General features: G+C 40.3%; 4 protein-coding genes across 15 annotated transcripts; 3 read left to right on the plus strand and 1 right to left on the minus strand.

Moving 5' to 3' along the window:
* Window positions 1–3,692: 3,692 nt before the first annotated feature.
* On the minus strand, window positions 3,693–15,820 carry SETD4 (SET domain containing 4). Of its 3 annotated transcripts, XM_065862429.2 has the most exons (11): window positions 15,602–15,820; window positions 14,681–14,783; window positions 14,171–14,266; window positions 13,251–13,288; window positions 11,632–11,720; window positions 10,403–10,832; window positions 9,475–9,649; window positions 8,701–8,782; window positions 8,244–8,324; window positions 7,126–7,249; window positions 3,693–6,249 (listed from the first exon to the last, which is right to left on the minus strand). In XM_065862429.2, exons 2-11 carry the CDS (start codon window positions 14,748–14,750, stop codon window positions 6,115–6,117), a joined length of 1,320 nt encoding a protein of 439 aa, XP_065718501.1. In that variant the 5' UTR covers window positions 14,751–14,783; window positions 15,602–15,820; the 3' UTR covers window positions 3,693–6,114. The 3 variants fall into 3 exon arrangements, 2 of the variants coding, with proteins under 2 accessions (XP_065718501.1, XP_071667011.1); XM_071810910.1 differs by lacking the exon at window positions 14,171–14,266; XR_010653391.2 differs by lacking the exons at window positions 3,693–6,249; window positions 7,126–7,249 and having other exon boundaries at window positions 8,307–8,324; window positions 9,411–9,649.
* LOC136116239 (carbonyl reductase [NADPH] 1-like) lies at window positions 15,678–25,303 on the plus strand. 4 transcript variants are annotated; one of them, XM_065862439.2, is made up of 4 exons: window positions 15,678–15,805; window positions 17,229–17,548; window positions 22,272–22,379; window positions 24,163–25,303. In XM_065862439.2, exons 2-4 carry the CDS (start codon window positions 17,263–17,265, stop codon window positions 24,597–24,599), a joined length of 831 nt encoding a protein of 276 aa, XP_065718511.1. In that variant the 5' UTR covers window positions 15,678–15,805; window positions 17,229–17,262; the 3' UTR covers window positions 24,600–25,303. The 4 variants fall into 4 exon arrangements, with proteins under 4 accessions (XP_065718511.1, XP_071667023.1, XP_071667018.1 ...); XM_071810922.1 differs by having other exon boundaries at window positions 15,688–15,708; XM_071810917.1 differs by lacking the exon at window positions 15,678–15,805 and adding an exon at window positions 15,856–15,978.
* A 7,520-nt stretch (window positions 25,304–32,823) lies between these two features.
* DOP1B (DOP1 leucine zipper like protein B) lies at window positions 32,824–84,125 on the plus strand. 6 transcript variants are annotated; one of them, XM_065862383.2, is made up of 37 exons: window positions 32,824–32,956; window positions 35,760–35,934; window positions 45,496–45,677; window positions 45,755–45,925; window positions 48,409–48,598; window positions 49,781–49,879; window positions 50,622–50,745; window positions 51,468–51,568; window positions 52,019–52,133; window positions 53,728–53,848; window positions 55,248–55,367; window positions 55,963–56,068; window positions 56,543–56,734; window positions 57,585–58,278; window positions 59,331–59,599; window positions 60,399–60,551; window positions 61,558–61,658; window positions 62,343–62,533; window positions 64,276–65,890; window positions 66,523–66,634; window positions 67,093–67,281; window positions 67,936–68,061; window positions 68,659–68,793; window positions 69,515–69,570; window positions 70,617–70,721; window positions 70,805–70,871; window positions 72,235–72,376; window positions 72,776–72,858; window positions 73,080–73,189; window positions 75,827–75,973; window positions 76,402–76,463; window positions 77,763–77,891; window positions 78,377–78,513; window positions 78,857–78,912; window positions 79,394–79,543; window positions 80,027–80,156; window positions 80,814–84,125. In XM_065862383.2, the coding sequence occupies exons 2-37, from the start codon at window positions 35,797–35,799 to the stop codon at window positions 81,069–81,071; spliced, it is 6,876 nt and encodes a 2,291-aa protein (XP_065718455.1). In that variant the 5' UTR covers window positions 32,824–32,956; window positions 35,760–35,796; the 3' UTR covers window positions 81,072–84,125. The 6 variants fall into 6 exon arrangements, with proteins under 6 accessions (XP_065718455.1, XP_065718469.1, XP_065718462.1 ...); XM_065862397.2 differs by having other exon boundaries at window positions 80,027–80,144; XM_065862390.2 differs by having other exon boundaries at window positions 64,279–65,890.
* Window positions 84,126–87,733: 3,608 nt separating this feature from the next.
* MORC3 (MORC family CW-type zinc finger 3) lies at window positions 87,734–118,295 on the plus strand. 2 transcript variants are annotated; one of them, XM_065862374.2, is made up of 17 exons: window positions 87,734–87,906; window positions 93,157–93,229; window positions 96,065–96,197; window positions 97,947–98,161; window positions 98,435–98,582; window positions 100,620–100,767; window positions 102,000–102,131; window positions 102,408–102,527; window positions 102,939–103,036; window positions 107,301–107,405; window positions 107,513–107,635; window positions 107,753–107,827; window positions 108,669–108,711; window positions 109,976–110,163; window positions 110,749–111,577; window positions 112,014–112,177; window positions 115,325–118,295. In XM_065862374.2, the coding sequence occupies exons 1-17, from the start codon at window positions 87,868–87,870 to the stop codon at window positions 115,476–115,478; spliced, it is 2,787 nt and encodes a 928-aa protein (XP_065718446.1). In that variant the 5' UTR covers window positions 87,734–87,867; the 3' UTR covers window positions 115,479–118,295. The 2 variants fall into 2 exon arrangements, with proteins under 2 accessions (XP_065718446.1, XP_071666969.1); XM_071810868.1 differs by lacking the exon at window positions 87,734–87,906 and adding an exon at window positions 95,170–95,292 and having other exon boundaries at window positions 93,171–93,229.
* The last annotated feature ends 617 nt before the right edge of the window (window positions 118,296–118,912 follow it).

Here is a 118,912-nt window from a genome sequence, read left to right on the forward strand (position 1 = left end):
CATCAACTTAGAGGCAGAGAAAAGCCAAAGAGAAGGGTGTGCTCTTCATTAGTGTACAGAACATCCCCTCTCCAGCGGGACCACTCTGACCCTCCTGTCCAAGCCCACCCTTCGCCTTCCACCTCCAAAGCCCAGCCCAGCCCACGCTGCTCTCCTAGGAGGCCTTTAGGAGTCTCCCATGACCTAGGCAGTATTTTCCCACTCCTGAGCCAGGGACTGGCTAGCCCAGAATCTAAGTACTCATCAGAAACAGTTTGAAGCAGTATGAATCATCTCAGGATGGCATGGTCCCTTCTGATCTCCCGCCAACATCCTTTGCAGGCCGGCCCACCCACACCAAAGTATCTCTGTCAATGCGAAGTTCATCTCATGGGAAGGATACACAGATTCTCTGGCACTTTCTTGCTGCAAAGGGGGCTGGTTCCTTATGGATAGAAATACAGGCTCTGGATGTTGGCCCAGGCAGGGTGGTACAGACAGCATGGCACCAGCCTCATGCTGAGAATGTCCCTCTGTCCTCCCCATAGCCATCATTGACTGCCAAGGGTCAAAAGTGCCAAAGTGCCACTGCCAGCTCCTTCCAGAGCAGCCCCAGCAGGAAGGAACTACTAAAATAGCACATCCCATGCCTGTTGGATGTATCTGAAAGGGATAGAGTGCTCATCGAACAATTTCTCCAGGCCAACTCTGGCATTCTAGTGGAGAGGTAAAGCACTGGACACAGCTGGCCCTGTCAGACCTAGAACAATCACAGCTGTATGTAAAGAGGAAAACCATTCTTACAATAAATGTACACTGCAAATACCTCCCTCCTGCCATGCACAGGGTGGTACTAAAGCCCAGTCCACTTCAGTGCTCTCGAGATCAGCATGTCACAGTGTGGTCCAGCACTGGAGGCAGCAGAAAAGATTTAAGGAACAGGAGGGAGGACTTTGGGAGAAAACAGCAGCTTTGCAAGCAGCAGATCCCTCCAGTCTCCCTCTTTCTAGCTATAGGGCAAGTGGGACAATATGAAGCGGTTCTAAGGACATGCAATGTAGACACATGCTGGCTGTTTTGGAAGCCCCTGGAAAAGCGAGCAAAACAATAAGCACATATCAAAAGTAACCAGCAGACAAAAGTAATGAAAATAGGCAGTAAAGAAATCCCTAGTCAAGGAAAGGGTCAAACATCAGCTTATTACTATTAGACACTGGACAACCAAAACAACAGAGAGTCCACAAAATCGCCCTACACAGGGTAAATGTTTTAACTGGAGTTCACTCAGCCACATCAAAGGACATTATTCAAAGAGATTTGTGCAAAAGATGAATCTGGCCCCTAATCTCTGAAGAAAAAATATGTGAGCAGACAGTTCTCCATTGCATGGGGCTAAGTTAGTGTAACAAAGATTATTTGAACCATTAGTTATGTCTTGGGTGATAATTCCAGGGAAGAACGACATGATTCAACTTGAGAGAGGAGCAACTCCAACAAAGTTAAAACACAATAAACTGGGAGAAGATAAAAGATTACAAAGCTTCAAATTTCACCTGAAATCAGCAGAGAGAAAACCATTTTTTCAACTCTTTATCTGATACCAACCACGGTATATCATTGAAGACAAGACCTTTTAGTTTTAAAAATATCATAAAGTAAAAAGGATTACAATTGCATGTGGCTATACTGTAATTTCTTATTTCTCTGTAGTACAGTTGCATCACCTAGTGGGCAACACAGAGATTGCATTAGTTTTACACTAGTTTGTAAAAGAAAAAAAAAGTTTCATTTAGGGTTCATTGAGTATCTTCACTTTTCCACTGAACATAGCTCATTGCAGTGCTTTCAAAAACTTAATTCTGGAATTATAGATATCCAATAAAATATTCAGCAGAATGAACTGGAAATGTATTTTTTCTTTTCAGGCCAACATGCAACAGGTTGATGCCATCTAAGGAATAAAATCAAGTTCTAGTTGAATTCACTCACTGAGCTGTGATTTTCCTGATTTTGTGCTGAAATGATAAAAATAATGAATTTCACATGGTTCAAAACCTACTGCTAGTCCAACCTGAGGGAAAATTTGTAAATCTTGTAACAACTTTAGTTCATATTTATTGTGCAAAGAAACCCATAGATTTATTTTGGGGCAATTTCCCTCTGTCCTAGAGTTATTTATCTTCATCTCTGTAGTCACAGATGTGCTGAGTGCAAACAAACACTGCAAATTACACCAAAGTGTGCAATTTTTAAAGAGGTATTCTTTACCTTCCACACAGGGAGGGGCTATATACCTTGAGAGACATCATTTTTAAAAGCTCTTTCTTTGGGAATGTCATCTTTGAAATGTTTTCATAGGGTACCTAAAAGCTTTAATTATCAGGATATGAGAGTTGATACTCCCTTATCTTGTCCTGAAATGCAGGTCTAAAGGCACTTAGCAATGATGGATGATCTCCGCACATTACAGCTGAAGAAAACTGTAAACTAGAAGCCACTCTCTGTAGATCAAAGAAAATCCCTGCCGTATTTACATAAATTGACACAGGAAAGATACTGTCATGAAGTTTCATGTTTATCATTTTTCAGTGACTTCAGAATACACTAAATCACCCCCCTGCCTCCACCGCCCGCCCCCCCCCCCCAAAACAAAAAAGCTGTGCTATTTTTGTCTCACACTCTTATGACAAGAAATAGAGCTTCTCTCAGTATACCAACCCAAACCAGTGTCTTCATTGCAGTTGCAGAATGCATTCCCACTTTACATGTCTTTGAGTAATACTGCACAAACTGGAAGATAATCTCTTACTGCCATGGCCTATACAAGATTTGTACTGCTAATGGCAAAAAGCTGGGGTTTATCCCTACTATTGCTGAAAGGAAATGCAGTCTTTCCACACTTAGGCCACAGCTAAATCCCTTCTTAGACTAACAGAGAGACAGAGCCAAATGTTAACAGCATGTCACTAAAGCTGAGTGATTAAGACGTTTGCAGCCCAATGGTTAAAGTAGAGGCTGAACATAAGCACCCTCACTCTCTGAAAACTTGATTCAGTGTTCTGTAAGACAGCTGGAGAGCACTCCCAGTGCAGTTACTTCCTCAGGCACCCTAGCTCTTTGCCCAGCTTAGGATGCCCTGCTTTGCACATAGTTTAGAATTCAAGCTTTTGCTGACTAAGCATATATATACGTAAATATTGAATCACAACCTATGTTATGCTGGTTTATTCCAGTTAAAAATACATTGCCACAGATGTGTGGTACAAAAGCACTAGTTCAAATTTCATAGTTTATTCAGGCAGGATTTTGACATCAAACACACATGATTCTGTTCAGAGCACTTGCTGCAGTGCTTAAGGTAAAGCCGGGGGCTTATTGCTGTGCTTACAGGCAAGAGACAGACAAGCAATTCAGAAATTCAGACTGTCTACTCTCCTGTGCTGTCAGATCCCTTTCCCACACTCCCTCCAGGGAGTATACGAGTTACAGAAGGGGAGCCCATATTCAAACCACTTGGTATAAATATGCAGTCTATAGTGCAGTATTGAAGCAAATAAACTTCCATCAAACTAGTATTCATTTTGCAAGACACATCATACAAAAGTTGTTCTGAAAATAACCATCACTAGAAAAAAAATTTTAAAAGGACAAGAAAAAACATCTTAGCTTCCATATACCAGCTCATTATAAAATTTTAAAATAGGAAACACCTATGTTTTTCGATAATTAAAAAGGTTTTATTAAAAGCAAGTAGGAGGTCAAACAGTTCAGCTCTAATAATTAAAACTGCAGGACATATTCAAAATAAGCTTTCCTCTAGCCCACTACCCTCTTTCCCACAGTGTCCACCAACATCTTAACACAGCAAGCACAGGTCAAGCATATACAATACTTATCATCAATACCCTCCCAGACTTCAAGTATTTTGTGATCAAGAGACTATGTGAGACCAGATTTGTTTGTCTGCCTGGTAACTGCCAACAGCTCTGTCTTCCATGTAGATGTGCTCTGTACGCATGTGGACTTTTGTATCCATACTCCTTAGTAAGAGCCATGGATTTGTTACCACATTCTGTTAGTTTTGAACCTGACTTCTTCAAGCTTCCTTTGAAAGCCTTTACTTCTTGCACTGTGAATGCTTAGTCACCATCCACCTTTTTCATGTCATTCATGATTTCTGCAGACCTTTTTGCAGACCTAAACACAATGAATGGGCAGCAGTCACAGGGTCAGGGTCTCAGCCCTATGATCTCCGCGTTAGCCAGCTTCAGTGGTACAGAAAGATCCTTAAACAAGAGAACTGCCCTCGGTGAGATTAGTATAGGTTGCATTCCCAAATCCAGACAGTCATCTCATCTCAGGAGGTTCTTCAGAATGGGACTGATCAGAATATAAAATATGGTGCCAAGTGACTTGCAGGGCTTAAAACGAGGTTAGGCAAATCCGAAATTAAGTTGGCCCAAAGGATGTAATTAATGTGCTCCAGAAAGCAGTTTGGTTCCTCTCCTAATTTATTCACCCAGCCCTCTGCTCTGAAATGTAACCACACACTGTCAATCTCTCCATATGAACAATACAGAAAGCCTGAGAGTATAAAAGAGTCTCAGTGCATTAGGGTAAACAACATAGAAAATAGCTTAGTTTCAGGATTTCCTAATCCTAGGGAAAGATTATGAAGATGGCATCTCAAAACCAAGAACTTTGGTTTTGGGAAACTGAGTAACAGTGTACAGTTACTCTTTTCAGTTCCTCCAGTCTTTTGAATCAAAACCAACGTATCCTTCTAGAAGTAAAGGCCCTTCTCCAGATACTAAGACCTTTCCTGTTCCAAACAGACCAATGAAGAAAAAAAAAAACAAACAAAACTAACACACAAAACCCCCAACAACAACAAATAACAAACAAAACAAAACAAACAAAAAAACCCACACAAAACCTGGAATCCTAGAATCCAAGCAAGTTTACACAATAACATTCTTGTTTACAAGGTATCAAAGAAAGTCTGAAAGAGCATTTGAGCTTGAATACTTCACAGTTTTCACTTGTTGCATTTTTCCCTTTGAATTACATCATTAGGTAGAATGCCTCTTACTGCTGGATACAATTTAATTTATTTCAAAAATAGAGAAGTCTTGTAGAAAAGGAACCAATATATTTATCTAAAAAAAACACTCTTTAAAAATACAGTTATTAAAAATGCTACAAATAGCAATGAAAAAAATCTATGCAATGTGATTACTCACAAAATGGAAAACAATCACAACACAACCACAATTATAAATTAAGTTTATACAGCATAAATAAGAGTCCTGCCCTGAAAGATCCTTTGAAGAAGCCTCTCTTTTCTCTAAATGACATAAGGAGCTAAAGCTCTCCACTTAAGTAGAACTAATACTGAAAGGCAGCTCATGAGACTATCCCCTTGCAGACAGGACACGAAGATTTCTCAACATAATCACCAGAACTTGAATGGAAACAATGAATTGCCTGGGTGGTCTTCCAAACTAGAAACAGGAGCTCAGTGATACATTCTTTCAGTTCTCATTCCCAGCAGGAGGAGTCAGAGCACAAACTAGAGAGTCTGAAGAGAGCAAAGAAGGGAAATTGACGCTTCCCTAAGTTCCAGAAATACCTGGGCTGAAACTGCAAAGGGAATTATTTGGAGTTGGTCACAACTGGACTGATTTGTGCTCTAGGAATGAATAGGCACTACATGAACTGCAAGTCTTGGGGACATGTACAGATCTCAGGGAAAAAGGATGAGTATAGGGCAAATATAAGCTGCTCTGTCCTCTTCCTCTCTGTCAAGCGCCAAAGCTCAAATACATGCTGAGAAGTATCTGCTCGACCCTATGATCCACACTTTAGCCACATGGGCAGCTGTAAAGTCTCAGACTGCTGGAGCCCACAATCCTAGGGCTGCTCAAATCACCCCAGAAGCTGTTTTGCTCACAGCTAAAGAAGTTCAGCAAATAACAAAATAAGACTTTGTGTCCTCTGTGACCCTGTAAACAAAACTAGGCATATTCTGCTGACTTTTTACATTATTCTTTGCTGCTCAGGCCCCTTAAAACAGTTGAGCAAGGGACACCCATGGTAAATGATCTCCAATCAGCCACAGCTGTCACAGGTGAATCAAGTTGTTGCCATATTCAAGTTGCAAAGAATCTCAGCTGATTTTTCCAATATCTTCAGATCTTCCAAGCGTAGTGCTTCTACCAAAGCCAGGTGTTTTTTGAGGTTCTCATTGTTCCTTTTCAACTGGGAAATCTGAAGTTTATATAAATGGGATGAAATTACTAAAAAATTAGATTATTTAATATAGGACATGAATATAAAATTTGCAGAAAGCTTATTTGTGGTAGGGATTCCATTAACTATGTCAAAATAGTATTTTTTTTTTTTATTTTACACATGAGAAACAAACTAAAAGGGAAAACAATCATCACATGGATAGGAAGCAGATCAAAAACAAAGACAGGAAGGGAAGGGAAATATTTACCTGATATCAGGCTCCTAAGTCCATACTATCCTCAAGCTATTGCTCAATGCCATATTCTTCTCATACTCTGTGCATATATGTGTTTCCTTTGCAAAAGTGTGGTTTTAATAGCCCTTTTCCATTATAGCTATCCAACTCGACACTAAGCACATATTCCTTTGCCCAAATTCAAAAAGGAAGGAGAGATTGTTTTCCTAAGACCACAGACCTCCCTCACAGGAGACTGGTTGACATGGGTAGTTCATTTGGCTTGACTGGCATTAATAAACACAGCCTTCATTTTCTGCAACAAGGCACTCGTGGCAGGTCTGCAAGATCTCATGTGCCCACTTCACGCAAGCCTGCATTTTCTTTTAAGAGGTAACCTCAATAAACACATTGATATTGTAGGGAAAGAAAGGTTAAATACTTTTCACATGTTTACAGGGTTTCATACAAGCTTTGTAACATGGTTCCTTTATTTGCTCCAGCCACAAATTCTGCTGAGCAATTCAGTGCTGTCAGTCACTCTGGAAACAAATCCTACATCACCCCAATGCAGTCATTTTCCTCTGTCACTCTTCTCACCCCAGAAAATTACACTGCTGTACATTTATGCTAGAAGAGAAAGGAATCTGTGCTATCTTGTTCTTCAGTCAAATTACCTGGAGAAGGACATGCTGCGTCTCCTCTATTAAAAAATGGCATATTTTTGCTGTCATATTCAAAGCCTGCTGTTCATTTCTGGCTGAAATTACATCACCAAGTAGCGTTCTCCTCCAGCAAGTACTAGAACCAAAATGTTTGAACAACACACAATCATTTGTTGTATTCCCCAGCTGAATGATAAACATAAGGTTACGCTAAGAATAACATCGCTGGCACAAGGCAAGTAAGGTTAACATACATGAAGATGGCACACAGCATTCAGATATGAGACTGAGAAGGCAAGCAAAAAGAAAGAGAGATGTAACGGTCTGCAGTAGTGGTCCCAGTCCTCTGCCCCTACCCTTTGAGCCAAAACCACAGTCTGCACTTAGACTAGCTTCTGGTCTTTACTGCTCTGTCATGCTGCCACCAACTTCAGCAGCACCAGTGAGGATTAAAAGCTGTTCACTCAGAACTTATTAGCATGGCTTCTGCTAAACCTCACATCACCTGTGCTTTAAACCAGTATCATGAGGATTTATTTTCAGTTCTTATAAATAAACTCATGCCACTCAGCAATGAATCTTCAAAGCGTAAGCAGCTTTGAACATGAGAGAACTTCTTTTTTAATTTATTATTTCAAGCAAAGCCCAGGTAACCATTTTCTATTAATACTGCTTGAGGTAGATTTGCCATTTGGAACAAACGATCAAACCTGCACTGCCAGTCACTGGAAATGAATTTCAGCGACTAACTTGGCCCTGGAATTTCAGAAGCAGCCTGTGGAACACATGTGTCAAAGAAAGCAAGCAAGGTCAATAGCACTTAAAATCCTACCATACCAACAGGAAAAGGTCTGGACTCTGAACCTTTAAGTAGTATCTGATTCTCAAAACAGAAAGGGACAACAATGGGGTCTTGTATTTAATACAAGAAAACAAAAGACCAAAACAGCACACAATGACTTTACGTTATATGGTGATCTCTGTTCTTTTCATTTCTCACCTGAAGTCAATGAGATAGACACAGGAGATGCAAAACAATTATCCCAGTATCTCACATACAGTCAGCAAAGAGCAAATAAAGGAAAATGGCACATGCACATTGTCTAAATGTTCAGAATACTGAAACTTACAATTCATCTGCTCCAAGACTTAACACCTTGAGGGCTGTGAGGAGTCTCCATGATGGTCCATCCCATCCAAAGGTCAGATTTCTAAAAAGTCAGAAGTGATGAGATGCAGAAAGTACAGGTGATTTTTACAACCTGATCGCTTTCTTCCTGACAAGTGTCAACAAGGGAAGATCTGCTCTTCAGAATTAGAGGACTCCTTGACTCCCCTTACTCTGCTGTTATTCACAAACAGGTTTCAAGGTACAGCCTGTCACCTATCTCAAGCTTTGATATTGGTGTTTACCTCTTCTATTTTCTCTCACAAAAAGCAAGGAGAACAGTTTGTTTTGTTTTGGCTTGCCTTTTTTTTTTTTTTTTTTTAAAAAGTATGCTGGATTTTGATACCAGAAGCAAAATTTGACTCTCAGAAAAATGGAAAAGAAAGCCCACACAGAAAGAAAAAACTCCTGATACCTACTCTAACAGATCATGATCCTTTAGAATGGAAACTTTTGCATTTCTCTGCTTGTCCAGTGGTGGAAAATATTTGAGGAGAGTAGCTGCATTAAAAAGAAAAAAAAAATAATCACAGATATTTAAATAAATGCTATGTAGAAAAAAAACAGAGTCTTCAATTCTGAAATGACATTTCAACTGTATTTTTCAAGTAGCTACAGGACAAAGATCATAACCTGTTACATCTTGGTGAACTTTAACATAATCAAATATGTATCTACTTCTCAAAAGCTAACAGCAATCTCCAGGATTGTATTCTTATAATGGAAATCCTGGATCAAACTGAAGTTACGAGCCACTCTCAGCAGCTTCAGTTTGTGGGGATTAGGACTTCAATCCTGAAGTCAATGGAACGATCTAAGACATCCAGTTGCAATCTCTACATATAAGCTGCTAAGAATCGCAATTTTACAAGTGGAAAAGTTACCAAAGAACACTAGCAATTTTAAAACCCCAGTCCTCAAATTCTATGCAGTTCAAAGTGGTATCAAACCCTATTCCACTTCTTGAAAATAAAAAGAAATATTTTGATGGTACTAAAAAAAATCATAATGCCTTAATATGCATTGTACATGTTGTACATATATGTATACGCGTGTGCATGAACTTCTTCACTATCTTTTAGTTATCCCCTTTTACCGACATCTCCTGTTGAATACAAACAGTACTAACATGCTCAGATGCTCTGTTCTCCACTATTGTGCTTTTCAATTTCAAGATAATCCATAAATCCAACCTGATGAGACATAAACACTGCTGTGAGGGTTATCCATGGCAACAAATCCATATTCTAGTAGCAGTCGCTGATTATCATGAGGCCCATAGCAGATAAATACTTCTTCATATTTTCTGCACAATGAATTTGTCTGAATTTCATAACTTCTTGTCTGGTCATTAAATGCAGCCTTTATCTTCAAGAAGTTAAGGAAAAAGGTTTTACTCTCGGCAGGAAGACACAATGAAAAAACAATCAGAATGTTAAAATCCAATGGTACTGAACACTTCTCTAGTACTGGAAGAGAACCGATAGTGTAACAGATGCCTGAAACAGCAACCCATTAGCATGAAGAAACAAACATATATCAAAATCTTAGTCCACAGGATGTGCCACCCACTGCTTAGACTTATTACAGAGGCCCCAAATCTGCAAATAGCAATGGCTTCATACAGAGCTGGCCACTTCTGTGCTATCTTTTGGCACATAGTCCCTGATATAAGGTGGAACTGCTCTATACACTTTCCTGAGGCTGCTCAGAAGCTTCAGCCAGAGGTGAAGTAACACAGGGACCATGTAGCTTGTGACTCAGGGGCTGAGCCTTACGGAAGAGAGGAGTAGGGTTATATTTACAAGTGGCTCTTCCCAATAGCTACTCCAGATGCAAACCTCACCCAGGTATTGTGGGCTCTCCCTGTAGCTTTGCTTTGCTACAGAAACTGAAACATCTCATTCACCTTTATTCAACTGCCTTGGGCTGAATAACAAGCTCCAAGGTATCTATGAACCATGAGTACTCAGCCTGCACATGTCCTCAATAGGTATTTTTCCCACTATAAGGTGTCTCACTGACCTCCAAGCACTCTTAATCTATCATATGAATGCATATTGTATGGAGATAGTACATTTACAAATAAAGAAATTAAGTGATCTATTTTTAGTTTCTTACCTGAACATTTGGACTGTGGTTTAGCAAATCTAAATACGGTGCCAATGCATAAACATCTGGCTCAAGAGAAAAACATTTCCTCTGTGAATGTTTCATGTATATTGTCCTGGTATTAATAGTGCACCAGGCCCACTCCAGAGCACTGTAGTTAAAAATAGTTTCTGTGTTCTCAGCAAACAAAGGTTGCAGGGAAGAGAAAAAAGCCTTGGAAGACATGTACAATTCATGGACCATCGTTCTCTGATCCTGAGCCTTCTTTCGTAAAGGTTCAGGAAGAAGGCTTACTACATCGTGCTCCAAACAAACAGGGCAAGAGTATGTCTTGGGTAAAACATCAAGATATGGCTTCCACACAGATTTCTCACCAGCATGCTTCTCTGCTATTAAAAATGTGCACAGTGCTGTCAAAGGAGATACAGGAGGCTTCCATCTATTAGAAAATAAAAATACCAACACAGCAGATACACAGAGGTGAGATGGGAAATGGATGCAGCACTATTTTATCTCTTCTAGTTCTTTCAAATGTTATAAATAGCTTCTATTTTAAACTTCTTTGTAGTTCATCTCCAAATTCTTTTGATGATTCCAAAAGGGCTATAAAAACCGGTTTGAAGTAAGAGTTTCAGGCCCACCTCTTGTTTTTGTTTTGTTGGGCTTTTTGGAGTTTTTTTGTGTTGTGAGTTTTTGGGGGTCTTGGGGGTTTTTTTTGGTTGGTGTTTGTTTTTGGTTTTTATTGGTTTTTTTTTGTTGTTTTTGCTGTTGCTGTTGTTGTTGAGGGTTTGGTTTTTTTTTGGGGGGGGGAAGGTGTGGTGCAGGGTTTAGGACACATAACAAGTACTCAACATCCAGCATACGTCTTTGGTCTGAATTTTCTGAAAGGTCATTTTTCATGTGACTTATTTGCAACTCTATTTTATCCTTCTCCTCCTACTGAAGCATATTCACAAATTCCCAAGAACCCATTCATAACTGGCATTTAGGTCAAAGCTGACTCTAGAAGCAGGTCAAGTTCAAGTATGTACCATCCCTCCAATACTGCCTACCAAAAAGGGTATGCTCTGTGTTCAAAACTTATCTGAGCATTTCACATGCATGAAAGTCCACAAGAAATACTCACACAAGTTCAGATATGCAGTTTAAGGCCCTACTACCATTTAAGATGATTAATCTACTAATGAGCAACACACAGTAAAGGCCAGCTTGCCCATGAAGTGTCACTTTTCACTTACTTCATAATGTACTCTCCCAAGCAGCTACTAAGGACAGTGCCTGTGGTGAGTAAGCATTTCTCAGGCAAAGAAATAATCAGATCCCCTGCCTTTGAGGGAAGAAAAAAAAAACACATCAGACACAAAGGATAGTAAAGGTCAAGTGTAAATGACTCATCTACTATGTGATTTCTGAACAGGGAGACATCCCCCAGAGAACAGAAATGTCAGAAAGCAAACAGATGTGATGTTGAACTTGACAGAAACTGGCATGGTTTTAAGACAGTCACAGTCCAGGAAAGGATGTTTGCAGTCAGTAGCAACTGCCATCTGGAGAAAGTTAGCTTTTCATAGAAAGTTCAGTGCCTGACTACTCACTTTCTTTGGACTGAAATATATTTTAGATTAAATTCCACAAATAGCTCAATTTCTATCAACATAGTAGTATGGGGTAGGGATATTTTGGGTCGTGTCTATCCTGACTTTGCCAAGTTATTGAATGCGTAAATTAGCTTTCATGCCTGGCTTGAGCCAGATGTGTCCACACCTGTAGGGAGATGGTACAAATCAAGTCAATACTATCCCCTTCCCATTCCTCTCCTGTGTTCCCTATCTTGCCCAAGCCCACTTGATTCCAGCTCTCATTTCACTTAATGCAGACTCCCAGCACTGTGGACAACCTGGGCCTCTGGCTTCAACTGCTGGCTCTAACCCTGAGCCAGCATGAGAACATACACTGACTGTTCTCTACTCCTGACTTCCACGCTGCATCTCCTTCCTACCTCTTGCTGTACTCTCCATTTTGCAAAAGGTTCTGGGTCTGATTCCCCATTATTTGATATATTACTCTCGTATCAGCTAGGAAACTTCTCCAACAAGCCTATTTTCTGAGACACTTTTCAGTCAGAGTTCAGTCTTTCTGCGCCACTATCTGAAGGGCACGGTATTTTTTCTATCATTCCCCTTTTCCGCCAGGAACGTCTGAGAAATTATGTTTCCCTGAGCTGGCCTACCAACAAAGAAGAGGGCTATCAAAGTGAGGTTAAAGCTGTGATTTCACATTACGGCTAAGATAATCTAAAGCCTAACGCTGCTTAAAGCCCCATCACTTTCCCTCACTCCCCTGCCCGATACACCATTCCTCCCTTTGTACCAGCACTGGTCTGACCAAGGTGGGAGATTTCAAGGAACAAAGCTATCAAGGCTAATAGTTTTTTTGAAGAGAGCATTTTCTGTTGGTTTAGCTTCCTGATGCAACTTACCACACAAGCGGGGAAAACTGTTACAGTCAGTGCAAAGGAACCTGTGGGAGCCTGTGGCTGAGGGAGAAGGCATACAAGAGGGAAGGGGCCTGCTCCTTCTGGTTTCAGCCACTGTCTGCCTTAAACTGAAACATGCGACAACATACTAAGTCTCTGTAAATGAGCACAGGAATGTCTTCATCCAACAAGCCCTCAGGGTACACAGGACATCATCCTACACATATGCCAACACTGCAAATTCTGGTATTGGCACAGAAACTACATTCACAAGAGGGACTGTGAAAACCTTGTCTGGAATTTTAAGCTTTGCTGGTTGCAAAAGTCATTACATCTCAAAAGAACCTGAGGAGCTCTCCCATTAGAATCCACATTACTAACCTGCAGAGCTTTTGTTGTCATCAGTCCTCTTCCTGTATCTGAAGCAGGAACAAAGAAGATGCTTAAATACGTGTATATATGTAAAATACAGGAGACAATAAGCTGCAATAACTTAAGAGACCAGCAAGAAAAAGCTCTAAAAAACATATATTATCTCTTACAATTCATGAAAGCCAATTATGGATTGTTCCAGATATATACCTCTTTTCTTTGGTCTCTAATTCTCTTTTTATTTCTCAGGACACTGTGAAAGCCCTTTCCCTGCATCCCTGCAACACTTGCTGTCCAGTTCTAGCAATTATTCAACTTCTTTTTCACAATTTTTTCTTTAAAAAAATCATTCATCACTGGCTGCTGTTCTTGATTTCAGAGTTTTAACTAAACTTTAGAATGTCTATACACAGTATTTTTCTCTGATTCGTCCTATCCTCTCTACTCTCTCTTTAATATTGCAAAAGTTTTGAAATATAATCTACTTAAAGAGAAAAAATTCACTAGATCTGCTGAACTTGCATGGGAAAGAAAAGATGAAGAAATAATAACAAGTTTAGGTTCCACTACTGGAAACACTTCAAAAGATACTACTTTCTTGTTTAAAATTGCGCTACTAACATTTAAAATCTCAGTTTCTACAAGGAATTCAGCATAGGTGTGCATGTTTTGCAGTATACCAGAGTATTCTCATACAAAAGCTTTACAGGAGATCATCTTTGTATAAGAAACAGTTTACACCACTTCAAACCTCCACGTCTACTTCCTTGTTAAATGACATTTACCTGCATTTGCCACAAGTCCTTACAAGACTAACAGTAACTGGCTTTTTTCCCTGATGCCAGTGAGGTGTGTGATTTTAAAGCAGGAATCTAACATTCTTAGAAGAATCAGAAATTTGTACCACTGATCAATAATTAAAACATTACCCCAGAACTTGGCTGGCCTTAAATGATTGTCTTCAAATCCTCTGTCTTTTAGCCACTTCCTAAGTTTAATGTATTCCAGCTTGTGACTGCAGTTGACTAAAAATAAAAAGGAAGAGATTAATGCTATAAAATAGCACTCTGTTGGAAACTAAAGGAAATTGAAAAATTTTACTATATAGTCAGAAAAACTGTATTTTGGACATCTTAGTATAGCTTAATGGAATAGCAAGAAAGGCTCCCCTCAAACTAGCTTACTAATTTCTGTGCCTCTGGGTGCCGGGAGCTCTCAGAACTCTAAGAGTTATTCAGCATATTTAGCTAGAAAACAGAGCTCACAATATTCACCACACTCTACTTAGGATTGTAAACTAATGCTAGAATATTTGCGTAGGAAAAGCTAACATTTATGAATGCTGTTTGAAAAGGTGTTAGTCAAATATACACCATAGAATGACACCTTGGCAAGCAATTGGCTATTTTATTATTTATCAGTACTTTCAGGGGTAGTACCTCCATCCATAAAACTCTGCAAGTGTTTTCTTCTTCTCTTCCGACTTGTCCGACCCCTGCTTTTCTTCATGTTAAATAACAGATTTTGCCTTATTTAGACAACCTAAATAAGAATTAAAAAAAAAAAAAAAAAACAACTTCAAAATGTTTTATCATTGAATGTCCTGAGTTGGAAGGGACCCACAAGGATCCTCAAGTCCAACTCCTGTCCCTGCACAGGACAACCCCACAGTTCACACCGTGTGTCTGAGGGCTTGTCCAGTCTCTTCTTGAACACTGTCAGGCTTGGGGCCGTGACACCTCCCTGGGGAGCCTGTTCCAGTGCTCCACCTCCCTCTGGGGGAAGAACCTTTTCCTCATGTCCAACCTGAACCTCCCCTGGCACATCTTCCTGACATTCCCTCGGGTTCTGTCACTGGTCCCTTTCAAATACTGCATGTTTCTTTCACCTCAGTAAGAGAAACCAGAATACTACTTGCTTAACAAGCTGCCTCTTTAAAGTTTAGAAAATGTCCTATAAGCCAGCCCCTAAATGAGGGCGGGTGAGGGCAAAGGGGAGAGGGCAGATGTGAAGCTTTTACCTTCAAACACCACCTTGGCCACGGCCACGACCCCACAAAGCTCTGGCGCTTCCCCGCCACATGGTCGGGCCGCTCCCCTCCCCCCGCTTCCTGATCTGGCAGGCAAAACCCCGAGTCGCCCGAGAGAAACGAGCGTTGCTTGCGGACCCTCCATGCCCCTCGCGTGTGAGTGAGGGGGAGAGTCGAGCGTGTGGCGAGAAACTCCAACCCACCGCCCAGGTCCCCCCACAGCAACTCCGGCTCCCGATACCCTCCCGGGCTAGAATCGCGACGGAGGAAAGGGCAAAAGTGGACACAGGGCCCGACGCCCATCACAGCCCCCCACCCGCTTCTGGCCCACCTGCCGGAGAGAACACAGAGACCGCCAGCCCCTCATCGCCGTTTGCCCCAGCCCGCCCGCCCCGCCCCTCCGGCCGCGGGAGGCGGGTCCTTCCGGCGCCATCTTAGGTGCGTTCGGCTGTGCCGTTCGGTGGGTGGCTGTCTCGTTCTTTCTTCATCACCGCGCAGCCCTGAGGGGCCAGGGGAAAAGCACGCAGTGCTGGAGGTGGGTGAGGGAGCTCTGGCCGCTCCTCCGGGCTGCCCATGTCCCGCAGCTCTTCGCTGCGTTCAGCCGGCCGGGATCGTCCCGCCGGGAGTTACCCGAGCGTCGGGGTCCGTCGTGGCCCGCGGGCTTGCTTTGCGTTCTCGCTAGGAAGGAAAAGCTGCCCCGAGGAGGTGGTAAGGGGTAAAATGTGGCCGTTCGCAGCGAGGTGGGATTTCGATGGTGAAGCGGGAGGGCGGCGCCTGGTCTCGGGGCTGTCTGTCAGTAGCTGGGCAGGCTCTTAGGAGCCGGTTTTCATCCTTGCTAGATATCTGCTCGTGGTTAATTGCAAGCTAATTTAGAAGAGAAATAGCAATTAAATCGAAAGTGAACAAAACCGGCGTTTAAAAGTCGCTTTTACGGGGGAAATACAGCTTCTTTATACCTGCTGTGTCTGATGAAAACAGCGAGCAGACTTTGTGGCTACAGCTGTTAAACTGAAGAAGCATTGTCTGTAGTTGATCTGTGGCCCGCTGTGTCTCTCTGAAAACGCTAGAATTGGTTCTGCGCGGCACTTAAAGATCAAGCCACTCCTCCCCCTTTTTTGAGCCCGGGTTTGTCGGCTTTGAGTGCATCAGTGCCTGAACTGCCCCAGCTGAACATCCTCAAAAGAAGCAAGCGGTGTTCCTGTGAGGTGTGTGTGCAGAAGAACTCATTCCCATCCAAAGTTAACTTAGTACTGAAGATTAGTTTTGTTGGTGTGTTTTTCACAGAATCACTGAGGTTGGGCTTTTTTCAAAGCATTAACACCAAACGTGTATTTCTTTGCTAATGTTACCAAAACAGTAACCAAGAAAACTCTTCAAAGGTAGTGACAGTTTACAGAGCCAGCATTGGTTTATTGCAGCGCTGGGGATTTTTTTCTCTTAATATGCACATCAAGGATCAGAAGCACACTTGTTATATATACTACAACAATGAATATTCTTTCAGTTTCTGAGAAGTACATTATACTCGTGCAATTTCTGAGAGGTGGCTAATGCACTCAACTCCCTCCCCCACAGAGTGAATCTTGCCATCGAACTCTGTTAAGTCGCACTTTTCTTTAAGTGATCTAAACATTGCTGTGCAACAAGCAGAACCCTAAATTACTCATTGGTGACAGAGGTCCCATCTATCTCCAAGAAGTCTAAGGTATATATTAATCTATTATAGTAGCACACAAGATGTATGGTACTGATATTGAGAAGCTCAGAGCTGCTTTAACAAGATTATTCAAGCCTTAGGTATCATTAAGCTACTTTAGTAAATTAAGGTTAGTATGCACTCTAGTGTAGTTCAAAGTGGAATTCTGAATAGGACTTCAAAGAAAAAAACACTTTAATCCATTTTCAGTTAGATGTCTTTGTCCATCCAAGTGTGAAATTTTCTTCTTTGCCATTTGCAGTTGCTGTCACTTTGGCATACATTGAGAGAGGACGATGTCCAACACACCAGTGGCTGTGGTGACTGGGTCTAACAAAGGGATCGGATTTGCAATTGTGCGGGCTCTATGCAAGCAGTTCCCTGGGGACGTGTACGTGACAGCTCGAGACACTGGCCGTGGCCAGGAAGCAGTGGCAAAACTCCAGGAGGAGGGGCTGCGTGCTCTCTTCCATCAGCTGGATATTGATGATCTGCAGAGCATTAGAGCTCTCCGCGACTTCCTCAAGGAGAAATATGGAGGACTGAATGTGCTGGTTAACAACGCAGGGATTGCTTTCAAAGGTAGGGATCAGAATGTCTGGGATAGTCATATGTGCCACAAAACTATGTGGGAAAGGATAGTAGCTTCTTATACAGGACTTGTGTCTCAATGGCATGCTACTTCTTTGGCTGGGTGTCAAGGTTTGATTGCAGGGTGACAATAAACCGTGGCAGATGCTTTGTTAACCCCCTCTCCCCTGAGTCCCCCTTTAGCCCCCCCCTCCCCTCTAAGTACAGCCAATTTGAAAGCAAAGAAGGACAGAGAGAAAGAGTTGGAAAAAAAATAAAAATGTTTTACTAATGCTACTAATAAAATAGAGAAAATAATACGAAATATACAAAAACAATCTTGAAAGTCCCAGCAAAGATCAGCACTGTTCCAGCAGCAGCAGAGCCTGCACTCAAAAGTCCTGGACTGGACTCTGCAGCAAACGGGAACTGGATTCAGTCTGTCACTGGGCCTCAGTTTGCAGGGATGACTCACAAGGTTCTCCCCAGATGCCAGCCATAGTCAAAGAAGAGGAAAAAGGGACAAGATCCTCATGATCTCCCATTTTATATGAAATATCATGTGAAAGGGATAGGAATACTTAGTTGGTCAGTTTTAGTCACCTGTTCAGTTCGCCCCTCTCAAGGGAAGTGCATCTTTATCAGCAACCTTGCATTCCATTGCTATGTCTACCAAAACACTTATCTAACTTCAGAAAAGTGCAGTTGCTAAAAAGACTTTAGCTGAAAGGAAAATTCACTGAAAGAGAAACTTGTTTTTAACAAAACCAGGACACTGGGAAAGCTGCCTGCCTTCCTCAGCATGGCGAGAGGGCAATGTGAAATGGCTCTTCCTCTAGCATCTGTTGAGCTGTGTGTGTAAAGATGTTTTCCTGGAGTATTGTATTTTCGTCATATACAGAACAAGGAAGTACTTTAGGCAAACAGTGCATGTGAGCAGAGTTGGGTTTATTGCTTCAGTGCCTGTGAGTTTTACCAGGCCCATGGGAGCCAGTAATCTGTGTGAATATTAGCTATGCTCCTAGTTCACGTAAATCTTTCTGTGCTGAGCAAGAATTTAACCCTTTCTTCCTCTAGTGTCCCAGGAGGGCAGGGGAAGCAAGGAACACAACAGTTGTAAGGTAGAAAAATGTGTTCTTTGTGCAGGTGTTCATAAAAACAGGTTGAATCATATTAGCTCCAGAGATAGCAAATCACAGGCTTGAATGTACTACTAGTTGATTACCCTGCCAGTACAAACTTGTTCTTTCCACACTTTCTGGAATTTTTAAGCTCTTTACCTGGTCTCCAGTTAGGACATGTTGCTGTTCAAGCACAGTGCTGTGCTGAGTCATCTGCTCACAACATGAGTTAAGAAGGCCTGTCTAGACAGGATGGGTTAAACCTCACCTGCTGCTGAAGTTGGAGCTTCCCACAAAGTGAGAGCACAGCAATGATGTTCTGAAGTCCAGTCACTGTACATTTTGTATGGTACCTTGCAGGAAGATTGCTTGTTTTTAGGAGCAGTCAACATGGCTTCACAAAGGGGAAGTTGTGCTTGACCAAACTCATAGCCTTTTATGAGGACATAACCAGATGGATAAATGGTGGCAAAGCAGTGCATGTGGTCTGTCTTGACTTGAGTAAAGCATTTGACACAGTCTCCCACAGCATCCTCACTGCTAAACTGAGGAAGTGTGGACAGGATGATCAGGTAGTGAGGCGGACTGTGAACTGGCTGAAGGAAAGAAGCCAGAGAGTTGCGGTCAGTGGGGCAGAGCCTAGTTGGTGGCCTGTATCTAGTGGAGTGCCTCAAAGTCGATACCGCAACCAGTAGTATTCAATGTATTCATCAATGACTTGGATGAGGGACTGAGTGCACTGTCAGAAAGTTTGCGGCTGACATGAAGCTGGGAGGAGTGGCTGACACGCCAGAAGGCTGTGCTGCCATCCAGCGAGGCCTGGACAGGCTGGAGAGTTGGACAGGGAAAAATTTAATGCAATATAACAAGGGCAAGCGTAGAGTCTTGCATCTGGGCAGGAACAACCCCAGGTTCCAGTATAAGTTGGGGAATGACCTGCTGGAGAACAGTGTAGGGGAAAGGGACCTGGGGGTCCTGGTGGACAGCAGGATGACCATGAGCCAGCACTGTGCCCTTGTGGCCAGGAAGGCCAATGGCATCCTGGGGTGTATTAGAAGGGATGTGGTTAGTAGGTCAAGATAGGTTCTCCTCCCCTTCTACTCTGCCCTGGTGAGACCATATCTGAAATATTGTGTCCAGTTCTGGGCCCCTCAGTTCAAGAAGGACAGGGAACTGCTGGAGAGAGTCCAGCGCAGAGCCATGAGGATGATTAAGGGAGTGGAGCATCTCCCATGTGAGGAAAGACTGAGCAAGCTGGGTCTCTTTAGTCTGGAGGAGACTGAGGGGTGACCTTATTAATGTTTATAAATATGTAAAGGGTGAGTGTCACGAGGATGGAGCCAGGCTTTTCTCAGTGACAACCAATGATAGGACAAGGGGCAATGGGTACAAACTGAAACACAGGAGATTCCACTTAAATATGAGAAGAAACTTCTCAGTGAGGGTGACAGAACATTGGAACAGGCTGCCCAGGGGAGTTGTGGAGTCTCCTTGTCTGGAGGCATTCAAAACCTGCCTGGATACCTTCCTGTGTAACCTTATTTAGGTATTCCTGCTCTGGTAGGGGGTTTAGACTAGGTGATCTTTCGAGGTCCCTTCCAATCCCTAACGTTCTGTGATTCTGTGAAGATCAGCTTAATAGGCGGCAATGTCATAGAGGAGCCAGTTGTAACTGTAGTTGAGTAAGTATTTAGCACAGAGGCTAGAGGGTTTAATACCTGTGTAAGAACTTACTGTGATGCTTACCTCCTATTTTTCTTTAATTCTTGCTTCTGAGATTGATGTTTTAACCCAAGGTTTGTTCTTACCTTGCCAGGTTTCTGGTAGCATCACAAAATTTATGTTTTCTTTTCTTTGTTGTAGTATTGTTTGTTATTGTTGTCTGTCAATGGTTAGATTTACCATGAAATTTAATTTATTGTTCAGTTTTTGTGCTGCACTACAGATAGTCCAGCAACATCCTTAGTCCAGCAAAAACTGTTCATGTATGAAGTGACAATATGCCCATGCATTGCCTTCTGGATGAGTTTCTGTCAAAACAGTGGTTCTAGTAATGCTTGTTGAATCAAGGGAGTGTGTATCTGTCAGATGTTACAGGTAACATATCTTGTTAGCCAAATGGGTGGGTTTAGGAGTATAGCAAAGCTTTGCCGTTGCAAGGTGGGTATTGAAGCAGAGGTTCAGAGTTGTGTAGGTTTTTAGTTTCTTCTCCTGCTGTTATAACTCATGCAATAAAAAGGTCATGATCTGGTTTTGTGTCTTGGATTTAAATGCAGGTGATGTGCAAAACTTGATCCCATTAGTGCCCATTGCTTGAGAGTATATACAAATCAGTCATTATAGCTGTGTTTTGAAATAAAAATACAACTATATTAAATACGAAGTGACCTGTTAATGCTTCTTTCTTGAGTTTACATAGATCTGGGCTATGGAGACAAGTGAAGACCTGCCTAATCTCTGTAGGTGGCCTTCATCACTTCAGAGATGGAGCTTGCAGCAAAAGAGGAGAAATGTTACTTGAACTCTTACTTCCCCCTCAACGTGGAGGACACTTAGCATATGGCTCACTGCTGAGCCAAATTTTCAGGTGATGGCACATCCTACCCCACTTTTGGTGGTGGCAAGCCGTCAATTCTGTCTGATGAAATCATACCTATATGGTGCAGTTCCATGGTCTGCTTATGCTTACCTAAGTCAGCTCCCTTTCCTAGCTGCTAATTCCCACTCTTGTGCTAGCAATGATGTCAGTTCAGGGGATGATTTATGACACAAGTATTTATCAGTGTTGGGGTTTTCTGTTTGTTTGTTCGTTTGTTTTCAGACTGTACCACATCTTACCCCTGCATTCCTTATAAAAGCTTTTACAATGTTGGTTGCAATTTGCACTGCTCTGACTTCAAGTTCCAGCTAAGAACCCAAGACAAGACCACATAAGAGTCAGGACATAGAAGGGGCTGTCTGCCATGTTCTTGGGTGTTAATACCGTGGTGGTAGTCTTAACTTTCGCACCTTCAGGGGCAGCATCCTAGATTCGTGATCTTACCCTCTGATTTCCCGTCTGCCCCCTCCTTGGTATGTCAGGATGATGGCGAAGTGCTGTGCTATGCATTTGAAAGGAGAGGGTACCTCAAAGTTTAATTGCATGTGGTAGTGGCAGCCCACACTCTGAGCACCAGGTGTAAATACAGACAGGTCAGTGGGTGGGCTGGGCAGCACACCATATGAGAGCAGTCTGTCCTTGTTTCTTCCATATAAAAGGCAGAAAGAAAAATGACCTGTGGGTGGGCAAATGACTCTGCAGGGTGATACAACTGACTCTCTGGGGAAAAACTAAAACCTTTAGCTAAGAAGAGGTAAAAACATAATTACCTCATTATTAATATAATGTTGCAGAGCTGGGTCTTTTCATGCATAAGAAAGTGAAAGTGATGTTGCTTTTTTTTCCTTATGTATTTTAATTGATCATATGCTCATTTCCTAACTATTAAAAAAAAGGGGGTGGATTAGGATAAACTTGGGTTTTGCTAGCTTGCTAACTTCCTTTCAAACCATAATAATATTCTGATTTTTTTTTTTTCCTCACCTCCCACCTCACTACCACATCTTATGAAAAGTTAAAGACACAACTCCGTTTGCAGTCCAAGCAGAGGTTACCCTGAAGACAAACTTTTTTGGAACCAGGAATGTTTGCAATGAATTGTTGCCTCTTGTGAAGCCTTATGGTAAGTATAACATAAAAAGTAGAGAAATAATTTTGTATGAATTTGGCTTCTTATTAAACGGGAAAATCATTTCCTGTCTCAGAAGCACGCTGCCCCATAGCGAGAGTGTACCTTGCTGTACTGTAGAGAACAGCTGTTTTTTCTTGACCTACAGAACATCTCTGCCATGTATATTTAAATCTACTTTCAAGCCTGTTGCATTCTTCTGTTATGGACTGAAGTGGAATTCTCATGGTGCCCTCAAGAAAACATGAAGAACCTACCTGTGTTCTAGTCATGATATCTGCATATGTAAATTGTTATTGTTTCAGAAAGGACCTTTTGATGATACAATTATTATAAGAAAGTACCTAGAAACAGTTTTTCAACTGAGTTTGATGTGACATGCCTGTTCTTGCTACTGCTGAAGAAGGCTTCTCAATAGGTTGTTGATCTGTCTCTGTCTAGATCACAGCCTTTGCTGTATTTGCAATATCTAGTGATGTGGTTATAAATGGTGCTTGAAGATGTACATTCAGTTACTGTGATTTGGTGATGTTAGGAGGAACTGGAAGAAAACGCTTTACCAAAAATTATGAATAGGATGGGCCGGGGTCAAAGAAGATAGATGTGTCAATAATAAAGAGGTGTTAGCAACGTGCAAGTAGTCTGTACTCATTGGATGACTATCCTGCACAGAATGCTCCTGTTCTGGAAACCTGAAGCACTGAAAGTGCCCTGGAATGCTACTGGCATACCACAGATTATTTGGAAGGAGTGTATTTTGATCCAATACCCACACCAAATCTAAGGGTAGGGTTTCTTTATATATACAAGTCTTTTCAAGACTCGTGATCACTAAAGGTTTTAATGAAAATCTGGAGAAGTTCTTGCTGCCATAAATGAAATTTAGTTTATATTAACATTTAAATATATCTAGGTTTTTAAGAGAAAAGGAGTAGATAAGAGAGAAGTTGGGGAGGAAGGAAAGGACAGAGTAAATGAATTTTGGAGGCCAACAGTGGGCAGAGAATAAACAGTGCTGAAATTGAAGTTTAGTTGTCTTGTGCTGAGGCTGAATGACAAATGTGTGGCTAAAGTTTTTAACACAAAGGATTAATTTCTGTGGCTTTTAAGATGTAAATCCTCACATTTATTCCCTAGTTTGTTGCCTGGATGGCTGTGATCTAGCAAGAAAGAGGGAAACACTGTAACATGATTTTGGGGAGGAGGAGTGAATTACTGACTCAGCTCTCTCATTCCTCTGTACTGAAGTGCTGGGAGAAAATAGCTTACTGCAGTTTTGCATCCTGGAATTGTCTTCAGGTATTCTGTAAAGAAGCTGATGATCTCAGCACATTAATAACTAGATTGCTTGTCTTGAATTCAGTGATATTCTGGCTTTTGAGGTGCACTCTTACAGCACTTTACTTGAGCTGTTGCAGAACTGAGAATGTTTTCCACCAAACTTTGAGAGTAAAGTCTGGCTTCCGTTACTGAGAAAACCACTTACTACTATGAATATGCCTACAGATTGTAACAGGCCATTTCCTGAAAGTATACGTGAAGTTTGATAGAGAGCTTTTGCAGGTTCACACCTTAAATTACTCTCTGTAATTGAATTCCCTAGAAACACTTGACATTGAGTTAACTGTGATATTGCAGAAGCTCTGCAAAATAGCCTACACAAGATATTTTACAGGTGTTTACCTAAGTAGTGTATACATAACAATAGAGCAAGCGCACTTCAGTGTCTGGACTTTAGTGTGTGTAAAAGTAATCGGTCTTTCTTCTTTTTTAACAGGTAGAGTGGTGAATGTCTCTAGTTTGGTGATTAACTCAGCTCTGAAAGGCTGCAGCCAAGAACTACAGCAAAAGTTTCACAGTGACACAATCACTGAGGATGAGTTAGTGAAACTCATGACCAAATTTGTGGAAGACACCAAGAAAAATGTGCATGAGAAAGAGGGTTGGCCAAATACTGCCTATGGGGTATCCAAAATTGGCGTCACAGTCTTGTCCAAGATTCAGGCCCGGATGCTAAATGAAAAAAGAAAAGGTGACCACATCCTTCTTAATTCCTGCTGTCCTGGATGGGTGAGAACAGACATGGCAGGTCTTGACGCCCCTAAATCACCAGATGAAGGGGCTGAGACCCCAGTTTATTTGGCCCTTTTACCTTCTGATGCTGATGGTCCTCATGGCCAGCATCTTAGTGACAAAACTGTTCAAACTTGGTGAGCTTATGTATGTGGGCCCATGCAAGTGGTAATATGACTGTGGATTATCCTGTGCCCTGGCAGGGGACATTTACTCATAGCAGTCTCATCCAGTCCACAGCAGCAGGGTCCTTAATTATTAAAAAGAGGGTTACAGTTATGGTACTCCTGGGATTAGGTCTACAGAAGGGTACGCTTCCCAACACTGTCCGGTGGCCTGCTCACAGCATTAACTGGGTACCCTGAAATCTGATTATGGATGTTCCAGCCCAGATGATACAGCTCATTTGGTGTTGCCCTAATGTGGGGGGGGTCTGACCTTGTTTAACCTGAATTTACTCTTAATTAAATCATTGCCAGGCCTTTTCCCACTCCTCCAAGACAGATCTCTAACATGGAGGTGGGATGAGGAAACAGATGCCTTATGCTTTCTCAACGCAATAGATTTATTTCTAGGGACCCCTCATCAGTACAAAATGGAATTAATTAAAAATAGCAGTGACATACTATTAAAATAAAAAGTTAATCAGTTGGCTTAATTCATATGTATGTCAATAAATGATTACTTATTAATCTGTATTCATGCAAGTGGCTTACTCTGGTACTGAAAATTTGTAATGTTTGAAAATACACTTTCATTTTCTGTAGCTAAATTTGTAGCTGGAATGTATGGTGTTTGGACAATATAAAGATAAAATAAACTACAGAATTGATATTGTTCCTCAGGACTTCCAGTTCATGTGTTGCATACACAGAAGTTTCCGTATTAAAAACATGGATTAAAGTGTTTTCCATGTAGTAGAGAAAAACTCAAGATGTTAAAATAGTATTGCAAATAGGACTGAAGTAGATAATTATCATGGTAAACCAAAACAAGTCATCCAAGCAAAACCACAAGTAGAGGAAGCAATGACAGAAGAGCACCAAACTTGTTTTCCCACTTTAAATGCTGGTTACTACATTTCAAATGCTTAATCTTGAAAGGTGGCTGGAGCACTTTCAAGCTGTCAAGATGAGACTATGTGGCAGCAAAGGCAGCCTGGGAGTAGGGCAGAGTACCTGGGATTTCCCCGAACTGTGGGCTCGGGCAGGAGTGAGGTGGGGCTTGGTCAGCCGCAGGGTATAACCCTGCAGATCTTTCTCCACTCTGTCCTGCCAGCCAGCACAAAAGCCATGGTGGTGGCTTGAGGGCCCTGCCCCATTTTTCCCACGGGGAGGCTGCTCTCCTCTTTCTCTTGCTGTGAGAAGCTGAAGGAGCTGGAAACAATTGCCTGTAAACCTGTCATTTGTAGTGACAAATCAGTAATGGGCATGTTAATTCTTAATCGGGAGTGAACAAGACAATGCCAAAGTGGCTTAGCCGACTGGGTTTTACATTGGCTCCCGCTGGTACAGTCTGTGTTCAGAGGAGCCTTGGATCAAAAGACATTTGATATAAACAATATGTGTGGTTTTAGTAGTCACTTATCAGCACAGAACAAAGGTGTGATTATTAGTTAGTTTTTTAAGGATACAGTAGCTATTGTTTTTATGAAGATCGAACTATTGCCAAATAGTCATGCCCCAGAGCTTGTTAAAGAGAAAGATGAGTGCTGCCCCAAAAGTTCTCATGGTAATCTATACTCAATGAAGGAAAAAAAAAATCTCTGAGATCTTTAGTTTAACGGCGACAGATTAGTTACAAAGTGCCTGTGTAAAGTTTTTTATACACTTTATGTACTATCTGCAGACTGCCTGCAGTATGTAAGCTCCAAAAGCCATCCAGTTGATGTAGTAATTTGACAATCATTCTGATGTGCAACAGAAAGAACCATGGTTTGTACATGCTCTTATAGTTGTGTTAATAGCATCTCAGCAAAATAAAACATGACAGTTCTGATTTGGTAGTTTGTGCACAACTTTAACAGACGTAGTTCAGCAGTAGAGAATCATAACTTGTTCTTTATACTTGACATGCTGCTTGAGTCATTAACTTTCAGAAGTTGCATGCCCTTCTGTTTGGCACATACAAACTTTCCAAACAAATCTTGACCCAGCTTTCGTATGGTTTGTGCAAAGACCAGGCTGTAAGAGTCCTAGGTACCCTTACCATATCTGGATAGTATTTGTTAAATACAAATTAGTTTCTAACTATCTCTTCTAGTCTATAAAGATCCTTCTTAAGTCTAACTCAGATCTGTTTTATTGCCTTTTTTTTTTTCCATTCAGGCCAAATAAATTATAAGTTTGAAAGTTTCACAAAAGATGTACTTCAAATTCTTATATCAAGCCCTTTCACAGTGCTTGGTCTTTGCTAAACCTACACCTTGTTTCAGCATAAGCAAGCAAAGTGGAAGATGATGGGTAAGTGTTCATCTTCAGAAATGTCATTTCTCATGCTGAAATTTATTATAATACAGACAGTTTCCTCTGATATGAACAGAGGACAGATCTTTCCACAACCTTTGCAGCTGTGGTGCCATACTCAAGGAAAGAGAATCAGCTGTGTCAATGTAACCTCAGCTGCAGGAGGTAGAAACAAGAGGCAGAAAATGCTGGCTGTTCACAGGACCAGTCAGAGTCAGGAAGGAGCTTATGCAGGAGAAGGACATTCCCCCGTGACAGTGGCAGCAGGATTGTGTCCTGGGAGCAGCGCTGGGACTGTGCTGGGCAGCCAGCCAGGGGAGGGCTGTTTGCTGAGAGCAGAATGAGAGGACAGGCTGTACAGTGTGTGTAGCGAGCTGGACCTTTGGGTAAAGCTTGCATTGTTCAACAATTTTTTTTTTTTTTTTTAAGCTGCCTCCCTGCTTCTCCCCCATATCCCTTGTGCCTGAAGTGTTTTGTTTCATTCAAATTCTGGCATGTTTCCTGAGTAGTTATTATTTAAAGTTTAAGGGTTAGGAATGGGATTTAATAATAATGGTCTGTTCTACTGTATAAAACTTTTACGTGTGATTTACTGGTTTTCTTTTTACATTATGTCAGTAACATTTTTAATACGGAATCTATTAGCCAGAAAAAATGTCTGGCAATGCAGTAGCTGTGGTGACATGGGACAATGAAGGAATTGGACTCACAATTGTGAGACCTCAGCGGAGGCAGTTTCTTGGGGATGCCGTAGGTTGTGCAGGACACAGGCAGGCAGCAGCGGTGAGACTTTGGGAGGGGAGACTGATCCTACTGCCAGATCAGCTGGATATAAAAAGTGTGGATGGTCTCTGGGGGACTTTCTGAAGGAGAGGCTACAAACAGCCCAGTGTGCTAGTTAACAATGCAGCCATCATTTTCAAAGACTGTAGTAGGCTGGCTGTTTGGCAGAGCTTTGCTTCGGAAAGCCAGTGATCTACAAGCATGGGGGCAATCAGTAAAGAGACAGGTCTGCTTTAAACCCTGTTGAATCTCAAGGGGATCACAGTCAGGTAATTTATATCTGAATCCCCTGCAATGCTGGTAACTACAAGCATGGGCCAGACTTTCGTATCCATTATGATCCCAATGCAGTGTAGTACAGTGCATTTGGTTTTCAAAACTGCACTGTAGATGTGCCTAGGGAGTTTGAGGTCAGTTTACCTGAAAAGACGAAGAGACTGTATCTAGCTTAACATGTTGTTTCCTTAAATTTTCCATTTAAGTGTTTTCCTCTATAAATTATAAAGGTCACAAGAACTCTTGAGAATTCATTATGTCCATACTCCTATAGTAGTATAATACAACATGTAGTCAGTGCCCTGACTTTGCATACTGTGGAGTTCCTCTCAGCCTAAAAATGTGTCAAGAAAATTTAAATTATATATGCTGCCCAGTATGACTTAAATCACTTAGATGGAGAATATAATTCAAACTCCAGTCTCATGTTCGTATAGGGATGTTTTTAGCTTTTTAATGTCAAATAGTGAAAAAAGAGAAGGAATAATAATGCCATTTTACAATGGAAATTCATCAGTTTTCACTTTTGTTCTGCAAAGACTTCACTTTGGAGCTGACAAGAAAGGAAAGTGTCAACTGGACGAAGTTCTGATCTTGGAGAACAGTTTTCATCGTCTATAGATCGCTTGAGCAGGTTAGCTATTTATAGCACTTACATCTGAATTAACAATACCCAACTTCACATTTCCCAGTTTGGATTGTTGTTTTGTCTTTGGATCTAGAGTTGTGGTTGCTCAGCACTCTTAAAATCCTACCCTTACTCTCTTCAGGTACATACTTGCATACTCACACACCCTGATGTGATGGACATTGTTTGTTTTGTTCAACTGGAGTTATGCACTATTTGGAGGACAAATTGCACTAGCGGCTCCAGTGGTATTATATTTGTGAATGTATTGTTTTAGACTCTGCTAGGGAGATAAAATACTGAAAGCAAGCAACTTCTTAAACTTCCTTCAGTAAATAATAGAAATGTCATATAGCTTCATGGTAGAAATTTCATATTTTAAATTGTGAGGGATATTTCTGAAAAAAAAAATAAATCTGAGAAGTGATATATATGTCTGGAGTAGACTTTTCCAGTACAAAACAAACAGATTTATGACAATGTCATGTGGAAGTTAAAGTGAACATTCATTAGATTGAAATACGGCCTGGGTGTCTGCAGGAGTGATTACATCAGTAAATCTATTATTTGATCCCACCCCAAGGGCCAGGATTTAGCATGGGCAGTGCTGCCATGGTGCATATAACAAACTGATTTATAGCCTTTCCTGAAAAGAAGCCTTGAATAGTTAGTGTGATAGGCATGCTTTGAATTAGCATAACCTCTGATACAGAAAAAAGCATTCAGAGTTATTTTTCAAATTATTTACCAACCAGCAGAGCTGAGGAAGTGGATTGGTCTGGAGGTTGTTTAGTTTTTGTGGATGTTCTGAGCAAAGCTTCCCAGCAGGCTGAGCACTTCCGTGGCTTCTCCATCAGGAGATGCCATGGTGCCTGCTGGCAGCTGACCTAACACAGCGGGAGGCCAGGAGAATCTCTCCCCTCCACCTGGCTGCCTGGTTCTTCGAAGTTCTAGAAGACCTCTGTCTTGTGGTAGAAATAGCAAATAGGTTCAAAAGTTAGGTGGAAATCAGAATGAAATTAATATAGTTAGGCACCCATATAAAACTGGTGCAAAGAACAAAAATTCGCAGAAAAAAAACTTCTAAAGAGATAGCAAACTCTCAGAAATCAATTTTAAATATTTTAAGTAACATGCTATATTTTAGGACATAAATATCCTGGTGTCCCATCCCACCAGGTGAGATCAGGTATGAGTTAACTCAGGGTACTCTGCGTGGTAGCACAAAGTGGCGACAGATGATCACTTGAGAGGTCCAATTCAATCATGAATTTACTAAAAGCACTCAGTGGAACTACCACTTACAGGGATTAGTCACTTGGCAAAAGTCTGTAAATATGTCATAAAACTTAGCAATACTTCAACAACAAAACCCGACTAAAAACAGTGGCTCGGCTACGGTTGTTGGTTATAACATTTAACAAGACTTCAGCAGCAGAACTTACAATTACTTTTACATATTTTTTTCCATATTACTTTTATATGTTCAGGATGAAGAGAAAGAGAAGAAAAATTAGGTAGATATGTTAGACTAAGATATCAGAAAGAGGGTAAGATATCGCTGCTCCACAGGTTGATTGGTCCCGTGACATCCTCTGGAGGGAGTGTACACAATGAAGACTTTGGTCACGCTGCACAGCGCACACGCCACCTCCTCATGTCATGAGATCGTTTTATAACCCAGCTCATTTACACGCGAGGTAGGAGAGGGCGGTTCATCTCCTCCCTCTGCTCACTCTTCACGCTAGTTAAGAAGACTTTTCTGGCAATGGATCTGCGATTATAAAACTAGGGGAAAGTTCACAGTACTGACCAGAAGTGGGTTGTTTTGTCCATCAGGGGTAGCTGTTGGTTCATGATTTCTTCTTGCAATTGGTCGTCAGCCAGGTGGTTCATCTCTGATCATCCCAATCAGACCAGGAGGCTTTGACAGCGACACTGTTAATTGTCTCTATCTCAAAAATTTATGCTTTGTTTCACAGGACCTTGGGAAAGAAAAGACAAGGCATCTGCCTCCACAGCCACCTATCTTTTCTGCCCAAAGTAGCAAAAACCAGATGTTTAAGGCATAATATAGCCTTTTGTTTTGCTAAGTATGCGAGGAGCACTTCAATGTTGTAACATCTGTGTTATGAATGTATCAAAAATGCAAGTTCTTTATTCAGTTGAGCACGTATTCAGAAGCACTGACCTTCATATCCAAGAACTAAGCTGCACTACCTTTGAAAGTTACAATAATCTAAAGTTTTGAAATCGAAACTTAAATTGATGGCATTGCAGTTTGGAAAGATAAGCCGTGTTGATTCCCATGGTACTGAATATATCTACTGCCATGTATACCTAATGAAAAATGTTATATTCAAATTATCAAGTCAGGTTACTTTATTAAGAGAGAGACCCATCTGAATTCAGAACTTGATTGCTTGTATCCTATAATATGACCCCATTTACTTTTGAATTATGACAGATCTGCAATAAAGCTGTAAATCACTGCCAAACATTTTAATATTTTGTCACACCCATTCCCCACATGTTACACATTTCTCTGAGGTTACCTGGCCTTTCAGATGTCTACGCTGACCTCAGTCGGCGCTGACTTTCCAAAGGGATGGAATGTTCAGGAGCTGCGCGGGCTATATGAAAGCTTGTGAACAGCTGCTCAGGTTTTATAGTGAGGTAACACATGCTGAAGCTGTGCCAGTGGTGCTTTTTGGTACCTGGTCCTGCTTTTGGAGATGTACACAGTTGGGGAGTGAAAACACTCATGGAAGCCTTCCTGCCTTCTCATCTTGCTTCCATTCTTCCAGCATGAGCATAAAGCAGTCTCATTAGCTGCCAGTAACCGTAGCTTTTATTTGCTAGAAGAAAAACATTCCAAATTGTCTAAATGAAATCTAGCTAGAAAGAGGAAAAGCGGGTCATGTCAGGAAAATGGAAGAGTGTATTAACATAAAACTTACTGGAGATCATTGCTGAAACAGTATCCATCATAATTTTAAAAGCCACTGTTTCTACTCTCTCATCTTGAAAATAACTGAGCAGGTGGGTTTTCCTTGACTTTTTCAGCTACTTTGAACTACCAGGATTATGCTCTATTTGCATGTAAAAAACCAAACCAAACCAAATCAAACCAAACCAAAACCTGAGGTTAATTACTTTCCACTGGTATTTTTCTAGTTTTTTCCTTTCCTTTCCTTTCCTTTCCTTTCCTTTCCTTTCCTTTCCTTTCCTTTCCTTTCCTTTCCTTTCCTTTCCTTTCCTTTCCTTTCCTTTCCTTTCCTTTCCTTTCCTTTCCTTTCCTTTCCTTTCCTTTCCTTTCCTTTCTTCTCTTTTTTCTTTTTTCATTTCTTTTAGTTTCTTTTCGTTTCTTTCTTTTTTTTTTTTTTTAATTTTTCTGTGAGAGTACTAAAAATCTAGCACGTCAACTTTCTTTCAAGCCTTTTATAAAGAACAGAGGACTTCTTATGTTGGACTTGAGTCTTTTATAAATGTGACACTTCAGCCTCCGTGAAAGCCGAGTCTCCGAAATTTGTAAAAAGTGTTCCATGCCTACAACCAGATGGAACAGAAGCAAAACTCTTAAACCTGCCTTCACTGTCGTCAGTGTAACGGAGGCGACGAAACTTTCTTCGTTCAGGGACGCGCACACCCGCGGCCGGCGGTGCGACGCCGCAGCGTCGGAGGTGGACACGCCAGATTGCGACTCCGCGCAGCCACGCCTTGTTTCCAGATCAGCCAAGTCTGATGCACGAAGCAAAAGGAGCGGCCCGGGCCGCCGTCTCGACGCTTCCTCCGCAGCCCCGTGGCCGGGCGGGTCCCCGATGGGTCGCCAGCGGGTCCCCAGCGGGGAGCGTCCCCGGGGCTCCGTGGTGCCGCCGGCGGTGAGCGCGGGGCCGTGTGGCCCGGTGCCGCCAGGGGGCGCTCGGCACCAGGGCCGGACGGCCGGGGTGTACCATTTCCCCACGGGGGCTCGCTGATGACCTGCTCCGGGCAGTAGCGCTCACTGACACCCGCAGTCTTCCTTCAGAGCTTGTCAGCGGGGAAAGACAAGAGCGGTCGCCACTGGGCGGGGACAACCGGAGCCCTCCTGCACCGGTCTACGGGCTTCCCCCTCCCCGCGCTGTATCCAGTGGTATCGCCCCAGCTGCCGACTGCGGCGCGGCCCTTGCGGAGTGGGGGTGGTTGTGGGTTGTTTTTTTATGGTGGGTTGTTTTTTTTTTTTTCCTTCTCTCTCCTGTTGCCATAGCGACCGCGGGGAGCCGCCCCCCCGTCCCGCGCTGGGCTGGGACACGTCGCTGCCGCCACTGCCGCCGCCGGCCCGGGAGGTCTGCGGCGGCCCTTCCCAGGTACGGGGGTGGCGGGGAGCGGAGCGCCGTCGCGCCCGGGCTCGGCGGGCGGGCCTGTGCTTGGGGTTGGGCGGGCGGGAAACGCGCGGGCATCTGAGGGTGACCCGCCGGGGGCGGCCAGGCGGCGGGGGCCGGTGGTGGCCCGGCCGAGGGGGCAGCGCCGCTCGCCGCCGGCAGGGGAGCCCGCTCTGTCATCGCCGCTGCCGCAGCCGGCACGGCCTCGGCGGTGCCCGCCTGGCAGGTGAGGCTGAAGGGAAGCTGCGGCGGAGCCTCGCCTCTCCGCGGTCGGGGGTGTCCTGAGGAGTCCCCGGCCCGTTCCAGCAGGGCGGGCCCTGAAAGGGGCCCCGATCCGCCGCGGCCAGCCCTGCCGGGGGGCAGCGTCCCCCTCGGGGGCCTCCCCAGCCGCAGCCGGGCTCTGGAGCCACCAGCAGCCGACGGCGGGCAGCGGTGGGCGGGGGGGTTGCCCGCAGAGGCCCCGCGGCGCCGGGGAGGCAGCGTCTCTTCCCTTGGGGTCAGCGGCAAAGCGCCCGCCTCGTTAATCTCTCGTAAGACAATGCTGAGAGTTGATGAGTAGCTATGAACGTCTCCATTGACTAAGGAAGTTTGTGACCTGGGATTTGGAAGATGCACCTGAAGGTCACCGGCAAGTGGTTTTTGGTTTGGTTTGGTTTTTGTTTAGTTGGTTCGTGGGGGTTTTGTTGGGGCTTTTGCTTGCTTGTTTGTTTGTTTAATCTTCCTGCCTTTGTATACAAGCACAAATATGATCTACTGACCATGTTTCGATTATTGATTTTTTTCAAACCTTACTGACAACGTAGGTACATGAACATCAATACGCACAAAATCATTAAGTCCGTCACTGCTTTTCTGTGTGGGAATACACTATTCACCTGTCTTTTCACAGCAAAGTCCAAATAATGTGTCTTAAGAACTGGATAAGACATTTTTCCCCCCAATTGAAGTTTTTGGTTCTTTCTTGAATAGTACATTCTATTTTACCCTCAGAACTTAATTAGATTTTACTTAAATATACCAGGTTTTAGTACTATGAGAATACTTTAAGACATAATTTTTACAGAATGTTTAGAAGATCTTCAAGTGCTGTTGGTGTTTTGATTGATTACTGTTCTCTAAGTGGATTCATGCGGGCATATTGCCTTTACAAATGAAGAAATTTGATCTATTCTGTCAGCAAAACGGCTGCCCATTTCTAAATGATCCAGACAAATCTCTTATTTATGAAAGTGGCAGCACTCTTGACTTGGCAGAGTATGAATACAATCCAGTAGTCCAATGATTAAAGTACTTAAGTGAGATGAGGGAAAAATTCTTGCCCTGCATGTTTTGGGGCAGTGTCTGTATCAGATTACTCGTAAATTTTGCTGACACTATATTACAAGTTTGCCGCTTCATTAGGTTTTACGGAAGGGTTGGCATTTTTTTTAAATCCATGTTGGAGCAAGGATAGCTGTATCCCAGATTACTGTTATACCCTGCCGTGAGAAACACTGCATACATCCTGATGAAAACAGAAAATTAAACCCTTACTGTAGCAAAACAACCAAAACCAGCCAACCAAACATGGCTCTGATGATATTGTGTTAGAATACTTTTTTTACATAGAGGTCGGTCTAGGTTGAATGACGTAGAGAATAACCTAATCTTCCTGTCAATGAGACCAAAAGTGGCTTAAACCTGCCTTTAAAATCCCTTTTCTTATGTGGGTGCATCCGGCATTTTTCTGAGAGTTTACTACCAAAATCTTGATGCAATTATTGTTGTTCATTGAAGATAATGAATGATACACCTTGTTCCCTTGATTTTAAGTGCTGTGAGAGATGAGATACTTTGAAAGGATATAGAAGACTACTTGGATTTTTTTTTTGTGTATAAACAGTAGGAAAATAAAAGCAGGTCTCTTTCAGAAACATTACAAAGTGTTTTGTTATAGTACTGAGTTTTCTTTTCCATATATATTTATATATCACAGATTTACCTAAACCTGGCATTCCTAAACATAAGCATCTCTCTAGAAGAATATTTTTATATTAGCTAACAGAACTAGTGTTGTAGGTGGCATAGGAGTGAAGGTATGATTTTTGAGTACATAAAATCCAGCCACACCTGTTTCCTGTTGTTCTAAAACAGATGTGTTCTGCTTTTTAAATCTAAGTGTGTTGCAGAATACGAGAAAATCAGGTCTGAATACCTTATTTTTCCTCCATAAAAATATATGGATACTTTTTGGTGAAGTATAAGAAGATTTGAATGCATGCCCTGACACTTTGGCACAGCACCTTAGTCATGTACTTCAGCATCTGCTGCTGACCAGGATTCCTTCTGCCGTGGGCTGAGAGGCCCTTTAGTGGGATTCCTCTTGAAAGTTGAATTTTGATATGAAATGTTTCACATTCCATGGCTACAGGTAACTTTTCAAAACACTGCAGAGATGATAAGTTATAAAAACTGTTTACTTCTCCCTAACTCCTTGTCAGCACTTTGAGTGTTTATAATGAGACTTTATATTCCTTTCCTTTGTTATTGTGTGGGAGAGCCACGTGCATGCAAGGAAAAAACATGTTTCATAAATAGGAAAATTTGACTACAAAATTTCTAAAACAGACAGTGGGAAGTTGGAGTCATGCTGGTTACATTATTTTTAACTTTGTTTTGAAACTTGATCAGATGACTTGTTTATTGTGATCTGTCTGTGCTTCTACATGTTTATTGTGGCCTTACAGTCCTTTATATTTGCCAGAACTTAAATGTAGGTTATCTTTTTGTAACTGTGTGTGTGTTTTAGTTTACCAGGAAATTGTACCTTGCTATGAGAACGAAAGATGGATCCAGAAGAGCAAGAGTTACTTGGTGATTACAGATACAGAAATTATTCTTCAGCAATTGAGAAAGCTTTGAGAAACTTTGAATCATCAAGTGAATGGGCGGATCTTATATCTTCCCTTGGCAAACTCAATAAGGTATAATGTCGTAGGAATAATTTTTCATTTGCTTATTATCTTTGTATTATTACTAACTTTTTTTGTAACTTGTGGTATTTAACACAATTGAAAATTCAATTAGGAAAAATATTAGTTCATCAAGGAGGCGTAATGGAAGCAGGTAACTCAGTATCTTTTATAAAAGTGTGACAAATCCTGGTAAAAACAACAGAGGCTTCCTTAAAATGCTATTTGTTTCCTTTTTTCTGCTAAGCTAATTTTGGTGTTGCATTGAAGAAACCTTCAGGATGCTGGTTACTCACTCTAGAACAGCTAATAAAGTTTTTATGTAGAACAGGAGGTCACAAGTTTTAGTATATACTCCAGGTCAAAATTTGTATTTAAAGATCACATTCACTTGATCATATCCGTCCCTTCTATTTGGCGAAATAATTGATTTGCTGCTGATGGTGTCTTTTGTATGACCATGGAAAATATGGTTGAGTATTGGAAGAAAGATAAAGACTTTTCCAGGAAAACACCTAGGAAATGTGTGATCTCCTCCTGCTCAAGAAACGAAGTGTACATAGTTTGTCTCCCACTTAGTCTCCTTTGAAATAAAACCCTTCCTCAGTGTACGCGGGGCAAGAGTAGTTGCAGTCATTAAGGAAACAGGGGTGGGAGGAGGCAACGTCTGCAGAATGTATAAGGAAACATCTGTTGTTACCCGATAGATGCCTCATGTGCTTTTGCTGTTGTTGCTAAGCCTTAATTCTACAGAGGTGTCAAAGGGCAGGAGGATCCCTAGAATGACAGAATATCACGAGTTGGAAGGGACCCATAAGGATTGCGGAGTCTAACTCCCTGCTCCTTGCAGGACTACCTAAAACTAAACCATATGACTAAGAGCATCATCCAGACACTCCTTGAACTGTGACAGGCTTGGTGCTGTGACCACTTCCCTGGGGAACCTGTTCCAGTAACCAACTGCTCTCTCAGTGAAGAACCTTTTCCTAATGTCCAATTTTACTTCTCCTGATGCAGCTTCATTCCGTTTCCTCATGTCCTGTCTCTGGTCACCAAAGAAAAGATCAGCAACCCCCTCTCTGCTTCGTCTGTTGAGGAGTTGTAGACTGCAGAGAGGTCACCCCTCAGCTTTCTCCAAGCTGAACAAACCAAGTGACCTCAGCTACTCCTCCTAAGTCTTGCCCTCGAGACCTTTCACCATGTTGGTCACCCTCCCCTGGACACACTAATAGTTTGATGTCCTTCTTACACTGGGGTACTCAAAACTGCACACAGTGCTTGAGGTGGGGCCACATCAATATGTTGCAGAGTGGGACAATCACCACCCTTGACTAGTACTATCAGCTCTGTGTGTGATACACCTCAGGACACACTCGGCCCTTTTGGCTGCCAGGATATGTTGTTGACTCATGTTCAACTTGCCATCAACCCAAACCCTCAGATTGCTTTTTGTGGGGCTGCTGCCCAGCCTCTTGTCCTCCAATTTATATGTATAACCAGGATTACCCTGTCCCAGGTGGAGAATCTGGTACTTTCATGCACTTGGTGATTGCACAGCTCTCTAGTCTATTCAGATCTCTCTATAAGGCCTTTCTAGCCTTGAGGGGGTCCACAGTTCCTTTTAGTTCAGTATTGTCAGCAAACTTAACGTATGTTTGATTCCTTGGTCCGGATCATTTATAAAAATATTAAAGAGCACTGGCCCTAAAATTGAGCCCTGTGGAACCCTACTGATGACTGGCTGCCAACCTGATGTAGCCCTTTGAACCCAATCTGTCAACCAGTTGCTCATCCAACATATTATGGACTTGTCTGCTGGTGTTCTGGACAGTTTATCCAAAAGGACACTGTGAGAGACAGTATCAAAAGCTTTGCTAAAGTCCAAAAAACCACATATACTGGCTTCCCTTGATCAACAGGAGGGGTGACCTTGTCATAAAAGAAAATTAAGTTGGTTACACAGGACTTTCCCTTCATGAGCCGCTGCTATCTATGACCCATGACTGTGTTGTCTCTCAAGTGTTTTTCAATAACTCTCAGAATAACCTCCATAATATTACCAGGTGCTGAAATGTGACTCACAGGCCTGTAATTACCAGGTCTTCCTTCTTACCCTTCTTGAACATTGGGACATGTGCCAAATTGAGGTTTTTTAATGGTAGGCATGTTCTTTCTCTTCTGAGAAGCTGGATATTGCCCTGGCAGGAGAAGTTACACATTTCTGCCTTCACAGTTTCATCCTGATTGCTGTTGAGTCAATAAAGTTAGAGGCCTTCAGCATGAAGGAAACTTTTTGTCAAAAGACAAAATAAATAATTAGGGTGCGAGATTTCTTAACCATGGCAAGATGTAGACTTTGATCTTTTGTCTTGACCTAGATGAATACACTGAACTGATTAATACCTATCTGAAACTCTGATTCAGGTACAGAATTGCCACAATATGTAGCAGCATGGTACAAACGAAGCAAAAAAGCTTTTAGCTGTTACATCAGTCCATCTGCTGCGGTATTACATGGGCTTAATTGTTTTAGGAGCTTAAGAACTAGTAGAGCAAATCATCCCATGTTCATCTGCCTCTGTCTGTTATGTGAAAATAAGGATGATGTGTCAGGGGAGTCTGGCACCAAAAGGAAGATTGTGAAATAAGATGTCAATAGCTATTGTCTTAACTCTTATGATTACTTGGTCTCTTACATCCTAAAACATAAATATTGTTGTTGAGTTCTGTTAGTGTTGGGGATGGGAGGAGGTGTTTCTAACATAAGAGCCTAATTTCTTCTACAGTCAGTTCTGAGGGTGAATGAATGAGCAGGGAGAGAATGGGTAGGAGGGAGAAGATCAACAATATCTCAGTGATAAAAATGTTTTTAAACTGCACATGGTTATGTTCAGGAATCTGTGTGTCAGTAACTGGTGTGCAGTGATGCCTATTATAAAGAAAATGTGGAAATGCTGAGAAAGGGAGAGGCAAAAGAGAATGAGTAAGTCAAGGGGTTTCGAAAGTACAGCTCTGCTACTTCTTCTGTTACTACTTACCTACCACTGAGAGTGGTTTTCCACAATTTCTCTTGTGCTTCCGTGGTTCTAACTGATGTTTCACAGTGACTTGTAGAACCAGGGAAGCAAGGGAGAAACCAGTTGACTTTAATCTGAATGGTCAGCCAGACAGGTCAGTTTGTAGATCTGGAATGATCGTTTTTTGTAATTTAGTGGAAATGAGGCTTATCTAACTTCAGATGACCTCGGTGTAGACAGTTTCACGTTGAATCACTTTTAGGCAAAGAGAGGAATAAGGGGTTTTATTTGTTCTTGTTGTGACTCATCTCTTGCTATTTAAAGTAGGTCAGATGAACGCTGTCCTAAAATTGCGTGTGCTCCTCACTGGTTTTGTAGGGAGCCTGAGGTGAGTTACTGCAGTTTTGACTGTGTTTTTTAGCTGACCTAGGCTTCCAAGGTTAGGTAAGATGAATCTCCCCTGCAGTGTTCTGAACAGAACTGCAGGTAGGAAGTGTGAGCATGAGTGAAGGATGGAGAGAAACTATGTTTTCCAGAAAAAGCTAGGATTTGCTAATTTATGCTACACCCCAAGTTTGTAAGGGAAAGATTTTGGGGGTTTTAATTTACATAGTGTGGATGTTATGCATCATCACGGTGAAGGAGAAACAGTGGAAAGTAATGTTTGTAAAAATGTATAGGGAATATGCATGGACAGATGCAAACAGGTGGATTAAACAGGCAGTAAATTTGGATGTTAATTTTTTAAAGAGGAGCTTCAGCTTTGCCTTGAAATTCATTCATATTCCAGTTTTAAATATCTTTCTGCTCTTTGCTTCTCTTCAAGCTTTAGTTACTATAAGCTGGTTATCTAGCTGCCGCCAAGTCTGCACCATCCTTCAAGAAATAGGATTATTATCTTCTCAGTACTGTTCTTGGATACAGCTTTGAACCATGTTTTTGTTGTTTTTGCAAATCTGCGTATGTTCACTGTTTGGAAAGCACTGTTTTGTGACTAAGGTTTTCAGATGTTTGGTACAGATTGCTCCATCCAGAATACAGTAATCCCTTTCAATTGTCTTTGTGCTAAAATGAGACTGTGCTATTGCTGATTTTGCCAGCTTATTCCAGTGTTTTAAAAGGATACAACTCTGCAAAATCACTCTAATACTTTGATATAAAAAAATGCCAGGGGGAGGGGTGTTGTCTTTTTAAACCTAGAAACAGGTGGTGGTTCAGCATTATGTGGGCTTGTCAGTGAAACAGGTGCATTTAACATCATCATCATATCCAAAATGCTTGCCACTGTCTATTCAGAGTGCAAACAGATATGTATATTACATAAAATATATATAAAAGTATTCTCATAGGGGGAACTTCAAGTATCTAAAAGGCTAAAAATATTAAGTTAGGACAATCCAAGTGCATAGTTTGCATTAGGGTTTTTGATTCAGATTATAGGCATATCTTTTCTATAAATTTTAAGTCTGGATGCAGGTAAACAGTAGATGAGTGACACAATTTGCAAAATTAAGAACAGAGCAGTAGTAAATATTGGATTCCACGGCCTGCCTTTGTAAGGAAACTATGAAAGGAGGTTTTAAAAAAAGGTCTGTGAAATATAGTGATTCACAGAAGAGCACAAAATTTCACTGGGTTTTTGACAAGTGAATATTTAAACTCCTCTGTTTGTTAATTTAATCCGTATATATTAAAAAAACAACAACAAAAACCCAAACAAAAAAAAACCAGCCAGCTTACCAAAAAAAACCCCAACCTGCATCTGTTTGACAAGAATAACAGACAGGATTTTGCCATTTTTATTGGCAGAAATACCTCCATCAACAATTTTTCAGCAGTATTTGGATATCGGTGTGGAACTTACACAAAAGCTTCACTAGTGACTGTTGCCACTGGGCCTGACTGGCAGGCCAGTGTCCCTTCTCTGAGCAACATTTTCATTTATAGTTATTGTTCACCATGAAAACAGAACATTATAATCTTAGAAATATCAGTCGTTCTAGAGGGATTTATTTTATGCTTACAGCATGGTTGACTTGCTCGGTAATGATAGCAATGTTTGCTCTAAAAGAGCACTTTCAAACTGCTTTTTGTCCCTGGACATAGCATGAGTGTGTAAATGCATAGATTAAAAGTTCTTACAATCCTAATTTTTAGTCTTTAGTCTGCAATTTCAAAGTATTTTTTTTTAATTTGACTTTCAATAGAAAATAAGTATGTTACTTTTTGTTTCTAAAGGCTTTTCTTGCTTCAAAAACTTGAAGGGGAATATGATCTTAACCAAAGACTTGATCAACTTGGAACGGGAGGGGACAGAGCATAGAAATCATTGCAGCTGCACAACTATTGTTCGTGCCAGTAGTAACACTTCATGTTACAGTATGTCTGTTCTTGAGGGGAGAAAAGAGAAGAATTATTCTGAAATGCGTATTTAATGAGCAGAGCCTTTAATTACACCAGCTGTTTCCTCTGAGAACTCTGACTGCCACAGCTTTATAACAACTGTTCGGCAAATGACAAACACAAGCACCACTTGCCTTCTGTTGAAGGCAAACCTTATGGCTTTGAGAAGAAGGGAAGCTTTGCCTCCCAATTGCTTTATGGAACTTCACCACACCCGATGCACAAACGCAATATGCAGAACTAGGGATATTTTATACATTTTTTTCTCCCCCCCGCCCTTTTTTAATATAACTCCAGCTCCTAGTTCACAGTTTACTCACAACCATCTTTCACCTTTATGCTGCTATTTTTATGGAAGCTGGAGCTCTGTTCAGAATTTTTTTACTTCCTTGGAAAATGAATCAGTGGAAAATGGAATCATAGGCTCTCCTTCTGCCCCTCTCCTCCCAGCCACTGTGGTCTAAAACAAGCATTAGGGCATCTCCTAGTTGAAGATAAGATTATAAATTGATGTACCTGCTGCTTTTTTTCTGGAATTCTACTTATGTAAATAAAAATACTTCCTTTATTTGCTTGTTTTTTTCATATCTAGGCAAACTGATCCAGCTAATCTCTACTGTTGCTATAAAGCAGTACAAAATGACTTAAACCAACAACTGTGGAAATGTGAATATTCCTCTGTGTATGTGTGTCTGTGTTTGTTTTGTTTTAAGGCACATGTATACACTGCTGCAAAGAACAGATACTTTTCTCTTTCTACCCTTTATAGCCCACATTCAAAGAAACTCTGAGCATGCTTATGCATTAGAAAATGTTTAGTATGTATAAGATATTATCTAGTTGGTCATAAGGAAAAATAACCTGTAAATAGAAAGTCGAAAACTGGATGTGCGCATGAACACCAGTCATTACTTTGCATGTCTCGTTTTTTCCTGACTTACTGATTAAAGTCTGAGGTCTAAAGGTGCTGGTAGGTTGAATACTTCTTGGTTTTCTGGGATTGTTGATTTCCCGCTGATCTGTGAAAACCAAACCCCGGGATGATACATTAAGCATGGAGAGCTTGCTGGCAGTTTGGGCCTTTCAAGCCAACCCTTACTAGCAGTTCCAGTGACATTTAACACTTCTGCCACTGTAACTGCTCATGTGGAAAGCAGTTGAAGACAAAGAGAGAAAATATATCATGAATGGGCTTCCACCCATACATAAAAAAAAGATGGTTAAATTAAGCTCACAGGAATCAAAAGAATGGGTGAATAGTAGATGTTGAAGCCTGTGAGCAGAGTTGTCCATCTGCAGTTGTTAGTATTGGATTCCGAATGTGGAAGCAATGGTTTATGATGGGATCTTCATCGGCATGCAGTGGCAATGATACCAGCCTTCCTACCACAACATTTAACTAACTGTAGGAGCTGAACCTATAATAGCATTTCAGCAGTCCCAGATCTCACAGACAACTGATTCTTTTTTTCAGATGTAGCTCAGGATATTTCAAAATCAAGCTTCTTAGCTTTGCCCGTTGGATCACAGGAACTAATTACCATTTAGAAATATGTATATTATCATGTCACTTATTTCAATGAACAGTTTTAGCTCCGTCTGCTAATTAATATCTTTCAACCCTTTTAAAATTATTTGAGCCCTGCAATTCTGGGGAAGCTGTTAAAAATCTGAACCTTTCAGCAAAGTATTAGCAGTAAGAGCAGCAAGCCCACCTTTCTGCTGGAGTGACTCTTGGTGCAACCACTGTCTTTGATATATTGCAGTGTGGTTTAAAATCCCTTGCATCTGCTGGAAGATCAGGGACAACTGTTAGCCAGGAGCACCCACTCTTGATGAGAGTTGTAGTTGGTGTCCTACTGTGTATTCCTTCACCCAAGTCAGGGGAAAAAAAAAGAGAAGAAAAAAAAAAGGTACTTTTGAGAAGGGAGTTTCATCTCAGAATCATTCTGATGTGATGGGCAGAAACTCTCCACAGCTCATGTATGAGGATCATAGCAAATGTCTTCAAATCTTGCTTCCTGTATGGGGATGTCTTCTGATTCTTTAGGTGAAGAAGTATAGTTGGAACATGCACATGAGCATAGTCTTGTTCTAAATTAGTCTCATCTGCTGGAATTTGGACATAGGAAGGTTTCAGGATTACCCATGAGAAATACTTAACACCGAGTTATCCCTAAATATCCACTATTCAACTCCTAATATACCTGGAACATTTTTTCTTCTTCTGACTAAATGTTTTCATGTTTGGGGAAGAGGAGAGTCCTTATTTGCTGGTGGGAATTTACTTCACATCCTTAGGAAATGAAATAAGCCAAACAAGACTTTTTAATGAGATGATATTATTTCTGTAATAGGTCAGAATCTCTGTGTAATAAACAGTGAATATTTTCATTTTCTACCTAGCTGTTATTTAAAATTTAACTAATAGAATATTAAGATGGTATTTGTTTAATCTTGAGAGGAAAAATATTTACTATTGGCATAGTTTTTTCAGTTGCTTTCTTATATATATACAGAGGGTGTGGGCAAATACATACCAACCAATATAAACAAAATGTTTCAAAGTCCTGCTTTCAAGCAGTCTGCAAAGTTGTTACAAGCATTAAGGATTTCAATCTTTAATATTGAAAGAATATTACTCATTTAATACATGAGTAAATCTCTGAAATATAAAAATATAAAAATATTTAAAAGATAACTCCGCAAGTATAACCTGGTTTAGTTTCATATGTGAAATATTGCTGTATTCTTGGATTCTAGTTTTTAATACCTACTAAAATGCAGATCTCATGCTCATAGTGGGGTAGGGAAGAAAGGAAATTATTTGGCTCTAAATGGCATCTGAGCTGTATGTATTTCAGAGTGGTGCAACATATCTGTTTACTGTTCTAAACTCTCAACCTTTTTCTTCTTGAGTAAATTTTATTTACTAGAAGCTCTTTACTAACAGCTGGTCTCTCCTGTTTGCTGCCCTGCCTAAACGGAGAAATAACACATTAGTATTCTCACAGATTCTAGCTTCTCACACCCACCAACTGCAAAGTCTTAAATGAAAAGTTGCACACATCTTTGAAAGATGGTGGGTTGTTTTTATCTCTTCCTCTTGCTGCTGGTTTGTTTTTTTTGGTTTTTTTCTTTTGTTTTGGTTTGGGTTTTTTTTTGGGGGGGGGTGGTTTTTGATTGTTGGGTTTGGTTGGTTTTGGTTTTGTATGGGTTTGTTTTGTGGGGCTTTTGTTTGTTTAGGTTTGTTTTGGTTTTCCTTGGAAATGAGCAAAAAAGGGTTAGTTCACTTGTCTGGTGCTTTTTCCAAACCTTTTTTTTCGGGCAGGATAGAAGAACCTCAAGTTTAAAACAAGTATGTAGGATAAGACCATGACTTAATCTTTGGGACAGTCAAGAATTTGCCTAATCGTGAGAACATCCCAAATGTCCATCTGCTGTGAAACATCTGTTTGCTTAGCAGACAGTGATCAAAGGCTAAAGTGCCATTTACTTGCAAATTCTTTGTTTTGTCTCTGAATAGAAGAGAGGTATTTAGCTTACTGAAATGTATGCAAGAAAAAGAGTAATCTTTCCAAACAAAGGTGCTAGAGTTTATTTTTTCCAGAGACCTGACCGCTCTGCAACACCTGGTTAACTATGTCCTGTCCTGAAGATGTTATACATCAATGCAATGGGTATAGTTAATAAAGCTTACTGAATGTAGCCACACAGAATTACAAATAACTTCTAAGATGTTATTGTCCCATTTAATCATGCCTGCATTGGTCAGAAGGTTTTTTGTTTATATTTCAGCTATACGTGAAGTGAAAATGTACAAGGAAAAATAAAAGCTTAAAAGCTGAGAAGCTCTTTTGTTACTTCCCTCCTTCCCCTGGAGATAGGATATGGGTACGCTGTCCCTGTCCTGTCCTTTGACTTCCTTTTCCAGCTTCTAAGCAAAGTAATACCAGACTTTTCTAGATTGTTCATGCATATTTCCATATGAAAACTCAGTTGTAAAGTTCTGCTGTTTTAGTTTAACAAAATACATTTATGAAGAAAGACTCTGGAATGTATGTAGTTCTTCTCAAAGTGCTAGTAGGAAACTTTTGACATGCAGTCATTATATGCAACATTATAGCTATTTATTCTCATCTTTCTTCTACAGGCTCTTCAGAGTAACCTGAAATATTCTCTATTGCCAAGACGGCTGATCATCAGTAAAAGATTATCTCAGTGTTTGCATCCAGCACTACCTAGTGGAGTGCATTTAAAGGCACTAGAAACCTATGAAATCATCTTTAAAATTATTGGGACAAAATGGCTTGCCAAGGATTTATTCTTGTACAGGTAATTTTTTTTTTAAAGAACATGCCTTTCTGAGTCTATTTTAATTAACTATTATAATTTTTTTTTTTTTTTTGAAGCTCTGGTTTATTTCCTCTGCTGGCAAATGCAGCAATGTCAGTGAGACCAGTTCTCCTTGGTTTGTACGAGAAATACTTTCTTCCTCTACAAAAGTCCCTCCTGCCTGGTCTTCAAGCCTTTGTAATAGGACTGCTACCGGGATTAGAAGAAGGATCAGAAATTTATGAGAGGTAAGTGCTAATATTAATTTAAAACCAATATACAGTATTTTGCTTTCCTATGGAATTCTCAGGAAATTTCTGTCAGCTCACTATATAGAAGGATTGATAGAAGAGCTTCTAAGGGTGGAAGAATGACTAGTCCTTGAAAGATGCAACAAATAGTGCTAAAGTACAAAAACCCTTTCCCCTTCTATTTTCATCTCAGGAGGAGAAGAGGAGAAAAGAAGAAAAGGAAGGTTAAAAATAGATGTTCTGAGAGAAAGGAATAAAAACTATTTCTTAAAGCACCTCTGAACTTCTAAATAATTAAGCTGACTCCCCAAACCACTGCTCTGTCAATAAATTCTATTTAAATATTGTAACATGAGAGAGAAGCTGAATTCTTTCCAATCTTTCTGTAAAAGATATTTTGCTCACACTCAGGTTCTGAAACCACAAGCAAGAGGCAACTCTTGTAAAATCTATTGTGGAAAAAAGTGTCTCTCTCCCTCTTGGCAGTTACACCAGCGGCGTTCAGTACCATAATCGGGATCAGGAAGTGTGCTGAGAAGTGCAGCTCAGTGCCCATTTGTGCAGTGGTTTTTCTTCAGTTACCAGAACTGTTTTGTAAGATTTCATAAGAGCTCAGCCACTGTAGATTTCATCCAAATGTTTCTTTGCTTAAAAAGTCACTAAACATTACATTGCTAATGTACTTCCTTCTGTATTACTAGTCTGGATATGCTGGCTGTTTTCTCTGCTATTTTTGAATCTTAAATGGCTGTGTGTACACTTGAGAAAAAAAAAAAAAGAGCAAGGTATGCTAGGCTGTGTAGATTACCGTTGATAAGCAGAATATTTATATGTCTACTGCCCCTTTTTCAAAACAAGTGTTAAACTGAAGGCTCATATCAATTGCTGGAGTGGTTAAGAGTAAATTGTATGTGTTCCTAACTTGGCAAGGAACATTCATTTGTCAATTCCAGAACAGTGAATCTATGGACAAGCATATACTTCTTATACATTTCCTATAGAAATATTAATTTCGTATGTGCTTTTTATCAGGCAGACTTATAAGGGATGCTGTACAGTTTTATCTTTCCTACAGCACTAGTTGCTGGGGACTTTGGGAAGAAAGGGGATCCCTTGGAAGTAAGTCTCTATCTAAAGCTTTTTTAGGGAGACTGAACATATTTTGAAACTGACTAAATTTGAACTAGTGAGTTAGTGGGAGCTACAGATTAACTTCCAGGTTCCGACTTCCGGTTTTATACCTTCTTTCTCTATTCTTGATGGCACTGTTATTCTCTTTCCCTTGAACAAACAGGATCACAGATAGGAACTGACCATATATTACACTGTGAAATAGTTATACTAAAAATAATGTTCTTTTGTGAAATACAAATATTACATGAGAAAGTGATTTTTTTAGTTATCATAATGATTCTGATGTAAGAAAGATAGACCAAGATATCTTGTTGGAAGGTTTGTTAAATTACTTTTAAATTCAGCTTCATGAGAGACTCTCCCCTGAATGTTTTCAGAATCTTCAACACTGAAGACTAACACTAGTATTATATATCCCCTGCTGTTCCCAAAAGTGGCAGAAGTACTAGCTCAGGTCATGCTTCAGCCTAGACACTGTTTCCTTCTTAAACACACATATATCCCACGTAGTATTCTATGATTCTATTATATGCATGAGTTTGCACACAAACACAAAACAGAAAAGAAAAAATGACTTGAGGGCTACTTTATAAAGAAGTGGAAAAGAACATCAGATTTGATTTTTTTTTCCTGTCTTCTGTGCTGGACTTCTCCCTCTTTTCTCACTTCTACATTTCTCATGTGAGGTTCCAGTTCCTACATGATAGTAAAATATCGGACTACTGACAGAGTTGACAAAGCAGAGAACTTGCCTTCAGTCATAGGACCTCCAATGTGACTGCCATTAAACTTACTTTAGTGTACCGATCCTTTGTGCAATAACTGACAGTATGTCATTTTATATCTTTTTTTTTTCCATTCAGTGACTTACAAATTGAGGCCATTGATTTGTAAGTACAAATATGTAGGATATCTTCCACTTCCCAGACTGATGAAATTTACTCTAAGAGTCTAGCATCAGCTTAAATTATTTCAAATTCAGCATGGGACACTTCTCGCTGCAAATATTTTGCAGTCAGAACTTAATTTTTGACAATATTTACTGGAGAAGTATCCAAAGTATGCACAGAAACTTTGTTTCAATGAGTATGCACAGTGACAAAGGATTGAGTGGGTTTTCATTTGCTTTTTACAATCAGATGCTGGCCATCATCATGTGAAAATGGCAATACTGATAGTACGAAGGTGAGGAAATTGTGTAAATTATGTCAACGACAATAGTAATTTTGTGAAATTAAATAAATTATGTTAACTACAGTACAAATTCTGTGTATAATTGTCTTTTTATGGTATAAAACTGGACTAATAAAAACCTATTTTCTCATGCAAAATATATTTCTGTATAGAACAGATGCTCTGCTTGTGAAGCTCTCCTTACTGATGGGCCAAGAGGTGTTCTATGGAGCACTTTGGGGCAGTGTCCTGGTCAGCCCGTCCATCAGGCTGCCTGCTTCACTTTTTGTTGTCAGTCATATCAACAGAGAGCTGTCTGGGAAACAGCAGAAGTTCATGCTGGGCACCGATTATAAGCTCACAGTAAGTTCGTTACTCTCCTCATAGAGCACTCTTGTCTACCATAATGCCAGCCTACTAGCAGATTGTGCCTCCTCAGTGTTAAATTAGAATTACATGCTCTCAAAAATATTTTTGGAGAGAGAGAAAAAGAAGGTGAAAGCTCCACACTTTGGAATTGCTTAATACAGTTATGCCATGGGAGCATCTTCCCTGAAATGTGGCAGAGTATGGTAGAATCATAGAATAGTTTGGGTTGGACAGGACCTTCAAAGCCCATCTAGTCCAACCCCCTGCCATGAGCAGGGACATCTTCAGCTAGATCAGGTTCCTCAGAGCCCCATCCGGCCTGGCCTGGAATGTCTCCAGGGATGGGGCATCCACCACCTCTCTGGGCTAAAGGCTCCTTTTAAGTATTGAAAGGCCACAATAAGGTCTCCCTGGCACCTTCTCCAAGCTGAACAACCCCAACTCTCTGAGCTTGTCCTCACAGCAGAGCTGTTCCAGCCCTCTGATCATCTTGGTGGCCTCCTCTTCCCTGTACTGAGGGCTCCAGAATCTCCCCTACTGATTTTGGTTAGTCTGCAGAATGCAGGTCTTCTGAAGCTTCTGCAGTTTTTGACAATCAGTACTGCATACAGCTTTTAAAGATTGATGTTGTTCCGAATCAGAAGATAAACCTGACATCTTTTCTCTACCTGTTCTGAATTTACATTCAAGGCTGAAAACCAGCTTTTCTGTAATACAGTATATACAATGTTTAATGTGGATTTCTCAAAGTGTTTGCAGTTCTGAGAGTCTATTCTGAAATTTAGTATTTTTTTATTTTTTCAGAAAAATTGAAATCTTCAGTAGGTGCTAATTTATGTTAAATTTGAATTATGGAATAACTGTAATGCTAATTAGAGTACTTTAATATCTGCAGTTTGTTAGGCTTCACGTTCTGTTTGATGGCTGGTGATGTCACACTGTGACATTCTGTATTATTACAAAACTAAGTATTTCATAAATATGAAAGATTCTTTTAACAGTATTCCACAAAACCTTTTTCTAACTCATTTTGAGGACAGGAGTTAAAAGTCTGAGTAATTATACTCTTATTTAAAAATAAATTGTTCACATGTATCCAAGTTTGCTTTCTTTTCTTGTCATTATTAACAGTACTTGTAGTTTAGATATTATCATTGTGGTATTTTCCTTTTACAGATAAAGTCTTTGTGTGTAGCAGTATTGGATTCAAACGTCCTTGTGCAAAGAAACACTCTAGAAGTGATTCTCTTCTTCTTCCCATTTTACATAGCTTTGGTAAGAGGACTAACTTGGTACTGTCGCAGCACACTTTGCAGGGAATGTGTCTTCCGTGAAACCAATCCAGCTCCTGCCTTTGCTAATGCCAAATGTCTGAATTTTGTACCTTCACAGTCAATGAACAGATTTTGCATTTTCTTGTTTCCCCATCAATTGATAGTAGAGATAGCTGCTTCTCAGAATCCTTACAGCTAACTTGGTTTTACATCATCAAAATGCTTCAAATGAACATGTGCTTTCACAATGAATATTGCATGATATTTGGAATGTGCTTTAAGTATTCAGGCCTGACAAATTGTGTACGGAAAAAGATATTGAGCTCTTTTTTTAAGTAGGATTTCTGCATTTGGAACTGTCTGTGCTAAGCTAAGATACTTCTGTTAAAGACTAGGAAAGAAAATATTCCTTGAAACAGGAGCTGTTCCCCATTGTTTTCTAGCTTACCTAGTAGTATAATCAGTATTTTGGAAATAGCAAGTAATTTTAAGTCTGAAAGCATAATGTAATGAAGAATTCTATATGTTAGCTTAACTGTAGCACTGTACCTTAAATATTAAAATTATCACAATTGTGTCAGATTCCCTTCTTGAGATTTTTAGTATACAAAATATTTTGTTGTTGATGGTTTGTTGTTTTTTTTTCCAAAGCATTAACATTACCACTTAAAAACCCCATCATTACCAGTTTAACTTGTTTCAGTGTTCATAAACACGTAAAGTGTCTTTTTTTTTTATCCTAGGACTGCAACGAAAGCCCTATTCTATTGCACAGGACTGATTTAGTCTATATTCTGTCAGCAGCTACGCAGACATTGTTGAGGAGAGACATGTCACTTAATAGAAGACTATACGCATGGCTGCTAGGTACTGTACAGTATACAGTAATATTCAATATTCTGAATACCTAAGAGGAAAAGAAAAGCAGCGCTTAAAAATGTATTATAGTACACTTTTCCCAGCAGTTATTGAATGATGATAAAATAAAGTGTTGTTTAGTTGCCATTTATTAAGTACTTGTTTAATAAACTTAAGCATTCATTTGGCAAACAGGTCTTCTCTTCAGAGGTGAATTCATCTCACTGTCCTGACAGGTACCTGATGAGTTATTTCTGGCCCTGTCCATAATTCATTCTGAAGTGGTTCAGTGGACTGAAAGGATCAGGGTGCTATTTAACCTTGCTCTTCTGGAAGTAATGGTCTATTAATTCACACATGGGCCTAATTGTCAAGGAGAGGCTATAAGTGAACTATAGCTTCTCCCTGTCTGCCTCCTTTTAAGAAGTAAGAGGAGGGTAAAAGTGAGAGGACAACAGCTGCAGCCATGTAGTTGCTTAAAGGCTGCCCTTGCTGTCCCTGTGTCTGGCCCTGGCCTTGGTTTTGATTTGTGTTCAGTATAGCACAACTGGATGCCTCAAACTGCAATATATGGGCCATCCTTGGGCAGTACATGTGTTATTTTCAAGCAAAGCATTGAAATGACAAGTTAAAAATACAGTGTAGTTTCAATATTTGTATGAACAAGGTATGTGTAGTTCTCTGTACTGTAGTGTTTCTCTGTACTCCTGATGTTTCTGTTTATCTTGTAGGCTCTGATATTAAAGGTGGTACTTTTGCTCCAGACTCAACAACTTCTGAAGACCATGCTATTTATTTCTTTGGAAAATATTCTAAAGATCTTTTGGTTGAGGTTGGTGTTCATTGTATACAGATGTATTTGTCATTGTTTTACATGTTAGCGCAAACTGTGTCTATAATTGTTCACTGTGCCGCTTCATTTGTCCTTCGCTTTCTGACCCTAAAGATAGCATTCTTTTGGTGGTTATATTTTATCTTACTGAATGCCTGCTGTGCTGTATTTATCCCAATATTGTATGTGCTTGCAATACAAATGGAATCTAATGAAACCAAAGGGTAGCATCTTTGATGAACTACGTGAATTATTTAAAAATGCTTCTCTGAGTAAGATCAGCTCTTGAGTACAGATGATGAGATGTCATCAATTTGTTTACCCTGTATGGAAAACTGAAGTTCAGTTTTAGTTGGTACTAAACAAAACCAAATTTAGAAACACTTGAGGTCTTGATAAAACAGCAATCTCTCTTCTATGTATAATCTTTTGATGTTTTCTTTTTATTAGAGTTTGATTGAAATTTTACATCAGAAATTCCCAGAGTCTGATACAGAGGAACAGCATCAAGCTTATTTGAAACCCTTCCGCATCCTCATCAGTCTCCTTGACAAACCTGAAATAGGTAATGTTGCTTGTCACTTCCGTTATGACTGCTAATGACTTACAACTTGGTGTCCTTTGCCTTTGACAGCAGGACTCAAGACAACACCCTGCACAATTCTTACTAATTCTGAATATGTGTGTGTTGTGCATTAGTGTGCACCTTGGACCTGGTTCAGAATGGTGCTCTGGAGCAAGCATCTGCTCCAGGTTATCTCTGGCTCTTCTGCAGAGCACTCCACTGTGTGGCATGGATGTATCCTAGTGAGGATAACACTCTGCCATGCCCAGAACTTCGATCTGAGGGGCCAGTTAAAAAGAACCACTTCTGCTCTACTCTCAATATTCTGCTCAATTCATTCCTTGGAGCATATTCCCTAAAATACTGTCAGGCCTGGTTTTGTTCTGTTTTATAAAGCAGCTTTATCTGGAAAACCACCGCTACTGCTCTTGCCTGGGTTTGTTTCCAGTGCTCAGCTGTGCTTGCAGGCCTTCCTGCATGCTTGCATCAGACTCTCGTGGCCATGTTGCACTTCCAGGCACTGTAGTCTCACAGGCAGCTAGCCTGTGGTGGTACCGCTGCCAAAGTGGGCAGTGCTGCTTACCTGCAGGTGCTCCAGCTGCAAATAACCTGCTGTGGAAGTGGGGAGGCTGGGGTAACCCTGACAGTGGTGCTGCGAGCTTGTGCTGGCCTGACGCTGCTGTGGAGCTATAGCTTTAGACATAATGACTGAGCTGTGAAGAATTTCCTTCTTTCCTCTGGACTGTCACATGTCTGTCCTGTTGCATACATGAAGTTGCCAGCACCAGAAGGGTGGGGCTCTGCTGGCTCTTATTTTAAAGGGCAAGTTCTCTTTTCTGTATCAGAAAATTAAGCCAAAGTGACTTGACAGATTTTTAGGATGTAATAATACCCTGTAAGAACCATGCACAGATAAATCTTTGAAATTATATTCTGTGAATCTGACAGGTATGAGAAGCCTGTGGATTGATTAAATGGTATTTCTAAGAAGCTAATAGAGTCTTAATGACTAACTGTATCCCAAAGTGTTGTTCTATGTATTATCTTGGGTGCAAGAGGGATGGTACAATTACTACACCTGTAGACACCCAGACTAATGTACTGGGACTAAACACTCAAGTGGCAGCTGGTTTTGCAGGCTGCTGTATTTGGTAAGCTTATCCTCTTTCATAGGTCAGGAAAGTCCGTTTAAGCACATTTCATGTCAAAGAATTATCAAAGCAATGCCAAGAAAAATGAGGATTATATATTGTTTGTCCAATAGATGAATGCTACCTTAGTAGAAACAGTTGTTAGTCTGCTTATAAGACAGTGGTGCTAATGTTTCTTCTGCTGGTTTTAGCTGGTTTTTAGCTGGTTTGTGGTTTTTTTATTATTATTATTATTATTACTATTTTTAAAAATCTACATATTTAATTTTATTTTAACTGGAAAATCTGACATTTTTAAAAGCCACATAGGCATTTTCGTCTTACTTGGGTGTTCATTTTTTTTAGTCTAGCTACCCCTAATTTAATTCTATACAAGTTTGTAACTGAGCTACCTAACAATCACTTTGATGCAACTACTGGATTCTTTTTTCCTTCGATTGTAGGGCCACAGGTTGTTGGGGATCTGTTCCTTGAAGTTATTAGAGCCTTTTATTCCTACTGCAGAGATGCGCTTGGTTCTGATCTCAAACTCAGCTACAATCAAAGTGGCAACATACTTGCAAGGTATAACTAACAGGTTTTCAACTATTAACTGCAACTGTATCATTTATATTAAGCTAACTTACTGAAAGCTAACCAATTGAAGGTCACTTTTAACAAATCATGGAATCATTTAAGTTGGAAATGACCTTTAAGATTATCAAGTCCAACCATAAGCCTAATACTGCCAAGTCCACCTCTAAACCATGTCCCTGAGGACCACATCTACACATCTTTTAAGCAGCTCCAGGAACTCAAACAGTGACTCAACCACTTCCCTGGGCAGCCTGTTCCAATGCCTGACAACCCTTTCCAAGAAGAAATATTTCCTAATATCCAATCTAAACCTCCCCTGGTACAACCTGAGGCTGTTTTCTCTTGTCCTGTCGCTTGTTACTTGAAAGAAGAGACCAACACCCTCCATGCTACAACCTCCTTTCAGGTAGTTGTGGAGAGCGATAAGGTCTCCCTTCAGCCTCCTTTTTTTCAGGCTGAACAGCCCCAGTTCCCTCAGCTGCTCCTCATCAGACTTGTGCTCCAGGCTCCTCACCCACTTCGTCGCCCTTCTCTGAACTCTCTCTAGCTCCTCAATATCTTTTCTGTAGTGAGGGGTCCAAAACTGAACACAGGATATGAGGTGCAGCCTCACCAGTGCCAGGTACAGGGGGACAATCACTACCCTAGTCCTGCTGGCCACACTATTGCTGCTAGAAGCCAGGATGCTGTTGGGCTTTTTGGCCACCTGGGCACACTGCTGGCTCATGTTCAGCTGCTGCTGACCAACACCCCCAGGTCCTTTTCCACCAGGCAGTTTTCCAGCCACTCTTCCCTGAGCCTGTAGCGCTGCCTGCGGTTGTTGTGACCCAAATGCAGGACCTGGCACTTGGTCTTGTTGGACCTCATACAGTTGGCCTCAGTCCATCAATCCAGCCTTTCCAGATCTGTCTGTATGGCCTTCCTGCCCTCCAGCAGATCAACACTCCCACCCAGCTTGGTGTTGTCTGCAAACTTACTGGGGAAAAGTAACTTGTATGTACGATGAGATTTTTCTATGACTTTTCCTCCATGTATGCTTGATTTCTCTTTAATTAGCAGAGAAGGAAATTAAGTACACTACCTATGACTGATGTTGATTAAATCCAGTTATATTGGCCAAGACTCAATCTGGTGACAGAACTCTTAGCCTTTTGATTTTCAAAGTTGAAGCCTTGATTTCACCTAGGAGAAATACTCTCAAACTCTAGCTTTTCTGGAATTACTTAGTCCTGTGTTTAAAACTATCAATGTATTTTAGCTTGAAGAGAAAAGGGGAAAAAGATTTTACAACGCATCAGCTAATACTGAGATGTGCCTGCTCCTAGAATCTTCACTAACCTGTGTTTCTTTTTTTTTGTTTTTCTCCTTTTTTTTCCCTTTCACACAGTGCAATCAAAGAGAACAAAAATGCTTCGGAAATTGTCAAAACAGTCAATTTGTTGATCACATCCTTAAGCACGGACTTTCTTTGGGATTACATGACCAAATGTTTTGAAGATTGTTTCAGGTGTTTATGTTGTCAAACGATAGTGCTTCTCTTAAAAATGCCACTTAAGAGCTATCTGTTTAAGATAGTAAAGTTTACTGAAAGATTTAAATTCTAGAAGGGACATAATATGTGTTAGAATCAGGCAGATATGTAAGTTGCATCCTAAAATAATTCAAGAAGGGAAACAGCTAAACTATTAGATGGAAACTTGCAACCTGAGAACCAAATAAATTACTTTTAAAGTGACACCTGAAGAAGGAAGAGGTTTGGGAGGGGAAGTGGAGATGTCTTCCTTCGAAGAACAGTGGGTTTTGAAGAAAAATAGATATATCTATCTTCTTCTCTTTTTAAGAGAGAAGATTATACTTTAAGTGGTAAGATTATGTATGGAGGTTCAATCCAAAAAATTAGAAGCTCTTTAGCATCCCACATGCAAGCTACAGTTTAGGTGGTTTTGACAGAATGTTTTATCCTGCTGTATTAGAAGTCAGTTTTACTTTGCTTCAGAAATCTTAGCTGTTCAGTATTTTGTGCCAGTTTTAATGAAGCCTTTTTGTGATAACAAGAATTTGACAGGAAAAGAGCTTACAAAATAATGTTTCTTTCAATCCAGAAACAAATCCACACAGATGAGATATCCTCTTGAAAATATTAGCACTCCTCCTACAATTTCAGAGCTCTGCACACTATTGGTGTTTCTTCTTGACGTGATTCCTTTGGTAAGGCAACCTGAAGTTAAGTGTTTCAAAGTCTTAAGCAACTTAAATAATTCAGATTGTGATTACCTAAAATGAAAATAGGCAAATTGACATACGTGTGCATATGCTTGCTATGTCCTGCAAAGTATAGTTTTATGTGCTGACTTACATACAGCTACCTGTGCTATTGTCTAGCAAAATAAAAATTGTTTGCATTTTAAAATGCAGTGATTCTATCAAAAGAATGAAAAAGTGTACCTTTTGCTTCTTGGGTAAATAATTTCCTGGGATTTTTTGGTGTCTTAGTAGCTGGCTGACTATCGTGAGCTTTTTAGGGTGTGAATCAGTGTTCATCCTGTAGAATGGAGAAAGAAGGAATAGCACTGAAGCAAGTTAGTACAGCTTAACCATTCATGAACTGACTTTAACAATCACTGATCAATGTTGCTAGATGGATGAATAATAACATATGATAACTATTTTAATTTATTTTAGGAACTCTACTCTGAAGTGCAGACTCAGTATCTTCCACAGATGCTCAGTTATATGGTACAGTCTCTTCTGGAAAACTTGGAAGTATTAGGTTTACCAGAACTCACTCATGCCTTAAAGACCTGTTTTAAGGTGCTTAGCAAAGTGCAAATGCCTCCCTCCTATTTGGACATTGAGACAGGAAGTGGAAGTGGGGTAAGTGTTTTTCAACTACTCATAGATGTTTAAAATTGTTAGTGACATAATTTATTTTAAAATGCTAATTCTCCTAACTTCAACCTAGATGATAACTGCATCATTAAAGATTTTTGAAACTTATGTTCCTTGGCTCCTTCCAGAGCCCTCTGATGCCTTGTCATTCTTATGAGTATTCAGTTCTGACTTGTTTGAATTATTTGTGACAGTGAAGGAGTATAGTCTTCTCTGAAACTGGAGCTATAGTCCTACCTCCTGAGAAGAATGTCATCTTAATGGTTTTGAAAAGCACTCAGCATCATGCAGTTGCTAAAGACTTGAATTACCAAATTAATCCCAGCTTTACAGCTGAATAGGTCTGCAAGGCTTTCAATTAATATTTTAGTTTAACACAATGTGGTATTATTTGTGTGCAGGAGACCATGATAGGGAATGAGGAGTAGATGGCATAAAGCAGTCACACAAGCACAGCCTGCCAAAGTTTTGCTGTAGAACAAATACGTGCATTTGACTAGAAGTAATCCAACATAAGTAATACTGTTCTAGCGGTGAATTGATTTTAAGGAAACATTTCCTTTTGATAAGTATCTGTGGCCATGGATCTGTTGTTGTTTGAGGAGTCAATGTGTGGGGGATTATATAAACATTTGTTAAGTTTTAAATGCAGTTGAATTGAACTGCTTATGAATAACTGTGTCTCATGATTCTGTAAAAGTAAGCTGTTATCCGGAAATTGCAAATACTAGTTTTTTTTTCTGTCATAGCTGTGCCCTAGTGCCTGCCACAGTTCTCCACAGTTTAAAATTATCTGCACCTTGCCACATTAACCACATTAACATTCCTGTTTTAGAGCCCAGTGAAAAAGGAAAATGTGGACATAACCTCAGAGACTCAGTCTGTGCTGCAGGAGGAGGATGAGACTCCATTCCAACCCCTGAAGTCAGAAGACAGTGGCATTGGTCTAAGTGCTTCCTCCCCGGAGCTCTCTCAACACTTGGGGATGCCAACTGTGACCCTTGAGAGAGACGATGTCTGGAAGAAAGGGGGGAGCATTCAGAAGACTTTGTATTGCATCCAAGAGCTGGTTGCCAAGTTTTCCAGTAGATACATTTTTGGGGTGCAGTTTCAAGAAACGAGTAATGAAAGCATCTCACCAATGAATCTGAGTGGAAAAGAGAAAAAAGAGAATGGCTACAGATTACCTGCAGCTGCTAGCAAGAAAAAGAGCCCATGGGATGCAAAGCAGATCACTGTACCTCAATTTAAACAAATGCTTTCAGACTTATTCTCAGTTCGAGGGTCACCGTTCAAGAACAAGGGTTCTAATCCTCTTCCTTCTGACTGCAACTCTAGTAATAAAAAAGAAAAGGAGGAAGAAGAGTGGGACTTAGAACAAGTGATGCTTGTCTTGGGACCCCTTAGAGGCGACTGCAAGGAAGCTTTCTCTGCCGCTTGCCACCTTTTGTTGGATTGTACCACATTCCCAGTCTATCTATCGGAGGAGGAGATGGACCAGTTGTATCTCTCTCTGTTTCAGGTTCCTGGTAAGAAAAGATTCCTTTACTGGGCAACTTGAGTATTTGAGGATACAAATAGCAGTGTGAGCTTGGCTCTTTGCAAGACATGTGACCGTGGCCAGTAGCAATACCTTTTGACAGGGCTAAAGGCAAGTTGCATGTGAATTAAAGATTTACTTACATCAGTATGTGTTTTGTGTCTTGCAGCTGAAGAACTATTTTTACCAAGCTTTTAAAATTCACATTCTTCTGAAAGCTTTCACTACAAAACTTGTAGCTAAAAGGATGAAAAGACCTAGCCTGTAAAGCCTTGTGGCATTGTTCAGCATTTTCACAAAATCCATCTCCCTGCTTCCATGTCCTGTGTCCTGTTCTCCCCTCACCACCAAAAGAAAAAGGGTGTGTTAGAGGAAGGTGGGTGTAGATGGGAAACTGGAGCTCTAAACCATAACAGAAGCAACAACAGCTCTTTCCCTAACCTTCAGAATTCAAAGGAGTCCAAAGCTAACACATCACAATAATCTTGTATAATTAGAGAGCCTGTTTGTTCTGGGAATTCAAGTTCATTAATTTGAGCAATTATTGGCCTGAAGGCTAGTTGGCAAGATACATTTGTAATGAATGGAGAGGTGGGAAACTAGAAAATCGGATTCTCTTCCTCACTTCACTATGAATTTCTGCTGTCTTCCTTAGCAAAGACATGATATGCCTATCATCTACATGGGTGAGCTGTCTTGACACTTGACAATGACAGCTGGAAAACAGCAGCTATAAAAACTAGTTGAGAATAAACATAAACTGGAAAGCAGAAATCCACTAGTTACTGGGTTACTGGGATCCTGCAAGAACTTTCTGCTGGGGGAAATAGGGAAAAGAATATAACTTGCTTTGAAACAGAATATAACTTGCTTTGAAACAAGCCCCTTCTGAAGTAAGGGACTTGATGATAGCATGACAGTTGGATTTGGGCAGTCATTTTAGTCGATTGGTCCTGTGAGCTTGATTGAAGAATTCTTAGAAATATGACCATAACCTTGAGATTATTCAAAAACTTTTTTTCTCTTGTGTCTTCTGAGAAGGTTGTGATGCCAGCTTCCCTCTGTGGCTGAAGTCCTTAATGACAATATGCTGTTGTGTGAATGACTGCTATGTTCAAAACGTGTCCATCTTCACGCTGCTGGAGGTGATCAACCATTCCCAGTCACTGGCGCTTGTGATAGAAGACAGAATGAAGCGGTACAAAGTGTCTGGCCACAACCCTTTCTTTGGAAAGCTACAGATGGTCACCCTTCCTCCCATCGCTCCTGGAGTTCTAAAGATCATCTCAGAGAAAACAGATTTCTACCAGGTGTCAATTTTCTTTTTCTTTTTTTACTGCCCAGCTACACTGAACCTCTAAGGATAGGGTGGGAAAGCAAATGTTATTTGCATGGGTGTTTGGGGACAGCATGTTTGTGTTACACTGACATTTTTTGCTTCCACAAGCATTTGAAAGCAATTGCATTCTTCTTCATGTTCTTCTCAACAGGATGTTGAAAAATGGAAGGTTTGTTTCAAATTTCTACTTGGTTTGTGCCCAAATTCTTGGGGTATAGGTGTAGTTGATTTTTGATTTGAAGGGTTTGGTTTCTTTGGCTTGAAAGCTACACTTAGAAGTTCGATACCACTCTAAGTTTTCAGATAAGATAAAATGTTAGCGGGTGAATAATAAAGAAAACATTCTGTACTCCTTGTTTTGAGTATATGTATTTCAAAGATGTTTTACTTTTTCTGACCATTTATTGATATTAGTGTTAGTATGAGGGTTGGTTCCAAGACCTTTTTCTCAGTTACTGGGTTTCCAGTTGCTGTGCCTGGCACATGTACAATCTGTTAATTTTTGACCCAGAAAATAGAAGCAGAAATGCTTTTCTTAACTTCTAGGTGTGTACATTTTTATTACCTGTCCTAGCAGGATAGGAAAGTTGCATTTCTTTAGGTCTGAATGTGACCTAAATTCTTGCTCTTTGCTAAACTGAGATGATTTGGAAATCCATTTTGGTAATAGAGGGCATTTATGCAAGTCAGGGAAGAAATGGCACATAATAATAGTAATAGTAATAGTAATATAGTAATAGTAATAATAAATTGTTGATATTTTTCTCTAGAGAGTGGCCTGCGTGCTCTGGAATCAGCTGAACAAAGAGACACGGGAGCATCATATTGCCTGTGTAGAACTCTTCTACAGGCTGCACTGCTTGGCACCATCGGCAAACATCTGTGAAGACATCATCTGCCATGCACTTTTGGATCGTGATAAAGTATGTCCTGTATTCAGTAAAGCCCTTTCAGCACTTCAGAGTTTTCCAGTGCTTCCCAGACTGCTTACAGTTCCCTTCCACCTCATGTCTTCGCTCCCATGGTCTCTTTGTCTTCCAAGAGTCTGACAGACTCTGTCCACACCTTTACAGTTCCCTGGGATTTATTCGTCATGGGAATACTGCTAAACTTAATCTTTGGATGCCAGCTGTATCAGTCAATGCTGGAGCTTGATTAGTTTCAGCCCAAATCATATACTATCTAAAAACTTTCAGTTTTTGTCAGTATTTCCAAACTGACCCACCTCCACCGATAACTCTAAAATAATTTTGTAAATTTCATATTCCAACAGAAGGCTTTATTACCATGTTAAGTGTATCTCAACATAATGTTGACCCTGAGTCCACCTTAGTATTTAGATGTCATAATAAGTTGTATTTTGAGACAATTATTAATTATTTTACTTGTCTAGTTTAATCACAGAACAGTTCTTTAACTTACAGTATATTTTTGAGAAGTGCCTTGCACAATAAAACTTAAAATAGCCACCTTCAGTCTTCAGCATTGTTTTCATATCTTTGTTCTTACAACTTTTAACTTACAAGCTTGAAAATGTTTTAAAAGCTTTCAAACAGAATTACCAGTAATAAACACTACCTAATATACCAATGTCTCCCCATTTGTCATCCAACTTTTAAACCACCCTAAGGAGAAGCGGAGATTAAAATATTTATACGCAAGATCCCTGAAATACATTTTTGATATACTGACATGCCTTTTTTTGCTCCTACAAACACTGTGGCTGTTAAGTTTTGATTGTGTATTCATGGATATATGGCATTTTGGTTTAGTCTATTGCAAAATAGAAAATGCTCTCAAACTACCTGAGAAGGATTAGCAGTCATCTACAAAATAACTGTTGTTCTGCTACAGGTTTAAAAATCACTAAAACTGTACTCTGAGATAAATGCTGCAAAAAATATGTATTTGTCTTGTTTCCTTGCCAAGGGGACAAGGCTGGAAGCGCTGTTCAGATTCTCTGTCATGTGGCATCTGACCAGAGAGATCCAAGGCAGCAGAGTGACTTCTCACAATCGGTCCTTTGATAGGTATTTTCCATTTCCACTGGCTTAGACTTACATTTATATATTTAAGTATATCATGCATGTTCTGTTCTTTTTTCCTGAGGTGGGAAAAGTGATCTGTACAGAGAAAAAAAAAAAAAGAGCAAAAGGAAGATCTTCAACTTTCTTGCACTATTACCTTCGCAAAGCACTCTGTGCATGGTGCACTTGCTTGTGTGAAGGAACTTTCTGTAAAAACAAAAAGAGCTTCATATATGAAGAGCAGCTTGCAGACAAGTTTCTGCATAGCAGACATTTTTTGTCTTGGAGTGGGTTAGATTTTTCCCCAAGAAAATAGAACCAGTTATTAATACTTGTGGAAAAAGCAAAAATACAGTTTATTTTAGTTTTACTTCCTACTTATGAGATCATAACCTTTGTATAAAATGAGACAAAAGCATTAAGAGTCTTTCTAAATAAATATGTGAAAGAACTTTAAAATATGCTGCTCTACTAGAGTGTATGTGTATGGCCTTGCTTCTACAAACACATGTACTTGACCTCAACTCAGGAAAATGTGCATGATCAAGCTGCTGTTAGCAGACATGAGCCACTGGCTGGTGCCTACTTGAACATGCACTGTGTTTGTTCCCTGCCACTATTTGGTTGTTTGCATTAACTTTTGTAGGGATTTCAATTGTACTTCTTCATTCTGATTTCTCCACTCAGGTCTCTGTTTGTGGTACTGGACAGTCTCAATTGTTCAGATGGCGCAATTGGTGCTGCAGCACAGGGCTGGCTGATCCGTGCCCTTTCACTTAATGATGTTGCACGGATTCTTGAACCAGTCCTGCTGCTGCTGCTTCATCCAAAGACACAGCGCACGTCCATCCACTACATCAAACAGAAAAATTCAGCAGGTAAAACTGTTCTTGAACTGAAACTGTAAGTGCTAACATAGCATTGCATACTCCTGAACACCTACTGAAGGTAGTCGCTGAAGTGCAATGGCATCCTATTACCCTGAGTTGTCTTGTATCGGTTCCATAGATTCCTCCTCATCCAAGTATCTCTAGTAATGCCTAAAACAGGGTTCAGAAGTAAGTCATGCTCATTGAAGGCCTAATGAGTTTTTCGGTTGCGGTGGCTGCACCTACTTTGTTGATTTGGATTGCTCCCTGCTTTGCTCTGAGATCTTGTCCTGCACTTCTCATTGCCATTCCCAGATGATCCACACTGCCTGTGTGTTCATTGTTCACAAGATCCCTTCCTGAGCAAAACTAGGTCTGCAACCAAATGAAATCCAGGAGCAGTTTGGTGACTATGTCAGTCCAGGAACTGTTCCAGTAGGCAGGATGGACAGGCAGATCTTACTCTCTCTGCCCAGTCTTGCCTTAGCACACCATATACACTCATACCAGGTTTCTTTATTTGGCGTCATGTTAAACTAACCATACAGGTTGTGAGGAACATTTTAGGGAGATCTTGCTGTTTAGGGAACAACACACACACACACACACACACACAAAACTAATTTTGCTAACTTCTAAAAATCAAAATGGCTTTGCCCGAAGAATATCCATCTTGATTCAAGAGGAGAGCTGAGCCTTTGTGGCATAAGTCTTGAGGTATCCCAGAGCTAGGATATAGAAGCAAAGAGAGGTGTTTGGAATTGAAGATGACCTGCAGCCACACAAATTTAGGAATGTGGCAGGGAGTCTTTACCTTGGCAGGATAAATTTGACAGCTGGAAGATGTCTATTTTAAGATCTGTAATGAGAACCATTGTGAATCACATATGACCTGTGTGTCAAATGTAGAATAGACGAGTGTTACAGAGATCTGCAGGGGGCAGCTGAGGAAGACTGAGACAGGTACGGAGCCAGGGTTCGCTCCAAGTGCAGAGTCCTGCAAAGGCTTGCGGGAAAGTCTGTTCAGGTTTGGGATTGCTGGGAAGTCTGTTTGGATTTGGGATTGCTGGAAGCGGTATGGATATGAGACACTGCACCGTTTGGCCCAAGAAGCCAAGGTTTTTTCCTGGAGCAGACCAGGAAGACAGTGGAGAAGTGTCTGGTGCTTTTGAATAAAAAAAACTCTGTGTCACCTGTCTGTCTCACTACTCTAAACCTAGCTGTTGGCTTGCATAATTGTTTTTCTGTCTTGATTGCCAAATAGTTATGTGGCAGACGTTTATAGCATCCAAAGGGACCTGTTTATTAGATGCTATACAAACACAAAGCTAATATATTCCTTTCTTGTTCACAGCATGTAATCAAGGAAAACATTAGCTCTTTAAAAAAAAAAAAAATCCTTGTTTGCTGTCCTTTGCATTTCCCTCCTGATCTCAATAAACACGTTGTGCTCAGGAAGCATTAAAAAGTTTCACATTTAGGGAATCATAGCATAAGAGAAACAACATGTGCTTTTTGTTTTAATCCTAATATCTTGTGCTTACAGTAGGTTAGAACTGCTTTACCACTTAAAAAAAAGATAACTCTTGCCTTAACTCAGCTTTTTTTAGCTCCAGTTATTACAATTAATAGTAGACTAGAGCAGAGTAGCGTTTTAACCTTTTTTTTCCTATGAATTTTATTCTATATAAAACATGTGTGAAATGGACAAATACATGCTCTTTTTGATAAAAAATAGTATTTTTTTTCAGCAGATATACATAATTGGCTTTGCAAGAAAAAGCCCTCTTTGAAAGAGTCTGGCATCTCTGAGAGCAATTCTGAGGAAAACCTTCCATTGAGCCAGTTTACTACTGTGGATAGAGAAGCAATTTGGGCAGAAGTGGAAAAAGATCCAGAGAAGCTGGAGTTGAAAACTGAACAGTCCGAAAACAATGGCTCTTCTAATCCAGTAACTTCACATGACGCAGATGGTGACGAAGATAATAGTGAGCACACAGAATCAGCAGACACCAGCACAGGCCATGATAGTGAAAATACATCCTCTTTTTCTCCTTCTCTGGAGCTGCAAGAAGTGAGCAACGAAGACAATGACAGTGCTGCAACTGATGGCAAAGAGACCATCAGCCATGTGAGGTCTCTCAATGCATTCCTTCCTGAAAGTTCCAAATCCAGTGTAGCCCTAAACCTGGTGCGTGCTGACTCTGAGAGGACTCAGGCATCAGAGTCTCTGTCAAGTGATGAAGAGGTGGACTTGGAGCTCCAGGAAATTACCCATTCTAGGTTGCTCAAGCAGCAGAAGGAAAAACAGGAGATGATTGAGGCTTTATTCAAACACATGCTCTTGTATTTGCAGCCTTATGATTCTAAGAGAGTATTGTATGCTTTTTCTGTTCTGGAGGCAGTGCTTAAAACAAACCCTAAAGAATTTATTGAAGCTGTAGCTAGTACAAGCATGGATACCAGTTCCACAGCACATTTGAATCTTATTTACAATCTCTTAGCTCGCCATCAGGAAGCTCTTGTAGGGCAGAGTTTTTATGGCAAGCTTCAGACTCAGTCCCCAGCCATGTACCCCCATTCTCTTCTAATAGAATTGCTCACTTACCTCTGTCTCAGTTTTCTGCGCTCATATTATCCGTGCTACTTGAAAGTCACACACAGAGATGTGCTTGGCAACAGAGACGTTCAGGTGAAAAGTGTGGAAGTCCTGATTAGAGTGATGAGCCAGCTAGCTACTATGGCAAAGGCAGCAGAGAGTAAGAATGTAGAGTTCATACGCAATTTGCTAGGAAGATGCAAAATTCAAGAGTTTGTTCTTCTTTCTTTGTCTGCATCTATGTATACAAGTCAGAAACGGTATGAACTGCTCATGGCAGATGGAATTAATAATGTTCCTGATGAAGAACTCTTTGAAGAGAGTGTAATCAATTTTGGGCATGATCAAATATGGAGCGAACACCCACTCCAGATTGAGCTGCTGAAGCTCTTGCAGGTATTGATTGTCTTGGAGCACCATCTTGGACAGACTCATGAGGAGCAGGAGAATCAGCCAGACCTCTCTAAGGAATGGCAGCAGGCTCTTAATTTCCAGCAGGCTATCGGTGCAATGCAGTATGTCTATCCACACCCAATAACTTCACAGGGATTGTTCGTCTCTGCTGTGGTTAGAGGACTGCAACCAGAGTATGGCTACGGGATGCATCCCACTTGGGTAGGCTTAGTCACATGTTCTCTGCCCTATTTTGGGAAGTCTTTAGGCTGGACTGTGGCACCATTTGTTGTACAGATATGTAAAAACCTGGATGATCTTGTCAAACAGTATGAAAATGAAGCTGTGAAGACATCTGCAAAAACATCTGCAAGGTAAGAGTCTGCAGGGTGGGATTTATTATGCTGCAAGGTTCCCCTTACTACAGAGCGGTGCATAGTAACTCAGTGGCTTAGTGTTGTAGTTCCTAGAGTTTGATCCTCAAACCCTGCTGCCTGTGCAGCTGGCTGTCCCTTGAGCCCAGATGAGGTGGAGGCAATATCAGTGCAGCAGGGCTCCCTGCAGCTGGAGGAAGAAAGGAAAGGGAACCAGCAGCTGTGATAATTCATATCTTCCCTTGCCTGCTGTCCAAGTAGAAAACAAGTTCCCAGTTTTGACAAGACTAAGGATTTTGGGTGACTAATTGAGGAGAGACACCCTGGAGAAGAAAAATACAGTGATACTGTTCAGAACAGGCAGTAAGTGAAAGGAGTAAGGGAAAATAATCAAACACTGAAGATTGATGGTCACCTGGGGAATAATATTCTAAAAGATCTAGACGGGAAAAGGGTTTGTCCAAGCATAGTTCGTGAATGCTTTGTGTTGATATTCCTGGCTTGTCATTCCAGTATTCTTTTAACTATTGAATAGAAACAGATTTCTGATGCAATTTTTAATAAAGGAAATACCACTTGGCCTGTTAACCTTCTTTTTTATTCCCCCCCATCTCCCCCTCATCTGTGCAAAGCTTAACTTCTAAAAGAGAAAATGTTACGCCTGATTACCCACTAACCCTTTTGGAAGGTCTGACAACCATTGGTCACTTCTGCCTTCTGGATCACCCTAATCAAACTAAAAAGGTAAGTGCTTGTCATCTACCACTTGCTGGACACCTCAGCACCAGTTTGTCAAAGTATGTATCCCTTTTTCATCCAGAGGTGAATATAAGTAGTAAAGCAGCACTTGTACAAGAAGACAACTTTAAGGAAGCCTTACAGCACACCAAAGGGAATGTACTAAGTAAAAGTGTATGAGAGGGGGACTGAATTTTTTTTGAGACAGGCATGTTAATTTTAAGCAGAAGACGTTAATGGTGATCTTGGTCACACAAGTATTAGTCTGTCTGTACCAAAATAGTGAACAGCAAATTCAGTAGACTCCAATAGAAGCAATATATTTAAGGAATAGATTTGTTGAATTATTTTAAAAGTTGTCATTACAAAAGTTGACTATAATCCTCCGCATTATAGAATTAAAACAGTCACTCTGTGGTACCTAATATAATGTATTTTAATATTCATATATTTGGTTTTTCTAGTCATCATGTTTAGCTGAACCTGCAAACCTGAGAAATGCTAGGAATGCCATTTTGGAAGAATTGCCTCGCATTATCAATACCATGGCCCTTCTTTGGAGCGTTATAAAGAGGGAAGACTCTCAAAAAAGGCCAACTGACTTCTTTGGAACAACAAAAGGCTCTTCTTCAGTCTACTTTAAAGCAACCAAGGTAGGAGTTCTTTTAAACTGCTGCATATCTCATCATCCTTGACATCCTTTCCCTCATAGTGCATTTTACGTAGAGCTCATAGGAATAGTTTTGCTATTGGGCCACTAAGTATTTTTGAAGAACTCTCATAAGCTACAGGCTTGCACAGTACCTACCTACAAAAGCAGACTTTTTGCTGTTCTTTTTGCCCATCTGCACCCTTACCTGATTTGTTTAATGCTTTGCTTTGTTCTGTGAGCTTCTGTTAATAGCTACTCTAGAGCCAACTGCCCCTGAATTGTCTGCACCTTCCACAGGCAGGAGGACATGTACTTGAAGAAATGAAAATACTAGACTTTTCCCTTCTTTTTTCAATATTGATAAATCATAGTAGTGACAAATATTTGTAGGAGAAGAGAGAATATAACACAAGAATTTATTTTTTCTATTTTGCAATCTGTCTTCCAACAAATGTGACTTCCATCTGTAAGAAGGATATACTAACTCATAAATAAATTATCAAAATTTTTCTGTCTGTGAAGTATATAAAGAGATTCTTTTGTTGTGGTGCAATTTCTGAACATCTTGGGAAAAGGAAGAATATTTTACAGACCATGAGATAGCCTTTGCCTTACAAATTTTAGCATTGACAGTTATTTTTTTTTCTCCCTATAGACATTAAGAAATAAAATACTGGACTTCATCAACCCGTTGACAGCACAACTTGGAATTCAGTTGATGGCAGCAATTGCAGCAGTATGGAATAGCAAGAAACCTCACAAGAATCAAAGTAAAATCAAGGTGAAACTAAAGAAAGGCACCCTTAGTTTTCCAGTGTAAAGGCAAATGTTACATCTAGGCTTGTTTATTGATTCTTTGGGGGATTTTTACGTGTGACAATGGCAAGCCACTGAAAAATCTGAAACACTCTTATTTATATATAATTCCACAAAGCATCAGGAATGGAGTTAAATGTAAATAAGTAATCAAATAAAAAGGAGATGTGGCAGTTTGAGTCTGATAGTATTAGGCATTTTTTATTCAATAATGGATTATAATCTTGGGATTGCAACTTCCCAAATAGATTTTAAAGGTCTTGAATGAACTGCATTTCCAAAGAAAGGTTAGAGTTGTTGTATTCTCTGGAACCAAGTATTTTTTCTGAATAGAACACCTCTTTCTTTTCTACTTTAATTTGAGCATAATGAGGTTGTTTTCATGAAGGTGTTGGGAGAAGATCAGTATATGGCAATTTTTTGCATGCTTGATTTAACTTGTCTAATTTACATTTTGTATAAATATTACTATTTGAGTAATTACACAAAAAGCTGTTTTCTCAACTTCATATTTTACCTGGTACAGTGATCTGAGAGATGTGTCTTTTTTTTGCTTTGTTAGATTCTTCCGGTGGCTAGTTCATCTCAGCTTATTCTTGTGGACTTAATATGTGCGCTTAACACGTTGAAAATTGACACTATATTACATCTAGTCAAAGAGGTAGTCAAAAAGCCATCACAAATCAAGGGCGAAGAGGTAACCATGAAGATAATTCCCTTTTCTTAATATATTCTATCCTGGATCTATTCCAATGTGTCTTCTAAATATTGTTAGACTCTGAGTTTGTTTTGTGTTTGCTTTGTTTGTTTGTTTTTTGTTTCGGTTTTGTTGTGCTTTTTTTGTTTTGGTTTGGTTTGGGTTTTTTTTGTAATGTGTGATTCTCTTTTTTCCCTGAATAAGTTATACTTTCCAGAATGTGGGTTTTTGTGTTTTGATCCATCAAAGTAAATAGGTTCTTCAGAATATTTTGCTAAAAAAGTTGCTGGTAATGAAAAGGTGTGGGGTTCTCCAGTACTAAAGACGCTGACAATTTTCATAAAGCTGCTGCAGATCTACAACTCAGGGACACATTTCTGTCTTTCTACACTTACCTGAACAGTTAGAAATACTTCACATTGAGTTCGCTACCTTCCAATTGGCTTTCAAGGAATTGAGTTTTGCCACTATGCACACCATTGTTGGAGTGATGTAGGAGTACCATTTCAAAGTAAAGTGACAGCTTCTGAACTGGAGTCCTCTGTTGAAGCTCTGAATTCCCTTGTACTACTGTATAGATAGTTTTATCATAGTTGGTCACCTGTTGGACTACAAGTGGTTTCTAAGAATGATGTGTTAACCACAGCTGTTACTCAACAGTTTGGACCTTATTTTTTTTTCCCTGATGCCAAATAATGGTTGTTTTGCTTTTATTTTTCAGAAATCTTCTCTTGTAGATATTCCAATGCTGCAGTTCAGTTATACTTTCATTCAAAGGTAATTCAGTCACTATAAAAGAGAATTCTCTGGTTTACTCTAGTTAGGATAACAGCCAGCATCACTATTTTACAAAACACCTTAGTGTAGGAAATGGTTATTGCCATTTCAGTAAGTAACATGCACAGAATAACTGGGCTATGAAATTAAGTGCCATTGATCTGTTGATAATGCCAGTCTGAAAGCCTTATTTCCTACTAAGAAAGCACCATACTTGAGGCATCTCATTAGCAAGATACTTGTATAATTTCTTATGATCTTTCTCCTTATCTGTTCTGTGTTGCCAGATGAATGGATAGAGAACTTCTAAATTAAATTAAACTGCAATGGCTACAGTCTCTGCTGGACACAGTGGGTCAAGGCAGTTGATTGGAAATAGTCCTTTGATTAAAACTCTTCTTTACATACTTGGCTTTTCTCAGATGGAAGCCTTGAGTTATATCAGACTGTACAATATACAGTGCGCTATAAGCCACACAGATAAAGTAAGCTGGCATGCAGTGAAATGGTTAGCTAAACTTTATTCATTTTCTTCCCCCTCAAGACCCAACTCTTACAGTGCTGGCTGGCATAATGCATGTGCTGCTTGCATTTACTGATGTGTGCATATTGCCTGTGCTGCCAGATAGAATCATAGAATTATGGTGGGTGGAAGAGACCCTCAAGATCATCAAGTCCAACCATTAACCTAACTCTGGCACTAAACCATGTCTCTAAGAACCTCATCTATATGTCCTTTAAACACCTCCAGAGATGGTGACTCCACCACTTCCCTGGGCAGCCTGTTCCAGTGTCTGACAACATTTTCCATGAACAAAAGTTTCCTAATATCCAATCTGAACCTTCCCTGGTGCAACTTGAGGCCATTTCCTCTAATCCTATCACTTGCTACTTGGGACAAGAGATCAGTTAGAAAGGGGCAGGATCTAAAGGACTGATCTTGATGGAAGCTTTTAGATGACTGAGCTACCCATGTATGATGGTTTTCTGTTTTTCTTTAACTCTAACTTCAGACTTGGGTCTGTTTTGGTATTGCTTTTTGGCAGACTGCCTGTCTCAGCCTTGCAGGAGAACTTCCAGTCCTTACTAGGACTTCTCAAAGAGTCTGTGCAGTTGAACTTGGCTCCTCCTGGACACTTTCTTCTTCTCAGGTACTGTGTAAGAGAGAAGGTTTACAGATGTGTTGAGTAGATTTGTCCAGTTACTAACTCGGAGTGAATTGATTTTTCCGCAGTACGCTGAATGACTTTGTGACTAGGACACCTACTCTAGAAAACAAAAAAGACCAAAAAGACTTGCAGGTACAGTGTACACATATATTCTTTTAAGTTCATAAATCTGGCACTGTACATCTAAGTAAAAGTGGAGATGGCCTGATCTGTACTTTGTGTCTGAGTTCCCGTGTGCTTTTAGAATGTGTGAATGTTCATCCGCACATTTTGGCTTAGGCCTGGTAAACATGGCAGACCTACATATGAAAGACATGATGCACAGAATGTCTCTATCAAAACTTTATCAAAAATACATGAAATCATAGTGGTAACTATGGACTTTTCAAGGGTATTTTGCCTGGGTAATTTTATGATTTTTCCCAAAAATTAAACCATAACACAAGTGTGATGTCATGACTTTATGTCATATGTGTAAGTATTGAAATCTCAGAAGTATCTAGGCAAATTAGTAGTGTAATTATCCTTGAAGCTCATAGCTGTGTTTGGCAATGTAGATGACTGTCAGCTCACCTTTTATATAAGGAAAGGGTGCAGTGGAACCGGATTCTCTTCCTATACTGATTGTAATTTCACCAGAACAGTTTAAGCACTACCTGTGTGGGTGCCGTTTTGGCTCTGAGCCAACATCATGCTATGTATGAGGTGAAACAGTGTTATGGTTATAGTACTTTTGTGCGCCAACAGAGAAATTAGGTCTCCCCTTCTGTTTCAGAGACTTGCCAGCAAAATGACAATGATGATAAAAAGATATTTTTTCATCTTACCATCTTATAGCCTCTTCATAAGTGGCCTCTGCTTTGCTTTGGATATTTGGGGTTTGGTTTCATTAGAGTAACCAGCTTTTCATTTCACTGGGAATTAAATATGCTGAAGTGTGACTATGCAAATAGTTCAATGCTATGTCTTGCTTACCCCTAGTAGAAAGATCTAAATATGAACGGATGGATTGCCATAAAATAAAACCCTGCCTTGCTTAATGCTCTGCCTCAGTTAATGTTCTCCAGATATAAAAGTAATAAAAAAGAACAGTGTTCAAAACAACAAAGGCATTGGTATACCCTTTCTGAGGGGCTGAACAACTCAGATCATGTGTTTGACAGATGACAGCCAATGTGTAAAGCCTGGTAGGACAGATGCCAAATGGATACTATGTTGATGGTTATGACTTGCATTGAAAATCAAGACTAAAACCTCCTAAGCTAACTTCAGGTTTTTTCTGCTTCTCATTTTCTTGCCTGTTCTTATTTGAAGTGAACAGTAGTTACTTATCTTGAGAGCACAGACAGCTAAATTGGGGAAGCATTTATGTTTTGAAGAGATAAAAGTGCCTACTTCTGATCCTTCTGACGTGTACCATATAAAAATGACTTTGTTGGATTGGCCAACTGATGATAGCTTTATTCTGATACCACCTTATCTGGTTATGTTACAGGAAGTGACCCAAAAAATCTTGGAGGCTGTAGGGACTGTTGCTGGTTCTTCTCTGGAACAGACTAGCTGGCTGAGCCGGAACTTAGAAGTGAAAGCTCAGCCTCAGATTCTACCAGATGATTTCAACATTGAAGATGTGAATGGTAATGTGATTTTGTATGACCTTCTTTTGTTGTCTCTTCCGCTTAAGTCATTGAAGAATACAAGGTGTTTGATAATGTGTAGATTGCATGAGACAAGAGTAATACAGACAAAAAGTAAAATAAAAAAAATGCATTATCCTCCAATAACAATGTCAGCCTAAGCAAATTGGGTAAATATCTGCAGATTGTATATAATACAGAGGAAAACTTACTGCGGGTGCATGCAATACATGGGACAGGACAGCATGGGGCATGACATATGTCATTATGGCAACATGCACAGAAGAATTTCACTGTACTAGCAATTTGCAAATAACAGTTCTGTTTGGGAAGAAAATTAGGAAATAGCAAAATTTAAACATGTCTGAATGGAAAACTAAATGATTTTTCCTCTTTTAGATGCATCAGTGGCACCGTCTTCAATGGTTTCTGCCTCTGCTCCTTCAATATACAGTGTCCAAGCTCTTTCTCTCCTTGCAGAAGTAAGTAGGAACCAGTTTTGGAGTTGCTTCTCTCACCTGGGGGGTGGTTGTTTATTGACATTATTGAGCAGAAGAATACATTAGGTTTTCCTGGTGGATTAAATGATAGCTTAAATCTTTATTGAGGCATCCCATGTGCATATACATTCTATCCTGAAATATGGCATGCTTTCCCCAAATACCAGCTTGAGGTTTAAAGAGACATTCTTTTTATTTTTAAGGTTCTTGCTTCTCTTTTGGACATGGTTTACCGGAGCGATGAGAAGGAGAAAGCTGTGCCATTGATTTCACGTTTGCTTTATTATGTATTTCCTTATCTACGCAACCACAGGTGACTTCTCTCTCTGCACATGTGATTTTTCTTAAGTCTTATTTTTTTTCTAGCACACTGTAAGACCTTTTTAGCACACTGTAAGGCTTTTTCTTCTGTTTGTCCTCTCCTCTTTTTGCATTCTAAGTTGTATTTCCCCCAGGAACTGAAACCTTTTGTTGTGTGAGCTTTGTGACAGCAGTTTCTGCTTAGCTGTGGGTGTTGCATCCATCTGGGTTTTTGGCCTTTACTTAAAGCTTCCCTTTGTGTATATGTTAGGTAATGGAGAGAGGCTGTGGGATGGGGCAGCAGAGCACTAGGCAGCTCACAAGACCTATCATAATGTAAGAAGAGTACAATATCTTCCTATACGCTGCCTAGTTTTTCAGCTAAAAGCATAGTTGTGGGAGAGATGGATGACATTCTCTCTCATCTGAACAGTTTAACCTTTTTTCCCCACAGGAACAGGAGGAAGGAGGGTTTCCTTTCCATCTTCCAGGGCCTTATCAGTTGGTCCTGGTTCCTCAAGCATCTCTCCCCGCTTTTCTCCCAGTGCTATTCACAGATTTCTTAGAAAGCAAATACTCCTTTTTCTAGCAGCTCTCTGCCAAGTGTCAGGAAGCAACCCTTCCCTTCTCTACTCACCACCAGTTCCATTTTCCTGAGTTGCAGCTGCTGCTGCTGTAGCAGGTATCCAGCTTTACCTCCTCCTGGCTGCTGCCTTTTGGCTACTACATTTTTCTGACCAGACCAATCTATACTGAGGTGTGGGAGACCATCAGCCACAGCTTGCAGGGGAGTGGGGATTGTCTTGAGCATTACTTAGCTCACAGTCAAAACCACCTGCCAGTATAAAGAGCAAAAAATGGTACAGAGCAGGGGCATCAAACTCATTTTCACTGGCGGCCACATCAGTCTCGCAGTTGCCTTCAAAGGGCCGAATGTAATTTTAGGAATGTGTAAATGTAGGAGTAGTTACACATCTAATAATGTATACTTTTATACGTATAAATGAATATTAATGTATTTAGGAATGTATAAATGCAGGAGTAGTTACACATGTAATAATATATACATGTATACATTCCTAAAATTACATTCGGCCCTTTGAAGGCAACTGTGAGGCTGATGTGGCCCTCACTGAAAATGAGTTTGACACCCCTGGTATAGAGAGTCAGGGAAGATATAACCAGACATACCTAAAAGGCATGATGGGTTGAGTGTCACTGGAAAGTGAGCATTAAAGCCGGCAAGACTCAGGGGGCAGCAGAGTTTGAAGACATTTCCCTGCTCCCTCTCAAGGGGGATGTATTAAAAATGATGCAGAGAAATTTGGAGAAGCTATTATTTTCTATTCATTATATCTGTGCATTTTCCATTTTATCTGTTGCAATGTTTTCTGCCTACTTCACCCCTAACCAAGTCAGTCAGATTCTTGATGTATGGAGTGTATGTCACTCTTGTTGACCAGGGCATATAGCATCGTGCACATGCATGCGGTACCCTCACTATTTGCAGCAGATATGGAAAACCCTGCAAACAGCCACCCCTGAAACTGTTCCTGGAAACGCTGGCATCATAGTGCTGTGCTTGGCATGCCACAAGCCAATGGCTGCACGCCAAACACTCGTTCCACCTCTACCCCATATGTGGAAATAGTTAAAATTGTCATGGACACCACTGCTGTCAGGATGTCCCTGTGAACTGAGGCAGGGGCTAAATTATGACTTCTGCAATGCAAGTGGAAATCTGAACACCAGGAGTCAGCCAGCTTTTTATTTCTTGCAAAAAATACTACTATGCTCTCTGGTCTGAGACTGATGGTTCAAAAGACATGGGTATCAGAGTCCTGATGAAGTTGCTTAGATGCCTAGAGATGTCCCCTGATGGTTCTCCAGTGTTGGCCTGGCAAGGCCAGCAGTTCTTGTGATCTGTGTAGTCATAACCATAACAAGATGATCACTGGTTAAGAATGTGGAGCCCTCATCAGGCCCATAGATGGGCTGTATGATTTTCATGTCACTCATACATGCTGCTCAGTGGTTGGACTATAAACTCCAAGACTGTCTTCATGCCACTGCCCTCCCCAGATTGGCAGGAGTTTGGTTGCAGGGCTCAACAAAAAGGCAGTAGCCTCCCCTCACCCACCTTGAAAACACAGGGGCTGCTGAAGCCTTCTGTGAAGTTGTGGTGCCAGCTCACAACAGAAGACCTTGACAGCATCCCTTCTCAACCAAAAGTCATCTTCCTGTCAGTCTGAGCATCACCTCCCCAGCTTGAAACGTTTGTTCAGCCTTGGGCAAAGCAGTTACCTGAGCAAGGGCTCATAGCATGGCACTGTTTGGCATCTGTGTCCTCAGTGAAACTCAGGTGTCAGAGGACAAGCATTAGTTCATGGCAGGTCCCTTTGTCTTGAGCCCAACATTCCTTCTCTACTGTGCCTTGCAGAGCATGATGTCCAAATTTGGAATGGGATGGTGGGGCAGCACAAGGAGGAAAAGTCTCAAGTGTGAGATTTTTATTCAGGTGATGATGACATGAGAACTGACACATAAGTTCTGGGGAACCCTGGAGTTTATTCTCTGGTTACGTAAACTTGACTTTAAATATATATGTGTGTATATATATATATTTATCATTATTGTTCTCTTCCCCCAGTGCCTACAATATTCCTAGTTTTCGTGCTGGTGCTCAGTTGCTCAGCTCGTTGAGTGGATATGCCTATACCAAGCGAGCCTGGAAGAAAGAAGTTCTAGAGTTGTATATGGATCCAGCTTTTTTCCAGATGGACACTTCATGCACTCAGTAAGACATGAGATTGTAGCACTCTAAGATTCTATTCTGAATTTGCAAAGAAAGGCTTTAAAGGAGAATGACTAATATTGGGAAGAAAATTATGTTTAGTATTGCCTTGCAGAATGTAATGTTAAAAATGGGTCTCAACCACTAATTCTACTAAATGCATTATGAGCACTTAAGTTTTCATTATAGTGCATAAGATTAAACTTGTCTTATGCTGATACTGCCCTTCATGATTAGGGAGCTGCACACAGTAGAGCTGGAGAACCTAGAATGCAGTATATGTTAAACCAGATAAGACTGCATATTGAATACAATTTAGAAACTGTTTCCTTGTACAGAATATTTGACCAAAATCTTTTGAGGTGTGAATCTACACAAAGCTTTCTCTGGTTGCCTAACTGGTTATCTATTTCTTTCTGTATCTTATTCAGTTGGAGATCCATTATTGATCATCTTCTAACACATGAGAAAACTATGTTTAAAGATTTGATGAGTAAGTATCAGCTGCTGATAACTTATTTCTACTATACTGTTAACTAATTAAAAGCTGTGCTAAGTTAATTCTGTATTTTGGTCTTGTGTAAAGCACACCATAAGTATTTTTGGTTTAGAGGTGCTAGTGTTGGCCTATCACATTCACATTTTGCCATAATTTTAAATTGCTGAAGTGTGGCTTTTTGCAGCTGTTCCTGTGGAGACTTTGGCTGGCTTTGCAGGTGTCTGTGTCCTGGCATCTAGCTGTGTGGGGTCCCGATCCACCGCCAGATTCAGAATAGGGGATCATTTTGATCCCAAGAGTGATATTAAGACACAAACAAGGTCAAATGCTGTCAATCAGGTCATCTTTTATTGACTGGTAGCATAAGTGGAAGCAGGAAGTGTTGGTGGAAAATCAAAGCAAGTGTTTGGAAGAATAAGCAAGATAGATTCACCACCATGATGATCACATGAGGTTCAACAGCATCCCGTCAACTGGCATGTGGTCTTCTAGGTGTCCAGGTGTCACTGGTGGTGAGTGCATACCACCAGTGGTGAAAGCACACAGTCAACAGGGCTTGCTGCTCTTTTATAGCAGTTCAGGAGAGCTGGTTGTCATGTACCAGGCCTGTTTTTGCAGACAGCTGATAAAGCTGGTAACATAGCTGGTTTTGAGTTTGGTCTCGAGTTCACTCTTGACTTCCTCACTTTCTGCCTCTGCTGACAGACCATTTTTGCAGCGCTGGTAGGTGGGCTTTGCTAAGTTTGGAGCAAGTCGCATCTTGCAGGCCACAGCTTGCAGTGGTACAAGATCTCAGTACTGTTGCAAGGCTCTGCCTTTGTTCCATTTAGCAGGGTTAGGCAAGGTTGGCTGAGACATTACGTATCCTTGCAGTTAGGCTTTTTATGGCAAGTTTTGAGACATATCTTTGTGACATGTCCTTGTAATTAGTTTCTAATATTATTAGCCTCTTACGAGCTGTAGGATTGTGGTGCACTAGTACAGCAAACCTTTGAGCAATATGCTTTGACCTCTAATTCAAGCTTGAGGAGAGTATAGACAAATAAGTACTGGGGAAAAGGGTGGGATGGGACCCGTTATGTTTGCCTAGAGCTTCAAAAGAGAAAACAGCTTCAGTCTCTTTTTCAGATCTTCTAAAAGAGTAGCTGAAGTTTTACAATGCAAGAACTAATTCACTAATCAGTAGACCCAAGGAGAAGTTTTCATTTTAAAAGATTTCATGATATAAGAATTATTTTCAGCCCAAATCCCAAGAAGTGTTTACATGGCAGGTAATTCTTATCTCTGTTATAGATATGCAGAGCAGCGCCTTAAAACTGTACCCAAGCTTTGAGCAAAAAGCGATGTTGTTAAAGCGGCAAGCTTTCGCTGTCTTCAGTGGAGAGATTGATCAGTATCATCTCTATCTTCCCTTAATACAAGGTAAGACTGTAATTTCACCTGCCTTTTTTTTCAGCTGTAACACATACATAAATTGTGTAAGAAAGGAATGTCAGCTCTTTTCCAACACGTACTTTCATTTGTTAAAAGTTTTTACAAAATTTATTATGCTGTGGATCTCCGAATTCTAACAAATAAATGATCTCAGAGGGTGACAGGAATCTGGGTTCCAAAGCCTTTGGTCTGGAAATATACCTGGAAACATGATTATCCGATGGAAATCTTCCAGCCACTCTTGGGCTGTTGGTGTTCTCCTTAAATGTCAGTTTTGACAAAATTTTGTCCAGTGTAAAGCTATCATGTCTTCAGACTCTTTCTGAATCTGAATTTTGTTAATAGAGTGCAAGGGACTCAACATAAAACTGATGATAAAGCACAAATTTTGTTTTGCGACCTTCTACATTTTTTTTATTTCTAAAAACAACACATTCAGGAAAATAGTACTATATTTTTAATGTTTATTTCAGAACGTCTGACTGAGAACCTCCGTGTTGGGCAGACTTCTATAGTTGCTGCACAGATGTTTCTCTTCTTCAGAGTTCTTTTGTTAAGGATTTCCCCTCAGCATCTAACCTCGTTGTGGCCAATTATGGTAACTGAATTGGTAAGGAATAAGTAGTAATTTGAAACTAATTAGTGTGTGTTTTTTTCCTTTTCACATTTTTCTTCCTCCCAAATACACCTGCTGTTTGAAAAAGGAAATGTTTTCATAGTTTCACGTTAGTCTGGTAATTTGGGAAAAAAATAGCATTGTAATTAGTAAATACCTTTTTGATTCATTTTGTTGTTGTTGCCAGTGTAATCTCTTGCATGATTTGTTAATTCATTGCAAGACATACAGGTAAACTGAGAGTCTGTCATTCCTTATATTATGTGAAACATATCTTTTTTGTGATTGATTTGTATGAATGTTTCAGTATCCCCATAAATAATTTATTTCTTTAAAGATTCAGACATTTCTACAGCTGGAAGAAGATTTAACTGAGGAAGATGAACCATCGAAGTAAGAATTACCATTTGTCTGATAGAGAATTTGTGAAAGCTGGTAACAATTGTGCTTGTTCTGTATCTGCAAATCTTTATGTATTTAATTCTCTGGGATGGGGAGAAGACAACAGGACTTTTTGTTATTTAACTTGTGTATTTCTAGTACTAATAAATCACAATTTAGGATTTTTGTCAGCAGCTAAAACAGTGATATGTTCAAAAGACATAAGTACTACTCAGTTGCATACAAAAATAGAAGAGATGCTAAGTCGGCATTTGAATATTTTAACATGTTGACATCGTTTCTGAGTATTTCAGATTGCTTTTTCTTCTAACAGGCTTTTATAGTAATCACAGTGCTAATATAGAATAGCAATAGTTTTTATTGCACACAGGTGTAAGTGCTCATTTGTGTAAATGTATACATTTCTCTTGAATGAAAAACATTTAGTGCATTTATGTTTTAATGGTGCATTTCTTAATTGTAACTAACACAGGAGCAACAGCAAAATAAGCAAACAGAAAGCCTCAGGTGATGGCAGTGGATCTGATATACAGCAGAATGAGCTGTCCTTGTACTTATCAGCTTGTAAGTTTTTGGACACAGCACTTTCATTTCCACCTGACAGGATGCAGTTGTTTCAAATGTGAGTCCTCTAATTACTTGCCTGTTCTCCAACTTGTTACCATTCTTATCCTTTGAAGCAATTCCAGATCTATTTTCTTCTAAACTTAATTTTGCCATCAGTTCCTTTTACAAGCACAGATGTTGATACTCAGACAAATGTCATCTGAGATATTTGTAAAAACAATTGGTCTTGTCAGTGTAGGAGAATTTCACCATCCTCATTAGGAGGTTCTCTAACTTGGAAAAACTGGGAGAAGAGAAACATGGAGACTGTTCTTTGTTTTCCCTTTGCACACACTTGGGAATTTTTTGAAGCTGGTTGCATTTAAATACTGACATGATAGTAATGACCTTGATCATTAAGTTTGGCTCTGGTAATAGCACAAAATGATAGTTATGACAGCTCTATCTGTAAACAAACCCATGCTCTACTAAATTCTGTGTAATGCAAACAAGGATTTTTTTCTGCCTGTCTTCTTATCAAGTAATCCATTTGTTTCAGGTACAAATGGGCATTTGTCCCAGAGGTGGACACAGAGTCATCTACTGTGACCTCTCATCTGGTAGAAAATCATCAGGAATGCAAACCACACGTTCTAAGAATCATGGATTTGCTGAAGGTGAAATATGGGGTAAAGAAAGAATGCTTCACTTGAATCTTTTTTTTTAATACATTAACTTACTTTTATAAGCAAGTGACAAGATTTTAAGTTAGGCAAGAGGTTTTTAGATATGCTAGTAAGATTCATGGGGCTTTTAAAAATGATCTGCCTGCTTTCATATATATATATGTTGAAGATGTCAGATTGCTTTTGAGTGAGGGAACAATAGGCAGTTTTTCTATTGTTCCCTTAAATGTGCCCACAACCACCCAGTTAAAACTATTTGTCTTAGACAGGATCGGTATTTATAAAAATTACCATGCCATACTTTGTCCAAAAAAGTTTACCATAGTAGCCTTTTAAATTATCATTAAGGTTTAATATTAATTCTTCCAGAAAAGGAAAAATCTCAAAGATATCTCTCTATTGTATTTTTGTTTGATATCTAATTCTGAAAGCTAGTCCAAATTTGCTTTGTTCTGAACTTGTGACACTTCCATTTAATGGAACCTTTAATCCAAACACAGAAATAATTCAGGATACCATCTATACCATTTATATTGTGATTCAGTTGTAGGCTGCAGATCTCTCACTATGAAAAAGTGTATACTACAGGGCTCAGACAAGCCACAACAACATTTTGTTTAATGCAAAACCCTTAGTAAACCTCGATTTGTTTGCTTACAGGAAACAAACAACACTGAGGGAATTTCCAAGAAGCACAAACATCCTCTTTTGAACTGCCGCTCCATATCGAGCATCACCCAGCTTATGCCCTTCTTCAAGACTCTGTGTTGTGCATTCACGGGAAATGGGAGCGAGTCCCAGAATTCACACACTGCTGCATCTCTCTCTGTGGACTATGTGAACAGTAACAGCATAAAGATCTTGCAACAGCTTGAAGAGAGTGTTGAATGTGACTTCCTTGAAAACATGGAAAGTTAAGCTACGCGTCGGACATTTGGCTCATGATGAATAAACAGGAAAAAAAGGGAAAAGTTTACTGCAATTATTCTCTTTTTACCCCGGTTTTGAAACTACATTTTGGGTTTTCTTCCTGCTTTTGTGGAATGGTCTTCTAAGCTGGTGTTAAAGAGCGGGAGTCTTCAGTTCCTGGGCAGGGGGGGAAAGTATGGTTTAGTGGTAATTTATCGTAGTTACTGTATTCTTTTACTTTTTTTCAATGTGAAGGATTAAAGATATTTTGTAAATAAAGGAAGAATATTTTTGACTTGGTGAAAGTAGCAACTCTACCATTTATCAGGTAGCCTCTCAAGTAAGTATTTTCAACTGCTTTTGGAACTGTGTTCTGAAAGTAAATTTAAGAAAAAGATAATATTGCATGTGTACAATCAGTTTGCAGATAAGCCATTGCCTGAGATGAAACTAGCTTCTACTTCTCCTTTCTTTAACTTGTCCTAAAAAACTTCTAAACAAATCATCTAAATTTCAAACAGACTTATTTTATAAGTCTTAGCATTGTGCAAATAACTGCAGACTTACCACGTTTGTAATTTCAACTCTGTACTATAATAGTATTCTTCAGGATTAGTGATTCCTAAATAAAAGACAAACACATGCATAAAATACAAACTTATACAGTAACATTTTATAATTTACATTACTTGAGGGGGTTTTATTTTAATCAATTGACGAAAAGGATCCTAATTAAGTTTTTTAAATTGAAAAACTCTGCTTTCAGTGACTAGGGTCACTTTGCAACTGCTGACATGCAACTAAATGAAGACAATTCCATAAAAATATAAATTGCTGTATACCAGCAGCCTAATTGAAAGGATTTTTTTTTTAAAGACCACTTTTTATACAAATGAATGTATTTGGCTGTTGCCAGGTGTTAAAAGAGGTAGGGAGGTCATCACAGTGCCATGACTACAGTAACGTTCAAGGTGCAGCTGATTTCAGAACTGCACTTCTAGCACCACCCAGGATCTGGGAGAGAGGGATTAGTTCTACCACCAAACAGCACAGGTCCGTGTCTGAGGGACATGGCTGATGGCCAGTGGATAAGCACCATTGTAGCAACAGGTACAACAAAGGGCTTAGTAGAACTTTAAGTGAGGAGGTAGACTCCATTGAGTGTTCACGTTTAGTGGATTATCTGACTGAATCTGCAGTGCTGATTTGTCTTGGAGGGGAAGTTTATAATATTTTTCATGGTGAAAAGTTTTGCCCGTTCTTTTTTTTTAAAATATCTTTACCTCCAGAGAAATTGGTTTTGTAAGATATACCTGTAAACCGGTGCATGCTACTTGTGTTATTTGGAATATCGCAACTGAGGTATATGTGCTGGTTACTGGACTTCACCACTCTTGTTTTTGCTAAATAAAAAAGGACATTGAAAATGTATGCTTTAATGTCACCAGGTTATGAGGTCAGGGATTTATTTTTTTTCCAAACTTGCACAGAAGGCTACTCTGCAGTGTTTTTTACCTTTAGATATAAGAAGTTTTCATCTTTGGATTAAAAACTAAAATAACAAAACGCTGAACAGTATGCTTTACTATGATAATGCTGTAATGCTCTACGAAGATAATACTATAATAGGCTTATGCTAAATTTTAATAGCTTATGTGCATTTTTGCAGTAAAGGAAAGTGATAGATGGAAGTGTAATATTGTGTAGTCACTAAGAATGTGAATTATTTGTATTAATTTATTACTGATCTTTGCTATTGGAATGCGCACAAGTAAAATTATCCTTTTAAACCATTATTTGAAAATTGGAGCAGGATATTTTTTAACTGTTTGTGTTTATTACTTACATATCTTTAATAATTTGTGAAGAGAAAATTGCTAATACTCAGGATGATTTGATAGTTTTACTTTCAGCTTTCTGGTGGTTACATTCTGTACATGGGTATTTCTCTTAAAATCCTGATGAGACGCTCTTAAATGGGCCATTAAAATCTAAGACAACTTTTTGCCATCAAACCTTTGTTTTAAATTCTCCCATAAGCTACAAACCTGTGTTTTCACATAGTTTCCTCACTCACTGGTGGTGGTGAACCAGTAAGTTAGATGGAGGGTTTTGTCATCCCTCCCCATGGAAGGAAATGTCCCGTTCTGACTGCCTGTACTTCAGATGTGCAGGGGATCGAACATCTGTCAGTTCTCCCCAGCTGTGGTCGTGAACTTTAAAAAGGGAAGCTGTGACCTGGTCTGTATAACTCTCTAACTAAATTCTAAGATGATATTACCTTCTGCAAAAATACCACTTGCTTCTAACTCCTGCCTTTTTACATACATTTACCTTTGTCCTGTAGTTCTGCAGACAGCTGCTTTAAATGGCCTCAAATATTTGCAACTTGCAGAATCCTTTCACTGAAGCATAATCTAATTCTTAATAAGAAAAGTTATTTAAAATTTAGTATATAAGCAGATCTATCATTATAAATAGGGTTTAAATAAGGAGGAAAAGCCTCTAACTAAAAAAGTCTTACCTGGGTGGTGGAGTGGCACAGCTACATAGGCCTAAAGGTATCTCTAACAATGTAACTTTATTATTTTTCTATATGGGAATAACTGTAGTCATTTTACTTCTTATGCTACTGCTGTTAAATCCACATAAAGGAGGGTTGTACTGCTCTAACACTGGTACTGCCAAAGCAGAATAACTTAATTGTAGATGAATCTGAAAAACTTTTGCCTAGAACTCAGTATCATGAACAGGAGAGAAAATTTTCTTGCTTTGCTGTGCTTGTTTTCAGAATAAGCAAGCTTGGCTTTCTCTTTTGGATACTTCAGCTTTGAGATGGCATAGCAATCATGCATGATACATGGAGACATATTTAAATATTCAAAAGGATTTCATTTTTCTGAAGGGATAAAAATATTAGGTGCAATCAAGGTAACTGCCGAAAAACAGCAGAACTTGAAATATGGAGCATTAAGTGATGGTTAAGTGTATTCAATACTATGTTTGAATGTAATTCTTGTAGTTAACATTAAATGTTATTTTGAAATACCTTTTCAAATGCAATTCTCATTTTTCAGACTACCTTTACTGCTCACGCGCCAACTTTACCTGATTCTGTAAAAGCTCTCAAATGCAATTTCAATGGGTGAGGGCTCTGTACACAATTCTATAGACCTCAGTTTGGATCCCAGCAGCATTGGCTCAGTGCTAGTCTGTGCTAACCCTTACTCTTGCCTAGGGAAAGACACCACCACCACCCCCCTAATCCTCTCATCACGAGCCCCTGCTGCTGCAGTCTGTACGTCCCTGTTTTGCATTCCTGAACTTTCCGCCCTGGGATCCCAGTCCTGTGGGACAAGTTTTCAGGATTTGTGTGTCTGGAAGAACTGCGTGGAACAGATGGAGGAAGCTGCTGCTGCAGCATCAGGGGATTATTGATGGACTGGCAGGCACTGAGCGCCGGTACAGAGGGAGCACCTCTCCCTGGGAAATTAGGGGCTGCTGTTGGATAACACTGTCTCCGTGTGCCAGAGCTTTCCAGGCTTCAGATTGTACACTTTCATATGTTCAGCGCAAATGCCCTGCAAGTGCTGCCTTTTCGTTTGGAAGAAAACTCTTTCCTACAACCAAGCTTGAAAATCTAAGGCCCAGAGAAGTATGGTTTTGATGACTTTGTGAAAGCTGCTTTCCAGATTTTATCCTTTCTCTGTAGTCTTACCTTTTGTAACGTTGAGTGATGTACCTTGCACCTCAGAAGATGCTAATCATAGAATCATTTAGGTTGATGTTTGATTACACTGCATATGTTGAAAATCACTGATATGTGGTGTATGTATGCAGGGAAATAACTGTAGCTTAGCAGCTAGTAATACTAAAGCACTGAAATCCTCTCGAGTGTCTTCTTCAAGAACAGCAGGGTTGGCCATTGGCATTTGGCAGTAACAGCAAACCTCCATCTTTTGCAATTACTGTCCCAGTGCAGCTCCCCTACTGGTGATCAGCTCCCAGAGCTTGAGGTGAGGCCAAGGGCAACAGTGATTGCTCAGCAGATCAAGTAATGAGATCCCATTTCTGCAAACAGATCAAAGGAATGGAGCAAGCAGGTAGATGGGAAAAAAAATGATTGATCAAAACTGACGGTGCTTCCAGAGAGAGGCTGAGGTATGTTTTCCATGATAATTGCCTGAGCAGAGGCATCTATGCAGGCATGATGCATTCCTTGCAACCCCAATACTGTCATTAGTCACATTTATGTTGGTGGGCAGGGTTGTGAGGGCCCACCTTGGGGGAGGACGGGGTGGGGAAAGAATAAGGCTTTTGTTGAAGATAGCAGGGGAATGCATTTTCCTCAATGTCTGTTCAAGGCTGCTCCTCTAGTGAAGAGTAAGTGACCTGTAAGGGTTCAGTCACCATGAATTATCTCCGACTTTTTATTTAATCTTGCCCTGTGTACCTACATTTCTGGATGTTTAGCTTGTTGTTTTGATGTTGTTTTTTTTTTTTTTTCCTATCTGTCCACCACCAAAATCACAGCTCCCCTCCAGCTGTAGAAATCTGAGATTACAGAATGAAAAATTATGTTGGCAACAAATGGAGGTGTAGAGTAGCACATACCAAGCTTGTAATAGGCACCAGGGAGCTTCCCAGCTATAAATGCATGTAAAGCAGTTGGGTTTTTAAAGTCCTCTGGGAAGAAAACTGATAATCTGGATTTAAGGTAAGTAATGGTCATGGTCCATTTGGTGATGGACTCGTGATGATTCGTTTACCTTGATCTCGAAGCACAAAATTAAGGCAACCAAAATACCAAGGGGTTATAATTCAATCAAACAGTGTTACTTTATTATTTTGTCTGTAAAGTGGCATGTGATAGAGAAAGTGGAGAAAAAGGAAAGAAAAAAGAAAAGGGGGAAAGAAGGTTGGCTACCACCAAACGAGTCCCGAAGGTCTCAGGTCCTGAACAGTGTCCTGCCAGTCCTCGTTGTGATCCGTGATCCTTTGGTGGGGAGATCTCAGCGATGTGCAGTTGGGAATCATCTTTTATGCTTCTTCAACCCACCTTGTTCCCATGGATTGAGGCCAATCTCCACCTTTGTTTTGCAATCCAGGCTTAACTGCGCAGGCCCAGAGAGTCCCCACGTTGCTTACCAGAACCTGTCTGCGCCTGCGTGGCCTCACATTCAGGGGGTCTCTTACTGGTCCGTTGGGTGACCTCAAGACCCTCTGTGAGCCTCTGTGCATGCCCTTCTTTGTTGGCCTTAGTAACAGGGAGGAGGCAGGGGCAAGTTCGGCTGAAGCAACAGGTGAAATCCATCTTCTGGAAAGCAGCTATTGTTACCTGTAGCCACAGGTCAGAGAGACCTGTACAACACAATTCTTTTCCTCAAGCCTCTCTCCAAGTGCTTGTACAATTCTATCAGAGCATCCGTTCTCCAAGTCCCTGATGGTGATGTTCAGGCAAATACTGTTCTTCAGATCAGCTCTTACACACGCACAGCTCAAAATGTGCCTCAGCTGTTACTGTGGCCTTTCAGTAATTAAAAGGGGCCAGGAGAAAGATGGGGACATACTTTTTAGCAGGGCCTGTTACAACAGGACAAGGGGTAATGGTGTTAAACTAAAGAAAGGGAGATTCAGGCTAGATATGAGGAAAAATTTGTTTACAATGAGGGTAGTGAAACACTGGCACAGGTTGCCCTGAGAGGTGGTAGATGCCTCATACCTGGAGACACTCCAGGCCAGGTTGGATGGGATCTGAGCAACCTGATCAAAGATGTCCATGCTCACTGCAGCGGGGTTGGACTAGATGAGCTTTGAAGGTCCCTTGCAACCCAAACTGTTCTATGATTCTATGAAATGCAATGAAACACCTGAGGAGCTAAGTTCTGCAAGTAAACAGCACGTGAAACATGAACTATGGCCTCTACTCCTCCTGCAGAATGCGTGCTATTTGTACGCAGCTCTACAGAGGTAAACCTGCCTATTCAGGCTCCTTCTCACTTTCCCAATTCCTGCGATGAAAACGCTCGCAGCAAACACCGGCACTGCCCTTCGGCCTCACGCTGCCCCCAGGGCGGGGCCATCCACGGCTGTGCCAGTGCCCCCGGCCTCCGGGGCGGGAGGGCAGCCCAGGCCCCTGACCGACCTCTCGGCCCAACCTCGCGTTCCGGGGCGCGCCGCCCAGGCAGGCAGCGGCTGGTACCGACGCCCTTCCGCGTTGCTCCGTGTCGATCATTTAAATTCCGTGCCAATTAATCACTTGAGCGCTGATGCCGCCGGAAGACCAGCATAACGCCCGCGATCCCGCCAGAAGCGGAGCAGTCTCGCCCCACCGTCAGCAGAGGGAGCGCGGAGCCGCAGCCCCTCCGCTGCTGGCGGGAGCTCTGCCCCCCGCGGTGACTGTGACCCGCCCCCACGCTACGCCGCTCCTCCCCGCCACTCTCCGGCGCGCAGGACGACGGCGTTTGTACCGTAGAAGGGGAACGGTTGGGACGCCGCCGCCAGGCTGGCCCTGCCCGGCCCGGCCCCGCCTACCCCGCTGCCTCAGAGCCGGCGGCTGGGCAACAGCTCCCGGCCCCGCCCCAGTGCCCGCCCCTGGGCCAGGGGCCACCGCCCTCCCCGCAGCGCTGCCCCGCCCGTGGGGAGAGGGCGTGGCCTGTGCGCCGAGGCCCCGCCTCTCCCCGGGAGCGGGCGAGCTCGGGGCTGGAGGCGCGCGGGGAGGGGGCGAGGCGGAAGTGAAGGCACTGGGAGCTCCCCGGCCGTTCCCCCCGCCCTTCCCGCCCCGGCGCTCGCTGCGGCACAAAAGATGGCGGCGAAAACACAGGGCGGAATCCGCCTCAGCGCGGTGAGTGGCGCGGGGCGAGCGGGCGAGGGCCCCTGAGGGGACGAACTCCCTCCCCCGCGGCGGGGCTGGCGCTGTGGGGCAGCGTGGGCGCCCGTGCGAGGCTCGCGGCGGCTGGGGTCTGGCGCTCTAGGGAGGCGGGAGCTGCTGCGGCCGCCGCTGATAGAGCTCTGTGCTTTCCCTCGGTGAAGGCGGGGAACGGCGTCTGCGCGGGCCGGGGGCGACGCCTTGGCTCTCCGGGTGTACGAAGTTGTCGGCCAAGTGTTAGGGAGGGCGGGCTCCTGAGCCCTTCGCCTAAAATAAACCAGTGCCCCCTCACCCCTCCCCCCGTTGCCTCAGACTTCCCTCTCGCCGTCCCCGGCTGTGCCCTCACCCGGCCCCTGGCGCCCTCTGTTTGGGTCGCTTCGCCGGGGAGAGGAGCCTGGAGTCACCCCAGCAGCTGCGGGCCGGGGGAAGCGGGACCGCCGGGGGGCAGCGGCGGCTCCGTGGCGGGGGGAGGGGGCGGGCTTGGCCGCTCCTCTCGGTACCAGGTTCGGTCTGGCTGTGCGGGAGGGAAGTGGCAGCCTGTGGGGAAGTTTGGTTGGGTTTTAGGGGCGGGATGGGAATTCCACAGTCTGTTGTAGGGAGGTGGGTAGTTGTGAACGTAATGACCTCTAATTGGAAGCTTAAAACCTTAACTACTTCTTGCAGGGTGCCTAATTACATATTTAAAAGGGTGACGAATGCACGTGCAGTTAAATCCACGACTGCGTTGTTCTTTTCAATACCAGTATGTCCTTTCCTGGCAGCTGATCATTGCCTTACTTGTGCTAACACAACACAATGTTCTTGCACACAGGCAAGAAGTCTAAGCTAAAGTTGGTGCAAGTGGTAACCTTCTGAATTATTTTTAGGGTGCTGTTTGGTTTTGTTTGTCAGTAGTCATAACTGAAAGTTGACGTTGAGTCTTTTTCCAGTGAAAGCTGTGAGTTTCATAGGGTTTTTCACTGAAGAAGTGAAGCAGCTGATATAGTTTTTTAACAGATTGTGTCCTACAGTGTAAAAGGCTCTATTTTATAGAGAACAATAAAGAGCTGATGGTCACGGTCTCTTTTGTCAGTAGTTGTTCTTTGGAAATGTTGGGTTTCGCCAGAGTATTTCCATTAGTTTCAGAAGCGTATATAAACAACACAGGCAGTGTGAGCAACCCTGGTAACTCATTCCCACACTGGCATTTACCTCCTTCTGTTAGTCTGGTAAGTATTTTTTGCTCCGTTGCATTATGAGAAAGATCAAGGAATTTATCCAGGTTAAAAATAAAATCTAAAAATTATTTTTATTTTGGATCAGCTCCCTGAGGTGGTTCATTACCCAGTCGTATAAGTGGACTAGTGTAACTGGGAGAGAGGAATAAAAAAAGAACATATGATAAGAGAAACAAGAAGCTAGGTGGGATAAAAGCAAGAGGAGGAAAATGGCAGTGGGGTTGTTCCCCAAAAAATTACAGAGTGCTTGTATAAGACAAGACAGATTGTTCAGTGGCAATTTGTTTTGTGCATACCTTATGCTCTGCAAGGAATGGAAGAGTTCCAGTTTTCTTGGAACATTAGAATTCCCAAAGCTATCTGTCATTTTTGAAAGATAATCTGATATATTCTTAAATATTTGTTGGTTGTTATTGTAGGAGATGCTCCTCTTAGTGCAGCTGAGTCTTTTTATAATATGCATTGTGTGTGCAGTTTGAAGGCAAGGGAAGTTTAGTTGTATCTCCGAAAAGCGTTTAGCTGCACTGGCTCTCAAGAGGGAAAGTGAAAGTAACCAAAACCCACTTACACCCAGTGAGCAAAGCAGCTGAATCCTCTCTGCTGTGGTCATGCCAACATAGCCAAAAGTGAGCATTCACTAGGGAGCAAATGCTTCCCTACTGTACTTACCGAACTTCAGTTATTCATGAGCTACTTTAAAGTGGTGGTTTGATGAAATGAAGTGTTAGGGGACAAAATGGACCTATTTCCTGATAAACTCATCAAGGAAATTAGTTGTTGCTGACAGCCGGATATGCTCAGAAGCAAGCTACCAAGGTAACGCCCTTAAACTACTGTTCTCCATTTTGTAGTCTGGTTTTGTCATGTTTCAGTGCCTTACATGAGCAAATGGTCGTATCTGCTCTGAGGTGGACTTGCCCACGGGCTGCCCTGTGGCACACTTACTCACCTCTTGCAGGGGAGATATTAAAGCCACGAATCCGTTTCTTACAATTCCTGTGTTCCAATCCATATCTTCTAATTTCATACAAATAGCTCACAAGTTCCCAGTTCTGTGTACAACCTTCCAGCCTTTCTCAACACCTTACCACTTGAAATGCCCATCCAGAGAAGATCAGCGTATATTTTGTGTTTGTTTGTAGAAGATCCTGTTTCTTTAAAAGGCTGTTCTTTTCAGAGTTAATCACTAGTATGCAGCAATGAAATGAGGGATGGAGAAGCATTGAATTGCACAGGCAATGTGTGAAGGTATTTTATTGCCATGCACATGTACACTTTGCTTCACAGAAAAAAAAGAACAGTTATCTGTGATTGTGCCACTGTCAGTGGCACTGAGGTTACTTCCTTCACCAGCACTGTCTGGTGACCAGGGGAGGTTCACAACTGTGAATTCATGCATTTATGAAAACTACAGTCAGGACTTTTAACAGAGTCTGTGTTGCTGAGGTTACTATGTAACTCCAGAGGTCATGGTCTAGCTGGGTTGTGTGGTTGGGCTTTTTCACTGCCGAGCAGCAAAGTATTTTACCAGTGAGCTGAGAAGATGCTGAATGCCTGAACATGCATTTGCCTGGTGTTTTGTTTATTTGTTTTGAATGTTAGAGTTTGTTTTGACAATGAGGGATTTCAGGTGGAAAAAAAAAAAACCAAGCAAAACAAACAACAACAAAAGCCAAACCGATTGTTTCTTGCATATTTTGATCATGAAGCTTAGAAAGCAAAAGAACAAGTGCTTCCAGCACTGTGAAAGGTTAAAGTGAACAGAATAATACAAAGCTCATTAGATCTACTGAGTTACTTAGTTACAATAGGCTTAATGTAATTTTCTTCTTGGGTTCTAAGTTACTTGTAAGCATCTGTTAGGAGTTTGAAAGGGGCACAGTGACTTAGCCAGACTCAATTTACCAGATTTAATAAAACTGGAGTTTTAAAGCACAGATGGCAATGTAGAATGTAATGTCTATTTGTACTTGTACTCTGGCTCAATGGAGAAATGCAGGGATTAAGTTGCAGTCTGAAAGTGTGTCTAGTGCTCTTGTGACCTTAGAATCAAGGTGAGGTTTCTTGGCAGTTTATGTTGACCTGAACTAGGGCTGCTGCTGCCTGGCTCCTGCTCTCCGGTATCTGTTTCGCAGCTCTAGAACTTCCTTGTAGTGAAGGGAAGCTGCTGAATCAATGTACATTGTGATTAAGTTACAAAGGATGTACCCATCATTAAACAATAACATGATTAATCAAGATAAATGTTTCTTAACCACCTGCAAAATGAGGGGTTATTTTTCAAGGTTTCAGATCCTCTTGCATGACAAGATGGAGACAGAACATTAAGTAATGCATTGTTTAGAAGCAGGATGCTTAGCTTATGTTTAACTAGAAATTAATGGATGTTGAGGAACTAAGCTACAGAGTAGAGAAGTATAATTCAAGGCTTGAACTAATTAATTACTTCTGTAAGCGTGTACTAATTGTGCTTGCACGAAGAACTGCCAGCATGGAAAGGTCGAGCGGCTGACATGTGAAGACGACTATGGAAAGACCCTTGGAGGAAGCAAACTACCACCGAAGAGCCTGCAGTACCTTTAAAAGGACACTAGATGGCAGCAAAGACCATGAAATAACTAACTTCATGTTTATGTAATAATTTCTTAGTATAGCTATATTGTATGTTAAAAAATTCCAAGAATTGTAATGAATATAAGCAACACAAGAGTGTCCAGTCGTTGGGAGCACTTCTGGTGGAGAGTCCCCAGCACTGCTAATAAAGAATGCCTGCCTATAAGTCTAATTAATGACACTTGAATCAATTTCTTTTTTTCAGTAGCATTATTTCTTTTCACTGATAAATGAACGTGGGGACTTGAAGTGGTTGCTTGCTTTTATTTAGATTTTAACTATATAAAGTGCCTGTCAGTGTAGTGGTTCTATAAAATTTATGAAGTATGGATATATACACACTATTTTAAAATATTTTCTTGATTTTTTAATATAATGTGGATTATATTAGGTTTTTTTTCATGTAACTGCACAGTACGTGGGCTATTTCCAGTGTTATGTATTCATAGATACTGCTTTTTATGCCATCAACATAACTATGCCAGCAAGGCTTAAGTATATATGTGCAGTGGGTTTGTGCTAAAGGCTTTGTAAAAATGTAATTACAGATATTCTCAGTGGTAGTGCAAATGCAACTGTATCAGTTTCAGCAGTTAAATTTCTGCAAATATTGCATTGGCAAATCCTTAAGTTATAGGGATATTTAGTTCAGGTTTTCTTAGTCTTTTGATCTAGATAAATATATGTATATGAATCCTGGCTTTCATAAATGACTTGAGAATACTTTTGTTGTTGATGTCTATAAGATATGTCCCATAAATAGGTACTTTATTTGCATATTTTTATCTAATGCTAGTAGTGGCTACATTTCTCTGGTTACATCTTGTCATAAGTGAGCATGAAATGTAACAGATCGAATTGCTAAAAGTACAAACCACTGGTTGAGAGAATCTGACAGGTGATTTTGATTAATATGGGCAAAAGGAGCAATGATATCCTACAATAAGTCACTGAGTATATTAGATGCTGCTCACTTTTCAGGTTCAGTTTAATACTCATGGTTTAGGATGTACATTTTTAACATTTCAGAGCATGTGCTTCTGTTATTAGATTTGGACTAAGGCTTTGATGTGTTCTGTAACCTCTAGCATTAGTATGTAGTGATAGTTCCTTGTATTTTTATAAAGAGCGTTTGACAAGATAACAGTATAACCCACGCTCAGAATATAGTATGATACTGTGCTGAATTCTGTATTGCTTTTTTGTCTTGAATAGGTGTATTAATGTTCCCTTTAAAAGGCGTTGATATTATTATGCCAATATCTAAAAGTAAATTAAATTGCAGTCTTTTGATAGTGTTGTACAAAAGAGCTTCATTTAATGTTACTTTAGTGTACTGTTTTCTGGGTTGATATTGTTGAAGAGCACAAACTAATGCCATTGTGGTTTATTTCAGCTTTGTCCAAAGTTCTTGCATACCAACTCTACCAGTCACACCTGGCCTTTCAGTGCCATTGCAGAACTTATAGGTATGTGGATCAATACCCTCCTCCCGTCTGCTTTGACCTTTCCTTTTTCTTCAATGCTTCCTCAAAACATCCAGTAGTAATTTTTGCACGTGGTCACAATACCCCTCAAACATTCTAATTTTCTTATTTTGGATTACCACGTTTCTGGCTGAATGTCTTCAGGGTCATACTTGGGTGGTTCCTTTTGGTGGTCCATCTGTCAGTGTCCTAGGAGTTCTGCTCTTTGTTAGTCTCTGTCATCTGCTCGTAGCTAGGGCGTGTGTATCTCTTTAATTTATTAGCTCCTGTTGATCGTCTTGCCTTTGATTTTGAATAGCTGTTCACTGGATATCTTCAGAGTTGCTTGTTTATTGAGTTGGGGAACAATTAGCAGACTTTCTGTAACTGGTTCCCCAAAATAACAGGTGTGGTTTGGGAAGACTTGCCAGGTTTATCAAGCAGTTTACTGCTGCCAGCCGGAGCAACTCTTCTGGTCACACATTCCTTTGCTTCCTGTGCATGAGTCTTGCTGTTGCTAATCCAGAAAATTAACCTAACAAAAGAAAGTAATAATTTTTAGGTTAGATAAGGCCAGAGTTGTCAAAAAGGAGGAAACCAGAACCAACTGGCTGTGGGAAGGGCTGGCTCTTTTGGGGGTAACAAAATATTAAGTCATTTCACCTGTTTTATGACCCCTCGCCATGCTGTCTGGAATGACTGTAGGTGTGCTATGCAAGGCATGCAAACTTGTCTGCTTCTTTTGCCTCTGGTTTGTCATATGTGTTGCTTTAACAAAGCTTCAAAAGCATAGTAGCAACATGTTGGTTGTAAAGGCTTCTGCTTAGACATGTTGATTTAAATTAGTTTTGTAATCTGCCTTTCACATGCTATGTAAGGCTATACCATGAACACAATATCAAATAATATAAATAGGGTTACATTATGGGGGCCTGAGTTTTAGTTTATGCGGAGTTAAAATGGTAATGATCTGTATGCTAAAATTTGCCTTTTAAGCTCTAGTCCTTCCTGTCAACATTTTGCTGGTTATATTGCTGGCTTCTCTCATTAGTCCCCAGTCAGATTAAATTTAGCTGAACTAATGGTGATACTTGGAAGAGGGTAAATGAGACATCTAGAGAGAGCTGGTGAGCTAGCAAATCAGAAGGCTTGCATGAACTATGGTTTTAGAAAAATGCTTGCAAACTTACAAGTGTATTTGAAGTGTCCTATTTTGTTGCTACTGAAATATGTTTTATTAACTTTTTCACTGTGGATGCAATTTGTACTTTATGCTTATAGAAAGCAAACTACCAAGCTGTGATTCCCTTTTATAGGCCGCAGTATTTGCTTGAGCTGTTTATTTATGGCCCTCAGCTGAACCTGCAAAACAGGCAGTGAGACAGGGACACTACCTCCTGCTGTGCCATCACAGTCCACCCCTCCTCGTCCCTGTGCTTCCCTGTGCTTCCCCCTTCGCAAATTCCGGGAGTAGCACAGTGCTGAGGAGGCGGGGGGAAGACATGCGAGATAGTGTTAGGGCAGATGAGATTTAAACTAGCTTTGCTGACAAGAAACGTTTGTGGAGCCATGGTTTCCGTTTCACTTGCAGTACCAATACTGCAAGCTTTTTAAAATCCTGTAAATAAAAATTTTAGTTTAAAGTATTTTGTACTTCTGTGAAAGTCATACTTTCTTAGATTTGAACAACTTGCACTGGCAAAATATGTATTTGTGACACACAGCTCTGGTAACACGGGAGTGATGTGGTAGCAGAGCAGCAGTAATTTTTTCCCCTAAATCTCCTGCACCCCTGGAATCAAAATTCAAAATTTCACAGAACTATCAAGGATCCGGGGAGTTGGGCTTCAGTTTTTTTGCTTGCTTTTTTTTTTTTTTTTCCCTCCAGTGTCTCAAATTTGATTGTCTGAAGTTGTGATAGTATTTTAAATCTGATTTCCCAGTGAGAAAGCCTGCAGGATGTTGTTGTGGCCATGGATATTGGTGATGTGCTGTTGTCTGCATTATGGGCAATAACCCAACCCCCAAGCACCAGTCAGGAGGGATGTTTGCATGGCTGGGAGAAAGTACGTATTGCAACAGCTCCTTGGGAGACAGGAAACCAGAGCAGAAACTTGTCTTGGTTTCAGTTTTTATTCTCGTGTTTGAGCTGTTCATCTCCACCTAGATTTTTGCCTGTATGTTACTGCCATCTGTAATAGCTGGGAAATTGTTGTTTTCAGGCAAGGTTTGCCAGGTTTTGATGCAGCTGATTCATCATAATGTTTTGGTTTAGTGCTGCTATCTTATAAAGAAGATAGTGTTTTAGGAGCCTTAGGCTTTAGTGTAACGTTTTCTTTATGAAAAACTATGGCTTCTTGTTTCTGTGCAAAAGTTGACTAATATTCAGTGATATAGCTGAGAAATTTATATCTGTGCCAGCAGAAAATCTCTGCAACTGTATTACATATGTAACTGTGAAGTTGAATGATAGCCACAATTTTAGAGCTCTGTTACTTTAGTGTGTAACTCTTCAGGACCATAGGCCCACAATTAGGGAACTATGTTAAGTTGCTATATTCACTAAATGAATATATGTGCAAGCGTAAAGCCATAGTAAAGTTAGGGCAGCTATTTCATATAACGGGCAGAGTTGCAAGGCTAGCATTTGGCAGATTGATTATATATATATTCCTGCTAGATAGAGTTCTCTTATGTGCTACATACGGATTTAAGTAACTGGAAGTGTTGCTATCTGATATCTTCACTGGGATTAAATACTTCAAAATATGTTCACACTTCAGCTGTTAGATTTTTGCTCTTTAGTATCCCAGCCTTGTTTGTTTTCTTTCTCTTCAGATAATGCTTATGATCCAGATGTGAGCGCTAAACAGATATGGATAGACAAAACGGTGATAAACGACAATATATGCTTGACGTTCACCGATAATGGAAATGGTATGAACTCGGAGAAGCTGCACAAAATGCTAAGGTGGTTAATCTCTTTTGCATTATTTTTCTTGTAAAAAATTCCAGTTTCTAATTCTATTATTGCTCAGCTGCTTCATTTTTTTTTGCATATGTAATCCACTAATTTTGTTCCTAAATTTAATATTTCTGAAGGTGAGCAATTGTCCAAGTGAGACTCCAGAATAGACAGATGGTAATAAAACTTCTACACAACTTTGTCATTTATCTCATGGTTTCCTTTTATCCTTCTGTCAGCCTTCCCATTTAACTTTCCGTGCAGCGGCTCTGCTTTGTAAACTTTCTGTAGTGCCCTTTAGTGGATCTCAGGACAATTTAAGTGTGTGTTGTGGCTGCTGTTTTTTTAATTCAAGATTAGCAAGCAAGACAAGAAGGGAGATTTAGTTCAAACCCTTTGGAGTACTGAAAATCGAAGGTATTGTGGAAAACGTAAGGGAATGCTAACTATATTGATGTGGTTTGTCTCTTTGTCTTTAAATATTCTATAGCGTTTGAACTGATCTTTCTGCAACTTTTGTTTCTACAGTTAGCAAAGAGGTTGCTGTTCAGTTGCTCTGTTAGTATGAAAAATTGCTCTACCTGCAGATAAATCCCTGGGTTTAAACTTGAGCAAGTTTGAATTCAAACTCTTACTTTTCTTTTTCTGTTAGATTCTGTAATTAATAGCTTGCTTGCTAAATTCTGTGCTCCATATACAGCTACTTGTTTTGCCTTAAATGTAGTGTGTAGTTACTAAAGGAAAACTTGTAGATCAAGTGGAGGGGTGTGGTTTTAGCAATTGTCCCATTGCACTCAGTAGGGTGAGGGCAGAGTTAACTTTTGAATACTCTATGTGGTAGCCAGGAGTAATGACAATTACTTGAGAGGTTCAGTTAAGTTGCAAATTTACTTAAAACTCAGTGGAATTACAGCAAATAGTGGCTTGGCAAAAGTTTGTAATTGTATCATAAAACTTAACACGACTTCAGCAACAAAGCTCACAATGATACTACTCTTGTGTGCCCAAAATAAAGTTAGGAAGAGAGAAAGGGAGTGAATAGACAGACTGAGATATCAGGAAAAAGGTGAGATTTCACCACTCCAGTGGTCTGTCGATCTAACAACAATCTCTGTAGCTCTCTTGGTGGTGGGTGTGATGAAACTTCATGCCAGTGTCCCAAGTGATAAGTATTTTTATACTTCAGTTCATTTGCATGTGCCATAGGAGGAGGCAGCTCATCTCCTCCCTCTGCTTGCTCCTCGTGCTAATCAAGGAGATTGTTCCAGAAATGAGTCAGTGGTCTCAAAAGTGCCCAGAAGTGAGTTGGTTCATCCTCTAGGGGGTAGCTGGGGACTCGTTATTTCAGCAGTGATATCTGAATGACCCTGCCTTTGTTCCAGCCCAATTAGTGAGAGTCCAAGGAAGAGATACCATTAATGAGGCCTTTGTTTTGCAAAGAATAGGGAGGCCTCGGGGAAGACATAAGTCCTGTTTTCACAGCACTTATCTATTCCTCACTGCCAGAAGTTGCAAGAAACAGCTGTTTAAGCCATAACGAGGTACATAACATGTCCATCACAGCAACGTTACACGGGCAACTCCCAGGATTTGCTTAACTGTACATGGTTTAATTGTATAGTAGTCCCTGATCTTTAAAACAAGGGATTAACTCATTGTGCTTAAGTCTGTTTTAGTAAGTCTTGCATATGTATCTTTTGGGTTTCAAGTTTTATAGGGCTTTTTACACTCTTCTAATGTTTTCATGTATTTCAGCTTTGGCTTCAGTGAGAAATCTGTGATGAATGGCCGTGTTCCAGTGGGTCTGTATGGAAATGGGTTTAAATCAGGGTCCATGCGCCTGGGAAAAGATGCAATAGTGTTCACCAAGAATGGAGAAACCATGAGCGTGGGCCTGTTATCTCAGACTTATCTCGAAGTCACAAAAGCAGAACATGTCATGGTTCCTATAGTGACGTTCAACAACCAAGATATCCTTTCAGCAATTTCTGAATGAAAAGTTGTAGATATATGCAAAACTTGAATTATAATAGCAGTAAAGGAAATCTCCTTGTCTAGTTTTATAGATACCATAAATAAATTGTAAGATACAAGGAAGGCTATAATTTGTTAAAGCCTCTAATTTGTAGAAACTTTGAGATGGGGAATGAGAACCTGTGGAGTACAGGATACTGTTGCAGAAGTTTTCTCATCTTCTGAAAGCTTACTTCATTCAAAGTTACTCTCCTTAACATAACGCTTACGACAGATAAGTGATCCAACAGAATCCAAAAACAGCCTGAAGGCCATCTTAACGCATTCTTTATTTTCTACTGAGAAGAAATTACTGGCAGAGCTGGATGCTATAATGGGGAAAAAAGGAACAAGAATTATCATTTGGAACCTTAGAAGGTAAGATGAAGTCTAGCCTCTTATATTAATATTTCTCATTGAGTGTATGCAAACATACAAGGTGTATGCAAACATATGTATGAGTGTATGAGTGTATGCAAACATACAAGGTGTATGCAAACATACAAGGAGTTTTTGGTAGAGTAATTCCAAGAGAATGTGGGCAGTTAGCTCTAACTGGAAAACTAGGGTCAAAACTTGCATGATTGAAGGGATGTAATTTAAATGAGAAGGTTGCTAATATCTCAAATAAAAACAGATAGAAGGAAAATGTAAAGGACTTCATATTTTCCTTTGATAAGATACTGTTGCTTTTGCCAGAAGGAAATTGAAATAGATAAATTATAAGCCTCTTATTTCAGACCTGTGAAATTACGAATGCAAAAATTGAAACAAAGAATATTGGTATGTATAGACAAGTATTACTGGCCTTTTAAAGTTTCAAGTCAGCAGTATCCCTCTAGAGGGATCTAGACCTGACTAAACATTTTAAGTTTTAATCATAAAATAAACAGAAATCCAGTTACAGCTGTGTATATATCTTATCCAGTTGCATCTGTAGGATTGTTTATGGCAGTATAGATTTCCAGCCTTTTCTAGCTTTGACTTGCTTGTTGCCTTTTTTTTTTTTTTTTAAGCAGCTGTTGCTGTAGCAGTGGCAGACGGGTGTCTTCCCATCTTCCTTCTCTTTCCTTCACATCTTTGCTGCTACCTTATTAGCAGGGAACTTGTCTGATGGTCTGTCCAGAAAAGTTGTAGCATGCCTTTAACTGTGGTGGCATTAATTGGTTGGAAAGATGCTGTCTTGTACTATGTTCTTAAGTGTTTAGCTTACTGTAGTTTTAAATACCTGAAATAAGAAGTTATCCATAGGAAGCAATTTTGAATGGTTGAAGTCCTGTTGATTTGACAAGAAACCAACTTGTTCTTCAGTTTCTTACCTTTATTGTTGCCCATCAGAAAAAGTGAGGGAGGGGAGCAGGAAACCATATCTGGATGAGTATAGGTTAAATGTTTCAGGAAAAGGTTCTCAATCAATTATAGCAGGTGAAAAGTTTGGGTTTTTTTTTAATTTAATTTGTTTCTTGTGAGAATTAGAGTCCTGAATCACTTTTAGCTTAGGAGATTTTAATACAAGAAAGCTGGAGGTAAAAAATGTTTTACTAATTCTGGTTGTTTCCCCTTGCCACCTGCTCTACAAGAAAAACTTCACCTCCTTTGCACTTTAGAAACTAATTTGTATTGCCCAGGTAGATTTTAATTTATTTTTAGATACAAACATTTTTAGAAATGTGCATCACCTCATCGTTTCAGCAAAAGAAGATACAGTGAAGTCAGCTGACTCGGCAGGAAAACTTTCATGTTCTGAATTTCAGAGTGTATTAATGGGAAGTTGTGGGAAAGAACACTTTGGGAGGGAGTGTTCATGTTGTTTCTAATATGTTGTAACTGATTCTACTGAATAAAGGCCCATTTCAGTAGCTGAAGACTATTTCTGGAATATTTATGCCAACTATGATATATCTCAATGTTGCGCAAAGGTACTGCCAGTATACTGCAGGGCATACATCTGCAACTCAATATAGTGTATGCATCTGGTGAGTGGTACAATAATAAATTATCATAATTATTGAGTTGGAAAGCTTTGCCAAGTGTCATTTTTGTAGCATTGAAAATCTTAAGAAGGCAATTTATAGTGTTCAGAAGTTTTGCGTTGAGAAGGGGTGAGTGTGTCTTGGTCCATCCAGAATTTAAAGCTGATACTGACTGTTTTTATTTTTTAAGTGTGACCTGTTTGGAATTAAGTTAGAATTCATTAGTGTCTCACTTGCTATCACTTTTCTTGTATTCCTTTGATATCAGAAAGGAACTGGTGAACTTTGTGAATTTTAGCAAATCTGTGAGGAAAACTACCATGGCTCAAAGGAATTCCCATTCTCTTGTATGTTTGTGATACCCGCTGGGTCCACCACAATATCTTTTGTTGTCTTTTTTTTCCCCTATAATTAATATATATTTTAAAATCTTATTTCTTAGAGATAAAAATGAAAGAACAGAGTTTGACTTTGACAAGGATAAATACGATATAAGAATTCCAGAAGACTTAGATGAAGCAGGCAAAAGAGGATATAAAAAACAAGAGAGAATGGATCAGATTGTTCCAGAAAGTGACTACTCACTGCGAGTATGTATAACATTTCTTAAAATTAATTTGTTGGTTTATTTTGGAAGCTGGAGGGTTTAGGTTTTTGTTTTAATATCATTTACTATACTGCAGGAGTTGAGAAGAAATGTCAGAATTTGAATGTTAGGGCAATATGTCAACATTGATTTTTGAAAATTGAAGGTGAAATGTATTTTTGAACTTGTGTATATATTTTCTGTTTATTTAGAAGAAAATTACTGGGGCTTATGTAGTCTTGCAAATAAACTTGGCTGTTAAATGTAACCATCATCATCCATTTAGGAGCAAGAAGGAAATACAATCAGTATCTTCAGAAATTAAATATGGGTGTGTGTGCTTGTCAGTAGAGTAAACACTCCATTGTAGTCCAGGTATATATGGATCTAGTACTGATACAATGCCCATGTGGATCTTTTAAAACACAGGTATTGGTTGGCAGAGTGTCATTTCTAGGTTTCAAAAAGAAGTAGAGGAATTAGGAAGGAGGAAGCACCTCTGTTTTTTTTAATACATGCATGAAGACAGGGCCTTTCTGTACACTAATTGATAGGACCGTTATCTCCACTATTGATTCATAAGCTTTGAAGGCTGCTTTTTTTTAAGTGCATCTGGAATTACTAGTTGTTCTGGGCACTTCTTGTGGATAATATTCAGAAGTATTATTCAACTAAAACCTTCAGTTGTTCTAAGACTTTCTGAAGTCCTATATCCACTTCCATTATTAGAAGTTGTAAATATAATGATAAATGAAATGCAAATTAAAGTTCACATATCTACATGTTCTTAAGATTGCATACGTATTATCAAGCTATGATAATATGCAGTCCTTTGTTATAAAGTTAACACACTTGCTTTTATTTGTTAGTTTAAAGCTTGTAGTAGAATTTTTAAGCTCTCAATAGGCCATAAGAAAAGAGAGGCTTGTGTATTTGAGAGTTCCTGTAGTGGTAAAACTGCATCTTCAGACACCTAAACACCTGATTAACTTGTCATATTCATAAAAGTTGTTCTTCAGTTGCTATTCATTTAACTTGTGCTATACATATGCTTATTATACATCCTTGCATTTCCTACTTTTCTGGATTCAAGTTGGAAAAAAACACATTTCATAAAATCCAATTAGAACTTGAGCTTGTCTTCCTAAACATAATGTGTATTGTAGACTATTTGTATCTTGAGGTTTTGGGGTTGGTTTTTTTTTTTAATAACAGGAGTTACTTTATGTTTTGTAGGCTTATTGCAGTATTTTGTATCTGAAGCCAACAATGCAGATCATTCTGCGAGGACAAAAAGTGAAAACACAGCTGGTTTCCAAAAGTCTTGCCTTTATCGAACGTGACATATATAGACCAAAATTTTTGAATGTATCCTTTGCTAATATTTACATCATTGCGTACGGAATTTAATGATGTGACCTTTCTGTGCAAGTTGTCTGGATTCTGCTGGGTATGTTGCAGCTATGCTAGTGATTTTTTTGTTTGTTTGTGTTGGTTGGTTTTTCTTTTTTGTAAAGACATACTGAAGGAATTTTCTCAATATCAAAGAAGGTTCCAGGAGCCAGTTTAGAATGAACACTCAGAGTAACTATATTTTCTTGTTACATGAGATTAACCAGATTTTTCCTTAATAGCCAGTAAAAGGCTAAAACAGTAAGAATTACTTTTGGATTTAACTGCAGAAACAAAGATCATTATGGAATAATGATGTACCATAAAAACAGACTCATCAAAGCTTATGAAAGAGTTGGCTGTCAGTTAAAGGTAAGACATTAAAGCTCAAAAGTGTTTTAGCACCTTTAGGAATAATTGTCACTCAAACGCTGATTTTTTTTAAAAAGAATACGGATGGAAACCAAAATATTGATGTATCCTTTTTCAGTTTGTGCAGCAGTTAAAAGTAAAAATTGCATACAATTTAATATAAGATACGTTTTTGAAACTAAGCTTGATACACAGAGGCCTGAGCATATACTTCAGACCAAAAGAGGGCGGGAAGAGAGGATTTCTTATTCAGGCAGCTTGTGTCGAGAGTCTCCTTTTGGAGAGGAGTAGTAAGGAGTAAGAAAATTGTTCGTACCTAGTATATATAGCTTATAATTACCTCTGACAAACTCTTGCAGTATCAGCATAGAAGAGATGTTGTTTTTCCTGATAGATCTTAATTTCTTACAGGCAAACAACATGGGTGTTGGTGTAGTTGGGATTATTGAATGCAATTTTCTAAAACCAACTCATAACAAGCAAGATTTTGACTACACAAATGAATACAGGTAAATGTATATTTTTAGGTAGACTTTGTATTGAATAGTGTTGTTCACTGTGAAGTACTTGATGATAAAGACTTCTTTTTTTCTAAGCTGTAAGAATAAAGGCATATGTTCCATCATTAAGCTGCGTGACTGTTCTGAACAGTAGGGGTGGGATGTTTACATCTACACTGGTCATACTGCATTCATTGTGCAGTCTAGAGTATCATACACATCACTTTAAAGTGAGTGCCCTTAAAGTGGTTGGTTTCAATTCTGCTCCTCACTGATTGTAAAATGAGCACAGAATAGCTTGGTGAAATGTGGCTGTTTGTATGGCATGTGACTAAAATCGCGGTGCGTGAATCCCACACTAAGTTTTTTTCAAAACGTTTTTTGTTTGGTCTTTTTTGGGAAAGCTTTGTGATATTTTTGCCCCCTTCTTCTCAATTTCTTTCCTAAGAGTTGACTTCAATGCCCTCAAATCCTCTGCTACCCAATAGAGCAGTTAAAGTACCTGACATCCTGAAGGCAGCAGTGATTGGGACATTGCTTCGTTTTGGTTTTTGTTTCTAACGCAGGGTTGTCGCTTTTTCATGCTTCTGCGTGCATCCCACCAGTCAGAATCTAGTGTGGTATTTCCTATAGTTAAATGATGAACCAGATTGGGAATCCAGTCTGACTTAAAACTTTTGGAGGTGGTAATTGTTTTTAAGCCAGGTGAATTTCCTAGTCTGTTTACACTGCTGTGCTGTGAATCAGTTGTGCTGGCATTGGGAAAGAAGGAACATGAGGAAAGAAAGGCTACAGCAGATGAGTTACTGAAGCAGTTTTCAGGCTGAGGTGTAAAAGCTGTCCAGGGAAAGTTTCCTGAATACAAGCCTTGAGAATTGTTCCACTCTGTATTACTTTATTTCCTTTCATTATGAAAAGCCTATTTTCTGTTTTCTGTGCTGCTTCTTCTTAAGGGGTATTAAGAGCAGCCACCTCTTCCGGCAGTTCTGTCCCAGGACTCCCTCCTGCCTGGCCATTGGAGCCCAGCCCGGGGACCTGGGGTCTCTGCCCAGGCTGAGGGACATCACTGACACTCTCCTGTGTGCAGGTACAACCAGTAGTGAGGCTGAGCTCATGTCCTGGGACACACACCCCGAGGACGCTGACGTAGCTGGTTACACGAACTGCCAGAACAAGGTGCACAGGACACACATGTGGCGTAGACAGCCACATCCCCCTCCTCCTCTTAAGCTGGTAGAGATAGAAGCTCCCTAGCAAAGGCACATGTGACACTGCAAGTTCACGAGCACACATACTTTTGTGGATACTCTGAGTACCAGCACATCCCCTCTGTTATCCTTATACCCCTGTCTGGTCCCAGGCCCTCTTAGCTGCTTCACAGGTCACCTACGTGGCTAGGTAGTGCAGATTCAATGTTCACTAGCAAACATGGGCACACTCACTCATACCACAGACGCTTCGCATTTGCAAGTCCCTCTGGCTGTACCAGCACAAACCCTGCCTGATACCTCTGCCCGGACCTGGAGCCTCCTATTCACTGCTGAGTCCAGTTAGGAGTTTGCTAGCAAATACACATGCATGTTCCATGTACATTAGGACACCGGGATTGGGAAAGATGCAGACGCATTTCCCCCCACCAGCAGGCACATGGGCTGTGATTCACAGTCTTGCTCCAGCTGCCAGCACTGAGCCCCTCACTCATGCTCGTCCACCCCAGGAGCTGGTTTTTTTGGGGGACACACTGTTCCTGCCTCAGTGGGTGGCAGCTGAGACCACACATTCTGTCTTGACTCCAGGGCTGGCACTAAATCCACTTGTGCACACACAGCTCTCACCAGTAGCTGAGACTTAGTCTTTGCTGTACACATACATGCTGGGTAGAGAATGAGATTATGTAGACAGTTAAGAAAATACTAAATAAGAAGATAGGACAGACTCTGGTGATCAGGGTCAGGGCTCAGCCAGACAACTGTACTCACTGAACCTGTTTTACATGCAACCAGCAGCTTTTTACCCTCTTCTATCTATCTCTCTGTTTGTTCCTCCCCACTCCTGTTTCCACATGCACATTGCCACATCAGTGGGCATAGTTCTACTGACCCTTCTCCAAACATTCTGGACCCTTAGGTTTGCAGCCTTATCAGTTGCAAAATCCCTGTTTGTCTGCAGTTTTTTGATAGTCCATCAATTAGTGTGACTGACCAGGTTTGTTTCTGGTTCTTTTCTTTGTTAATTCTATTTAGTCAAGTTTCATGACTCTGTGTTTATCTTCTTCCCTTTCCTTATCTTCCCAACAACAAAAAAACCCCAACATTCTCACACTCCACATACCATAACAGTTAGTGTGACTTACCAGGTTTGTTCTTATCACTACCTCCCTTGTCAGGTTTGTCGGTGTTCTTGTTTTTGGCTCCTTTGTGCACTTAGAGGGAAAGTGCCTGCCCTTTTATGTGCCATAACACTTGCTTTCAATGTGGATTTAGAAATTCAGGGTGTTGACTTGCAAACATAGTTGGGGTGAACTTTGGCAGGAGAAATCATTACCTTTTCCAAGGTGCATGCTTTGCCCATTAACCAGCTGTGGTTCAGCTTCCACTGGCAACCTGATCTCTTCACAGAGCCTTTCCTGAATTGCTGATCTATATGGAGCTCTGCAGATAAAGATAACGCAGAAACCACACCAGAATGCTGTAATAAACAGAGCTGTTAACTGCAGCAATTGAGAGGTTATAACAAGATAAATCTGGTCATTCCTGCTGTTGAAACAGCAGTCTTCTGGAGGAGGAGCAGCAACAAGGCTGATAGCTGCTACAGCCACTACAGTTCAGTCTCACTGTATCTTTTAAACAGCACCCACAGTTTGTGCTGCTCTGTGCAGTGGTGTTGTGAACTTCAAACAGTTCTCGTGTTTCTACCACCATTGTGCCAGCAGAGCCATTAATGAGAACACATGGTAAAGCAGATCAGGGAAATCAGTCAAACTGGAAAATAGCTCTTGTGTTAGGTTCACAGAACATTTGTATTGAAAAACCATTTCCTCTGCGGTGGCACTAACAGTTCTCTTGGCAGACAGGGAGGAACTGGGAATGCCGCAGGATAGTCATTTGTGTTGACCAAGGTTTGCACTGTGTTCCCACAGGCTGGCACAATGACCATTGAATGCTTTTTACTTGTTTCTTTTTTAAAAGTACTTGTAGCGTGGGCGTAGCGATACTACACATAAAAGATCTTTTATAAAGGTTTTTCTGCAAAGACTGCTACAGGTTTTCAAAAGGTAGTGTTCCAGCCCAAAACAAACATAAAACTGATGTTGTAATTTCATTATTCGTTTAAGCTGACCTGTCCTTCTTCCCTCTCCAGAAGAGAGATGATCCCATAAATGCATTGCTGCTCATTTCTGCATGTGTGGTACTTCTTTTTTTTGGCACAGAAATTCATTATTTGGGTTCAGAGGTGATCTAGATCAAAACTCTATTGGTCAGACTAATTCATTGCAGAAACATTTGTTAGTTCAAGGGATGGGGTGGTGTAGGTGTTGAGAAAAAAGCCAGGCAGGGAGGGGCTGACTTTCAGATTCTGGTTACCCAGGCACTTTCCTCAGACATAAATTCAGCATGCTGGCAAGAGACAGTCTTACCTTGACCTCACCTGTGGAGCTTGTTGTTCTTCCACACCACTCCTTTCTGTGTGTGCCAGCTATTGTAGTCATCGAACTGCATGATGAACCCTGATCAGGAAACTAATCCAGCTAAAAATTAACCTAGGGCAAGACTGGCCTGCTTCTTTTAGTGGTGTGTAGACTTTATACTACGTTAAAGTGGTCATGTGTTTACAATCTCCATGTAGTAATGTTGTACGTCAGCCTAGAGCAGTCATGAACCTGCAGTTAATGGCAGTACAGAAACATCAGCCAAATACACAGCTGGGTACTGGGTTGACAGAGGTGGGTTTGTATTTGTTTCTTCTATGACTGAGGCTGAACTGGTTAGGTAGCCTCAGAGTTTGCACTGTACACTCACAGCGCTTCTGAATTGAGCTCTCTTGGTTTCAGTCTTTGTCTGTGCTCCAACTTGTATTTCCAGTAACTTCTTTGCTGACAAACATGACTTCACACAATTCCTAGTTTCTAGGGTTTTCTAAAAGCAAAAAGCTTGCTGTTGTGCAAATAGAAATATTAGAGTGGTTCATACATTTATTTTTTCACTGTAGTTTATAAAGTTTCTTTCTGTGCTAGGACTTGATTACTTAAGGTGGTCTTTTAAAAACTTTTCAGACTTACAATAGCAGCATTAGGAGAAAAGCTTAATGATTACTGGAATGAAATGAAAAGGAAGAAAAACGAAGAATATCCATTAGCTTTGCCAGTTGAGGAGATACAGTGAGTATCACTTTTAAACAGAAGGATTTTACATACTGTTATTACTGTTTTACACTCAGTCATGAGAATGAACTTTTCATGTGAAAGTTATATTTTTTCCACTACAGAAAACAGCCTGATCAGACATGGGTACAATGTGATGGATGTCTGAAATGGCGGAAGCTGCCAGATGGAATAGAGCACTTGCCAGAAAAGTGGTACTGCTCGCTGAACCCTGACCCACAATTCCGGTAAAATTATATTTCAATCAATATCTAAATACCTCTTTTAGTTTTAATTTTATCACCTGTTATAAGCACAGATATTAAGCTCTTTCTGTCACTTCTTTTTTCCTCTCCTTAACTCAGGGACTGTAATGTGCCAGAAGAACCAGAAGATGATGACTTAATACATCCCACATATGAGAAAACTTATAAGAAAAAGTGAGTACTAGAGACTTTTTTACAAGTGTCTCAACACTAGAAATGGAATGTGAAAACTAAATACCCTTTTATTTCACCTATGGTATAATTGCGGCTCTCTGGCAATATATCCAGACAGACAATAATGCCCGGAAATCAAGACTTGATTGTGGCAGTGAATAGATGAATAGCACTGTTCATTTCTGTTATTAGCATGTTGGCATCACATTCAAATTTCTCTCTTTGACTTAATAGCTGTTTGCCCTCCTAAATCAAAGTTAGGAAAGTTATAATGAAAGGGGTGTCTCATTTAGTAACTACTGGGAAAATCAATGCAGCGGTTGCCATTCAAGTACAGCTCTAAGAGGGGTGTTTTTTTACAGTAGTAAGTGGCATGAGGATGGTTGGGGATGTTGGAGAAGCAAGCTACTAGGGCTGTTAGGAGACCTCATCTAGGTAACTATTATTTTCAAGGTGCCTGTTGAAGCGTCTGAATATCTCAGTACATTAATTTAAGAACAGGAGGATTCTTAGCTGAGGTGTATGGAAAGAACATGAGTAATTTTAACTGGTGTTGCATTCTACAAGTGGGAGTTTGGGGTTTTTTCAGATTTTTAAAATAAATCTTAATCTGAGAGAGAACTTGTTTGAAGTTAAGCTAACTTGAAGTTATACTAGCTTCTGAGTTCATGCAGAAAGAAAATTTTCATTCAATAAACCAGAATTCATTAGAACTTCACTGTAGTTAGCTGAGATAAGAAGTATCATGTGCTTTTAGATTTTGTGGTTGGTTTGGTTTTGTAATGAATTAACACTTTGAATCTAAGCCCTCAATATTTTTTTTTTCCTTCCTGCTGTGCAGAGACAGGGAAAAACTGAAGAAGCGACTAGAGTACAACTACCAGGTAACTCTTGAAGTTGATGGGAAACTGATTTCAGTAGCTTCTTGCTGGCAACAATACTATGCACTTTGATCAAATAGGCCAGGATTTGAGTTGGTTTGCTTTAGCTGGTGGCCAACCAGTTGGTTCAACATCCTGTTTTGTTTTGATTGCCGTACAGGTTATGCTCACTATTAGTAAACCAAACATCCCCCATCTTTGCTGTCCAGTGATTGAAAATACACCGTTGTTTTCCATGTGGTACCTAAGAAAGAGTTTGAGAGGGACAAAGCTGTCATAAAACAGTACTAGAAAATATGTCAGTCTCTCATACCAGTTTTTATGGCATGACATCTGATGATTGAAAGTGCATTTGTTGTAGAGAGATGTGATGAGGATGTGAAAGTAAAGATGCCCTTAAAACTGAGGCGAGGATGGGGATAGACAGACCTGTAGTAGCTGTACTGTTGCAAGGAGACACTCAAATTCAAATTAAATGCAGATGCAAATCAATAAAGTTGGGTGATGAGAATGTGTAAATTGGAACTCAGAATCACATTTTCTACATGTGATTTAGCTTAAGTTGCTTTCAAAGTAAAGTGCTAATCTAAGATCACTACATGTCTGGAGAAGTTATTTTGCATTTCCTGTTTTAACCTATATACTTAATTGTATTAAGTCTTCTGCCATTACCTTTACCCAAGCACAAAGGTAATTTCTAAAAGTAAGAGTGGCTGTCCCATACTTTGTGTATGATGGTCAGATTTTCATGCAGTGATAAAGCCTGGGAAAAGCTCTTGTCTGAGATTCAACATGGTACTTGAAAATAGCTGTATCTAGAGGAAAAACTTGTAAGATCAGAAAGCTGCTTGCTGACCACAACAAATCTGTGCATGGAGAGGAGCATGCAGGTGGTGTACAGTATTCAAATTCCTTTGGGAAATCTGCCAGAAGTCTGTAATTGTTATATCGAACTTGCTGCTTTCTAATAATGTTGTATGTCTTAAACCAACATGAAGAGAACACTTCACACACACATCAGTAGAGTTTGGGCACAGAGTCTCTGTGATCACTAAGTTAAGAAAACTGGGGTTTGCAATGTGGAGTCTACTTAACCTTTCTTATTGCAAAATACTGAGCCTGACTTCAAGGAGATCCTTGTAGTATGCATAAGAAATGTCAGTCAGAGTTTTAGGTGTTGGCAGATAGTTAGGAGAGCTGCTTAAACCTATACTGAATAATCTACTAATGTTTGTTTCTCTTCATTCTTAACAAAATTATCTTATAGATCAATAATGAAATGTTTTTAAAAACACCCGTCTCTGCAAGTAAAGACTTCAAAACATTCTCAGTTGTGAGTGGAAAGGAAGCTGTTCCAAGATCACTTTTACCAGAAACATCAAATGCTTCTGTCAAAAGACCTCTGCTTCTTTTAAATAGATCAGTGTCTTCTCCTCATTCTGATTCTGATAACAGGTTAGTGAACCTGTGCGAAGTAGATTCCTATTTCTTTCTAAAATTAATAACTTGTTAATGAAAATGATGGTGTTGAGTGCAGTCCCATCTTCAGGCAATAGCTGCCAAAATTCATGTGTCACTTTTGGGACTATAGAAAGCAACAAGTGGATTAAAGGTACCTTTGATGTACAAAAGTGAATGCAGCACAAAATACTGTGCACTGGCAAGGAAAATTGCTTAGTTATTTCTCTGTTTAGGAAAAGACTGTGTCGCGTTAACCACACTCAGCTGTATGTTTTCCTTAACCTCTTTTGGTTAAGGAATGGGTTCAGGGGGATGTTGCTGCAAATACTGAGTCTGAGTCAGTTTCAAAATAATACATGAAAGTAATAATTTTAGTGTGCAGATGGCAGCCACTTGTTTTTGCAGGAAAGGTATTTATTCTGGCAACGCATCTTAAAATGCTATACAAGGAGACATCCCTTTCTAGTTATTGTGTGGTCGTTTTTAATAGTGCGTATAGAAACACTAAACACTGTTTGAAACAAAAGACTTTGCAGTGTTTGAGCAGTACAATAATCAGTTTAATATTTTGCTTCTCAGTGTTAAACGGAAGGCACCTAGTTCTGTGACACCTGTGTCTTTAAAGACACCTCGATTAAATGACAAAACGTTCAACAACCATGATGATGATGATGATGAAGATGTCATTATTTTAGAGGAGAGCAGTACTCCAAAGCCTTCAGCAGATTCTGATGTTCCTGTAGTAAAAACTGAAAGTGTTAATTTGCATCAAGAGGAGAAGCAGCAAGAAAACTGCAGTGTTGGAGAAGGTTGCAGTGCAGCTGCTTCAGAATCAAAAAGTGAACAGTTGACCTCAGCGACACAGACAGAGCTCCCGACATTAGTCGTTAAAAAGGAAGAGGTGGAAGATAATACTGAAATTCAAGTTCCCAGGACAGAGATGGAAACTAAACTGTACAACGTTAATGATGCTTCTGAGACATCTGGAAATCTTGAAAACGAACTGAAAAATCAGCTGCAATTATTAAGCAAAGAAAAAGAAATGTACCAAGCCAAATGTGAAGCATTAACCAAACAAGTAGAAACACTGGAACAGAGGATTTTAGAAATGACTAATAAGTATGTAAAAAAAGAAATGTGCCATCAGTCAACTGAGACAATTCCATTTGAAGAGGAAAACATTCATGGAAGAAGTGTGGCAGAAGTGACCATTCTCCATGAACAGGCCTTAGAAGAAATAGCAAAACTAAAGGAACAATGCAGTACCCTGCAGAACTTAAAAACTGAATGCAGCAAGTGTGCTGATGGTGAAAATAAAAGTGAGGTAGATGAGATTGCTGTACAACTGGATGATGTTTTCAGGCAACTGGACAAGTGCAGCATCGAGAGAGACAGATACAAAAGTGAGGTATGTTTGTTAAAACAGTAATATTCTTCAAATTAACAATTAAATTATTTTTATGTTTTAATGGGTGTTTCATAGCAATTCTAGTACACAATGTGTTGTATAGTTTGGTCCACTAACTAATCAAGCCACTTAAATGGGGGAAGAAATACTAAATTGGTGGGTTTTGCTTCTGTAGGTAGAAATAAGTGGACTTGGAAGAGACTGGAAGGCTCCGAGTGGCTCTGACTACCAGGCAAGAGCGAGCAGGCTTAGAGGGAGCACACATACAGTGGTTCAGCTGACAGCTGGCTATTTTAAAGCAGTTTATCCAGGTTGTCATATCTTAATCTCAGTGAAAAGTTAATTTAAAGGAGTCAACTTGTGCAAATTTTAATAATTTAAGTTGTCTTTAATTCATAATAATTTTATTTGATATTTTAAATTATTTACTTGCCAGGTTGAACTACTGGAAGTGGAAAAAAATCAAATTGCCTGTCAATGTGAAGAACTCAAAGCAGAAATCGCACAGTTAAAAGCTTCAGTTCCACAAGCAGTAGCACGTGCAAATGATTCTACCACCAGTAATGTAGAAGACTCTGTAAATTTTTCTGATGGAGAAAGGTATCAATTTTGTTCTTTCTAGACTATATTTCAAGCAAGATTTTGACTGGCTGATTGTAACCAAAACATCTTGATGAAGGTCGTGTCTGATAATCATATAATAAAATGTGATGCTTGGAATTCCTTTCTGCTGCCTCTTGTGACTCCTAACTAAACTTTTTTTATTGAGTGATTGATTTATTTTTTTTTATGGTTTAGGTATTTGTGTGAGCAGGGCTGGCCATTGCACAATAGAATGCCATACTGACACTTCTTAAAAATATCAAAAATGCTATGTAATTTCTAGACACAACTTGCAGAACAAGGAGAGATAAAGGAGGCAAGAAAGAAGGCGCTCATTACCTTATGCTGTGTAGCTGAGCTTCATTTTTATATTATTTTTCTTTCTTGAATCAATAGTACTCTACTGAAAAGAGTTTTATTTTGAAACTTGCCTTTCCTGTAAGAACTTCTTGCTGCAGACCAATCCTGTGCATCTGGATTGCATCCAGAGTGTATTTTTGAACTAAACGATTATTTTGAACTTACAGAGAGCTTGTAGCTCTCAGTTAATATAGTAGAAATAGCAAACACACAAAAGAAGTACACATACCAGATGGTAGCAGGGATGATCAGTACAGCAGGAATACAGGCACACTACCTAAGCACGTAGGATGGAATTGAAAGCCAGAGCTCAGCTGCAGTTAAAACTGGCAAGACCTATGAAGGGGGACAAGAAGGGCTTGTGTAAGCACAGTACCAGCAACAGGGTAGCTAAGGAAAATGTGGGCCTGCTGCTCAGTGAATCGAGTGCTCAGTTGCAAAGGGCGTTATGTATATGAGGCACAGATTAGTGAGGTACCCAGTATTTTCTTTACTTTGTTTTCTTAGTGGTGAGGTCTGCCCTCTGGCCACCCAGGTCTCTGAGCCAAGTGGTAATCTTAGGGAGTGAAACATTAGCTGTGATTAAAAAGTGACTGAATTAATGGACCATTTAATAAATTCAACATACACAAGTCTGTGGGACCAGATGAAATGCATCAAAGGGAGCTGGCTAATTGATGGAGAGTTGGCCTTGCAGTGATTATCTCCAAAAGGTTGTGGCAGTCAACATTCCTGATGCCTGGAAAAAAGTAGTTGCCATGCCCATATTTAGGATGGGCAGAACTACAGGCTGGTCAGTGTAGCCTCAGTCCCTGGGAAGACCATGGAGCAAATCTACCTGGAAGCCACCTGCAGCCCCGTGATAGTCAAGGTGATTAGGAACAACCAGCATGGATTTACTGAGTGCAAATGGTGCCTCTGCAGCCTCATTGCCTTTTACGATGAGATGAGCAGCTCTGTGAACCTTCATTGTAGCAAAGCTTTCAATGTGGGCTGCCATTATAGCAAAGCTTGTGAGGTGTGGTTTGGATAGGTAGACTAGGAGGTGGTTCATAAAATTGGCCAAACTGCTGAGCTCATGGATCAATGTCAAGGCCAGTAATGGTGAATGCCTTCATTAAGGGCCTAGATGATGGAGCAAAGTTAACTCAGTAAATTTATGATGACATCAAATTGGAGGGAACCATTAATACTCTGAAGGGTAGGGGTACTGTTGAGGGACCTTGACAAACTAGAAAAATGTGCTGAAAGAAACCTCCTGGAAATGCAACAAAGGCAACTGCAAAGTTCTGCACCTACCTCATGAAGTTGAGCAAGCTGGAGACTACTAGTAAGAAAGCAGCTTGGAAGATGGCCTGTGATGATGGTGGACTGAGAGTGGAATGTGAGTCAGCAGCGCACTCTTGTGGTGGGACAGCCCCGTGGCTACCGGGCTTTATTGGCAAGAGTTCAGCCAGCAGTTTGAGGGAAGTGATTCTTCCCTAATGTTGGTCGTTGTGAGACCAAACATGGACTTATTTTCTCCGGTTTTGGGTTCCCTGGTGTATGAATGACACTGGCATATTGAAGCAAGTATACGGAAGGGCCACCAAGATGGGAAGCTGAGGGAAACAGACTTACAAAGAGTGGGTCATCTTCAAATCCTATTGCTCTCTTCTGTTATGTAATGAGAGGATATAGAAAAGATGAAGGCAGTGGCTTCCCATGAGTACAGTGACAGGCTGAGAGGCAATAGACAGAAACTGCAACAAGGGAAATTCTGTTTCAATATTAGTGAAGAAAAAGGTCTTCACAGTGAGGGTAGTCACACCCTGAAAAAGGAACCCAAGGAGATTGTGGAATCTCAGTTTTTTGAGATTTTCAAGATACAAGAAGGTCCTAAGCAACCTGGTCTGAGTTAGTTCTGCTTTGAATGTGTTTTAGAAGAGCGAAGAGTGAGTCCAGAGACCCCTTTCAGTTGAATTTTTTTCTGTGGCTAAATCTCCCCTTCATCTGCCAGCATTTCATTTTCTCTTAGAGCATCTGACTTGTGCTTCCTAAAAGAATTAGCAAATATATGCAGGACTTATAAGTAACTTACATCCCAATAGGACTTGTGGTGGGATGGCACTGTGAAGACTGACAACTGGAGGTGATGAAGGAACTGATGGTAGAAGGAAATGCTCAAGAGAAGAGATGGGTAATTTGAAAGCAATTCAGCTAGGAGGAACACAGAACAAGGGGATCCAGGAAAGAAAGAAAAAAGAAGAGGCATAGCATTTTCCCTGTACTGTAACTCTTACCTTACTACTTGACTCTTACCTCTTTATATTTTAAAGCCTTTGAACAAAGTACTCTTTCTTGCCTTCTTCTCTCTTCTTTTTCTTTTGCTCCTCTAGGTGATAGTATTTTGTGCTTCTAAATGTTTAAAAATACTGGGGTTTAGTATTGTTTTGAGAAATGAAAAGGTGGTGTGGGATAAAGGATTGTGTTCGTGCTTATTTACTACCTTAAATAAAAGCACTCAGAAATATTTCTGTTCTGTTTTGGGAAAGGCAGAATTCAGTTTAGCTCTTAGTATTTGTTTGAAGCTAAGGGAATATATGCCTTCAAAATGAAAAACTCAAGAGGCTTAGCTTTGAAAAACTGGTAGATTTTGAAATTATCTTGATGCAGCTTTAACTGCATCAGTTTTTTGTTGGTTTATGGAAGTACTGTACAGAGCCTTTCCAGCTTTGTTAAATAAACTACTGTGTGTTTTGAAACTTTATCTGCGTCTAATAATATCTAACTATTTCTTCACAGCCTGAAACTACGCTCTCTTCGAGTGAATGTTGGACAACTTCTGGCTACAATCATGCCTGATCTAGACTTGCAGCAAGTAAATTATGATATTGATGTAGTAGATGAAATTTTAGGACAAGTTGTAGAACAAATGCATGAAATTAGTAGTACTTAAGATTTTAGCAGACTCCTACTTGATCTTCTGTTATAATCTTTGTGTAGGTTCAAAATTGTATATACTGCGTCCTCACTTTATATATTTGACATAGTTTGTTCAATAAGTGTACATACCCTACGCGTTTAGGTGTTCCCACAGATGCAGTGGGTGTTATCTTCACTTGCTCTTAAAGGAACACTGTCAATATTGACCAAGCATGATGTACTTAATTAAGGATTTTGCTTTAAAATGTATTTGTAATTAAATTTGCAAATATTTTTATTAGGAATCTTAATACTTTTCTACAAAAGCTTTTTTGTTGACTTTTGATCTTATATAAGCATTAATATTTGCAATTATTTCCTCTTTGGAAATCTGAGTAGTGGAATATGTTAAAAATGAAAAAAAAAAGAGCCTTCCTTGATTTCCTTCTTCCGAACAAACCTTAGTAGTGTTGTTGTATACTACAGTATTGTTTCATTGCTATCAGCAATGTTGTATTGTTGCATTAATGGGATAGAAATGTAACTAGTAAATGAAAATTTTGGCCATATGGGTAATATTTGTGTTTTACTATGTTGTGGTTTAATCCCAGCCAGCAACTAAGCACCACACAGCCGCTCGCTCACCCACCCTGCCCCACCAGGGATGGAGGAGAGAATAAAAAAACCTTGTGGGTTGAGATAAAGACAGTTTAATAAGATATAGTAGAGGAAGAGAGAAGAAGAACAACAAAAGAACGTACAAAAGAAGTGATGCACAGTGAAATTGCTCACACCCAGTGATCAGTGCCCAGCCCCTCCCCAAGCAGCAATTGTCATATGATACGGAACATCCCTTTGGGCAGTTTGGGTCAGCTATCCTGGCTATGCCCCTCCCAGCTTCTTGCACACTCCTCACATTCTCATTGGCATACCAGTATGAGAAGCTGAAAAGTCCTTGACTGCTTAGCGACAACTAAAGCATCAGTGTATTACCAACATTATTCTTACTCTAAACTCAAAGCACAGCACCATACCAGCTGCTAGGAAGAAAATTAACTCTATCTCAGCTGAAACCAGATCATGCTACCAAAAGAAGAAAAATTCTTTAAGGGTTTTATCCTGAAAACTGATGATCTTTGGGTCCCATTTGCGTTTTTTTAATTTCACTAAAGAAGATTATTTGTCCACAGTTTTGCAGCATAAACAACTGCATGGGCTATGGCTAGGATATGTCATCCTCAGTGATGGAACCACATGCCTATTTGCATCCTGCCCTTGCTACTTGATTGTTGTTTTCTGTATCCAAGAACTTGTCTGTATTTGAGTGCAGTAAGAGGGACCTTCAGCTCTATCCTATAGCTCCCCTTTGAACACAGCAGTGCTGGTTCACAAGTCCAGCTATGTACCAGTACACGGCATCAATAGTCAGATTTCACACACAGCTCTTGCCTACATTTTGCTAAGTCAAAGGCAACTGGTGGGATGGGGAGCATCCTGGTGGTCATTGGAGATAACAAGCTGGGGTGGGATATCCAAAGCTAGGTGGGATTCCTGGGCAACCTCTGCTTGGCATCAAACGCTGCCTCTTGAGACCTGAAGGGCCTTTTTTCAGTGAAGCCCAGTGCTGAACAGGATTGACATAGAGTTTCTATGATGTATGCAAATGCTTATATACTTTAACTCAAAAAACCCCAAATCATTGCAGTATGAAACATACAGTCTTCCTTGGAGTCTTTCAGGCTGAGATATGAGGGTTGAGAGTCATCTCCAAAGCTTACCTTCCTATTGGAATACACCATGCTGAGTATGAATAAGTCAGACTACTAAATTCTTTATTAAACCAGTCAAAGTACTTTGTTTCCTTATCGGTAGCGTTAACTACTACAGAGTGAGCTAAAGGTGAAAATGTTCAATGCTGTCTTAAAGCTTAGACATCTTTTATTATAGGTAAGATAGGGGAGTCCCTCCCCCCTCCACCCCCCTTTATTTTTTTTGGTAAATGTTTTATAGTGACTTTTAAGCCACTAGTTCTGTGCTCTAATGCTCATGGAAAAACTTCTTGGAAGAAATGGTACAGAGAGAAATCACTGTTAGGATGGTGACAGTATTCTCAGTCAGGTTTTCTTTTGAAGTCATCAGGAATGAGAAGAGAGGTGGCAAAGATATCAAATCCACATTTTATTCTGTGGTGGCATTTGTCATCCAAACAGTGATCAAGCAAAATGGTTCTTGCTTTTAAAAAATTAAAAAATCATGAAATAGTGTTCAATGCCTTCATTCCTATGAAGTATCTGTTTTTTTATAAAGCACGCATTTTTTGGCTTTTGCACCACTCTTGTCCTGAATTAATTAGATTATGTTTTCATTGTAGTTCAGTCAGTTTCTTTCAATGGACAGTATTTCCATTTTAAGATGCTATCTATTTAATATGCCAATAAGGATAATGCAGTACTGTTGTACCTTATAACAGATAAATTGAATGTTTGATTTTTGAAGAGTTGGCTGTAATATAACTGTATGACTTTTTTTAAGTTTATATTTTCCATTTATTGGTGTGTAGTTTTCCATTTCTTAATCATTATTTATTATGTTTTATCAGATTCTGTAGTTGAATTTCTTATAGACAACTGTCAAAATATAGCATATGTCTATATTAAAAATGGCAAATTTACACTGTACATTTGCACTTTGGAGAACAGTGGACTAATGGAAATGGGGTTTATTCACTTGTTAAAATGTATTTTTTGTAAACAATTAAAAAATGTATAAATCTGAGTTTGCTGGATCAAAACTTGTACGTGATCAAATGCAATGTTTTTGTTTATAAATAAACACTATGCAGAATGGCTAATGGGTTTGGCTTATTTTAAGTACTCAGTCTTATGAGAAAGCTGGCTTAGTCTGGCTTTGAGCAGAAGACTTGGGGACACGAAGCATGCCATCAGACCACGTAGCCATCCCGAGTGAGCCCCAAAACACTTGGCTGGCTCTCCTTCTTCAGACGGTCGTTTTTTATGGGGAATTCTGTTACGCAAAGGCAGGATTGTTACTGTAATAGGACAAAACTGTTTTTTGAGGTCTTGTTAGAGAGCTGTTGGCTGTGGTACTAGAGCGGAAGTGGCAGGAATGCAAAGGTAAGAGGTAGGAAGTTGGGACCACCTACCTCTTCGGGTGACAGTAGGGTCTCGGATCAGATACGATCAACTCTCCTTCTGAAATTTTACCTTTAGCCTGGTTGATCAGTTCCCCACCATGACAGACTCAAGTTCTCGCACATATTTTTGTGGCTTTTTTTGTGCCTGAGGCAGACTGTTCTTCCCTGACCAGTACTTGGTCATCTAATACAGACAACTAATAGAGAGACAGCAGTGGGCAAGGTATTGTTGTGGAAAGGGTTGCACCAGGTTTGGAAATGTTTGGGATTTGGAAAAAGCAGTGCTGTTATAATCCAGGATATGTGTTAACTCA

This window comes from Patagioenas fasciata, chromosome 1, assembly GCF_037038585.1.
Source record: "Patagioenas fasciata isolate bPatFas1 chromosome 1, bPatFas1.hap1, whole genome shotgun sequence".
Classification (NCBI taxonomy): Eukaryota; Metazoa; Chordata; class Aves; order Columbiformes; family Columbidae; genus Patagioenas; species Patagioenas fasciata.

Bases quoted from the DNA above. Each gene is read 5' to 3' on its own strand.
- SETD4 (XM_065862429.2), bottom strand. From the start codon at position 14,750: ATGAAGAAAAGCAGGGGTCGGACAAGTCGGAAGAGAAGAAGAAAACAC. The intron at 10,833-11,631 runs GTAAGTGAAAAG...ATTTTCTAATAG, and splicing joins TTGGGAGAGTACATTATGAA to ATGGAAGCCTCCTGTATCTC. The intron at 7,250-8,243 runs GTAAGTTTCAGT...TTTTGGTTCTAG, and splicing joins AGTCTTGGAGCAGATGAATT to TACTTGCTGGAGGAGAACGC.
- LOC136116239 (XM_065862439.2), top strand. From the start codon at position 17,263: ATGTCCAACACACCAGTGGCTGTGGTGACTGGGTCTAACAAAGGGATC. The intron at 17,549-22,271 runs GTAGGGATCAGA...TCTTATGAAAAG, and splicing joins CGCAGGGATTGCTTTCAAAG to TTAAAGACACAACTCCGTTT. The intron at 22,380-24,162 runs GTAAGTATAACA...CTTTTTTAACAG, and splicing joins GCCTCTTGTGAAGCCTTATG to GTAGAGTGGTGAATGTCTCT.
- DOP1B (XM_065862383.2), top strand. From the start codon at position 35,797: ATGGATCCAGAAGAGCAAGAGTTACTTGGTGATTACAGATACAGAAAT. The intron at 50,746-51,467 runs GTACTGTACAGT...TTTATCTTGTAG, and splicing joins ACTATACGCATGGCTGCTAG to GCTCTGATATTAAAGGTGGT. The intron at 70,722-70,804 runs GTACTGTGTAAG...ATTTTTCCGCAG, and splicing joins GGACACTTTCTTCTTCTCAG to TACGCTGAATGACTTTGTGA.
- MORC3 (XM_065862374.2), top strand. From the start codon at position 87,868: ATGGCGGCGAAAACACAGGGCGGAATCCGCCTCAGCGCG. The intron at 96,198-97,946 runs GTGGTTAATCTC...CATGTATTTCAG, and splicing joins AAGCTGCACAAAATGCTAAG to CTTTGGCTTCAGTGAGAAAT. The intron at 98,162-98,434 runs ATATCCTTTCAG...CATAACGCTTAC, and splicing joins AGTGACGTTCAACAACCAAG to GACAGATAAGTGATCCAACA.